The following is a 121,718-nucleotide window of genomic DNA, read 5'->3' on the forward strand; positions in this document are numbered from 1 at the left end:
GCTATGCTGTGTAGAAACAAGTTTTCTAAAAGTGGCACACATAAAAGGCTGTGGATACTTAAAGAACCTAGAAACAAGAAATTATATGAAGCCTTGAAGGATAACAATATTGCGCAGAACAAGCACCACAGAGAAACAATGAAGCACGGGTTCTTAAAATTTGAAAAGGAGGTGAGATAAATAATTGGTCAAATTGAGACCTGTTTTTAGCAAGGCTTAGAAGAGATGGATGGGGCGGGTATTAAACAAATCGGAAGGGTTATTTGTCAGACAGGAGGTGGGTCTGCGTTAACACAGGAAGCCAGTAAGGGGCTTTACACATTTTTGATAAGAGAATTAAAAAAGCAGGTTATAGCAGTTTGTTTTGATCATAGCAGTCTGATTGTATACACAACATGGAAGCAGAGTATTCTTATTTATTGTAGGAACTTGATGTAAGTTTAATTGCAGAATTAATTTAGAGAAGAATTCCTATTTTTTAATTTTTAAAAAAGATTTTACTTATTTTAAAGAGAGAGGGAGTGAGGGTGGGGTGTGGGTGCGCAGGGACAGAGGGAGAAAATCTGAAGCAGACTACCTGCTGAGCTGGGAGCCTCCATGAAGGGTCTAGATCTTGCCACCTCAAGATAATGATGTGAGCTAAAACCAAAAGTCAGACGCTTAACCCACTGAGCCTCCCACATGCCCCAGTAGGAAAATCTTTATTATGGCAAAGTTCTTTACAGTTTTCCTTGGCATAAAACAAACTTGGCATTTGATTTTTTTGCTACTCTTCAGTTTGGGGACGCTACCAGTCATACATAAAGTGTCTTGTTTTGTGTGTGAAATAAAGAGGACAGGTTTGGTGGCTAGGGAAGACGTAAGCTTCCCTTATTTTTTCCTTTTCAAAATTATTTGGTTTGGGGGGTATAGCTCGGGTAGAGCATTTGACTGCAAAATTATTTGGTTTGGCTTTAGTGTTAAAGTTTGTGGACATTTTTACAAGATACCATTTCATTTAAAAGAGTCTCATTTTGGTTAGAGTTTTGGTCTAAGCTGAGAGTAATTTACAGGTCTATAATAGCAATTCCCAGTCAAGGGTCTCTGAAGCTTGCTAATCATTGGTAATGTCAGGTTTTTCAATATAATGGTCTGTTCTTTCTTTTTTTCCCAAGATTATATATATATCTATATATATATAATTTTAAAATGCTCCTCCTCATATAAGTCCTTTTTTGACAGTTAAAATAATCAGTCATTTGTCTGTCTTGCCAATTAAAAATTTTTTGTTTCTTTTACTTGTCTGGGAATCATTGCTCTAGAACTCTAGTTCTTGTTTTATAGTTTTTGTAAGTCACTTAGACCCTGTATTTTCCTTGTTAGATTGAGGTATACATTTGAGACAGGACAGGTATACCCACTGATTTTTTTAGAATTTGGAAATGATTCTCTTTCATTTTCCTATTTATTGATCAGTAACTTTTTTCACCAAATTCATAGCCACCTCAGACATGAAGGTGTTAGGAAGATAGGAGAGTAAGGAGAATCTAAAGACCAGTCTTTGGGCTACAATATGCGTTTTATAATGAGTTTGACTATAGATGGACTATATTGCACTACATATTAAGTATAAGAAAACATTTTTTTTAATTAGGGGAAATTTATTTTGCAACTTAGATTAAATACAGCAACCAGTGTCACAAGATGGACACAGATAAAATTCTGTTTAAATTTAGTTAAGGGAGAAGTGTGCATTTGTAAATGTAGGCCTAGAATGTTTGCGCAAAATATTTGTTGAGTGCTGTGTACCAAGCACTGTGCCAGGTGGGCATGAAAAATAATGAAATTTAGCCCCTTTCTGAGAGGTTTATATTTTATTGGGGGTGTGGATATGACACGCCATTAAGTTTGAAAATGTTTAAGATAAGGGGCCAAAATACATGTTTTAAGGAATAGATACTCAGAACGATAGCAGAATATAGGATAATTTTAGTTGAAGCTTTGGCAATCAGAAACAAGAATAAAGGATAGTTGAGATGGGGAAAATAAAGATGCAAATAAACATTACGTAAGTAGTTGGAGATAAGATTGTATATTTAAATATTTAAAAATATGTATATGTGTCTGTTTGACAGTGAGGTTGAAAGCCAGACTGAGAAGTTGAAATTTAATCTGTTATTGAGTCACACAAATTTGGAAGTAATACAATCAAATTGATATTTTATGACTGTTTGTGGTTAGTGTTATGTAGTTTGGAAATGGTGGGGAATAAACTTTAAGATAATGCTACCGGTTAGGATTCTGCTGGGGGAAAAATACTATTTTTCCATTTTTCCTTTTCTGATACCACTGTCTATTCTCCAAATCAAATCAACACAAGTCCTAACTCATTTTGTAGATTTCATGGGTTATGTAATTTTGGATGAATTATTAAACCTCTTCATACAAGGGTAGAACCTTCTTTCTGTATGGAAAAATAATGCAAAATCACGACTGTAAAATTAAATACAGGGCGTGGAAGGGGCATTTTTATGTTAAGGGCCCTGAAACTTAACCTTAATCAGTTTTATAATAAATTCTCTTTATAATTAAGTTAGTCTCTGTGCATCTTTTCTTTATCTGTTAAAGCACTGTAAACATTGTTCTGTTTGCCTGATGCAGCCATGATTTATGCTTATGGTCCTAGAGGCAAGCCCAGGTTGCAAAGTTAGTTTTTGTTTTTTAACTAAAGAAACTACCATCACTATTTCTGTTAAAATGAGCCCAGATAGAGTCAATGAGTAGCCTTTTTTTTCTTTTTTTTTTAACCTCTGCTGCCATGGTCTATATTAGTTCATGAGCTGAGTGTGCAGTGAAGAGAGTTCTCGCTTTAGCATGTGGTTAAATCTAAAGACATCCAGTGATAACTCGGGAAAAACACTTTCCAGATGGAAAATAATTAACCAGTCCTTTAAAGGACAGAATAGAGGGCACTAGTTGATAGACTTGCTGGGACATGAGCAGCTAGGGACAATTAGCAGAAGTATTAAATGCTGCTGTCCCTGCTGGCCAGTTGTACCAACTAGTGTTGTAGCATGCTAAAGTCTGAGAGATTTGTATAGCTGCCATACTTGGGGGGTGGGGTCAATATGAAACAGGGGAAATTTTAGGTTATATGTAAGTGAAATTGTAAGGAATAGAGGCTAAGCTCCTGTCCTGTCAGAGCACATAAAAGGGTAGTAGGAATGTTGTTGCTGTAATGGTTTTCGTCAGCTTTTTTTTTTTTTTTTAATTGTTTGGTAATGCTTTTGTAATCCATTTGGTAGTGGAGAACTTAAAAGAAAACTAATGCTTAAAAATAAATTAAGTACTATTTTGTTTTTAAGTTGATGATGAACCTACAAGTTATGTGCAGAATTTTTACTAACATTTAGCATCTCTTATGGTTATATCATTGACCACATGAGAAGCTGAAGAAAATCTGAAAAAGCATCAGGATTTACTTTCACGTTTCATAGTTATTTTGAGGAAAATATAGTGGCAAACAATAATTTGACATAGGTAACTGTAGAACATTGAAGATAAAATTTTATCTGCAATAATATGATTACACATTTGGTGGATTATATGATCGTGTGTTAAAAAGAGTTCTTATTAAATTATATAACCTGTGTGACCAAGATAAACTTCAACTGATTGTGGTTTACATGTATTTCATATTTGCATCCAAAGAAGCTTGGTATTTTACCATACGGAAACTGCAGTTGTCAAAATTTTGAACAGTTTTATGTATGCACAGTTAATGTAACTGAATTACAGTGTTTCTGAGATAATACTAACGTTGAAAACTACTTGGCATGTTATTATAAGCTTTTTCTCTTTGCTGCCTTTCATTAATTGAATTTTGTTACCATTTGAGTCTTTGAAGAATTACTTTGTAAAGCAATCCATGTGTCCTGTATTGTTTTGAACATTTTTGAAAGCAAGTCCTCTAAATTTTGGTGACATTTTGTTAAAAAAAAACTTTATTCTAAACAAATAAGTCTTTATTGCATTAATAGAGTGGGAAAACGTCAACATTTGAAGCTTTAGTGAAATAAAATCATTGAAAATAAAGTTTTTAAGATTTAATTGTGAATAGCCTGAAACATACATTCATATTGGGGTATCATTCACTTTCTTTCTTTTTTTAAAAAGGTTTTATTTATTAGACAGAGAGAGTGAGAAAAAGAGAGCACAAGCAAGGGGAATGGGAGAGGGAGAAGCAGGCTCCCCACTGAGCAGGGAGCCCGATGTGGGGCTTGAACCCAGAGCTCTGGGATCATGACCTGAGTGAGCCAAAGGTAGCTGCTTAACCAGCTGAGCCACCCAGTCACCCCAGTATTGTTCACTTTAAAATCTCTTCCATTGTATGACTCAGGAGATGGCTGCTCATGTTTATCATTATAGCCTGTAACTGTGAAAAAGTGTTTTCTTAGTAAAAATACTATAAAAATTCAGTCTGTAAGAACTTACTGAACTTAGGCTCCATATTTTGAGTATTAGGTTTTTGCCTTATTGATTTGACAGTTTTTTTCTTAATACCTTACCCTTTATAATTCATAAATCTCTAAAAATTTTTTCTTGTTTAATAAGAGAAAAAGTTATGTAAAAGCTATAATTTATATATATATCATTACTATTCCTGACACATCAGGTAGACCTGTTTTAGTTTTGTGGAAAGCCAATGTAAGTACTTTTTCTAGGCTAGTCACTGTCCTGAATATTAATAAGTTTGCTAGCTAACAATGTTGGATTATGATGTTTTAGTTTAAATTAATTTCAATGTAATACAAGCCATAAAATATTGTTTGTATTTGTTAGTTATTGCTCTATTTATTTTATTTGCATTTCCCACTTTTAATCACTCTTAAGATACTGTTGTAAGATCTTAACAATCTGGAAACAGCTTCTTTTGCATGGCAGCATGCCATTAAAAAATAAACTAAGCAGCAAACTAAAAAGCAAAACAAAAGAAACAAAAAACAATTCAAGACCATTAAGGCATATGATACCCATAGTATTTAATTTATATTGTAGTTTTAATATCTCCTACATACTCCATGTAAAATGTATGTTAGTGGTTTTTATTTTTGTAAACCTGTTGCCTTTGTGTCTTTTTTTTTTTTAAGTATTTCTTTAGTCTTTTCCTTTAAATCTTTCCTTGCGAGAAAGCATAGCAAAGGGCAGAATGCTCTGATACATTACTGTAGTCAACATACTTTCTATTTCTTCGTGTGTTTCTGTGTCTCTCTTCTCACTTCTTATCCTTTTTCCTCCTTCCTTCCCCCTCTCTTAACTTCTTTCCCTCCCTTAACCTTTTTACATCTATTTTACTGTATTCTTTCTTGCAATGAATAATGTAACAAATATCTATATTCCTGCTTCCCAGAATTGATAACTTGCAGGTTATGACTATTACTGATTGTCTTTTAGTATGTGGCTATAATGGCAACTAATATTGTTCATTCCTCTATTGAAAGAGATGGTTGCAATATATTTTTCTAAAAATCCATTTCCCTGGATAATGTAGTAATTGCTGTTAAAAAGATTAGCCTTGGGGGGCCTGGGTGGCTCAGTGGGTTAAAGCCTCTGCCTTCAGCTCAGGTCATGATCTCAGGGTCCTGGGATTAAGCCCTGCGTCGGGCTCTCTGCTCTGCAGAGAGCCTGCTTCCTCCTCTCTCTCTCTGTCTGCCTCTCTGCCTACTTGTGATCTCTGTCCAATAAATAAATAAAATCTTTATTAAAAGAAAAAATTAGCCTCATTCCTACCTCCACACCTCTAATTATCTAGCAATTTATTTATTTATTTTTTAAAGATTTTAATTTTCTAGTGATTTAAATTTAAAGGCAAAATTTAAACAAAGTCTTGAAATTATTTTTTATAAAGTGCGTATAAATTTCATGAAGACACTTCCCTATGATTAGGGCTTTGAAGATATTGAAAGTTTTGAATACAGAAGTGTGGTGAGAGAGGTGTCCATATAAGGAGAATAGAAACATACACTTTAATTTGGTTGGGTGTTAGAATACATGCAGTAGAAGAATGAAAATCAGGTTGAAATCTGAGTTGGCGACAGACTGTGGAAGTCATGTCCCTAAGTGATAATCAGAGCTGTGTTTGTTGGGATTCCAGTGTAGTGAAATGTTTTGGAGAACATTTGAATAAAGTCTCAGAAATTCTAAAATAAATTAATTATGGTAGTTAGCTACATTCTTAATATTGCAGTTGTCAAAGTAACAAATGACTTCTAGGGATTCATATTATATAATGGCCAACTGTCTTAATTAAGTGCACATTTTTCTTTGTCAGATGTAAAATTCTAGGTCCCTCTTTATTTAGGGGCTATCTTCTCCCTTTGCTATCTTACTTTTTTCTAGCTTTATTGAGGTGAAAGTGACAAATTATAAGATATTTAGAGTGTACAACATGATTTGGTATATGTATACATTGATATATGTATACATGGTTCCCATCATCAAGTTACCACATCCATCACCACACATATAATTTCTTTGGGTGAGGCCATTTAAAATATACTCTCAGTAAATTTCAATTATATATTATAATATTATCACCTATAGCTACCCTGTTATACATTAGATCCTCCACCTCATTCATCTGAAAAACTCTGTAACCTTTAAAAAAAGCTTTCCCTGTCTCCCCAAACCTCTGTCAGTCACTTTTCTATTTCTATTATCTGTTTCTATGAAGTTGACTTTTAAAAAGATTCCCATATAAGTGATACTGTGTGATATTTTTCTGTCTGGCTTATTTAATTTATCATTATGCCCTCTAGGTTCATCCATGTTACCACAAATGTGGTTTTGATGTTTTTTCTTTCTAAAGGCTGAATAGTCCATTGTTTGTGTGTACACACACATATACACACAATACATCTTATTTTCTTGATCTGTTCCTCTACCGACAGATACTTAGGTTGCTTTTATATCTTGGCTATTGTAAATAATGCTGCTGTGAACATGGGAGTAGAACTCTCTCTTTGAGACATTGAATTCTCTTTGGATATGTACTCAGAAGCTGTATTGCTGGATTATATAGTAGTTCTATGTCTAACTTTTTGAGAGAAATCCATACACTTTCCATAGTGGCTGTACCAATTTACATTTCCACCAACAGTGCAGAAGGGTTCCCTTTTCTCTGCTTCTTCCCCCCCCCCATTTATGATTGCTTTTCTCTTTGATAAGATTCTTCCTAGGTTTAAGGTGATATATCATTGTGGTTTTGATTTGCATTTCCCTGATGATTAGTGATGTTGAATACCTTTCATGCATTTGTTAGCCATTTGTGTGTCTTCTTTGGAAAAGTGTCTATTTATGTTCTTTGCCTATGTTTTAAAAATTTTATTTATTTTTTATTTTGAGTAGGTTCCATGTCTGACATAGGCTTCTTGAACTCATGACCTCAAGATCAGGAGTTGCATCCTTTATTGACTGAGCCAGCCAGGCACCCTTATGATTTTAAAGTTTTAATTCCAGTATAAAGTAATGTTATATTAGTTTAGATGTACAATACAGTGATTCAGCAGTTCTGTACATTAGGCAGTGCTCATCATGGTAGTATACACTTAATCCCTTTCACCTGTTTTACTTTCCCTAGCTTCCTTCTCTGGTAACCATCAGTTTGTTCTTTATAGTTAAGAGTCTGTTTTTGAATTTGTCTCTTTTTTTTGATTCTTAAATTCCACATATGAGTGGAATCATATGGTATTTATCTTTCTATGACTGATTTATTTTACTTAGCATTATACTCTCTAGAAGAATTCATGTCATTGCAGATGGCAATATTTCATTATTTTTTATGATTGTATAATATTCCATTGTATATACAGTCATCTCTTTTTAAAATTTATTTCATTTCAATTCAATTTAGTTAACATATACTGTATTATTAGTTTCAGGGATAGATGTTAGTGATTCATCATTTGCATATAACACCCAGTGCTCATTATATCAAGTGCCCACTTTAATGCACATTATCCAAATATCCCTTCCCCCTCCACCAGTCTCTCCTCCAGCAACCCTCAGTTGTTTCTTAGAGTTCAGTGTCTCTTACGGTTTGCCTTCCTCTCTTATCTTCATATTTTATTTTTTCCTTCTCTTCTGTTATGTTCATCTGTTTTATTTTTTAAATTCCACTTGAGTGAAATCCTATGGTATTTGTCTTTCTCTGATTGACTTATTTCACTTGACATAATACCCTCTAGTTCCATCCATGTCATTGAAAATAGCAAGATTTCATTCTTTTTTTTTTTTTTTTTTTTAAGATTTTATTTATCTATCCGACAGAGAGAGAGATCACAAGTAGGCAGAGAGAGAGGAGGAAGCAGGCTCCCCGCGGAGCAGAGAGCCCGATGTGGGGCTCGATCCCAGGACCCTGAGATCATGACCTGAGCTGAAGGCAGCGGCTTAATCCACTGAGCCACCCAGGCGCCCCTAGATTTCATTCTTTTTGACGGCCAAGTAATATTCCAGTCTCCCTGTGTGTGTGTGTGTGTGTGTGTGTGTATCACATCTTCTTTATCCATCAATCTGTTGATGGACATCGGGGTGCTTTCCATAGTTTGACTGTTGTGGACATTGCTGCTATATACTTTGGGGTGCATGGTTCCCCCTTTGAATCATGTTTTATCCTTTGGATAAATACCTAGTAGTGCAATTGCTGGGTTATAGGGTATCCCTATTTTTAACTTTTTGAGGAGCCTCCGTATTGTTTTCCAGAGTGGCTGCACCAGTTTGCATTCCCATCAACAGTGTAAGTGGGTTCTCCTTTCTCCGTATCCTCACCAACATCTATTGTTTCTTAAGTCATTGGTGTTAGCCATTCTGACCAATGAGATGGTTGATACCACCCCTTTTTTTAACCATTCATCTGTTGACAGACTCTTGGGCTGTTCCGTAGTTTGGCAATTGTTAATAATGCTGATATAAACATGTATGTATCTCTTTGAATTAGTGTTTTTGTATTTTTGGGGTAAATACCCAGTAGTGTGATTGCTGGATCATAAAGTAGTTCTAATTTTAACTTTTTGAGGAACCTCCATACTGTTTTCCACAGTGGCTGTACCAGTTTGCATTCCCACCCATAGTGCAAGAGGGTCCCTTTTTCTCCGTATCTATGTCAACTCTTGTCATTTCTTGTGTTTTGGATTTTAGCCATTCTGACAGGTGTGAGGTGCTACTGTAATTTTTATTTGCATTTCCCTGATGATCAGTGATGTTGAGCACCTTTTCATGTGTCTGTTGGCCATCTGTATGTTTTCTTTAGAGAAATGTCTTCTGCCCGTTTTTAAATTAGGTTATTTTTTTTTTGGAGGGGGTCTTTATATATTTTGGATACAAACCCTTTATTGGATATACAATTTGCAGATATCATCTCCCATTTTAGGAGGTTATCTTTTAGTTTTGTTAATTGTTTCCTTTGTTGTGCAGAAATTTCTTATTTTGATATAGTTCCAGTAGTTTATTTTTGCTTTTATTTCCCTTGCCCCAGGAGACATATCTAGAAAAATGTTGCTATGGCTGATGTCAGAGAAATTACTGCCTGAGATTTCTTCTGGAATTTTTATGGTTTCAGGTCTCACATTTAGATCTGTACTCCATTCTGAGTTTATTTTTGTGAATGTGTAAGAAAGTGGTCCAGTTGAATTCTTTTGCATCATGCTATCTAGTTTAACCAACACCATTTGTTGAAGAGATTCACTTTTTCTTATTGCACGTTCTTGCTCCTTTTTCCTAGATTAATTTGCCATATCAGTGTGGGTTTGTTTCTGAACTTGCTGTTGTAGTCTGTGTTCTGTTTTGTTTATCTGTGTTTCTCTTTTGTGCCAGTATCATACTCTTTTGATTACTACAGCTTTGTGGTATAACTTGAAATATGGGATTGTGATATGTCCATTTTTGTTCTTCTTTTTCAAGATTGCTTTGGCTATTCAGGGTTTTTTGTAGTTGCATACAAATTTTAGGATTATTTGTTCTATTCTGTGAAAAATACTATTGGTATTTAGATACGGATTTCATTAGATCTATATATTGCTTTGGGTAGCAGGTAGTGTTTGTTCTTCTAATCCAGGAGATGGAATCTTTTTCCATTGTGTCATCTTCAATTTCTTTTATCAGTGTTTTAGTTTTCAGAGTACAGGTATTTCACCTTTTTGGTTAGGTTTATTCCTAGGTATCTTATTATTTTTGGTACAATTATAAATGGGGTTCTTTTCTTAATTTCTCTTTCTGCTGCTTTGTTATTTGTGTATAGAAATGCAGCACAAAACTGTATGCTGACATTGTATCCTGTGATCTTGCTGAATTCATTTGTCTGTTCTAGCAGTTTTTTGGTGGATTCCTTAGGTTTTCTACATATAGTATCATGTCATCTGCAAATATTGAACTGTTTACTTTTTCCATACTAGTTTGGATGTCTTTTATTCCCTTTCCTTAATTGAAATAATCATATGGTTTTTATCCTTTCACTTGTTGATGTGATTTGTCATGTTGATTGATTTACAAATATTGAACCACCCTTGCATTCCAGGAATAAATCTCACCTGATTGTGATAAATTTTTTTTTAATGTATTGTTGGATTGTCTACTGACATTTTGATAAGGATTTTTGCAGCTGTGTTCATCAAAGATACTGCCTCAGTTCTCTTTTTTTGGTAGTGTCTTTTTCTGGTTTTGGTATAGGGTAATGTTGACCTCATAGAATGAATTTTGAAGCTTTCCTTCCTCTTCTACTTTTTTGGAAAAGTTTGAAAATGATAGGAATCAACTCTTCTTTAAATATTTGGTAGAATTGACATGTGAAGCCATCTGGTCCTGGACTTTTGTTTGTTGGGAGTTTTTTGATTACTGATTCAATTTCTTTTTTCTTTTTTTAAATATTATTTATTTGAAGAAAGATAGAGAGAACAAGTAGGCAGAGCGGCAGGCAGAGGAAGAAGAAGCAGCCTCTCCACTGAGCAAGGAGCCCAATATGGAGCTCGATCCGAGGACCCTGGGATCATGACATGAGCTGAGGGCAGACGCTTAATGACTGAGCCATGCAGGCACCCTACTGATTCAGTTTCATTGCTGGTAAAATTTGACTGTTTAATTTTCTATTTGTTCCTGATTCAGGTTTGGGAAGTTATATATTCTAGGAATTTATTCATTTCCTTAGGTTATCCAATTTGTTGGCATATAATTTTTCAAAATATTCTCATAATCTTTTTTTTTTTTTTAAGATTTTATTTATTTATTTGACAGAGAGAGATCACAAGTAGACAGGCAGGCAGAGAGAGAGAGAGGGAAGCAGGCTCCCTGCTGAGCAGAGAGCCCGATGTGGGACTCAATCCCAGGACCCTGAGATCATGACCTGAGCCGAAGGCAGCGGCTTAACCCACTGAGCCACCCAGGCGCCCTCTCATAATCTTTTATATTCCTTTTTTTTTTCCAAAGAATTTTCCATATGTAGAGAGAGAGAGAGAACGAGTTGGGAGAACAGAGGGGGAGGAGGAGGGAGAGGGAGAAAGAATCTGAAGCAGACTCTTTGCTGAGTGAGGACCCCATGTGGGGCTTGATCCCATGCCTGCAAGATCATGACCTGAGCTGAAACCAAGGGTTGGAGACATGACAACTGTACCACCTAGGTACCCCAGTTTCCTTTTTTTCTTTAAAGATTTATTTATTTATTTGAGATAGAGAATGCACACACAAGTGGGAGGTGCAGAGGAAGAGAGAATCTCAAGCAGACTCCATGGTGAGCGTGGAGCCTGACATGGGTCTTGATCTCATGACCCTGATATCACAACCTAAGCCAAAAGCAAGAGTCAGATGCTTAACTGAATGCACCACCCAGGCATCCCTAATGCTTTGTATTTCTATGGTGCTGGTTTTTACTTCTCTTTCATTTCTGATTTTGAGCTTTTCTCTTTTTTTTTGTTGTTAAATTTTTTATTTATTTGAGAGAGAGACAGAGTGAGAGAGCATGAGAGGGGAGGTCAGAGGGAGAAGCAGACTCCCCATGGAGCTGGGAGCCTGATGTGGGACTCTATCCCAGGACTCTGGGATCATGACCTGAGCTAAAGGCAGTCGCTCAACCAACTGAGCCACCCAGGTGCCCCGAGGCTTTTCTCTTTTTCTTTAACATTTCCCCCCCTAATTTTTTGATGAGACTGACTGAAGGTTTATCAGTTTTTTTATCTTTTCAAAGAAGCAGATCCTGGTTTCATTGATCTGTTATACTGACTTTGTTTTAGTTTTTATTTCTTTTATTTCTGCTCTAATCTTTTTTTTTTCCTGCTCTAATCTTTATTATTTCCTTCTACTGGTTTTGGGTTTTGTTTTTTCTTTTTCTAGCTCTTTTAGGTGTAAAGTTAGGTTGTTTATTTTAGATATTTCTTGCTTCTTGAGGTAGGTTTATATTGCTATAAATTTGTCTCATAGAAAACTTTTGCTGTACCTCAAAGATATTGGGCTGTTGTGTTTTCATTTTCATTTGTTATTTTTTGGCTTTCTTTGATTTCTTGGTTGACCCCTTCATTGTTTAGTAGCATGTTATTTAACCTCTCTCTATATTTGTAATCTTTCCAGATTTATTCTTCTGGTTGATTCCTAGTTTCATAGTGTTGTGGTCAGAAAAAAAACATGGAATGACTTAGATTTTTTTGAATTTGTTGAGACTTGTTCTGTGGCCTAACATGTGATCTCTTCTAGAGAGTATTCTATGTGCACTTGAAAAGAATATGCATTCTGCTGTTTTGGGATGGAATGTTCTGAATATATCTTAGATCCATCTGGTCCAGTGTGTCATTTAAAGCCATTCTTTCCCTGTTGATTTTCTCTTTGGATGATGTATGCATTGATGTAAGTGGGTTGTTAAAGTCCCCTACCATTATTGTATTATGATCAGTTGCTTTCTTTGTGTTTGTTATTAACTGCTGTATGTATTTCGGTGCTCCCATAAATATTTTATTTTTTTTTTTATGGATTGTTCCCTTTATGATTCTATAGTATTCCTCTTTGTGTCTTGTTACAGTTTGTTTTAGTCTCTCTTTTTCCCGATGTAAGTATTGCTACCCCAGCTTTCTTTTCAATTCCATTTGGATGATAAATCCTTCTCCATTCCTTTACTTTTAATCTACATGTGTCTTTAGGTCTGAAATGAGCCTGTTGTAGGTAGCATATTTTTTTAACCTATTTTGTCACCCTCTATCTTTTGATTGGAGCATTTAGTGTAGTTACACTCAATTATTGATCGGTATGTACTTACTGCCATTTTGTTACTTGTTTTATGGTTGTTTTCTAGTTCCTTGTTCTTTCTCTTGCTCTCTTTTTCTCTTGCTGACTTTCTTTAGTGATATCTTTGGGTTACTTTTTCTTTAGTTTTTGCATATGTATTACGAGTTTTTGATTTGTGGTTATCCTTAGGTTTTGTTTTTTTTTTAAAGATTTTATTTATTTTAGAAGGGCGCCTGGGTGGCTCAGTGGGTTAAAGCCTCTGCCTTTGGTTTGGGTCATGATCCCAGGGTCCTGTGATTGAGCCTTGCATTGGGCTCTCTGCTCAGCGGGGAGCCTGCTTCCTCCCCTCTCTGCCTGCCTCTCTGCCTACTTGTGATCTCTGTCTGTCAAATAAAATAAAATCTTAAAAAAAAAAAGATTTTATTTATTTTAGAGTGAGCATGAATGTGCTAATGGTTGCGGGAGAGGTGCAGAGGGGAAGTTAGAGGAAGAGGGAAAGAATCCCAATCAAACTCTGTGCCATGTACATAGTCAGCCCAATGCAGGGGTTGATCCCATGACCTGAGCTGAAATCAATGTTGAATGCCCAACCAGCTGAGCCAGGTATTCCACCATTAGGTTTTTATATAACATCTTCCATGTATAGCAGTCTGTATTAAGTTGATTGTCACTTAAATTTGAACCCATTCTTTACTCCTCTCCACCTCACATTTTAGGTACTCAGTGTCATACTTTACATCCTTCTATTTTGGAATTCCTTGACTGCTCTTTATAAATGTTTAATTTTAATGCTTTTGTCTTTCCAACTTTTCTTACTACTGCTTATGGTCTTTCCTTTCCATTCAAAGAATCCCCTTTAGCATTTCTCTTAGAGCTGGTTTAGTGGTCATAAATTCCTTTAACTTCTGTTTTTCTGGGAAACAGTCTTTATTTTTTCCTCTAGTCTGGATGATAGCCTTGCTGGATAGAGTATTCTTGGCTGTAGGTTTTTTATTTCAGTATGTTGAATATGTCCTATTATTGCCTTCAAGCTTGTGAAGTTTCTTCTGAAAAATAGCTGATAACCTTATGGGATTTCCCTTATATGCACCTGTTTTCTTTTCTTTTGCTGCTTTTAAAATTGCCTTTATATCACTAGTTTTTACAATTTTAATTGCTCTATGTCTTGGTGTGGACCTCCTTAGGTTGATCTTGTTGGGGACTCTCGGTGCTTCTGAATTTGTTTCCTTTCCCAAATTTGGGAAGTTTTCAGTTATCATTTCTTAAATTCTCTGTACTCTTTTCCTTGTCTTCTCTTTCTGGTATCCCTGTTATGCAAATGTTCTTACACTTGAAGATGTTGCTAAGTTCCCTAAGTCTGTTTTCATTATTATTATTTTTTTCTTCTCTCCTATTCAGCTTGATTGCTTTCCATTACTTTGTCTTCCAGGTTGCTGATCTGTCTTTCTGTTCCCTCTAGTTTATTGTTTATTCCATTTCGTGTATTTTTAATTTTTAATTACTGATTTTTTTTATCCCTGATTGGTTTTTATGTTTTCTTTTCCTTTTTTTTAAACTTATTTATCTTTTTATTTATTTATTTGAGAGAATGAGAATGAGAGAGATTGAGCATGAGGTCAGAAGGAAGAACAGCCCCCCTGCTAAGCAGGAAGCCTGCTGTGGGACTCAGTCCTGTGGCTACAGGATCATGAACTGAGCTGAAGGTAGTTGCTCAACCAACTGAGCCACCCAGGCACTCTAAAAGATTTTATTTATTTGACAGGGAGAGAGAGTGCATGTGTACAAGAAGTGGGGGCAGCAGGCAGAGGGAGAAGCAGGCTCCCTGCTGAACAGGGAGTTTAATGCAGGACTCAGTCCTAGGACCCTGGGATCATGACAGCCAGAGGCCAATGCTTAAATGATTGAGCCACCCAGGCATCCCTTTTTTATGTTTTCTTTTTGTTAAGGGTCTCACTGAGGTCCTCTATTCCTTTCTCAAGTCTAGTGAGTATCGTTATGACCATTACTTTAAATTCTCTTTCAGGCATATTATGTGCTTAATTTAGCTTTCTGGCTGTGATTTTTGTCCTGTTCTTTCATTTGGGACATATTCCTCTGTCTTCTCATTTTGTCTAACTCCTTGTGTCTGTTTCTGTGTGTTAGGAAATAAGGTACATCTCCTGTTCTTGAAAGTAGTAGCATTATGAAGAAAAGGTTTTTATAATACCCTGTAGTGTGGCATCCCCTGTTTAGCAGAACCTGGTACTTCAGGTATATCTCCTGTGTGTGTGTGTGTATCCCATGCTGTTGTGGCTGAGCCAATGTTTCATTCAGTCCAGTCATCTGAAATGGCTCTCTTTGCCTATTGTAGGTAGGGTTAGGTCCATGTGATTTTAGTGGGCCTGTCTGGGGCTGCCTTGGCTTTGATTTGAGTCAGACCTGGCATTTTCCAGAGATGCAGTAGCACTGAACTGTAGGGTGCTTTCCCTGTGTTGTCCTTTGAGAAGCTTTTGTTGGTAGGCAGAGCCTGCTGTCACCAGATGCCTGTTCCCAGCCTATTGCTGGGGCTGTAATCTGACTGGTGTGTGTGGTTATCTTTGCCTCTCCCTGAGAGAGGAGTCACTTTGGAGTGGTACAGGCCCCTCTTGGGGCTACTTGCACACTGCAAGGCTTGTGGCACCACTTTGGAGGGATCTGGCCAAGGGTGTATTGTAGGGGCTAATTGGGCAGGAGAATTCAGGGGCATATATCCTGTTGGCAAGATAGGTAGCTAGTGTTGGCACTCTCGATTCCTGTGAGTATCTAAGGATCTGGGCTGCAGGGTTGGGAGGGAAATGGCACCTGCCAGGTCTTTTGTTTCCAGAAAAATCTCCCAATGAGTCCCACCCCCGCAGAGTACACTCTGAGGTTAGTAAACAAAACTCCCTCCCATATACCGCAGGTATTTTTTTCAAACTGCTACTTCTATGCTGTATCATCACTGGGCTGTTGTGCTGTGTCTTTAGGGTGGGGACTCAGGTTCCTCTTGCCCTCCTGGCTTTCCCAGAGCTGAGCCAACTCATTTTGAAAGTCCTAGATGTTAAGCCCCCTGATGGTAAGAACTCATGAAATTATGCCCCTCTGGTTTTCAAACCCAAAGATTTAGGGATTCTTGGTCTCAGTGTGGGTCCCTCATGCCTGGGGTGCCTAGTTTGAGGTCATTTCCTCTCCCCTCTTCTTATGGGCTGTGTTCCTCCTCCCAGGCACAGTCCCACAGGTCCATTTAGCTTTAGACTCCATCCCTGCCCTTCCTACTCTCTTCTATGTGGCCTCTTTTCTACATTTAACTGTTGAGAGTCTGTTCTGCTAGTCTTTCATCATTTTCTGGGTTATTTACACTGATGTGGGTGTTATCTAGTTGTATCTGTGGGATGAAGTGAGCTAAGTGTCCTGCTACCCTGCCCATGACACATGCCTCTTTTTTAATTGAGTTAATGTTTTCTTTTTTGTGTTATTGAGTAGAATGAGTTCCTTATAGATTGTCCATAACCCCCCTCCCCCTCTCCTAACACCCCCTCTCCCCAGCAACCCTCAGTTTGTTTTGTGAGATTAAGAGTCACTTATGGTTTGTCTCCCTCCCAATCCCATCTTGTTTCATTTATTCTTCTACTATCCCCCTAACCCCCCATGTTGCATCTCCACGTCCTCATATCAGGGAGATCCTATGATAGTTGTCTTTCTCCGATTGACTTATCTCACTAAGCATGATACCCTCTAGTTCCATCCATGTCGTCGCAAATGGCAAGATTTCATTTCTTTTGATGACTGCATAGTATTCCATTGTGTATATATACCACCTCTTCTTTATCCATTCATCTGTTGATGGACATCTAGATTCTTTCCATTGTTTGGCTATTGTAGACATTGCTGCTATAAACATGCGGGTGCACGTGCCCCTTCGGATCACTACGTTTGTATCTTTAGGGTAAATAAATACCCAGTAGTGCAATTGCTGGGTCATAGGGTAGTTCTATTTTCAACCTTTTGAGGAACCTCCATGCTGTTTTCCAGAGTGGTTGCACCAGCTTGCATTCCCACCAACAGTGTAGGAGGGTTCCCCTTTCTCCGCATCCTCGCCAGCATCTGTCATTTCCTGAGTTGTTAATTTTAGCCATTCTGACCAGTGTGAGGTGATATCTCATTGTGGTTTTGATTTGTATTTCCCTGATGCCCAGTGCTGTGGAGCACTTTTTCATGTGTTGTTGGCCATCTGGATGTCTTCTTTGCAGAAATGTCTGTTCATGTCCCCTGCCCATTTCTTGATTGGATTATTCGTTCTTTGGGTGTTGAGTTTGCTTAGTTCCTTATAGATTTTGGACACTAGCCCTTTATCTGATATGTCGTTTGCAGATATCTTCTCCCATTCTGTCAGTTGTCTTTTGGTTTTGTTAACTGTTTCCTTTGCTGTGCAAAAGCTTTTGATCTTGATGAAATCCCAATAGTTCATTTTTGCCCTTGCTTCCCTTGCCTTTGGCGATGTTCCTAGGAAGATGTTGCTGCGGCTGAGGTCGAAGAGGTTGCTGCCTGCATTCTCCTCAAGGATTTTGATGGATTCCTTTCTCACATTGAGGTCCTTCATCCATTTTGAGTCTATTTTTGTGTGTGGTGTAAGGAAGTGGTCCAGTTTCATTTTTTTCTGCATGTGGCTGTCCAATTTTCCCAGCACCATTTATTGAAGAGGCTGTCTTCTTTCCGTTGGACATTCCTTCCTGCTTTGTGGAAGATTAGTTGACCATAGGGTTGAGGGTCTATTTCTGGGCACTCTATTCTGTTCCATTGATCTGTGTCTGTTTTTGTGCCCGTACCATGCTGTCTTCATGATGACAGCTTTGTAATAGAGCTTGAAGTCTGGAATTGTGATGCCATGAACTTTGGCTTTCTTTTTCAATATTCCTTTGGCTATTCGAAGTCTTTTCTGGTTCCATATAAATTTTAGGATTATTTGTTCCATTTCTTTGAAAAAAAAAAATGGATGGTATTTTGATAGGGATTGCATTAAATGTGTAGATTGCTTTAGGTAACATAGACATTTTCACAACATTTATTCTTCCAGTCCAGGAGCATGGAACATTTTCCCATTTCTTTGTGTCTTCCTCAATTTCTTTCATGAGTACTTTATAGTTTTCTGCATATAGATTCTTAGCCTCTTTGGTTAGGTTTATTCCTAGGTATCTTATAGTTTCGGGTGCAATTGTAAATGGGATGGACTCCTTAATTTCTCTTTCTTCAGTCTTGTTGTTGGTGTAGAGAAATGCAACTGATTTCTGTGCATTGATTTTATATCCTGACACTTTACTGAATTCCTGTACAAGTTCTAGCAGTTTGGGAGTCTTTTGGGCTTTCCATATATAGTATCATATCATCTGCGAAGAGTGATAGTTTGACTTCTTCTTTGCTGATTGGATGCCTTTAATTTCTTTTTGTTGTCTGATTGCTGAGGTTAGGACTTCTAGTACTGTGTTGAATAGCAGTGGTGATAATGGACATCCCTGCCGTATTCCTGACCTTAACGGAAAAGCTTTCAGTTTTTCTCCATTGAGAATGATATTTGTGGTGGGTTTTTCATAGATGGCTTTGATTACATTGAGGTATGTGCCTTCTATCCCTACTCTTTGAAGAGTTTTGATCAGGAAGGGATGCTGTACTTTGTCAAATGCTTTTTCAGCATCTATTGAGAGTATCACATAGTTCTGGTTCTTTCTTTTATTAATGTGTTGTATCACACTGATTGATTTGCGGATGTTGAACCAACCCTGCAGCCCTGGAATAAATCCCACTTGGTCGTGGTGAATAATCCTTTTAATGTACTGTTGAATCCTATTGGCTAGTATTTTGGTGAGAAGTTTTGCATCTGTGTTCATCAAGGATATTGGTCTGTAGTTCTTTTTTTTGGTGGGATCCTTGTCTGGTTTTGGGATCAAGGTGATGCTGGCCTCATACAATGAGTTTGAAAGTTTTCCTTCCATTTCTATTTTCTGGAAGAGTTTCAGGAGAATAGGAATTAGTTCTTCTTTAAATGTTTGGTAGAATTCCCCTGGGAAGCCGTCTGGCCCTGGGCTATTGTTTGTTTGGAGTTTTTTGATGACTGTTTCAATCTCCTTACTGGTCATGGGTCTGTTCAGGTTTTCTATTTCTTCCTGGTTCACTTGTGGTAGTTTATATGTCTCTGGGAATGCATCCATTTCTTCCAGATTGTCAAATTTGTTAGCGTAGAGTTGCTCATAGTATGTTCTTATAATTGTCTGTATTTCTTGGGTGTTAGTTGTGATCTCTCCTCTTTCATTCATGATTTTATTTATATGGGCCCTTTCTCTTTTCTTTTTGATAAGTATGGCCAGGGGTTTATCAATCTTATTAATTCTTTCAAAGAACCAACTCCTAGTTTCGTTGATTTGTCCTATTGTTTTTTTGGTTTCTATTTCATTGATTTCTGCTCTGATCTTTATGATTTCTCTTCTCCTGCTGGTTTAGGGTTTCTTTCTTGTTCTTTCTCCAGCTCCTTTAGGTGTAGGCTTAGGTTGTATACTTGAGACCTGTCTTGTTTCTTGAGAAAGGCTTGTACCACTATATATTTTCCTCTCAGGACTGCCTTTGTTGCGTCCCACAGATTTTGAACCGTTGTGTTTTCATCATCATTTGTTTCCATTAATTTTTTCAATTCTTCTTTAATTTCCTGGTTGACACATTCATTCTTTAGAAGGATGCTGTTTAGTCTCCATGTATTTGGATTCTTTCCAAATTTCCTCTTGTGATTGAGTTCTAGCTTCAGAGCTTTGTGGTCTGAAAATATGCAGGGAATGATCCTAATCTTTTGATACCGGTTGAGACCTGATTTAGGACCCAGGATGTGATCTATTCTGGAGAATGTTCCATGCGCACTAGAGAAGAATGTGTATTCTGTTGCTTTGGGATGAAATATTCTGAATGTATCTGTGATGTCCATCTGGTCCAGTGTGTCATTTAAGGCCTTTATTTCCTTGTTGATCTTTTGCTTGGATGATCTTTCCATTTCAGTGAGGGGAGTCTTAAAGTCCCCTACTATTACTGTATTATTATTGATGTGTGTCTTTGATTTTGTTATTAATTGGTTTATATAGTTGGCTGCTCCCACGTTAGGGGCATGGATATTTAAAATTGTTAGATTTTGTTGGACATACCCTTTGAGTATGATATAGTGTCCTTCCTCATTTCTTATTATAGTCTTTGGCTTAAAGTCTAATTGATCTGATATAAGGATTGCCACCCTAGCTTTCTTCTGATGCCCATTAGCATGGTAAATTGTTTTCCACCCCCTCACTTTAAATCTGGAGGTGTCTTTGCGTCAAATATGAGTTTCTCGTAGGCAACATATAGATGGGTTTTGATTTTTTATCCATTCTGATACCCTGTGTCTTTTGATTGGGGCATTTAGCCCATTAACATTCAGGATAACTATTGAGAGATATGAATTTAGTGCCATTGTATTGTCTGTAAGGTGACTGTTACTGTATATTGTCTCTGTACCTTTCTGATCTACTACTTTTAGGCTCTCTCTTTGCTTAGAGGACCCCTTTCAATATTTCCTGTAGAGCTGGTTTGGTGTTTGCAAATTCTTTCTGTTTTTGTTTGTCCTGGAAGCTTTTTATCTCTCCTTCTGTTTTCAGTGATAGCCTAGCTGGATATAGTATTCTTGGCTGCATGTTTTTCTCGTTTAGTGCTCTGAATATATCATGCCAGCTCTTTCTGGCCTGCCAGGTCTCTGTGGATAAGTCTGCTGCCAGTCTAATATTTTTACCATTGTATGTTACAGACTTCTTTTCCTGGGCTGCTTTCAGGATTTTCTCTTTGTCACTAAGACTTGTAAATTTTACTATCAGGTGATGGGGTGTGGACCTATTCTTATTGATTTTGAGGGGGGGTTCTCTGTACCTCCTGGATTTTGATGCTTGTTTCCTTTGCCATATTAGAGAAATTCTCTCCAATATACCTTCTGCTCCCCTCTCTCTTTCTTCTTCTGGAATCCCAATTATTCCAATGTTGTTTCGTCTTATGGTGTCACTTATCTCTCGAATTCTCCCCTCGTGGTCCAGTAGCTGTTTGTCCCTCTTTTGCTCAGCTTCTTTATTCTCTGTCATTTGGTCTTTTATATCACTAATTCTTTCTTCTGCCTCATTTATCCTAGCAGTGAGAGCCTCCATTTTTGATTGCACCTCATTAATAGCTTTTAAGATTTCAACTTGGTTAGATTTTAGTTCTTTAATTTCTCCAGAAAGGGCTTTTATATCTCCAGAGAGTGTTTCTCTAATATCTTCCATGCCTTTTTCGAGCCCGACTAGAACCTTCAGAATCGTCATTCTGACCTCTAGATCTGACATATTACCAATGTCTGTATTGATTAGGTCCCTAGCCTTCGGTACTGCCTGTTGTTCTTTTGTTTGTGGTGAATTTTTCTGCCTTGTCATTTTGTCCAGGTAAGAGTGTATGAGGGAGCAATTAAAATACTAAAAGGGTGGCAAAGCCCCCAGGAAAATGCGCTTTAACCAAATCAGAAGAGACCGCAAATCGTGGCGGGGGGGGGGGGGAGAAAGTGGATTAAAAGAGGTTCAGGAAAAAAAAAGAAAAAATTAGAAAACAAATAAAGAAAATATAAAAAAGAATAAAATATATTTATGAGATAAACTAGTTAAAAATGTTAAAAAAAAACGGTAAATGTTAAAAAAAATTTATCAGAAGAAAAAAAAAATTGAAAAAAAATTAACTGGAAGACTAAAGAACCAGGGGGAGAAAGCCATGTGTTCCGGGCTCTTCCTCCGGAATTCCGTTGCTGTCCTTGGTATTCATCCTGCTTCCCTTGGTAGGTGAACTTGTTCCTGGGTGGATTTCTTATTGATCTTCTGGGGGAGGGGCCTGTTGTAGTGATTCTGAAGTATCTTTGCCTGAGGTAGACTTGCACCACTCTTACCAGGGGCCGGGCTAAGTAATCTGCTGGGGTTCGCTTGCTTTCGGGAGCTTTTGTTACCTGAACGCTTTCCGTCGAGTTCCGGAGGACGTGAATGAAAATGGCGGCCTCCCAGTCTCCAGCCTCGAGGAGCCGAGAGCCCGGGGCCCCACTTCTCAGTGTGCCCCAGAGAACAGCGTCCAATCACTCCTGTATCCCCGGTCTCCGACTGCGCTCCGAGCTCACCCAGCCTGTGACTGGTTCAAGGTAACCCCGAGCTGAGAGCTCACTCCTTGGCTCTGTCTCTGTAGCAGGCTTCCCCGTTCTAATACCTGCAAGCTCTGCAATACTCCGACACCCCTGATCCTTCTGTGACCCTGCGGGACCTGGGGTCATGCGGACCCCACGTTGGCTTCATCCCGGTTTAGCCTCTGGAGCAATGTCCCTCAGTGGAACAGACTTTTAAAAGTCCTAATTTTGTGCTCCATTACACCGCCGCTTGCCGGGAGCCGGCCCCTCCCCCCGCGGTCTATCTTCCCATCGCTTTGGATTCACTTCTCTGCCAGTCCTACCTTTCAGAAAGTGGTTGATTTTCTGTTTCTAGAATTGCTGTTCCTCTTCTCTTCTATCTCCCGTTGGATTTGTAGGTGTTTGCAGTATTTAGATAAGCTATCTAGCTGATCTCCTGCTATCTGATGTAGTCTCAGCCTGCTACTTCTCTGCCATCTTGACTCCTCCTCTCTCTCTGTTTTAAAAGTCTCTCTTTGTCTTAAACTTTGACAGTTTCATTATGATGTGTCTTGGTGTTTATTTTTGTATTCATCTTATTTGATACTTTGAGTTCCCTGAATGTGAGTCTGTTTCTTTTTTCTTGTTAACAACGTTCTCAGTCATTATTTCTTTGAATAAGCTTGGGACAGCTATCATGGGTATGTTGGTTTAGCTAATGTTGACCTTTATGTCCCTTAGTAATCGGTTGTTTTTCATTCTTTTTTTTTTTAACCTGCTCTTTTAATTCGTTGAATTCCACTGCTTTGTCTTTGAGCCCAGTGATCTTTTCTTCTACTTGATCTAGTCTTCTGTTGCTCCGTTGAATTTTTCAGTGAAGTTTTTATACTGTTCAACTCTGTATTTCTGTTTGGTACTTTCTAAGATTTTTTCTTTGTTGGAATTCTCATTTTGTTTATGCATTTCTCTGCTGACCACCTGGAGGTCAGCAGAGAAATACATTGTTAGGACCATTATTTTGAGCATTGTTATGACCTTTATTTTTGAACTCACTCATTTAAATCTGTTATCTCCATTTCATTAAGATCTGTTTTAGAGATTTTGTTCCTTTATTTGAAATATGTTCCTCTGTTTCTTAATATTCCTTCACTCTGTTTTGGCTTCTGTTTATAAGCTTAGATAGCCACCTCCCAGTTTAAAAAAAAAAGTAATTTAATTAGGAGTTTTAATTAAAGTTTAGTTGACATACAGTATTGTAGTAGTTTCAAGTATACTACGTAGTGATTTAGCAATTGTACTTATGAAATGCTAATCACTGTAAGTGTAGTTACTATCTGTTGCTATATAAAGTCATTACAGTATTTTTGACTGTATTCCCTATGCCATATTTTACATCCCAATGACCTATTTAGTTTATAATTGGGAATTTGTACCTCTTAATCCTCTTCATCTATTTCACCTTTTCCCCCCATCCCCCACACCTCTGGCAGTCACGGTTTGTTCTATGTAATTAGGAGTTTGCTTCTGATTTTTAAAATTTGTTTTGGTTTATTAGATTTCATATATAAGTGAAATCAAGTGATACTTGTCTTTTTTTGACTTACTTCATTTAGCATAATATCCTTTAGGCTATCCATGTTGTTGTGAATGGCAAGATTTCATTATTTATGGCTGAGTAATAGTCCATTGTGTGTATGTACCACATCTTTTATATTCATGGAAACCCAGGTTGTTTCCATATCTTGACAATTGTAAGTAATGCTGCAATAAACATAGGAGTGCATATATCTTTTTTAGTCAGTGTTTTTGTTTTCATGTAAACGCCTAGTTGTGGAATTACTGGATCATACGATTTTTTCACTTTTAATTTTTGGATGAACCTCCATACTATTTTCTACAGTGATTGGACTAATTGACATTCACACCAACAGTGCATAAGGATTTCCTTTTCTTCACATCCTCACCAACACCTTTTTTTGGTTCTGTTTTGTTTTGTTTTTGACACTGGCCATTCTCACCAGTGTGAAGTGATATTTCATTGTGGTTTTGATTTACATTTTCCTGATGATGATTATTATCAGTATCTTTTCATGTGTCTGTTGGCTATCTGTATGTCTTCTGTTGGCCATCTGCATGTTTTCTTTTTTTTCCCCCATACCTGGACGTCTTCTTTGGAAAAACATCTATTCATGTCCTTCACCCATTTTTTTAATCTTTTTTTTTTAAATTTTTACTTTTTTTTTATTAACATATAATGTATTATTAGCCCCAGGGGTACAGGTCTGTGAATCGCCAGGTTTACACCTCACAGCACTCACCATAGCCCATACCTTCCCCAATGTCCATAACCCAACCACCCTCTCCCTACATCCCTCTCCCTGGCAACCCTCAGTTTGTTTTGCTTCACCCATTTTTTAATTGCATTATTTTGGGGGGGGGGAGTTGTTGAGTTGTAGAAGGTTTTCTTACATGTTTTGAATATTAACCCCTTATTGGAGACGTCATTTGGAAATATCTTTTCCCATTAACTGGGTTGCTGTTTTGTTTTGTTGATGGTTTCTTTCACTGTGCAAAAGCTTTTCAGTTTGATGGTAGTCCCAGTTTATTTTTGCTTTTACTTCCTCTTCTAAAGAGACAGATTCAGAAAAATATTGCTGGGATCAAGGTCTAAGAATTTACTGCCTGTTTTCTTCCAGGAGTTTTATGGTTTCAGGTCTTATATCTACATCTTTAATCCATTTTGAGTTTATTTTTGCATGTAGTATAAGAAAGTGGTCCCATTTTATTCTTTTACATGTAGCTGTCCAGTATTCCCAATGCTATATATCAAAAAGACTGTTTTTTTTCTGTTATATATTTTGCCTCCCTTGTCATAGGTTAGTTGACAATATAAACATGGGTTGTTTTTTTTCTGGGCTATTTGGTCTTGGTGATGTATTTTTGTATTAATACCATATTGTCTTGATTACTTTAGCTTTGTAGTGTACTTTGAAATCTGTTATTCTGATGCCTTCACCTTCATTCTTCTTTCTCAACATTGCTTTGGCTGTTCAGTATCTTTTGTGGTCCTATCCAGAGCTGAGGATTATTTGTTCTAATTCTCTGAAAAATACAGTTGGTATTTTGATAAAGTTTGCATTGAATATGTAGGTTGCTTTTGGTAGTAAGATTTTTTTCCTTTTTGTTTTTTTTTCGTTTCTGTGGGAGAGAGCGAGCACAGACAGGGGGCTGAGGGAGAGGGAGGGAGAGAAGCAGAAGCAGCCTTCTTGCTGAGCAGGGAGTCTGATGCAGAGCTCTATCCTGGGATCCCAGGACATGACCTGAGCTGAAGGCAAGCACTTAAACAACCCAGCCACCCAGGCATCCTGTAAGGATATTTTTTTCCCACTTTTTTAAAACTTAATTTTGTTTTTTCAGTGTTCCAAGATTCATTGTTTATGCACCAAACCCAGGGATCCATTCAGTACGTGCCCTCCTTATTTCCCACCACCAGGCTCATCCAACCTCCCACTCCTATCCCCTCCAAAACCCTCAGTTTGTTTCTCAGAGTCCACAGCCTCTCATGGTTTGTCTCCCCCTTCGATTTCCCCCAGTTCACTTCTTCTCTCCATCTCCCAATGTCCTCCCCAGTAAGGATATTTTTACAATATGAATTCTTCCAGTCCATGAGCATGGAGTAGTTTTCCATTTATTTGTGTTGTCTTCAATTTCTTTCATCAAGGTCTTAATCATTTTCGGAGTACAAAGAAGTCTTTCATCCCTTTGGTTAAATTTATTCCCAAGTATTTTGTCCTTTTTCTTTTTTTTTTTTTTTTTAAATTTACTTATTTATTTGAAAGAGAGACTGTGAGCAGGGGGAGGGGCAGAGTGAAGGAGAAAGAGAGAAGCAGAATCCCTGCTGAGGGTAGAGCCAAGTGTCGGGCTGGATCCTACAGCCCATAAGATTATGACTAGAGCCAAAATCAAGAGTCAGACACTTAACTGACTGAGGCATCCAAGTGCTTCTGTTTTATTTATTTATTTATTTTTAATGCAATTGTAAATGGAATTGTTTTCTTAATTCCTCTTTCTGCTATTTTTTTCTTAGTGTATAGAAACACAACAGATTTCTGCACATTAATTTTGTATCCTGCAAAATTACTGAATTCATTTATTCTGATAGTTTTTTGATGGGGCCTTTAGAGTTTTCTATGTATAGTATCAGGTCATCTGCATGTAGTGACAGGTTGTGTTCTTCCTTACTGATTTCGATGTCTTTTTTGTCTGATGACCAGAGCCAGGGCTTCTAATAGTTGGTTGAATGAAAGTTATAGAGTGGCTGTCCTTGTCTTATTCTTCATTTTAAAGAATAACTTTCAGATTTTCACCACTATGTTTTTAGCTGTGGGTTTGTCATATATGGCCTTTATTATGTTGACGTATGTACCCTCAAAACCTACTTTTTTCTGAGTTTTTATGATGAAAGGAGATTGAATTTTGTCAATTTTTTTCTGCATCTATTGAGAAAATCATGTTTTTTATCTTTCATTTTGTTAATGTGATGTATCCTGTTAATTTGTGTACATTGAATGATCGTTGCATCACTGAGATGAAATGCGGTTGATCTTGGTGAGTGATTCTTTTAATGGATTTTTAAAAGATTTTTTGTTGTTTTGGTGTCCGGGTAATGTTGGCCTCTTAGAACAAATTTGGAGGTATTCCTTCCTCTTCTGTTTTTTGGGATAGTTTGAGAAGGATAGGTATTAACTCTTACTTAACTGTTTGGTGGAATTTACCTGTGAAACCATCTTGTCCTGGACTTTTGTTGAATTTTGTGATTACTGATTTTATTTGTTACTAGTAATGGTCTGTTCAGAATTTTTATTTCTTCCTGTTCATATTGCTAGGAATTTATTCATTTCTTCTAGGTTTTTAATTTGTTGCCATATAATTTTTTGTAGTAGTCTTTTACAATCCTGTGTATTTCTGTGGTATCAGTTTTTACTTCTTCATTTCTGGTTTTATTTTTTTTGCATTCAGTTCTTTGTTTTTCTTAATCTAGGTTAAGGGTTTGCTTTTTTTTTTTTTAAGATTTTATTTATTTATTTATTTGACAGACACAGATCACAAGCAGGCAGAGAGGCAGTCAGAGAGACAGGAAGGGAAGCAGGCTCCCTGCCAAGCAGAGAGCCCCACGGGGGGCTCAATCGCAGGACCCTGAGATCACGACCTGAGCTGAAGGCAGGTCAAAGCGACCCAGGTTTTTGTGTTTTTTTTTTTGTTTTTTTTTTTTTTTTAATTTTAATTTTTGCTTTACTTTTCAAAGAAGCAGCTCTTGGTTCATTGTTTGTTTTTTTTAAATAGTCTCTATTTTATTTATTTCCATTTTAAGCTTTATTATTGCCTTCTACCAATATACGGCTTTGTTCTTTTTTCTGGCTCCTTTAGGTATAAAGTTATATTGTTTATTTGAGATTTTTCTTGTTTCTTGAGGTAGATCTATATGGGTATAAAATTCCCTTTTAGAACTCCCTGTCCTTTGTCCCATAGAATTTGAACTGTTGTGTTCCCATTTGTCTCCAGATATTGTTTTGATTTCCTCTTTGATTTCTTCATTATCTATTGCTTTTTGTAGTAATATGTTGTTTAGCCTCCGCATGTTTGCTTTTTTTCCAGGTTTTTTCTTGTAATTTACTTCTAGTTTCTATTGCTCATATTGTACATTTCATGTGTACTTGAAAAGAATGTGGAATCTGCTGTTTTTGGAATGTTTTGTGTATATATCTGTTAAACCTATGTGCTCTAATGTGTTGTTTAAGTTCATTTATTTTTTTTAAGATTTTATTTATCTATTTGACAGACAGATATTACAAGTAGGCAGAGAGGCAGGCAGAGAGAAAGGGGGAAGCAGGCTCCCTGCTGAGCAGAGAGCCCGATGTGGGGCTTGATCCCAGAACCCTGAGATCATGACCCGAGCCGAAGGCAGAGGCTTTAACCCACTGAGCCACCTACGCGCCCCAAGTTCATTGTTTTTTTAAATTGATTTTCGTCTGGATGATTTTGATGTAAGTGGGGTGTTAAAACCCACTACTGTTACTGTATTACTGTTAATTTCTCCCTTTGTGTCTTTTAATATTGGCTTTTATGTGTTCAGATGCTCCTATGTTAGGTGCAGGTATTTAACAATGATTATGTTGTGGTTTTGGATCAATCCCTATATCATTATGTAATATCCTTCTTTGTGTCTTGTTACAATCTTTGTTTTAAAGTCTATTTTGTCTAAGTATTGCAGCCCCAGCTTTTTGTTTATTTGTTTGCTTCCATTTGCATGGAATATCTTTCCATCTCTCTTCTTTCAGTCTGTATATGTCTTTAGGTTTGAAGGAAGTCCTTTTGTAAGCATCATATAGATGGGTTTTTAATTTATTCATTCAGGCTATGTTTTTTGATTAGAGCATTTAGTCCATTTGTATTTAAAGTAATTATTGGTTGGTGTGTACTTATGCCATTTTAGTCAGTTTTCTGGGTGTTTTTGTACTTCTTTATTCTTTTCTTGCTCTCTTCCCTTGTGATTTTTTGACTTTCCCAAAGGAGCTTGTATTTCATTCTCTTTTCTTTGTGCATCTATTATAGGTTTTTTAGTTTGTGGTTACCAGGAGGCACTTACATAATATCCTGTATATATAGTAGTCTCTATTAATTTGGGTGTGACTTGTTAGAACACATTCATAAAACACGTTTACTGCTCCCTCCACGTTTTATGTATATTTTAGTCTTTTTTATATTTTATACCTAAAACGTATATTTTTTTGTATTTATTTATTTATATTTTATTTATTTATTTGACAGAGAGATTATGAGTAGGCAGAGAGGCAGGCAGAGAGAGAGGAGGAAGTAGGCTCCCTGCCAAGCAGAGAACCTGATGCGGGGCTCGATCCCAGGACCCTGAGATCATGACCTGAGCAGAAGGCAGAGGCTTAATCCAATTGGCCACCCAGGCACCCCCAGATTTAAATTAAATATAAAAAAGGAAACCCCATTAAAAAAATTATTTAGGGGGCGCCTGGGTGGCACAAAATAAACATCAGGACCTTGAGATCATGAGCCACCCAGGTGCCCCTATTTTTTTATATTTTAGGTGTTTATTTTGTGTATCTCCTAATGTGTAGATATAATTGATTTTATTGCTTTTGGTTTTTGACTTTCATGCTAGCTATATAATGATTGATCTAGTGTCTTTCCTATATATTTGCTTTTGCCAGTGCATGTTTTCCCCTTCATTATTTATTTTTCTTTGTTATAACCATTTCTTTTCTACTTGAAGAAGTCTCTTTAATATTTCTTATAAGGCTGGCTTAGTCTGATGAACTCCTTTTTTGTTTGTCTTGGAATCTCATTCTCTTTCGATTCTTTTTTTTTTAAGATTTTATTTATTTATTTGACAGAGATCACAAGTCGGCAGAGAGGCAGGCAGAGAGAGAGGGGAAGAAGGCTCCCTGCTGAGCAGAGATCCCAATGTGGGGCTCGATTCCAGGACCCCGAGACCATGACCCGAGCCTAAGGCAGAGGCCCAACCCACTGAGCCACCCAGGTGCCCCCTCTTTCGATTCTTAATGATAACTTTGCAGGGCACATTATTCTTAGTTGTAAGTTTTCTCCTTTTAGTATTTTGAATAAGTAATGTACTTACTTCTGGCCTGCAATGTTTCTCTCTCTCTTTCTCTCTTTTTTTTTTGAAAGAAAAAAATCTGGTAGTCTTATGTGGTTTCTCTTGTATGTAAGCATTTGCTTTTCTCTTTTATTTAAGATTCTTTCTTCATCTTTATCTTTTGACATTTTAATTATTATATTTTTTGGTGCGGCCCTCCTTGGGTTCATCTTGTTTGAAGCTTTCTTTGCCTTCTGAACCTGGATGTCTTCTTTCTTTCCCCAAGTTAGGGAAGTTTTCAGCTATTATGTTCTCAGATATGTTTTTTGCTCCATTCTGTCTCTGTGTTATTCTCTGGAACACTTATTATCAGTGTTTTTATCTTTGATGTTATTCCAGAGATCCCTTAAGCTATCATTAATTTTTTTTCGCTCTTTTTTCATTTGTTTTTGGGTGCTTTCCACTGCTCTGTCTTTCAGAATGCTGTCTCTTCTTCTGCATTCTCTAGTCTGCTATTGATTCCCTGTGGTTTATTTTTAATTTCAGTTATTTTTCAGTTCTGATGATTTTTTATGTTTTCTCTTTGTTGAAGTTCATCCACTTTCCTCTCAAGTTCAGTGAACATCTTTATGACCATTAGTTTGAACTCTTTATTAGGTACATGGCATATTTCTGTTTTATTTAGTTTTCTGTGGTTTTATTTTGTTCTTTCATTCTTTTATTTTATTCCTTTGTCTCTTTATTTTCTCAGACTCTTTGTTTGTTTATATATATTGGATAGGTCAGCTCCTGGTTTTGAAAGTAGTGGTCTTATGTAGAAGGATCGTATAGGGCCCAATAGTGCAGTTGCTCCTGGTCATAAGAACCAGACACTCTAGGAGTGTCTCTTTTGTGGGCTGCATGTACTTTCCTGCTGTGTTTGGGCTGTGATTGTGTGGGTTCCCTGATAGTTGTACTGGCCCTCAGTCCAGCTGTCTACAATGACTGGCCCTGGCTACTATGGGCACACTGGTGGGTAGTGCTGGCCCCTGGCATGGCTGGCTGAGAGGCCCACCTGCAACTGCTGTGGGCATGCTGATGACTTGAATTGACTTCCCCTTCTCTGGGGCAGGAGCTGCTTTGGAGTAGCACTGGTCTGGCTGGAGCTGCCTGCTGGGTGTGATGGAGTGGGAGCTGCTTTGGAGGGGAGCCTGTTGGTGCAGGGGGGTTAGGTAGTGCATATTTGCAAGGGAATGCCAGGTCAGGACCTGGCAAAGTATATAGTGTCAGAACTGGCTCTTGCAAGTATCTGGCCAGCTAGGTTGAAGGAGGGCAAGAAAAACTGCCAGTATTTCCATTCCCAGAGAGAGCTTCTACAGATCCCTGCCGATTTGGCATATGCCCTAAAATTAGTCGATAAATCTCCCTTTATTTATAACCCCGGTGCTTTTCATTCTGCTATTTTTGTGCTGGGTCTTGGACGAAGTGATATGGCGTGCTGACTCTTCAAGAGTGGAGTATCAGTTTTCTATAGCCCTCTGGCTTTTCTGGAGTTAAACCTCACTGATTTTGAAATCCTGATATTGTGAGGGTTTGTCTTCTGGCGTAGGATCCCAGGGCTAGGGGTTCCTGATATCAGGATTGATTCCCTTGCCTTTTTTTTTTTTTTAAATTAACATATAACGCATTATTTGCCCTGGGGTACAGGTCTGTGAATCATCAGGCTTAACGTATTTCATAGGGATTCCTTTCTTACAAGGTCCTCCATTCCTGTGATATCCTTCCTATATGTAAGTTGTCTCACCAGAGGGTTTTGTTCTTGACACTCTCTCCTTCTACCCTTCTTAGGGTGGCTGCTGCTTTTTCATGATCTGTGGACGATCTGTTCTGCTAGCCTTCAAGTCATTTTCAGAGTTAGTTGCATTATATATGGTTGTGGCCTTGCTGTGTCTGTGGGAAGAGGTAAACTCAGGATCATCCTACCCCTTGATTTTCCCTAAATCTCCCTCTTTTCCCAGTTTTGACAGATGATCTTATGAAGGAAATCTCATTGATAGGCTAGGCCCTGCCTCCTAGTTGTCTCTCAAACTTTTGTGATTGCCCAAGTCTCCTTTGTTCTTAGTCTTTCTTAGTAGTAGATGGTATGCCAAGACCCATCATTGTCCCAGTGGGTAGGATTGCAATTAACACCTGGTTGCTATCAGGTAGTGTCAGGCAGCAGCTGGTTATGTATGTATTTAACATCAGCATCAGGCAGCAGCTGGGTATGTATGTATTTAAGCCCCTTCTAGGAAGAAACCGGGAGATGAGCTTTTTGCCTGTCCTCTGTGCTAGCCCCTGGGTTATGTTTGTATGGTCAGTAAGAACTATTTGCTACATTTCTGTGGGACTGTGAATGCAAGCCCCACTGGCTGTTAGAACCAGGTGATCTGGAGACTTAGTCTTTGGGTGGCTGTCACAAAAGTTGTGGCGTTAAATATGTTGTACAAGCTCCTTCAGGGAGATACTGGTGTTTTGGTTTTACTGGAGTGGGCTGGAGGGAGACACCCTGAGAGATGTCTTCAGTCTTCCCTGGTCTTTGGGGAAGATCACAACTAGCTTGTTGATGCCTGCTAGATGAGAAGCCTCGCTCTAAGGTAGTATTTTTTAAGGTAAGCAGATAAATATTTTTCAGGGAACTAATGGCATTAAGAAATTTTGCCTGGTCACTGCTTGCTTAGCCCTGAGGTGATAGGCAGTTAAGAATTGTTTCTTTGTTTACTAAAGTCCTACTGGTTTCTTGAATGGAAGCCTATTTGGCTATCAGTGCCAGGGCATCTAGTGACCTGTTCTTTGGGTGGCAGCTGTAATAGCTGGAGCACACCATCTCCTTTTAGGGAGATACTGCTGTGCTGGAGTGGTTTGGAAAAAGGCAGGGGAGTTGTCCTCTGGCTTTCTCATTTTCTGGGGTGGTTTGTAGCCAGCCCCTAATGCTGGAAAGATAAGCCTAGACCTCAGGAAGGAGCTTTTAAAGTATGCAGATAAACCTTTTTCAGGGAAAGGCTGGGAGATAGATGGTTTATCTCCTCCATGCTGAACTCTGAGGGTAGGTATGGTGAGTGCTACACACTGTTAAAAGTTTGCTTATTTGTTTGCTGTAGTCTTCTGGGTCTCCTGAACACAGGCCCTGTTGGCTTTCAGAGCTGTATTTTTGGGAACTTATCTGTCTAGTGAGGGCTCTGAAAATTGGGAGTGCTGGATATGCGGTACAAACCATTTGCTTCTCAGTTCAAAACTAGGAATTGGGGGTTCCCTCCCAATTATCTGGCACTGTGCTTGGGGCAGGGGTAATGTGTTCATGGTAAGAGTGTGTCATAGCCTTTCTTACCTGTTCCAGTGTGGGTATTTTCTCAGTTATCTAGTATGTAGGAGTCATTAAGCTAGTTTCTGAACCTCTTTCAGAGGGAATCCTCCAAATGTAGTTATACATATGGTGTGTCTGTGGGAAAAGGGGCTTCAGGAGCCTTCTGTATTGCCATCTTACTCAACCATTGTGGAACAACAAAAAGAACATTACTGTCTTATTTTGACACTCACCTAAGCAAAACCATTAGAAGAAGCTATTAGAAATATATATATACACACACACAGATACATACACACACGCACGTACACACATCTGATAGCCAAATAAAAAAGTACTTTTGGATCATCAACCATTTTAATTTTATGATATAACATCTTTTAAGAAGATATTTGTAGTCTTTGGCAGCCCAGCATCTGATCCCCTTGTGTGCTTGGGGGGCGGGGGAAGGTATTTCCCACGTTTTGAGTTTTGGTACTAGGCACAGGACATCTTTCTCTAAAGAATGTGGGGGAAAAAAATCCCACAAAACCCAACACAAAAAAACAACAAAACCCAGATAATGTTTTTCAGTCTGTGTTGCATCTAGGGAATGGGCATATGATCTAAGCTTAGACTTTGATGTGCTTGTCCTATACTTTGAATCAGCAGTTAGTGAGCCAGAGAAAGAGAGAATACAGAGCATCTATTATAGTTGCAGGCAGTTGTAGGAGCTGTAGCAGGATTGAGTTTTCAGGAACAATAATGTTAGTGATGCCAGAAGAGGTACTTTGCTGTCCAGAAATGCAGCTGGTGAAGCCGCTATCTCAGCCCCTCTGGCCAATTTAGTAGTCTTTAACTTTTAGCAAGGACCTTTAATTCACATGATTGGTTAACTAAACCTTTCCTTGTATATCTGTAGACCATGCATTGTTTCCCAGGAAGACTGAATCAAACCCTCTTGCACAACCTCTGAGTACCATGAAAACATCTGTAGCTGGCACCATTGAGTCTGCAAGCAGTCAAGAAGTGTTATAGACCACGGTGCTGATTTTATAAAATTTTTTAAATTAAAAAATTTTTTTCATTTTATTTTTATTTAAATTCCAGTTAGTTGGCATAAAGTATAATGTTATTTCATGGTGTACAATATAGTCATTCAGTAGTTCCATAAAACACCCATGCTCCTCACAAAGTGCACTCCTTAATCCCCCATCACCTATTTAACCCATCCTCCCACCTACTTCCCCTTTGGTAATCATCAGTTTATTCTTGATAGTTGGTTTCTTGGTTTTCTTCTCTCTTTTCCCCCCCATGATCATTTGTTTTGTTTCTTAAATTCCACATATGAGTGAATGAGAAAGTATTTTATTCTTTGATTGACTTATTTTGCTTATCATAATAGCCTCTAGCTCCATTTACTTCATTGCAAATGGCAAGAGTTCATTCATTCTTTTTGATGGCCAAGTAATATTCGGTATGTGTGTGTATGTGTGTATACACATACCACATCTTCTTTATCCATTCATCAGTTGATTGACACATGGGCAGTTTACATAATTTGACTATGGCTGATAATGCTGCTACAAACATCACTCTGCATGTATCCCTTTGAATTAGTATTTTTGTATTGTTTGGTAAATATCTAGTAGTACAATTGCTGAATCATAGGGTAGTTCTATTTTTTAACTTTCTAGGGAAACTCCATATTATTTTCCACAGTAGCTGTACCAGTTTGCATTCCCACCAATAGTGTACGATGGTTCCCCTTTCTCTGTATCCTCACTGGGACGCCTGGGTGGCTCAGTTGGTTAAGCGGCTGCCTTCGGCTCAAGTCATGGTCCTGAAGTCTCTGTATCCTCACTGATACCTGTTGTTTCCTGTATTGTTGATTTTAGCTGTTTTAACAGGTGTGAAGTGATATCTCATTGTAGTTTTGCTTTGCATCTTCCTGATGAAGAGTGGTGGTGAGCATCTTTCATGTGTCTGTTGGCCATCTCTATTCTTTGGAAAACTGTCTTTTCATGTCTTCTGCCCATTTTTTAACTGGATTATTTGTTATTTGGATGTTGAGTTTGATAAGTTCTTCATACATTTTGGACACTAGCCCTTTATCAGATATGTCATTTGCAAATAACTTCTCCCATTCTCTAGGTTGCCTTTTAGTTTTGTTGATTGTTTCCTTTGCTATGCAGAAGCTTTTGATCTTGTTGAATTCCCAGTATATTTTTGCTTGTTTCGCTTGTCTCTAGAGATGTATATAGTAAGAATTTGCTATGGCTGAGGTCAAAGAAGTTACTGCCTGTGTTCTCTTCTAGGATTTTGATGGTTTCATCTCTCACATTTAGGTCTTTCATCCGTTTTGAATTTATTTTTGTGTATGGTATAAGAAAGTGGTCCAGTTTAGTTTTTTTTAGTTTTTTTTTTTTTTTTTAAGGTTTTATTTATTTATTTGTCAGAGAAAGAGCACACTCCAGCTGGGGCAGTGGTGAGCAGAGGTAGAAGCAGACTCCCCACTGGGCAAGGTGTCTGATGAGGTGGAACTTGATTCCATGATCCCGGGATCATGACCTGAGCCAAAGGCAGATGCTTAACCAGCTGAGCCACCCAGGCATCCCTGGTTTAGTTTTTTTTTTTTTTTTTTTTAACTACTACTCCTTCTTCTTTTTTTTTAAATAGGCTCCACTCCCAACATGGGGCTTGAACCCATAGCCCCAAGATCAAGAGTTGCACGCTCCACCGTGCTAGCCGTGCTCCTCTACTTTCATTCTTTTGCATGTTGTTCAGTTTTCCCAACACCATTTGTTGAAGAGACTGTCTTTTTTCCATTGAATAGTCTTTCCTGGTTTGTTGAAGATTAATTGACCATATAGTTGTGAGAGAGAACACAAACAGAGCAGAGGGACAGAGGAAGAAGGAAAAGCAGGCTCGACGAGGGACTTTATCCCAATACCCCGAGATCATGAACTGAAGGGAAACACTAAACCGACTGAGACACCCAGGTGCCCCTTGAGTCCTTAATTGACTTTTAAAAAATTTTTTTGATTATGTATTTAATTCTTTTTTAAAAGATTTTATTTGTCAGAGAGAGAGAGAGGCCATGAGTAGGTTGCAGGGGAGAGGTAGAGTCAGAAGGAGAAGCAGGCCCCCCGCTGAACAGGGAGCCTGATGTGGGACTTGATCCCAGGATGCTGGGATCACAACCTGAGCTGAAGGCAAATGCTTAACCAACTGAGTCACCCAGGCATCCCCTTAACTGACTTTTCTTAGGCACATAGTGATGGGCCTTATGTAGTACAGAGAATTTGGTGAGAGCCGTAAGAGTGTCATGGATAATGGAAAATCAGCCTGGAATAAAAGCACCTCGTATTTACCTACATAAAGACTGTATTTAGACTTTGACTTGTCTCTAATTCTGCTGATCTTTATAATGTGGGAACTGCTCATAGAATTGATATCTCTTCTTACTGTTTATAAACTGAAATGCTTAATATTGCTGGCTCTGTCATACTTCTTATATTTCTGAACTTTGAAAAGTCACTTTGCTTCTTATGTAAGTTTTTTGTAAATTTTAAAATGGTGGAGAATAAACTAATCTCTAAGATCCTCTCCAGCCTTGAAATTTAAGGTGTCAGTGAAATGTAATTTATTTCCTTTTTCTTTTCTGAAGTTTGAATGCCAGCAGTACACTTATGATGCTGCATAGAACAGAATAGATTGGGTTCTTTGTTCAGTAAGCTCAAAATGGTCAATTAGGACATAGCTATTGGGAAATATGTTAAAGAACAAGTTCAGTAAGTGGCAAGTCTGAGGGTATTCAGTAACTTACACATGTAGTTTATGAAAATTTGGAAAAATTTCATTTGGAAAATTGAACAGCTTTGTGTATTCACAGTTGACATACTTGGAAAGCAGTGTAATGCATTGGTTAAATACTTTAAAATTAGAATTCTTGGATTAGAATCTCCATTTTACACTTCTCAGCGGTGTGACTGTGGGCAAGTTACTTAACCTCTCTTAGTTTCTTGTGGTTAAAAATAGATCTTAACCTTATTTAGTTGCTGTGAAGATTAAATGAATTTATACATATAAAGTATCCAAAGAATTTAGGGTGGTGTCAGGTATATAGTACTTGTTATTAGCAGTTTTTATTTTCATGTTGTTATATAATCTCATATAGATAAGATTTTATTATTTATAATTCTTGCAAAAATCTTACATTTGAGACCATAGTTTCATGTATATCCAAAAGCTGTATTGTACAGATCTTTTTAAACATTCATGAATGTTTTATAGCATTCCATAATTATTAATAGAGCAAATATTTTATAACTGTTAAGTACTGTGCTGTCATTGGGATATAATGCAGTGTTTAACATAAAGTAGGTATAAGGCACATCCATAGTAACTAGCTACTTTTAAAAGAAGTTAGGAGATTTCAAGTACACATAGCTAACACATTAATATAACTGAAGTTAATTTAATAATAAACTTAAAATTTCCTTAGATCCAAATAGATTTTAATCTTTTCTCTATTCCCTTTTGGTTTTGGTAGAATATTGAATTATAAGGCAAGGCAAGTAAATAGCAGTTTGACCAAGAATATTGCTGTCAGTTGAGAGTGTTTCGGGGATACATCTTTTCTTTTTTTTTTTTTTAATATTTTATTTATTTGACAGAGAGAAATCACAACTAGGCAGAGAGGCAGGCAGAGAGAGAGGAGAAAGCAGGCTCCGGAGCAGAGAGCCGGATGCGGGGCTCGATCCCAGGACTCTGGGATCATGACCTGAGCCAAAGGCAGAGGCTTTAACCCACTGAGCCCCCCAGGCCCCCCAGGGATACATCTTTTCCAATGCATTGCTTGCTCTTTGCTTATGTTGATTTTATAATCCAGGTTTATTCTGTGCTTTATTATTCTTTGTAGGTCTAGAGTCTTTTTTTTTAGAGTCTTTTTTTACTATTTCTTGGATTTCTAAGAAAATTTTTGTGAAACTGTATATACTGTAACATTTCCATAGTTTATTTTCAGAAAATAATATAATTCTTACTATACTTACAGATTTTAATTTCAAGTCATCAGTTTAGCTAAAATGGCAGTCATTGCAGAAACTTACATCTTTTGTCTTGCTTCCTTTTTCAGTACCAGGGTTCTGATCAAGCAGGAAAGGAGAAAGCAAAAGGTAAAGAAAATATATTTTTATTTATATTAGCCTTATAAGAACAGTGATCTTTTGAAGTGTTTTTCAAAGGCTAATAAATTGACCGAAGTAACTGGAAGACCATTCAGTCTTCTCTGTTCTTGTAGATAGCTTGATTAGCCAACCGTTTTCTCAGTCAGAGACTAAAGGTCATTGTTGATTCTTGTTGTCATTCTAGTTCCAAAATATATCCCAGTCTTTTAAGGGAAGTCTGATCAGTTCTCACTACCTGTGCTATGAGTACCCTAATTCAAATCATCATTTATTGCCTAGAGTATTATGATGGCCTTATAACCTACCTTCTAATTAAAAAAATATTTTTTCTTACATCGATTTTATTATGTGAAGTTGAACATGTATATATCTTACAACCAAGCAGTATATATTGAAGAGAAATTTTTCGCATGTGTATTTTGAGACATGTACAAGCTTGTTTGGATCAGTGTTGTTAAGTAGCAAAAAAGAAAGAGAAGGCAAGAGAGGAAGAAGAGGGGCAGGGGTATGGGGAGGGAAGGGGACCACCCAAATGTCTGTTAGTAGTAGAATGGTTAAACAAATTGTGGCATACCCAAGTAATGATATAGCAGTGAAATGTATCAACCACATGTAATTAATGTAGATGAATCCCAAAAATATAATATTGAACAAATAAAACAACTCACAGATTACATAAACAGTAAGATTCCATTTATAAAAAGTTTCAAAACAGAAAAAATATGTTCAAAGCTTATAAAATTTAAAGAAAAACAAGGAAGTGATTATTATAAAAGTAGGATAGTTAATTTAGTGAAATGATGTCTCATTGTAAATTTAACTCATATTTTCTTGATTATGAGATTATCTGACATTTTCATCCATGTTTCCTCTTTTGTGAAGTACTTTTCCAAGTATTTTTTCCATTTTTAATTTGTGTTGTCTTTTTAAATTGTCTTTATATATTTAGAATTCTTGGGTTATATGTGTACTCTGTAGCTTTTATTTTTCTTTTCTTTTTTTTTTTTTTGAAGATTTTATTTATTTATTTAACAGAGATCACAAGTAGGCAGAGAGGCAGGCAGAGAGAGAGAGAGGGAAGCAGGCTCCCTGCTGAGCAGAGAGCCCGATGCGGGACTCGATCCCAGGACCCTGAGATCATGACCTGAGCTGAAGGCAGCAGCTTAACCCACTGAGCCACCCAGGTGCCCCTATTTTTATTTTCTTAATAGTATTTTAAGGAATGTTCTTAATTTTAATGTAATCAAATTTATCAGTGTTTTTCTGCTTTATCTTTTTTCCTTTGTAGTCTGTTCTTCACACAGCAGTTAATATGATCTTTTAAGAGCACAAATCAGAATTTTGATTTCCCTGCTCAAAAGCTTCAATTGTTTTTCATTGCTTTTAGAATAACATCTGACTTAACCATAGCCTAGAAGGACCTGAAGGATCTACACCCTGCCTACTTCTCTGACTTTCTTGCTGCTTGCCCTGTTCATTTTATTTTAGCTATACTGACAGTCTCTCTGCCATTCTTCTTCTCTTTGTCTGGAATATTCTTCCTCAAGATATTTGTATGTCTGCCTTGTCAGCATTTAGGTTTCAGCTGAAATGTCTCCTCTTAGATTGGCTTTCTCGGATCAGTGTATCTGAGTAGCTCCCCACCCTCCACTTACTTTCTTTCCAGGACCATTTTTTTAATCTTCTTTTTCATAATCTGGTATTTTCTTATAAATTTGTTTCATCTGTTTCTCTTTATTAACATATATTTATCAGAAGAGGGATTTTATTACTTTTGTTCATTTTGTATCTCCTTTGCCTAGAATTGTGTCAAGCAATAACATAGGTATTCAATAAATAAACTATAATCTGTTCCCAGATTTTTTTTTTAGTAGTCTAACTCTGGATCATTCTTGTGAATATTTATAAGAAAGGGAAAGACATATCCTATGGCCCTTCCCTAAAGTGTTGATCTCTAGTTATGTCACTTTTCTATTCTTTGAAAATGTCATACCTTCCCTTGAATATGTCATGTCTTCCTTAAGTCACTCTTCCCCAACCCTATTTTTAATCTCTTCATACTCATTAGATGACCTTATGTTTCAGAGGAAATAGAAGCTATCAGATGAGAATTATCTCATATATCTACTACCAGTTCTGTAATGTGTCTTAAATCTTCACTGATTTTCTCTTTCCCTTCTGTGATGGTGGAGGTAGTTTCCTTTAGACAAAGGAAGTTCTCTTTATTTGCAGTCTGGATTCCATCGCTCTTAAGGACTTCACTGCATCAATTATTTCTTCTCTTTTTTGTATCCTCAATGAGTCACTGTCAGTTGGAGGCTTTCCACTGATATTCAGATATATTCAGTTTGCCCCTATTAAAACAACTAAAGCCCTCTCTGGATCCTTTCCCTTTCTTGCTCTGCCCCTTCACTGTTATCTCTCATTCACTTCTCAGTCCACTCAACAGTACAGCTCTTGCTAATGGCAAAGTAACAGTCATGGAAGGATAGTAAAGGAAATTAAATTGACTCTGGCTGGAGATTAGTCTCACATAGCTGCCTTTTCTTGTCCTCTTCGCATTTTAGTTAACTTTTAATGGTACTCAGCTGTGCATATCTTTAAGGCTTTTTATATCTGTAAGATAGCACACCAGGTAGAAAAATAAGTTTTTACCTTGTCAGATTTATCAAACTTTTAAAAAGCTTTACATTTCAGATAATTTTTAATCTTTTGATACCTAGTAATACCTTTATAAAGTTCTATTTTAAAGGCAATATATTTACCAAAAAGATTTTAAGAGGCTGTGGAATTAAGAGCCTTTAGGCAAACTATATCATCGAGATTGGTTTTAATTTATATGTAAGCACATAAAGGGGGGTGTCAAAAATATAAAAATATCAAATCAGTTAATTGTTAAATAGCATTATTAGTTTTTTTATTTTATTTATTTATTTATTTTAAAGATTTATTTATTTATTTGACAGAGAACACAAGCAGGCAGAGAGGCAGGCAGAGAGAGAGGAGGAAGCAGGCCTCCTGCTGACAGAGAGCCTGACATGGGGCTCCATCCCAGGACTCTGGGATCATGACCTGAGCCGAAGGCAGAGGCTTTAACCCACTGAGCCACCCAGGTGTCCCGGTTTTTTATTTTTTATAATTCTGCCTAAAACCATATAGTTGTTATAACAACTTTTTTTAAAAATTATTTTAGGAATATTTTGAAAAGAAAAGATTAAAATCAAAAATGAAATTACTGGGGGTTTCATCGCCTGTCAAAAATTCCACTCTCAGTTTAGATCTCCTTAACCTGTATATGGTAAATCACATATCTTGCCAGAAGAAAACACCTGGTAAGTCTTCCTGTTAGCATTTTGTTTTGACTCTAATGTGATAATAACATTCAGTTTTCTAATAAATTGATAATTTTAGAACTCAAAGGATATGGAAAGTAAAATAATTTTAAAACTTGGTTGCCTTCTTTAAATAGTTACTTTTTTTTTAAAGTATCTTTGCTACTTTTTGCTTAAAAATTTTTTTTTTGCTTAATTTATTTGTATCTTTAAGTTGTGTGTTATATAAAATTAATTTTATAAGGTATGGTCAAAGTTACCATATTGCATTCATATTAGTTACTACATTATTCTATAGAGGCAGAATAGTTAACCAAAGTTTAGGTAAAAGGGCAGGGAATAAATGTCTTTACTATCTTAAAGTATTTAGAGAATTTGTTTGAAAACGATTTTTGCCTCAGTGATTATTTTCCTGTATCACAACTTGAATAATTTCTTAGGCATTCTTGGAATGTTGACCATAGTAGTCTAATACTTCAAAAATAAAGTTCATTTTTGACTGCACTTTGAGCCTTCAAGTGAATAAAAAGTTTAGTCAGAGTATTTTTTTTTTCAAGGGAACTTGTGTCTGATATTAAATTTTTAAAATAAGTACTAAAGTGACAGGTTAAGAAATTAGACAGTTCTTAAAGGAGGGATAGAAATTGATCATAAGTACTGTTAGTATCTCCTCTTTTCCTTTCTCTGCCATTTTTATTCCTTAATGCACATGCCCTTTACACAAGCAAATTTATAGTTTAGATGTAAATATGTTATATATGGACTTTAAGAATAAAGTTTTGTTGTAAATCTGTTTGATGTATTTATCTTCTTTTTCTTCACTTAGGTAATACAATGTTACCAGCCACAGTCATGACGTTTTACATTAAATCCTCATACCTTATTTATCAGAGCTAAAGTTTGACCTGTTAGCAACCTGTGTTTCCCTTACTCCCTAGTCCCAAGGCCCTACAACCACTTTTCTACTCCGTTTCTGTGAGTTTGAGTTCTTTTTTAGATTCCATGTGTAAGTGATACCATGCTCTATTTGTTTTCCTCTAGATTAATTCAGTTAACATAATTTAAGGTCCATCCAAGCAGTCATAAATGGCAGGATTTCCTTATTTTTTATATATATTATATTATTTTATATTATAATATATATAATATAAATATATATTATATATTTTATATTATATATATATATATATATATATATATATATATATATCACATGTTCTTTATCCCATCACCCATTGACAGACATGAGGTTGTTTGCATATCTTATATCTTGCCCATTGTGAATGATGCTGCTGTAAACATGGGACACAGGAGTACCGAAATCTCCTCTGGTCTTCATTTCCTTTGGATATGTATAGTTAGAAGTGGGATTGCTGAATCATGTAGTTTTACTTTTAACTTTTTCAGGAATATATATTATGTTCTCCATAGTTGATCCACCCATTGGTATTCCTATCAGCTGTGCACAAGGGTTCCCTTTTTCCACATCCTTTCCAACACTTGTTATCTCTTGACTTTTTGATGATAGTCATTCTAACAGGTGTGAGGTCATATCTCATTGTGATTTTGATTTGTATATCCTTGAAGATTGGTGATGAGCACCTTTTCATGTGTCTGTTGACCATTTGTATGTCTTCTTTGGAAAAATGTCTATTCATTTCCATGCCTATTTACAAAATTAGATTGTTTATTTTTTGCTAAGAATTGTATGAGTTATATATTTTGGAGTTTGAACGCTTATCAGATAAATGTTTTGCAAATATTTTCTCCCATTCCATAGTTTGTCTTTTCATTTTGGTAATGGTTTTCTTTGCTGTATAGAAGATTTTTAGTTTGATGTAGTTCCACATGTTTGTTTTTGATTTTGTTGCCTTTGCTTTTGGTGTCAAATCCAAAAGTCATTGTCTAGACTGATGTCAAGGAACTTTCCCCTTGTGTTTTCTTCTAGTTTTGTGGTTTTCGGTCTTAAATGCAACTCCTTAATCCATTTTGAGTTGAAGTTTGTGTATGTTGTAGGATAGGGGACTAGTTTCACTTTTTTTCATGAGACAGTCCAGTGATGGCATTTACATTTATGTATTTCCTTTCTTCCTCACTATCTTTTCATTTATACATTCAGCATATTTATTGAGTACCTCCATTATTGAGTACTTCCATAAGTAGTATACTGGATGTTGGGAATAGAATAGAAAGTGATGGGGTCAGGACACACTGTCCCCAAAATAAGGCATATTGGCATACTAAAGATTTTAAGCAAAAGGAATTTGAGAAGCAGTATGTGCAGGAAGGATCCTCATGTGAGAAGTGTCCTCCCTATACCTGGAGGAAAGGAACATCTTTATCTCTAAGACAGAGGGACACTGAGAGGAATCTAAACAAATATGCCTTGTTATTTCCTCCAGTTGGCTACACTTAGTTTAACATCCCTTTTTGTTTGATCACGTTTTCTCACTACTTTTCATTCCCCATTGAACCTAGCATAAAAATGCTCTGGTTTAACCACTTCTTTGGGTCTCCATTTCCTTATAAAGATTTCCATTTAAAATTGATCTGCCTTTTGTTATAGAGTCCCTAGCTGAGAATGGAAAGGTAGAGGAAAAAGATATTTTATCTTCCCTACAAAAGCATAAGTTTATTAGTAGATGGTATTAGGAGGTGGGACGTATAGGAGGTGGTTAGGTCATGATGGTGGACCCCTCATGAATGGAATTAGTGCTTTTATAAAGAGACCCCAGAGAGCTCTCTTTGTTCCTTTCACTGTGTGAGGACATAGGGAGAAGACAGCTCTCTATGAGCCAGGACTCAGGCTCTCAGCAGACCCTGAATCTGAGAGCACTTTGATCTTGGACACTGCCTGGCTTACAGACAGAAATAAATTTCTGTTCATAAGTACGCAGTCTAAGGTATTATGTTAGAGCAGCCTGAATGGACTAAGGCACTTAGCTAAAAGGAAGGGCAGTGGTGCAGCTGGGGCTCAGAGACTGCTTGAATTGGGGACTTGAATACCACCAAAAATTTTTTTTTTAAGATTTTATTTATTTATTTGACAGACAGAGATCACAAGTAGGCAGAGCAGCAGGCAGAGAGAGAGGGGGGAGCAGGCTCCCCGCGGAGCAGAGAGCCCGATGTGGGGGCCGATCCCAGGATCCTGGGATCACAACCTGAGCCGAAGGCAGAGGCTTAACCCACTGAGCCACCCAGGCGCCCCACCACCAAATTTTTTTTCTCACTTTAGATATTGACTTTATTCTCTCAGATTGTCTTTTTCATTCAGGCTTGAAATGAAATTCAGGCTTAAAATACTAATACTGCTCATCTCTCCTGTTTTGCCACAAGGGAAATGCTGAAAGTTGTTTCTTTGGTTCTGAGTTTTTTTTACTGGAAGCATTTTACCTTGCCCTACTGGTGCTAGTTCCTAGCATTGGAATAATTAGGATCACATCTCTGTGGTTATAAATATTATTGATTCACCTTGAGTCAGATGACTGCTCTTAAGTCAATTATTTTTTCTAGAGACATGGTTTTATTAGAAGGTAGGAAGTTCTCTATTAGAACCGTATAGTTGAAGCACTTTGGTGACTCAGGCTGGTTAAGCATCCAGCTCTTGGTTTTGGCTCAGGTCATGATCCTGGGGTCATGGGATCAAGCTCTACCTTGGGCTCTGTGATCATCGCAGAGTCTGCTTCAGATTCTCTCTCCCTCTCCCTCCTGCTCTCTCTCTTGCTCTCTCTCAAATTTTTAAAAAAAAAACTCACACACACACCACCCCTATGTAGTTGGTATTTGTGAAAAAGCACTACCCAGGAAAGGAGAGCAGTTAAAAAGTACTAAGCAGACCAAATAGTGATATTTTGTATCAGGAGAGAAAAGGCTTCTCTTTTCATAAAGTTTGAAAATCTAGTAAGAGAGAGAGAGAATTAATCAGGTATAATAAACCATGGTAAGTGCTGTAATAGAGAACATACCTAGTGCTGTGGGCATGTATAACATAGCATCTGGTATAGTCTGGGGATCAAGGAAATCTTAGAGGAAGAAAAAAAATAGAACTGAATGAGTATAGCACCTTTCATGAGGACTATGTAAGATGATGAAAAAGAGATGATTTGAATGATCTGTGATAGTTTTTAGTACTGTAATGACTTCTAGCATCTATAGAATATAGGTAGTTTTAGGAATTTTCTAAGATACACACTTATTTAATGAACATTATATATCAAACATTGCTTTTAAAGATTTTATTATTTTTAATTATAGTTTTTTTCATTATAGAAACTGTGAGAAAACCAATCCATGTGAATATGCATAGAGACATAAAAATGCCTCTAAGAAAGCATAATTTGGAACTTCCAATGTCACCTAACTGTGTACCATCTAACCTCTGCATTGATGATATAGACAACAGGTAGGTTTTAGCAAGGTTGAATATTATTTAGGTATTTAAACGGGTCATCACCAGTACTGTTTTATTCATTAGAAAATGTACAGAGGACTTTTCTTCTAGCTCTTGTTTTTGTTTGACTGTTAACAGTATTATTAAAATATTAAGACTTTATCAGATGAGCTAATGTCCATAGTAAATGTTTTTATGCATAGTTTGGCTTTCCTTATCCTCACTGTGTTTCTCTAGTAATAATACAATTTTAATAAATTCTAAATAAATGAAACTCTAAATAAAACTCTAAACTCTAAATAAACTTTAAATAAAACTCTAAATGATTTAGAGTTCTGTATGTTTTATGTATTTCTGTAGAACAGTATGAGTTTTATATTTATGAAAAGATAGTCATATTTATTGCCAGATTTTTTTAACCTTAAAATTTTCTTTTCATTTTTATATACTGTTAAGACTAGGCAGCAAGAAAGAACTTGCCCCAGTTCAGGTGAGACTTAAAAAAATTTTTAAGTTACTTTAACAATTGTGGCATGCTACCAAATGATAGAAATTTTTTGAATATCAGGGAAAAATATTCTTTAAAAATTTTTACAGTCTTTAAAATTATTTTTAAAGTTTTTAATGTATGGAACTTATACCTTAAATATATTTTAACTGTTTGCTTATGAGAAACCCTTTGGAGTTCTGGTAATGTAGATCAGGTCTATGTGTACATAACTTTTGTTACTGATGAGCTGCAAAAGATAATTTGTTTGGGGATTCCTGCTTTGGGTTCATCTGATCATTGACAAATTCTTCTAGCATAGTGACCAATGATTTTATATCAAATTGTGATTTTCAACAATTACACTGATCCCAAGATTATTTTTCTTTCAGTGTACTGCAGATAATCTTTTTAGTAAATAAAATTTTAATCAATTAGAAGATCTGTAGATTTTGATTAAACCATAAAATTTTAAGATCCATTGATATATTATTATATATACATTTTTAAAGATTTATTTATTTTAGAGAGAAAGAGAGCATGCACAGGGGGCTGGGTTAGGCAGAGGGAGAGGGAAACTTAAGCAGACTCTCTGTTGAGTGTGGAGCCCAATACCGGTCTCAGTCTCACAAGTCTGAGATCAGGACCTGAGCCGAAACCAAGAGGCAGATGCTTAACTGACTGTGCCACCCAAGTGCCTCAGGTCCACTGCTACATTATTAATTATACTTTCTTTGCATTGAATTGCCAAAATTAAACTGCATCAGAGAATGATAATGCTACTAAAATCTCTCGGAAATCTTTTTAGCTGAATTGTGGGTCAGTGAAGCTCAAATTTCTCATCATTTGGAGACATGGTGTGAAGGTTGGAGATTGAGGGGACCATAAGTGAAAAGGCAGGTGGAAAGGAGTTCTTCAGTATAATTTTAGTTGATAACCTCTCTTGTCTTAATAAGTCCTGTGAAGTACTCATGACTTGCTTTTCCTTGGAACGTTCTCTGCAATCTGTGACCTTTTTTCACTCCTATTTTTACTTTCCTCTACTCAATTTTATATATTTTAGCAGATCAAATGGTTGTATCTTCTTTCTCTATAGTTGTCACAAGTCATGAACTCATATAGAATGTTTAAACTGCAGTTCAACAGCATAGAAAATTGTATTTTTGCTCAACCATCTTTTTCAGCAAAATTATCTTCTAATAGGAATATTACAAAACAAAATTTCATTCTCAGAATAGCACCTAGCCCTCAGAAAGTTGCATGTGAGAAAAAGCAGAATAAGCAGGTACATTTGAATCACAGTCTTAGTATTTTATATCATTGTATTTTTATGATATGCTCTTTTTTTCTGGTCTTGTGGACTTAAAAAATAATAGTTGTGAATTGCTGTAGATAGAGGCAAATTAGGATATCAGCTAAATATAATAATTCCTCTTTGGTCAAAATTTAATTGTCTCCTCTGTAGAAGATAATGAATCCAAAAACTGGAATCTTCTTTAAAAATCTTTGAAATCATCATCCTTTTGATCTCTGTCAAATAAATAAATAAAATCTTTTAAAAAATAAAATAAAATGATAGTGAAATTGAAAGTATTTCAGTTTGTTTATATAATAGTTGATAATTGTAATCACAATAAATAACTAGTTGGTGATGTCATGGTGGCCAGATAGTCATGATATGGAACGGGCCCTGTGAATTGCAGTGTATAATCTCAGTGATGTTATAGTAGTCTGTTAAAAAAATGAGTTTTGGTGGTTTGGTTCTTTTTATGATTTGACAGATGACAACTGGTTATATGCACTTGAATTAAAACTATACAAATGTATTTATATAGATATGTGTAGTGCTAAAATGTTGTTTAGTCATTGTATTCTCTAAAGTTAGAAGTCTGAAAACATCCAGATTTTAAAATTTTGAACTATATCTGCCAACTATAAAAAGTAGTCATTTTATTAGACTATATAGAGTTTAAAAAATAAATACTAAGTTATGATTATTATGCTAATATATAATGGTAGTGGGGGAAATGGTTATTATATAAACTTGATGTCTTGTTAATGGGAATATTCAGTTTTGAATTTATCCCATTTTTAGCATGCATTGGTTTTATGCCATATTTATATATTTGTCATTTTTAAATGAATTTATAATTTATAAATTTAAAATTTTTAAGTTACAGTTACATGTTATATATTGTATATAATATATGATATTAATGATATGATTCAGTTTTATGGAAGTATTAAAGTATGTTCTCTCTTTTTTTTTTTTTTAAGATTTTATTTATTTATTTGACAGAGAGAGATCACAAGTAGATAGAGAGGCAGGCAGAGAGAGAGAGAGAGAGAGAAGCAGGCCCCTGCTGAGCAGAGAGCCTGATGCGGGGCTCGATCCCAGGACCCCAAGATCATGACCTGAGCCGAAGGCAGCGGCTTAACCCACTGAGCCACCCAGGCGCCCTAAGTATGTTTTCTCTTTTCCAGAGAAGAGAAAGTATTATATTCCAGTGACAGATGTTAGCCTTATTAATTTAAGGACCCATTAACTTTGGAATGATGCAATGAAAAACATTTATTCAGTTTGTATTTTACAAGACTAAAATCTGCATTGTAGGTAGTTTATAGGATAGAGAATGTAACTCTCTAATCTCTACTTAAATAATCTCCTATTTTTAGGCTGCAGGTTAGTGACTATCTTTAGAGGGGTAAATAATATTTTTTTAAAGATTATATTTATTTTGTCAGAGAGAGCGAGAGAGCACAAGCTGGGGGAGCATTAGGCTGAGGGAGAAGCAGGCTCCCTGCTAAGCATGGAGCCCAATGCAAGACTGGATCCCAGTACTCCGGGATCATGACCTGAGCCAAACACATAACCAACTGAGCCACAGAGGAGTCCCAATAATGTTATACTTAATACACAGAAGAGAAAATTAAAAAGAGAGGCTAATGTTCTTGTCCAAGGTGTGGTGGCAAATTGTTAAGTTTTAGAAAAGTGTTTAATTGCTTATTTGGAGAGATTTCAAGAAAAGTAAGAATTAAAATGAAACTATAAAATAGAAAAAAAAAATGGCTTGAAACAACAGGTTAGAAGAAAAAAAATGGGCTGAGGCTCACTGACCCCTAGAGAAGTAGTGTTGAGCCTACATAAAGTATTCTCTCCTCTTTTGGTTTGTTTGTGTGTTTCTCACTTCATGGGATGACTTCATCTCTGCACCTCTGTCATTGTTTCTGAGGTTGAGATATGAGATGTATTACCAGACTTTATTTTTAGCTCTCCCTGACTTTGGACTACCCCTTTTTATTTCCTGAGATTCTCAGTATCTCTTTTTGTCTTCTTTTTATCCAACTTTGTGTCAAAGATTGTTTTTGGACTTCTCATTTCTGTGTTTCATGGCTAATAAATATAATATGCTATAGATGTAAATTCTTATTGCTGGATAGATTAGTGTCGGGCCACTATAATATCTTTATGTGGTACCTTCCACATTAACAAATGGATTACCTCATCTCTTTTCTACAAGTCTCCATATGTTCACCATTTTGCACTCAGTGGTATTGATATTCAGAAAGATTAAAGGAGTATTCTAAAATTACTCAGTAAATGGAGAAAACGGAGATAAATACAGCTGTTTTTTGGGGAAAAATAATTTTCTTTCAGAAAATTTGCTTGAGATTCTGGTGTCCCAGGTATTTTTTATATATATATACACATGCACACACACACACACACAAACACACTATATATATAATTTAGAATATATTTAGAATATATTCATTAATTATAATCAATATATTTATATAGATTTATTAATATTTTAATTTTGTTTAATTATATTTGTAATATATTAATTATAATTAATAATATTTATATTTTTAACCTCTGAGGAAATGGTTAGCTCATCATAGTATCAATTGTTATATTGACAATCATTTAAATACTGGTATTGCTTTCACTGTTAGCACAATATTTGTTTTGTTTTTATTAAGGACACAGTTTCAACAAAAAAATTTTTTTTGCATATAGGTGTCTAATTAGATGACATTTTATGGTAAGTAATTTAAATTGTATACATGTATGTACATTTACCATTTTGGCAGGTTCTTCTTTCTCTTTTCAGCACAGTAAAGTTAATTATTCTAATTCCTTGGCTTCCAAATTAAATGAAAATCAAGATGCTCTTAGTCCATCACATAAAATAGCACAATTTGGGTCATTATTCGAAAGATTAAACAGGTAAGCAAAGATTTTTGAAGATTTTTTAAATTCGTTTATTTATTTATTAATGAGAGAAAGAGAGAGTGTGAGAGAGGGGGTGTGGCAGGCAGAGGAAGAAGTAGGCTTCCTGCTGAGCAAGGAGCTTTTTTTTTTTTAAATTTTTAATTTGTTAAATTTCTTTTCAGTGTACCAGAATTCATTGTTTATGCACCACACCCAGTGTTCCATGCAATACATGCCCTCCATAATACCCACCACCAGGCTCACCCAACTTCCACCCCCCGCCCCTTCAAACCCTCAGATTGTTTTTCAGAGTCCATAGACTCTCATGGTTCATCTCCCCCTCCAATTTCGCTCAACTCCCTTCTCCTCTCCATCTCCCCATGTCCTCTGTGTTATTTCTTATGCTCCACAAATAAGTGAAACCATATGATAATTGACTCTCTCTGCTTGACTTATTTCACTCAGCATAATCTCTTCCAGTCCCATCCATGTTGATAAAAAAGTTGAGTATTCATCCTTTCTGATGGAGGCTTAATACTCCAGGGTATATATGGACCACATCTTCCTTATATATTCGTCTGTTGAAGGGCATCTTGGTTCTTTCCACACATTGGAGACCGTGGCTATTGCTGCTATGAACATTGGGGTACAGATGGCCCTTCTTTTCACTACATCTGTATCTTTGGGGTAAATACCCAGTAGTGCAATTGCAGGGTCATAGGGAAGCTCTATTTTTAATTTCTTTCTTTTTTTTTTTTAAAGTTTTTATTTATTTATTTGACAGAGGGATAGAGATCACAAGTAGGCAGAGAGGCAGGCAGAGAGAGAGGGGGAAGCAGGCTCTCCGCAGAGCAGGGAGTCCGATGCAGGGCTTGATCCCAGGACCCTGGGACCATGACCCGAGCCAAAGGCAGTCGCTTAACTGACTGAGCCACCCAGGCACCCCTATTTTTAATTTCTTAAGGAATCTCCACACTGTTCTTCAAAGTGACTGCACCAACTTGCATTCCCACCAACAGTGTAAAGGGTTCCTCTTTCTCCACATCCTCTCCAAAACACGTTGTTTCCTGTCTTGTTAATTTTGGCCATTCTATCGGGTGTAAAGTGGTATCTCACTGTAGTTTTGATTTGAATCTCCTTGATGGCTAGTGATGATGAGCATTTTTTCATGTGTCTGATAGCCATTTGTATGTCTTCATTGGAGAAGTGTCTGTTCATGTCTTCTGCCCATTTTTTGACATGATTATCTGTTTTGTGTGTGTTGAGTTTGAGAAGTTCTTTATAGCTCCTGGATATCAGCCTTTTGTCTGTCCTGTCATTTGCAAATATCTTCTCCCATTCCGTGGGAGCAAGGAGCTTGATGCAGGTTTCCATTGGAGGCCCCTGCGATCATGACTTGAGCTGAAGGCAGGTGCTTCACTTACTGAGCCACTTAGGTGTCCCAGGCAAAGATTTTTGAAGGAAATAAAGGAGCCCTATGTGGGACTCCAACATCATGACCTGAGCCGAAGGCTGTTGCTTTACCATCTGAGCCACCCAGGTGCCCCTGGACAAATATTTTTTAGAAATGTAGACAAACTTAAGTAATACTTCTAGAACACAAATATTAGAAGTTAAATGTAGTATTTAATTAAAATAGTTTTAAGTAATTATTTTCTAATGTGCATATCTACTTTTCATTTATTTAAACATATTAATTTTTCTTATTTATGGTAGTTGGTAAGTGATCACTTCTATTTTCTAGTTGTATATAAATCCTGGTTCATGGTTTTAAAATCCATTAAACTTGTAAAACCAGTTTGAATTACTCGTAGTAGTCATGGTGAGAAACCTTGACTCTGTAATCCTATTCCAGTCTTCCTCTGTTTCAGTATATGACACTACTATTCACTCGCAGTCTTCCTCATTTTAGTAAATGACGCTACTATTCACTCAGCAACTGGCACCAAAATAGAAGTCCTTGATTTGCTTATTTTCCTTCAGCCCCCACTATCCATTTCACCAACAAAGTTTTGACAATTCTGTATTCTAATAAGCTTTAAATTTACCTACTCACATTTTCACTTCTATAGGTTCCATCACAGTCTAAGCCACTACTGCCTCTTGCCTGGAGAATTGTAACATTTCAGTTTGTTTTCTCTTTCCTTTTTCTGTTTTCACATTTTTTTTACAGCTCTATTAATGTATAATCAACATGCAACAAGCTGAATTTATCTAAAATGTGAACTTTGATAAGTTTTGACCTGTGTCAAATATAATGAAAATATTCACCATCACCAGTAGTTTCTTTGGTTATCTTTGTAATAGCTTCCTCTGGCCATTTCACAACCTTTATCCTTATCCCAAGGCATCTGCTGATCTGCTTTGTCACTGTTGATTAGTCTATTTTCTAGAGTCTTATGTAATGACATATAATTATGTTCCCTGCAGAAATAGGGAGTAACAACTCAAAATATACAGACTTCCAGTTATAAGACAAATAAATTTTGGGGATGTAATATACAACATCGTGACTATAATTAATAATACTACATTACATACTTGAAATTTGTTAATATAGTATCTCAGGTAGACTTACTACATATACATGCAAAGGTTATGTGAGGTGATGAATATGCTAGTTAGCTTGATTGTAATCACTTCACAAATTACACTTATATGAAATCATCATGTTGAACACTTTAAATATATACAATTTATTTGTATTTATTTTTGTTTGTCAGTTTTATCTCAATAAAGCTGGGGGTGGAGAGGATCATTTCAAACATACTTGAAGGTTTTCTCACAGTCCTCCAAGTCTATATCCCAACAGTAATCACCATTCTTACCCCTATCACCATATATTAATCAAGTCTGTCTTGGAACTTCATTTAAATAGAATTATATAGTGATCTTCTTTTGATATGGAGATTCATCCATGCTGTTGCTTGCTATTCCATGGATTAGTACTTAATTCTTTTTCGTTTCTGTATGTTATTCCACTGTATATTATATAATATTTTATTTTTTTAAAGTATACTAGACATACAGTATTTCATTAGTTACAGTGTACATACAGTATTCTTAATGGACATCTGGGATAGTTCAAATTTGGGACTATTTTGAAGGAAGCTGTTGTGACATTCAAAAAAAATTAATAGAAATATTTTGTGCTCATGGATTGGAAGAATCACTAATTTTAAGATGGAAATTTTCCCCAAATTTCTGCCATTCCCTAGCTCCTGGCAGTTCTCTCCTTGCTTCTTGGAATGTCACTTTTTAGAGTCCACAGACAGGTGAGGTCATACAGTACTCATCTTTCTATGTCAGACTTATTTCACTTAGCATAAAGTCATCCATGTTCATCCATATAGTCACAAATGGCATGATTTCCCTCTTTTTTATGGCTGAATAATATTCCATTGTATTTAATTTTCTTTAACTTCTCTTAATGTAATGTATTGTGCTTTCACTAAATAAGCCTTGTGCTTCTTTGGCTGAATTTATTCCTACTTATTTTATTCTCTTTATGCTGGTGTGAATGGTATTTATTATTAATTTCATTTTTGGATTATTATTAATTTCATTTTTGGATTGTTCATTGCTAAAATACAGGAATATAATCAATTTTTTATATTAATCTTATCTCCTGTGACCTTGCTGAACTCATTATGAGTTCTAGTGGTTTTATAGATTCTTTGTTTTTTTTTTTGTTTTTGTTTTTTTTACCATACTGGATTATGTTGTCCATAAATACAGGTATTTTTTACCTCTCTTTTTTCAGTCAGGATGCCTTTTACTTCTTTTTCTTGACTACTGCAATAACTAGAACCTCTGGCACAGCGTTGGATAGCAAGTAGGCAGGCAAGAATGGGCATGCTTGCATTGTCCCTAGTCTTAAGAAAAAGCATTTCAGGGGCACCTGGGTGGCTCAGTGGGTTAAAGCCTCTGCCTTCGGCTCAGGTCATGATTTCAGGGTCCTGGGATCGAGACCCACATCGGGCTCTCTGCTCCGCAGGGGGCCTATTTCCTCCTCTCTCTCTGTCTACTTGTGATCTCTCTCTCTGTCAAATTAAAAAAAAAAAAGAAAAGAAAAGAAAGAAAAAGGATTTCACTATTATATTAGCCGTAGGTTTTTTGTAGTTGTCCTTTTTCAGGTTTAGGAAATTCCCTTCTATTCCTAGTTCTTTTAAAGTTTGTATCATGGATTTTGTCAAACATTCTTTCTGTGTCTCTTGAGATTATCATGTAGTTTTTTCCACCTTTATTAATACATTGTATATTACTTTATTTTCAAATATTAAACCATTTTGGGTTCCTGGGACAAAAGCTGCTTGTTGGTCATGGTATATAATCCTCTTCATATATTGTAGGATATGGTTTGTTACTATTTTTTTGGTGATTTTTAAGTCTCTATTCATGAAAAATTGGTGTGAATATTTTTTTATTGTTAGTGTCTTTGGTGCCAAAGTAATACTAACCTTATAGAATAAGCTGGAAATTGTGTCCGCCTCCATTTAATGGAAGAATTAGTAGAGAATTGGGTATGATTTTTTTCTTTAAGTGTTTTTGCATCTGAACTGTTCTTCCTGTGAAGACTTTTAACTACTAATTGTTAGGATGTGTGCTCACATTTTCTAATTTCTTGAGTCAGTTGTAGTAATGTATGTTTTTCTAGGAATATCCATTTCATCTAAGTTGTGTGATTTGTTAGTATAAACTTGTTTATAGTATTTCCTTGAAAACCTTTTTAATTTCTGTAAAGTCCCTGTTGATATCTCTGCTGAGCAGGGAGCCTGATGCGGTACTCCATCTCAGCATTCTGGGATCATGAGCCAGAGGCAGATAGAGGACTGAGCCACCCAGGCATCCCTGATGTCCCTTCTTTAATTCTAGATCTGTGTCTTTTTTCCTTTTTTTCTTGGTCAGTATAGCTAAAGATTTGCTAATTTTATTGATATTTTTAAAGAACTAAGTTTTGTATTTCATCAGTTTTATTTGTTTTCCATTCCGTTGATTTCTGCCTTAATGCTTATAATTTCCTTCTTCTGCTTGCTTTGGGTTTAGTAGCCCCTCTTTTTGGGGGTAGATTCTTAAAGTATAACTTTAACTAACTTGATAGGTTCTTTTTGTTTAGTATAGGCATTTAAGACTATAAATTTCCTTCCACCAATGCTTAGAGGCCAGTCAGTGATTACTTGGAGGTTGTGTTTAAACATCTTGAGCCACTAAGGCTTCTTCCTCTGTGCAGGACCTCACATTCATCCAGGGATGAGTATAGATACCGGAGGTCCTCTCCTGAGTGTGTATACAGACTTACACACGTGGGCAGCCTTTCAGACTACTGGGGTGTCTTGCAGTTTATTAGAGCTCATTATGCCTGTTTGTTCCCTGGATCTCTGTGAAATTTCTGGATGTTTTTTTGCTTGCTCCAAATATTGCAGCCCCAGTTAGTTGCAGTGTTGGGCTTTCCTGATGGTTTGCTACCAAGGTAATTATTTTTGACAAATTCTTGGGCATAGGGCTCCCCTGTCTTTTAGACTACTGAGCCTTGGTAGTACCAGCCATGGAGTAGGGGTGGAAGGAAGGTAGCTTCCTGAAGCTAAAATTCCACAGACTCCCACTGTTCCTGCAAAGGTTTAGTAGTTTTTCTTGAAGTACTGCTTTTCAGTTTATTGCATGCCTTTGTTACTCTCCAGATTTTGAAATGATTTTTTTTTGCAAGTGTTATCTGGTACTGTCATTACTTGGGGCGGGGGGGAGGGGCAGGATTTATTTGCCAGACTTTCACATGTCATTCCAGAAGTCCATCCCACACGGATTCATTTTTAAATGTTAAATGAGCCTTGTATTCTGGAGATAAACCCCACTTGGTTACAACGTGCTATCCTTGTTATGCATTCTTTGGTTCAATGAGCTAAAATTTTGTTAGGAATTTTTGCATTAATCCTTATGAGGGATATTATTTTCTGTTTCTTTTCTTTTGGTATCTTCATCTGGTTTGCTGTTAGCCTAATGTCGATACCATAGAGTTGGGGAGTATTCTTTCCTGTGTAATTTTCTGAAAGAGTTAATGTAGAATTGGTACCATTTCTTCCTTAAATGTCTGATAGAGTTCATCAATGAAGCCACTTGGTATGGAGTCTTTTGGTAGGAAGTTTTTTTTTGTTTTTTTTTTTTGTTTGTTTTGTGTTACTGTAATTTCCAAATGAGATACAGGGTAGTCAGATTATTATTATTGTTATTTTTTGAGTGAACTTTGGTAGTTTGTCACACAAAAAGTGCATCTATTTTATCTATGTTGTAGAATTTTGACTTAAAGTTATCCATAATATTCTCTTACTATGTATTTAAAATTTTTAACACTTATAGTGTTGTCATTGAGTTCTCTCTCATTACATCTCTCTCATTACTCAATATGAGTAAATTGTGTCTTCTCCCTTCTTTTTCCAGGCCATTGTTTTAAATTTAAAACTAATTGGCCTATAACGTTATACTAGTTTCAGGTATAAATTATAATTAAATCTTTGCATATGTTGTAAAATGAACACAATAAGTTTGTCATTTGACCATTTGTCACCATACAAAGTTATAATTTTTTTGTAATGAGAATGTTTAAGATTTATTCTTAGTAACTGTCAAGTATGCAGTGCAGTATTATTGACTATAATCACCATTCTGTACATTCCCACAACTTATTTTATAATTGGAATTTTTTTTTAACCTCTTGACCACTTGACCCACACCCCAACTTAACTCCCCTCTGGCAAACACCAGCTTGTCTTTTGTATTCAAGAGTTTTGTTTTATTTTCTTGTTTTATTTTTTAGATTCTCTATATAGGTAAACTATATGGTATTTTTCTTGCCCTGTGTGGCTTATTTCACTTAGCATAATACCTTCGTGCTCCATTTTGTCACAAATGGCAAGATTTCATTCTCTTTATTTTTTAAACCCTCTCTCTCTCTCTTTTTAAATGTATTCATTGGAATCAGAGACAGAGCATGATGAGGGGAGAGAGGCAGAGGGAGAGGGAGAAGTAGATTCCTTGCTGAGCTGGGAGCCAGATGCAGGGCTTGGTCCCAGGACCTGGAGATCATGACCTGAGCCAAAAGGAAGACACTTAACCTTTTGGGCCAGGTAGACACCTCCTTTATTAACTTTCTTAATCAACATTTATGAGCAAAATAAAAAGTAGAAGAAACCATGAGTGATTCCCTGGAGTTTGTCCTGAGGCTAAATTCTTTTTTTTTTTCCATTTATTTAAATCTAGTTAGCCAACATATAGTACATCATTAGTTTTTGATGAAGTTGTTCAGTGATTCGTTAGTTGTGTGTAACATCCAGTGCTCATCAGATCACATGCCCTCCTTAATTCCCATCACCTAGTTACACTTTCATTCCCCCCACCTTCCTTCCGCAATCCTCATTTTGTTTCCCAGAGTTAAGAGTCTCACGGTTTGTCTCCCTCTTTGATTTCTTCCCATTCAGGTTTCCCTCCCTTCCCATATGGTCCTCTGCACTATTCCTTATATTCCACGAATGAGTGAAACCATATGATAATTGTTTTTCTCTGATTGACTTATTTCACTTAGCATAATCTCCTCCAGTTCCATCCATGTCAATGCAAATGGTAGGTATTCATCCTTTCTGATAGCTGAGTAATACTCCATTGTATAAACGAACCACATCTTCTTTTTCCATTCATCTGTTGAAGGACATATTGGCTTCTTCCACAGTTTGGCAATTGTGGACATTGCTGCTATGAACAATGGGGTGCATATGCCCCTTCTTTTTTACTACATTTGTAGTAAAAAAGAGTAGTGCAATTGCTCAGTTGTAGGGTAGCTCTATTTTTAATGTCCTGAAGAACCTCCATACTGTTTTCCAGAGTGGCTGCACCAGTTTGCCTTCTCACCAACAGTGTAGAAGTATTCCCTGTTCTCCACATCCTTGTCAACAACTGTTGTTTCCTGTCTTGTTAGTTTTAGCCATTCTGATTGGTGTGAAGCGGTATCTCATTGTGGTTTTGATTTGTATTTCCCTGAGGGCAAGTGATGTGGAGCATTTTTTCATATGTCTGTTAGCCATTTGTATGTCTTCTTTGGAGAAGTGTCCGTTCATATCTTCTGCCCATTTTTTAACTGGATTATTTGTTTTTTGGATGTTGAGTTTGATAACTTCTTTATGATCTTGGATACTAGCCCTTTATCTGTTATGTCATTTGCAAATATCTTCTTCCATTCAGTAGGTTGCCTTTTAGTTTTGTTGACTGTTTCTTTTGCTGTGCAGAAGCTTTTTATCTTGGGACACCTGGGTGGTGCAGTCATTAAGGGACTGCCTTAAGCTCTGGTCATGATCCCAGGGTCCTGGGATTGAGCCCTGCTTTTCCCTCTCCCACTCCCCTCCTTGTGTTCCCTCTCTCACTGTGTCTGTCAAATAAATAAAATCTTTAAAAGATTTTATATACTAAATATATATAAATATATACAAATACATATAAAAAATAAAAAATCTTCCCAAAAAAGTAGCCTTTTATCTTGATGAAGTTCCAATAGCTCATTTTTGCTTTTTTAAAAATTTTTTTATTTATTTCTTGTTTTTTTTATAAACATATAACGTATTTTTATCCCCAGGGGTATAGGTCTGTGAATCGCCAGGTTTACACACTTCACAGCACTCACCATAGCACATACCCTCCCCAATGTCCATAACCCCCCTCCCCCTCTCCCAACCCCCCCTCCCTCCAGCAACCCCCAGTTTGTTTTGTGAGATTAAGAGTCACTTATGGTTTGTCTCCCTCCCAATCCCATCTTGTTTCATTTATTTTTCTCCTATCCCCCTAACCCCCCATGTTGCATCTCCATGTCCTCATATCAGGGAGATCCTATGATAGTTGTCTTTCTCCGATTGACTTATCTCACTAAGCATGATACCCTCTAGTTCCATCCACGTTGTCGCAAATGGCAAGATTTCATTTCTTTTGATGGCTGCATAGTATTCCATTGTGTATATCTTTATCACATTGTGTATATTCTTTATCCATTCATCTGTTGATGGACATCTAGGTTCTTTCCATAGTTTGGCTATTGTAGACATTGCTGCTATAAACATGCGGGTGCACGTGCCCCTTCAGATCACTACGTTTGTATCTTTAGGGTAAATAAATACCCAGTAGTGCAATTGCTGGGTCATAGGGTAGTTCTATTTTCAACCTTTTGAGGAACCTCCATGCTGTTTTCCAGAGTGGTTGCACCAGCTTGCATTCCCACCAACAGTGTAGGAGGGTTCCCCTTTCTCCGCATCCTCGCCAGCATCTGTCATTTCCTGAGTTGTTAATTTTAGCCATTCTGACCAGTGTGAGGTGATATCTCATTGTGGTTTTGATTTGTATTTCCCTGATGCCCAGTGCTGTGGAGCACTTTTTCATGTGTCTGTTGGCCATCTGGATGTCTTCTTTGCAGAAATGTCTGTTCATGTCCCCTGCCCATTTCTTGATTGGATTATTCGTTCTTTGGGTGTTGAGTTTGCTTAGTTCCTTATAGATTTTGGACACTAGCCCTTTATCTGATATGTCGTTTGCAGATATCTTCTCCCATTCTGTCAGTTGTCTTTTGGTTTTGTTAACTGTTTCCTTTGCTGTGCAAAAGCTTTTGATCTTGATGAAATCCCAATAGTTCATTTTTGCCCTTGCTTCCCTTGCCTTTGGCGATGTTCCTAGGAAGATGTTGCTGCGGCTGAGGTCGAAGAGGTTGCTGCCTGCATTCTCCTCAAGGATTTTGATGGATTCCTTTCTCGCATTGAGGTCCTTCATCCATTTTGAGTCTATTTTTGTGTGTGGTGTAAGGAAGTGGTCCAATTTCATTTTTTTCTGCATGTGGCTGTCCAATTTTCCCAGCACCATTTATTGAAGAGGCTGTCTTCTTTCCGTTGGACATTCCTTCCTGCTTTGTGGAAGATTAGTTGACCATAGGGTTGAGGGTCTATTTCTGGGCACTCTATTCTGTTCCATTGATCTGTGTCTGTTTTTGTGCCCGTACCATGCTGTCTTCATGATGACAGCTTTGTAATAGAGCTTGAAGTCTGGAATTGTGATGCCATGAACTTTGGCTTTCTTTTTCAATATTCCTTTGGCTATTCGAAGTCTTTTCTGGTTCCATATAAATTTTAGGATTATTTGTTCCATTTCTTTGAAAAAAAAAATGGATGGTATTTTGATAGGGATTGCATTAAATGTGTAGATTGCTTTAGGTAACATAGACATTTTCACAACATTTATTCTTCCAGTCCAGGAGCATGGAACATTTTCCCATTTCTTTGTGTCTTCCTCAATTTCTTTCATGAGTACTTTATAGTTTTCTGCATATAGATTCTTAGCCTCTTTGGTTAGGTTTATTCCTAGGTATCTTATAGTTTCGGGTGCAATTGTAAATGGGATGGACTCCTTAATTTCTCTTTCTTCAGTCTTGTTGTTGGTGTAGAGAAATGCAACTGATTTCTGTGCATTGATTTTATATCCTGACACTTTACTGAATTCCTGTACAAGTTCTAGCAGTTTGGGAGTCTTTTGGGCTTTCCATATATAGTATCATATCATCTGCGAAGAGTGATAGTTTGACTTCTTCTTTGCTGATTTGGATGCCTTTAATTTCTTTTTGTTGTCTGATTGCTGAGGTTAGGACTTCTAGTACTGTGTTGAATAGCAGTGGTGATAATGGACATCCCTGCCGTATTCCTGACCTTAACGGAAAAGCTTTCAGTTTTTCTCCATTGAGAATGATATTTGTGGTGGGTTTTTCATAGATGGCTTTGATTACATTGAGGTATGTGCCTTCTATCCCTACTCTTTGAAGAGTTTTGATCAGGAAGGGATGCTGTACTTTGTCAAATGCTTTTTCAGCATCTATTGAGAGTATCACATAGTTCTGGTTCTTTCTTTTATTAATGTGTTGTATCACACTGATTGATTTGCGGATGTTGAACCAACCCTGCAGCCCTGGAATAAATCCCACTTGGTCGTGGTGAATAATCCTTTTAATGTACTGTTGAATCCTATTGGCTAGTATTTTGGTGAGAAGTTTTGCATCTGTGTTCATCAAGGATATTGGTCTGTAGTTCTTTTTTTTGGTGGGATCCTTGTCTGGTTTTGGGATCAAGGTGATGCTGGCCTCATACAATGAGTTTGAAAGTTTTCCTTCCATTTCTATTTTCTGGAAGAGTTTCAGGAGAATAGGAATTAGTTCTTCTTTAAATGTTTGGTAGAATTCCCCTGGGAAGCCGTCTGGCCCTGGGCTATTGTTTGTTTGGAGTTTTTTGATGACTGTTTCAATCTCCTTACTGGTCATGGGTCTGTTCAGGTTTTCTATTTCTTCCTGGTTCACTTGGGTAGTTTATATGTCTCTGGGAATGCATCCATTTCTTCCAGATTGTCAAATTTGTTAGCGTAGAGTTGCTCATAGTATGTTCTTATAATTGTCTGTATTTCTTGGGTGTTAGTTGTGATCTCTCCTCTTTCATTCATGATTTTATTTATATGGGCCCTTTCTCTTTTCTTTTTGATAAGTATGGCCAGGGGTTTATCAATCTTATTAATTCTTTCAAAGAACCAACTCCTAGTTTCGTTGATTTGTCCTATTGTTTTTTTGGTTTCTATTTCATTGATTTCTGCTCTGATCTTTATGATTTCTCTTCTCCTGCTGGTTTAGGGTTTCTTTCTTGTTCTTTCTCCAGCTCCTTTAGGTGTAGGCTTAGGTTGTGTACTTGAGACCTTTCTTGTTTCTTGAGAAAGGCTTGTACCGCTATATATTTCCCTCTCAGGACTGCCTTTGCTGTGTCCCACAGATTTTGAACCGTTGTGTTTTCATCATCATTTGTTTCCATTAATTTTTTCAATTCTTCTTTAATTTCCTGGTTGACACATTCATTCTTTAGAAGGATGCTGTTTAGTCTCCATGTATTTGGATTCTTTCCAAATTTCCTCTTGTGATTGAGTTCTAGCTTCAGAGCTTTGTGGTCTGAAAATATGCAGGGAATGATCCTAATCTTTTGATACCAGTTGAGACCTGATTTAGGACCCAGGATGTGATCTATTCTGGAGAATGTTCCATGCGCACTAGAGAAGAATGTGTATTCTGTTGCTTTGGGATGAAATGTTCTGAATATCTGTGATGTCCATCTGGTCCAGTGTGTCATTTAAGGCCTTTATTTCCTTGTTGATCTTTTGCTTGGATGATCTTTCCATTTCAGTGAGGGGAGTCTTAAAGTCCCCTACTATTACTGTATTATTATTGATGTGTGTCTTTGATTTTGTTATTAATTGGTTTATATAGTTGGCTGCTCCCACGTTAGGGGCATGGATATTTAAAATTGTTAGATTTTGTTGGATATACCCTTTGAGTATGATATAGTGTCCTTCCTCATTTCTTATTATAGTCTTTGGCTTAAAGTCTAATTGATCTGATATAAGGATTGCCACCCTAGCTTTCTTCTGATGCCCATTAGCATGGTAAATTGTTTTCCATCCCTCACTTTAAATCTGGAGGTGTCTTCGCGTCAAAAATGAGTTTCTCGTAGGCAACATATAGATGGGTTTTGTTTTTTTATCCATTCTGATACCCTGTGTCTTTTGATTGGGGCATTTAGCCCATTAACATTCAGGGTAACTATTGAGAGATATGAATTTAGTGCCATTGTATTGCCTGTAAGGTGACTGTTACTGTATATTGTATCTGTTCCTTTCTGATCTACTACTTTTAGGCTCTCTCTTTGCTTAGAGAACCCCTTTCAATATTTCCTGTAGAGCTGGTTTGGTGTTTGCAAATTCTTTCTGTTTTTGTTTGTCCTGGAAGCTTTTTATCTCTCCTTCTGTTTTCAGTGATAGCCTAGCTGGATATAGTATTCTTGGCTGCATGTTTTTCTCGTTTAGTGCTCTGAATATATCATGCCAGCTCTTTCTGGCCTGCCAGGTCTCTGTGGATAAGTCTGCTGCCAGTCTAATATTTTTACCATTGTATGTTACAGACTTCTTTTCCCGGGCTGCTTTCAGGATTTTCTCTTTGTCACTAAGACTTGTAAATTTTACTATCAGGTGATGGGGTGTGGACCTATTCTTATTGATTTTGGGGGGGTTCTCTGCACCTCCTGGATTTTTTTTGGGGGGGGGAAGTAGGGTATTTATTTTTAACTTATGATCATGGACAGATTATATCAACCTTACTATTTTGTCAGCAATAATGTGACCACTGTTACATCACCTGTTCAGACATACATTAGCTGTGGCTTTGAGTACACTTACAGGGAAGTTTATTGAGAACAGGGTTAGGTATTTTTTGAGCCTCTTTCCATGTTCTAGAGTCTTACTAACAAAAATACATGAATAGGTCACATACAAAGCAACAAAGATTTCTGTAAACTGTGTCCATCACTAAGAGTGATTACAACACAATTTATAAAGAATGATTAGTATATAACTATTTCTTTTCAGTGTAACAATATTCATTGTTTTTTGCACCACACCCAGTGCTCCATGCAATACATGCCCTCCTTAATACCCACCACCTGGCTCCCTCAACCTTCTCCCCCCCGCCGCCCGCCTGCCCCTTCAAAACCCTCAGGTTGTTTTTCAGAGTCCATAGTCTCTCATGGTTCACCTCCCCTTCCAATTTCCCTCAACTCCCTTCTCCTCTTCATCTCCCCATGTCCTCCATGTTATTTGTTATGCTCCACAAATAAGTGAAACCATATGATACTTGACTCTCTTTGCTTGACCTATTTCGCTCAGCATAATCTCCTCCAGTCCCATCCATGTTGCTACAAAAGTTGAGTATTCATCCTTTCTGATGGAGGCATAATACTCCATCATGTATATGGACCACATCTTTTATCCATTTGTCTGTTGAAGGGCATCTTGGTTCTTTCCACAATTTGGTGACCATGGCCATTGCTGCTATAAACACTGGGGTAGAGATGGCCCTTCTTTTCACTACATCTGTATCTTTGGGGTAAATACCCAGTAGTGCAATTGCAGGGTCAGAGGGAAGCTCTATTTTTTTTTTACTATTTTATTTTTTATTTATTTATTTATTTTTTTATTCGTTTGTTTATTTACAGCATAACAGTGTTCATTGTTTTGGCATCACACCCAGTGCTCCATGCAGTACATGCCCTCCCTATTACCCACCACCTGGTTCCTCAGCTTCCCACAGCCCCCCCCCCCCGCCCCTTCAAACCCTCAGGTTGTTTTTCAGAGTCCATAGTCTCTCATGGTTCATCTCCCCTTCCAGTTTCCCTCAACTCCCTCTCCTCTCCATCTCCCCATGTCCTCCATGTTATTTGTTATGCTCCACAAATAAGTGAGACCATATGATACTTGACTCTCTCTGCTTGACTTATTTCGCTCAGCATAATTTCTTCCAGTCCCTCCATGTTGCTACAAAAGTTGGGTATTCATCCTTTCTGATGGAGGCATAATACTCCATCGTGTATATGTACCACATCTTCCTTATCCATTCATCCGTTGAAGGGCATCTTGGTTCTTTCCACAGTTTGGCGACCGTAGCCATTGCTGCAATAAACATTGGGGTACAGATGGCCCTTCTTTTCACTACATCTGTATCTTTGGGGTAAATACCCAGCAGTGCAATTGCAGGGTCATAGGGAAGCTCTATTCTTAATTTCTTCAGGAATCTCCACACTGTTCTCCAAAGTGGCTGCACTAACGTGCATTCTCACCAACAGTGTAAGAGGGTTCCCCTTTCTCCACATCCTCTCCAACACACGTTGTTTCCTGTCTTGCTAATTTTGGCCATTCTAACTGGTGTCAGGTGGTATCTCAATGTAGTTTTAATTTGAATCTCCCTGATGGCTAGTGATGATGAACATTTTTTCATGTGTCTGATAGCCATTTGTATGTCTTCGCTGGAGAAGTGTTTGTTCATATCTTCTGCCCATTTTTTTTTTTTTTAAAGATTTTATTTATTTATTTGACAGAGAGAGATACAAGTAGGCAGAGAGGCAGGCAGAGAGAGTGTGAGGGAAGCAGGCTCCCTGCCGAGCAGAGAGCCCGACGTGGGACTCGATCCCAGGACCCTGAGATCATGACCTGAGCCGAAGGCAGCGGCTTAAACCACTGAGCCACCCAGGCGCCCCTCTGCCCATTTTTTGATATGATTATCTGTTTTGTGTGTGTTGAGTTTGAGAAGTTCTTTATAGATCCTGGATATCAACCTTTTGTCTGTACTGTCATTTGCAAATATCTTCTCCCATTCCGTGGGTTGCCTTTTTGTTTTGTTGACTGTTTCCTTTGCTGTGCAGAAGCTTTTGATCTTGATGAAGTCCCAAAAGTTCATTTTTGCTTTTGTTTCCTTGGCCTTTGGAGACATTTCTTGAAAGAAGTTGCTGTGGCTGATATCGAAGATGTTACTGCCTATGTTCTTCTCTAGGATTCTGATAGATTCCTGTCTCACATTGAGGGCTTTTATCCATTTCTAGTTTATCTTTGTGTACGGTGTAAGAAAATGGTCGAGTTTCATTCTTCTACATATCGCTGTCCAGTTTTCCCAGCATCATTTATTGAAGAGACTGTCTTTTTTCCATTGAATATTTTTTCCTGTTTTGTCAAAGATTATTTCACCATAGAGTTGAGGGTCCATATCTGGGCTCTCCACTCTATTGCACTGGTCTATGTGTCTGTTTTTATGCCAGTACCACGCTGTCTTGGTGATCACAGCTTTGTAGTAAAGCTTGAAATCAGGTAACGTGATGCCGCCAGTTTTGTTTTGTTTTTCAACATTTCCTTAGCAATTCAGTGTCTCTTCTGAGTCCATACAAATTTTAGGATTATTTGCTCCAGCTGTTTGAAAAATACTGGTGGAATTTTGATTGGAATGGCATTAAAAGTATAGATTGCTCTAGGCAGTATAGACATTTTAACAATGTTTATTCTTCCAATCCAAGAGCATGGAACAGTCTTCCATCTTTTTGTGTCTTCTTCAGTTTCTTTCATGAGTGTTCTGTAGTTCCTCGAGTACAGGTCCTTTACCTCTTTGGTTAGGTTTATTCCCAGGTATCTTATGGTTCTTGGTGCTATAGTAAATGGAATCGATTCTCTAATTTCCCTTTCTCTATTTTCATTGTTAGTGTATAAGAAAGCCACTGATTTCTGTACATTGACTTTGTATCCTGCCACGTTACTGCATTGCTGTATGAGTTCTAGTAGTTTGGGGGTGGAGTCTTTGGGGTTTTCCAATAAAGAATCATGTCATCTGCAAAGAGAGAGAGTTTGACTTCTTCCTTGCCAATTTGGATACCTTTTATTTCTCTTTGTAGTCTGATTGCCGTTGCTAGGACTTCTAATACTATGTTGAACAAGAGTGGTGAGAGTGGGCATCCTTGTCGTGTTCCTGATCTCAACGGGAAGGCTGCAAGCTTTTTCCCATTGAGGATGATATTTGCTGTGGGTCTTTCATAGATAGATTTTATGAAGTTCAGGAATGTTCCCTCTATCCCTATACTTTGAAGCGTTTTCATCAGGAACGGATGCTGGATTTTGTCAAATGCTTTTTCTGCATCAATTGAGAGGACCATGTGGTTCTTCTCTCTTCTCTTATTGATTTGTTCTTTCACATTGATTGATTTGCGAATGTTGAACCAACCTTGCAACCCAGGGATGAATCCCACCTGATCATGGTGGAGAACCTTTTTATTGTGCTGCTGGATCCTGTTTGCTAGGATCTTGTAGAGAATCTTTGCATCCATATTCATCAGTGATATTGGTCTGAAATTCTCCTTTTTGGTAGGGTCTTTGCCTGGTTTGGGGATCAGGGTAATGCTGGCTTCATAAAAAGAATCTGGAAGTTTTCCTTCTGCTTCAATTTTTTGGAACAGCTTCAGGAGAATTGGTGTTATTTCTTCTTTGAAAGTTTGGTAGAATTCCCCAGGGAATCCGTCAGGTCCTGGGCTCTTGTTTTTTGGGATGTTTTTGATCACTGCTTCAATCTCGTTACTAGATATCGGTCTATTCAGGTTGTCAATTTCTTCCTGGTTCGATTTTGGGAGTTTGTAGTTTTCCAGGAATGCATCCATTTCATCTAGGTTGCTTAGCTTATTGGCATATAACTGTTGGTAATAATTTCTGATGATTGTTTCTATTTCCTTGGTGTTCGTTGTGATCTCTCCCTTTTCATTCATAATTTTATTAATTTGGGCTTTCTCTCTTTTCTTTTGGATTAGTGTGGCCAATGGTTTATCGATCTTATTGATTCTTTCAAAAAACCAGCTTCTAGTTTCATTGATACGTTCTCCTGTATCTCTGGTTTCTACCTCATTGATCTCTGCTCTAATCTTGATTATTTCCCTTCTTGCGTGTGGAGTTGGTTTGATTTGTTGTTGATTCTCCAGTTCTTTAAGGTGTAGAGACAGCTGGTGTATTCTGGATTTTTCAATTTTTTTTGAGGGAGGCTTGGATGGCTATGTATTTCCCCCTTAGAACCGCCTTTGCTGTATCCCATAGGTTTTGAACCGAAGTGTCTTCATTCTCATTGGTTTCCATGAATTGTTTAAGTTCATCTTTGATCTCCTGGTTGATCCAAGCATTCTTTTTTTTTTTTTTTTAAAGATTTTATTTATTTATTTGACAGAGAGAGAGATCACAAGTAGGCAGAGAGGCAGGCAGAGAGAGAGGAGGAAGCAGGCTCCCTGCGGAGCAGAGAGCCCCACATCGGGCTCTATCCCAGGACCCTGAGATCATGACCTGAGCCGAAGGCAGCGGCTTAATCCACTGAGCCACCCAGGCGCCCCTGTCCAAGCATTCCTAAGCAAGGTGGTCTTTAGCTTCCAGGTGTTTGAGTTCCTTCGGAACTTTTCCTTGTGATTGAGTTCCAGTTTCAAAGCATTGTGATCTGAGAATATGCAGGGAATAATGTCAGTATTTTGGTATCGGTTGAGTCCTGCTTTGTGACCCAGTTTGTGGTCTATTCTGGAGAAGGTTCCATGTGCACTTGAGAAGAATGAGTATTCTGTTGTTTTAGGGTGGAATGTTCTGTATACGTCGATGAGGTCCATCTGATCCAATGTTTCATTCAATGCTCTTATTTCTTTATTAATTTTCTGCTTCGATGATCTGTCTATTTCTGAGAGCGGCGTATTAAGATCTCCTACTATTATTGTATTCATATCAATATGACTCTTTATCTTGATTAATAGTTTTCTTATGTAATTGAATGCTCCCATATTGGGGGCATAGATATTCACAATTGTTAGATCATCTTGGCGGATAGTCCCTTTAAGAATTATGTAGTGTCCTTCTGTATCTCTGACTACAGTCTTTAGTTTAAAATCTAATTTATCTGATACGAGAATTGCTACTCCGGCCTTCTTTTGAGGCCTATTGGCATGAAAGATGCTTCTCCATCCCTTCACTTTCAGTCTGGGTGTATCCTTAGGTTCAAAATGGGTCTCTTGTAGACAATATATGGATGGGTCCTGTCGTTTTATCCAGTCTGCAACCCTGTGTCGTTTTATGGGCGCATTTAGGCCATTCACATTGAGAGTGATTATTGAGAGATAGGTTTTTATTGACATCGTGTTGCCTTTGAAGTCTTTCTGTCTGTAGATTGTTTCTATATTTCTGTTCAATGATATTCTTAGGATTTTTTCTCTTTTATAGGATACCCCTTAATATTTCCTGCAGTGTCGGCTTGGTGGTTACATAGTCTTTTAAGCCTTGCCGGTCTTGGAAACTCTTTATCTCTCCATCCATTTTAAATGTCAGTCTTGCTGGATAGAGTATTCTTGGTTGCATGTTCTTCTCATTTAGTACTCTGAATATATTTTGCCAGCCCTTCCTGGCTTTCCAGGTCTCTGTAGAAAGGTCTGACGTGATTCTAATGGGCTTTCCTCTGTACCTAAGGAGCTTTTTTGTCCTAGCTGCTTTTAAGAGGGTCTCTCTTGAAACATAATTCCTCATTCTAACTATAAGGTGTCGTGAGGACTTTCAAGAATTTAAAATCTTGGGAGGAAATCTCTCTGCCTCTAGTACATGAACGTTGTTTCCATTCGTGAGATTGGGAAAATTTTCATAGACAACTTCTTCCACTATATCTTCTAGACTTCTTTCTTTTTCCTCCCCTTCAGGGATTCCAATAATTCAGACGTTAGAACGTTTCATGGCATCGTTTATTTCCCTGATTCTGTTTTCGTGGCTTCTGAGCTGTTTTTTCCAGGCTTCCTCCTGATCCTTTCTCTCTGTTTGTCCTCCAGATCACTAATTCTATCTTCTGTCTCAGTTACCCTAGCTTTTAGAGAATTTAGATTAGATTGAAACTCACTGAGAGCATTTTGAACATCATCCCTGGTGGCTTTCAGTTCTGCCCTAACATTGTGAACATCATCCCTGGTGGCTTTCAGTTCTGCCCTAATCAATTCTGTTTGGTCATCCATGGCTTTCTCCAACCTAGCTATTGCCTGGATAATTGTTAGTCTGAATTCCTTTTCTGACATATTGTCTATGTCGATAGCCATTTGCTCTGTTGCAGAAGGCCCATCCTCTGTATTTTTCTTCTGTTGGGTATTCCTCCTCCTAGTCATTTTGGAAAGAGATGACTGAACAGATGCAACTGGACTTATCGATTGTGGTGCAGTCACTGTGCACCCTGGAATGCTTCTGTGCAATCAGGATTCCCCACCCAAATGAGAGAGAAAAAAAAGAAAAAGAAATAGAGAAGAAGAAAGAAAAAAAAAAGGGAAAGAAAAAAGGAAAAAAAAGAGAGAGAGAGATAGGAAAAAAAGGGAAGATAAAAGAGAAGGCTCAGCCCAAATGGGCCACAAGGTAAGATTTATGAAGTATACAAACAAAAACAGACAAACAAAAAGACTGATGAAAGTATATGACAAGAGAAAAAAAAAAAAATATATATATATATATAAGCAAGAAAAAGGTACGAACCTCATCAGAAAGAACCCCAAGTATAAGATTTATATCTTATCAGGACAAACACAAATTCATAGAAACACTGACAGAAAGCAAAATTGGGAGAGTGGTTATAGATTCTCAGTGTGGGTGAGGAAGGTTATTTTGATTCTTCCTGAAGGTATCTTGATGTTTTTGTTAAGGGACTCAACTTTCCTAAGTTACATGGGGATTAGAAACTGGTTTGCCTATCGGGGTAGCATTGATTGGGGAAAGGGGATTACCTTGAAGTTTAACTCTATATGTATAGTAGAAAATAAAAATTAAAAAAAGAATAAACTAGACTAAACTAAGTTAAAATTAAAAAAGAATTAAAAAAATAGAAAAAAGAAAAACACGGGTGTATGTATCAAAAAGTTCAGGTTAGAAGGTTATTAAAGAATTTGATGTACTGGACATCTCAGTGTGGTGGTAAATAGGTTAAAAAATTATCTGTATGTATAAAAAAAAGAACCAGAATATTGGTAAAGAGTTAAAAATAAAAGTTGTATTTATGAAGTAGTGGTGGTTGTTCTCTTGTAGTCTTTTTTTTTTTTTTTTTCTTCCTTCCTGGTTGGTTTTCTGGGGGAGGGGCCTGCCACGTGGGTTTTCAGACAATGATGTTCCCTGAGTTAGGTCCTCCCGCTCCCCTCAAGGGGGTGAGCTCTGAGGAAACTGTTTTTTTCAGCCTTTTGTTCTCTGGGGGTTTTTATGTTCTTTCATCTGCTTTCTCTCGCCTTGACAGCTTTTGATGGTTTCTGGAGGTTTAAAGGAGAGCAAACTGCACCCCGACCTCCCTCTCAGAGAGAAGCCCCAGAATGTTTTGGAAAAGCTGCTGGCTGGGTCAGTTCTGAGTCACTGTCCCTGGGGATGCAGGAGCTCCTCGTTTTATCCAAAACCAGGGCAGCGGTGGCTGTCTAGGCAGCTCCAGACCGCCAGAGAGGTTCCGAGCAGAGATCGCACACTGAGATTTTCCTGCTGTCCCGGGCTGGGAATGTCTGGTTTTTCCGGATGCCAGAGCTCCAGGCTAGCGCCTATGAGCACGTATCCCAAGGGAGGGTGTGGGACACGCGCGTTTCAGGATTGCCGTCTGGCCAGGCTCCCAGCCCCTCACGGGAGCCAGACCCCACTCGTTCTCGGGCGCGCTGGCGTTCAGGTGCACTGGCGGCTCTGGGACGGAGACCTGATTTCTCCTCCGCACTCTCTCTGGCTCAGCGCCAGGGGAGGCTGTCCTGGGTCCTGGGACTTAGGTCCCTGACCCTAACCGCCCAGGTTCCCACTATTACCCCCCGTGATCCTTTGCTCTTTGTTTTTTGAGTGCTTTCAACCAGACTCCAAGTTAATGCTGGTCCCCAGACGCAGAGCACTCTCGTGTTGGTGTATTACTTTCCAATCGGTCACCTCTGGTGGCTCCCTCCCACTTTTGTTTATCTTCCGATATCAGTCCGATGCTCCCAGTCTGCTTTACCTGCCACTGGCGTCTTCTGCTCCTGTAGAGATCCAGACGTGTACAATTCTGATCTCAGGCTGATTTCATGGGTGGTCGGAGTTCTTTGGTAGGTAATCAGCTCACTTTAGGGTACAGGATGAAATGGTGCCTCCTCCTACTTCCCCGCCATCTTGACTCCTGCACCTCCTGGATTTTGTTGCTTGTTTCCTTTGCCATATTAGGGAAATTCTCTCCAATATACCTTCTGCTCCCCTCTCTCTTTCTTCTTCTGGAATCCCAATTATTCTAATGTTGTTTCGTCTTATGGTGTCACTTATCTCTCGAATTCTCCCCTTGTGGTCCAGTAGCTGTTTGTCCCTCTTTTGCTCAGCTTCTTTATTCTCTGTCATTTGGTCTTCTATATCACTAATTCTTTCTTCTGCTTCATTTATCCTAGCAGTGAGAGCCTCCATTTTTGATTGCACCTCATTAATAGCTTTTTAGATTTCAACTTGGTTAGATTTTAGTTCTTTAATTTCTCCAGAAAGGGCTTTTATATCTCCAGAGAGTGTTTCTCTAGTATCTTCCATGCCTTTTTCGAGCCCGGCTAGAACCTTCAGAATCGTCATTCTGATCTCTAGATCTGACATATTACCAATGTCTGTATTGATTAGGTCCCTAGCCTTCGGTACTGCCTCTTGTTCTTTTGTTTGTGGTGAATTTTTCCGCCTTGTCATTTTGTCCAGGTAAGAGTGTATGAGGGAGCAATTAAAATACTAAAAGGGTGGCAAAGCCCCCAGGAAAATGCGCTTTAACCAAATCAGAAGAGACCCCAAATCGTGGTGGGGAGATAGGGGATAAAAATAGGTTCAGAAGAAAAAGAAAAAAATTTAAAAAAAGAAAACAAATAAAAAATATAAAAAAGAACGAAATAATATATATATTAGATGAACTAGTTAAAAAACGTTAAAAAAGAAATGGTCAAAGTTTAAAAAATTTAGCAGAAGAAGAAAAAAGAAAGAAAAAAAAATTGAAAAAAAAAATTAAATAAACCAGAGGACTAAAGAATGGTGGGGAGAAAGCCATAAGTTCTGTGCTTTGCTTTCTCCTCCTCTGGAATTTCGCTGCTGTCCTAGGTATTGAACCTGCTTTCCTTGTTAGATGAACTTCGTCCTGGCTGGATTTTTTGTTGATCTTCTGGGGGAGGGGCCTGTTGTAGTGACTCTCAAGTGTCTTTGCCTGAGGCAGAATTGCACCGCCCTTATGGGGGGCTGGACTAAGTAATCCGCTGGGGTTCCCTTTTGGGAGCTTTCGTTCCCTGAACGCTTTCCGTAGAGTTCCGGAGGACGGGAATGAAAATGGTGGCCTCCCAGTCTCCGGCCTGGAGGAGCCGAAAGCCTGGGGCCCCACTCCTCAGTGCGCCCCCAGAGAACAGCGCCCAATCACTCCCGTATCCCCAGCCTCCGATCGTGCTCCGAGCTCACCCAGCCTGGGACCGGTTCAAGGTAACACCGAGCTGAGTGCTCATTCCTCGGCTCTGTCTCTGTAGCAGGCTTCCCCTTTCTAATTCCTGCGAGCTGTGTGACACTCCGACACCCCCGATCCTTCTGTGACCCTGCAGGACCTGGGGCCACACTGACCGCGCGTGGGCTTCACCCCAGTTTAGCCTCTGGAGCAATGTCCCTCAGTGGAACAGACTTTTTAAAAGTCCTGATTTTGTGCTCCGTTGCTCCGCCGCTTGCTGGGAGCCGGCCCCTCCCCCTGCGGTCTATCTTCCCGTCGTTTTGGATTCACTTCTCCGCCAGTCCTACCTTTCAGAAAGTGGTTGATTTTCTGTTTCTAGAATTGCTGTTCTTCTTCTCTTCGACCACCCGTTGGATTTGTAGGTGTTTGCAATGTTTAGATAAGCTATCTAGCTGATCTCCTGTTATCTGATGTAGTCTCAGCCTGCTACTTCTCCGCCATCTTGACTCCTCTTCCTCATTTTTGCTTTTGATTCTCTTGCCTTTAGGGATGTGTCTTGCAAAATGTTGCTGTGGCCTGGTTGAAAGAGGTTACTGCCTGTGTTCTCCTCAAGGATTTTGATGGATTCCTGTCTAACATTGAGGTTGTTAATCCATTCTGAGTTTATTTTTGTGTGTGGTATAAAGAAATGATCCAGTTTCATTCCTCTGCATGTGGCAGTCCAATTTTCCCAGCAGCATTTTTTGAAGAGACTGTCTTTTTTGGATATTCCTCCCTCTTTGTGAAAGATTGACCATAGAGTTGAGGGTCCATTTCTGGGCTCTCTAATCTGTTCCATTGATCTATGTGTGTGTTTCTCTGCCAGTTCCATACTGTCTTGATGATCACAGCTTTTTAATATAGCTTAAAGTTAGGCATTGTGATTTCCCCACTTTGGTTTTCTTTTTCAACAATCCCCTGGCTATTCAGGGTCTTTCTGTTTCCATACGAATTTTAGGATTATTTGTTCTAGCTTTGAAAAATGTCGATGGTATTTTGATAAAGAATTGTATTGAGTGTATAGATTTCTGGCCAGCACAGGCATTTTAACAATGTTTATTCTAATCCATGAATGTGGAATATTTTTCTGGTTTTTTTTGTGTCTTCCTCAATTTCTTTTGTAAGTGTTCTGTAATTTCTAGAGTACAGATCCTTTACCTCTTTGGTTGGGTTTATTCTTAGGTATCTTATGGTGTTTAGTGCAATTGTAAATGGGATCAATTCCTTAATTTCTCTTTCTTTAGTCACATTGTTAGTGCATAGAAATGCAACAGATTTCTGTGTACTGATTTTGTATCCTGCCATGTTGCTGAATTGCTGTATGAGTTTTAGCAATTTTGAGGTGGAGTCTTTTGGGTTTTCTACATAAAATATCATGTCATCTGTGATAAACGAGAGAGCTTGACTTTCTTTGCCAATTTGAATGCCTTTTATTTCTTTTTGTTGTCTGATTTTTGAGGCTAGGACTTCTAGTACTATGTTGAACAGTAGTGGTGAGAGTGGGGATCCCTGTCTTGTTCCTGATCTTTTTTTTTTTTTTAAGATTTTATTTATTTGTTTGACAGACAGAAATCACAAGTAGGCAGAGAGGCAGGCAGAAAGAGAGGGGGGAGGCAGGCTCCCCGCTGAGCAGAGAGCCCAATGCGGGGCTCTCGTGTTCCTGATCTTAAGGGAAAAGCTCTCAGTTTTTCCCCTTTGAGAATGATATTCGCTATGGGCTTTTCATAGATGGCTTCTACCATATTGAGTTGTGTTCCCTCCATCCATATACTTTGAAGACTTTTAATGAAGGAAAGATGCTGTATTTTGTCCAGTGCTTTTTCTGCATCAATTTAGAGGATCATATGGTCCTTGTCTTTTCTTTTATTAATGTGATCTATCACATTGATTGATTTGCAGATGTTGAACCATCTTGCATCCCCGGAATAAATCCACCTGGTGGTGGTGAATAATCCTTTTAATTTACTGTTCGATCCTGTTGGCTAGTATCTTGGTGAGTATTTTGACATCCATTTTCATCAGGGATATTGGTCTGTAATTTTCCTTTTTGATGGGGTCTTTGATTTTGGGATCAAGCTAATGCTAGCTTGAGTTTGGAGTAGAATGAGTTTAGAAGTTTTACTTACATTTCTGTTTTTTGAAACAGCTTCAGTAGAATGCATTATTTCTTCTTTATATGTTCAATAAATTCTTCTGGGAAGCCATCTGGCCCTGGATTCTTGTTTTTGGGGGAGGTTTTTGACAGCTGCTTCAATTTCCTTGCTGGTCACTGGTCTGTTCAGATTTTCTATTTTTTTCTGGTTCAGTTTTAGTAGTTTATAAATTTCCAGAAATGCATCTGTTTCTTCAGATTTGGCCTAATTTCTTGGCTTATAGTTGCTCATTATATGTTCTTAAAATTGCCTTTGTTTCCTTGGTGTTGGTCATGATCTCCCATTTCATTCAAGGATTTATTAATTTGAGTCCTTTCTCTTTTCTTTTGGATAAGTCTTGCCAGAGGTTTATTGATTTTATTAATTCTTTCAAAGAACCAGCTTATAGTTTCATTCTCCTATTCTCCTGGTTTCTGTTTCACTGATTTCTGCTCTCATCTTTATTATTTCTCTTCTCCTCTGGGTTTAGACTTTCTTTTCTTTTTTTTTTTTTTCTCCAGGTGCTTTAGGTATAAGGTTAGCTTTGTATATTTGGGATTTTTCTAATTTTTTGAGAGAGGCTATGTGCTTCCCTCTTAGGATCGCCTTTGCTGTGTCCCAGAGGTTTTGAACTAATGTGTTTTCATTCTCATTAGTTTCCATGAATTTTTAAAGTTCTTTTTTATTTCTCGGTTGACCCATTCATTCTTTAACAGGATGTTTTTTAACCTTCCAAATGTTTGAGTTTCTTCTGAATTTCCCCTTATGATTGAGTTCCAGTTTCAAAGCATTGTGGTCTGAATATATGCAGGGAATAATCTCAGTCTTTTGGTATCAGTTGAGACCATTTGTGACCCAATATGTGTTCTATTCTAGAGAAGTTCCATGTGCATTTAAAAAGAATGAATTTTCTCTTGTTTTGGGATCGAATGTTCCGTATATATTTGTGAAGTCCATCTGGTCCAGTATGTCATTCAAAGCTCTTGTTTCTTTGTTGGTCTTCTGCTTAGATGATCTGTCCATTGTTATGAGTAGGGTGTTGAAATCTCCCACTAGTAATGTAATATTATCAAATATGTTTCTTTACTTTGGTTATTAATTAATTAATATGCTTGGGGCATATTTACAATTGTTAGATCTTATTGTTGGATAGATCCTTTAAGTATGATACAGTGGTACTCTTCCTCCCTATTACAGTCTTTGGTTTAAAATCTAATTTGTCTGATATGAAGATTGCTATCCCCAGCTTTCTTTTGAGGTATGTTAGCATGGTCAATTGTTCTTCACCCCCTAACTTTCAGTCTGGAGGTGTCTTTAGGTCTAAAATGAGTTTCATGTAGACAGCATATGAAATGTTGCTTTTTTATCCAATCTGATATGCTGTGTCTCTTGGTTGGAGCATTTAGTCCATTTACATTCAGAGTGGTTATTGAAAGATACAGATTTAGTGCCATTATTGCCTGTAAAGTCCCTGTTTCTGTAGATTTTCTATGTTTCTTTCTGGTCTATACTCTTGGGGGGTCTCTTTGCACTTACAGTATCCCCCTTAATATGTTTTTCAGGGCTGACTTGATGGTCACATATTCTTTCATTTTCTGTCTGTTATGCAAGTTCTTTATCTCTCCTTCCATTCTGAAACTTGCTGGATAAAGTATTCTTGGCAGCGTGTTCTTCTCATTTAGTCCTCTATGTCTTGCCAGATCCTTCTGGCCTGTCAGGTTTCTGTGGATAGATCTGATGTTATTCTGATGTTCTTCACTCCGTACGTAAGGAACCTCCTCTCCTTAGTTACTCTCAGTATACCTTTTTTTTCTCTAGAATTTGCAAGCTTCACTATTATATATTGGGGTGTTGATCTATTTTTGTTGATTTTGGGAGGGGCCCTCTGCTTCTGTCCAGATTAGGGAAATTCTCAGCCATGATTTGCTCAGATATACCTTCTAGCGCTCTCTCTCTCTGTCCACCCATTCTGGGACCCCAGTAATTCTGACTTTGGTTTGTTTCAAGGCATCATTAAATTCTCGAAGCCTTTCTTCATGGGCTCTGAGTTGTGTTTCTCTCTTTTGCTCAACTTTCTTCCTTTGCCTTATTGACCCTAGCTGTTAGAGCATCCAATTTAGACTGCATCTCATTCATAGCATTTTTAAGTTTGGCCTAATTAGATCTCATTTTTGCCCTAAAGATTCTGTACTGTCACGTATGCTTTTCTCAAGCCTAGCTATTAACTTCAAAATTGCTTTCCTGAATTCCATCTCTGATGTCTTACTTATATCTATATTGATTATCTCTGTGGCAGAGAACATTTCCTCTGTTTTTTTTTTTTTTTTCCTAAAGATTTATTTATTTATTTGACAGAGAGAGAGAGAGAGAGATCACAAGTAGGCAGAGAGGCAGGCAGAGAGAGAGAGGAGGAAGCAGGCTCCCTGCAGAGCAGAGAGCCCGATGCGGGACTCGATCCCAGGACCCTGAGATCATGACCTGAGCCGAAGGCAGCGGCTTAATCCACTGAGCCACCCAGGCGCCCCTGGTTTTTTCTTTTGTTGTGAATTCCTCCTTCTTGTCATTTTGCCCAGAGAAAGATGGGTAAGCTTTAATGAGCAGAGTCCAAAATATCAACAATGACCCAAGCAAAATACACCCTAGACAAATATGAAGCAGACAGAAACCACAACAGAAAAAGTAAACAAAACCAAAAAAAAAAAAAAAAAAAAAGAAAGGCGGTGGGGGGGAGCGGAAGAGACTGTAATCTCGCAGGGTGGACAAAACAGGGTGATCCACTTGTTCCTGATTGAATTTTGGTCTGTGTGTTAGAAGACACTGCATCTCAAAATTGCAAAGAAAGCAAAGCTTTATATCATATATGTGTGTGTGTGTATATATATATATATATATATATATATATAATTTTAAATATATAAATTATAAATATAAAAATATAAATATTAAATATATTTAAAAATAAAATTGAGTAGAGTGAAAAAAGAATAAAGTAAAACATAGATTGGTAAAAATAAATAAATAAATAAATAAATTGGTAAAATAAGAATCTAGTTGAAATGGGAAAAAGGTTTTAATAAAAAAAGGAATGGGAAATTTTAGACTGAAAGATAAACGAGTTGTGAGGAAACACCTGGAGCTCAATGTACTGTTTTCTCCTAGCGCTAGAGTTTTACAGTTTTTTGGAATCCATAGAGTTGTAGTCCACCTGTTCTTCCAGTCTGTCTCTTTTGGGGGCAGGCCTGTTGTGCTGTTTCTCAGGTATCTTTTCCTGGGCCAGGTTGCACTGCCCCTTGTCAGGGAGATGGGCTCAGTGTAAGCTGGTCATGTATGTGGCTCTTTTTGCCTAGAGGCTTTCTGCCGTCTTCAGAGGATCAGAGCAAAAGTGGCCATGCTGGATCTTCAGCCCAGATCCTAGTCCGCCCTTCAATAAACCCTCTGGGTCAAACAGTCTCCGCTTCTGTGAGTGCCATACTCTGCAGACTCCTGTGGTGTGGGTCAACTGCAGTCCTCCTTGAGGGGAATCCCAGGGAACTGTCAGTGCCAGTGCTCTTTTTGTATTTGACCTGTGAATGGTTGTGGGATTACGTGTGCCCCTGCTCCACTATTCATAGGTCATGACTGGGTGTCACCCTGCTGTCTTTTCCAGGGCCCTGATAGCTTTTGCCCATTTGTGGATGTAGCTGTTTTACCCCTCCCAGGGGATGGGAAATGGCCTGCACCTTCCAGTCCTTTTTGGGGTGCTCAGACTAAGAGTTGTCTCCCAACTGGCTGAGCTTGCAGTTTATGGAGACTGGAGCTGAGAGTCCCTCCCGGCCTCTCTGACCATAACCAGTTTCCTTGTTCCCCTGCTTAGGCACTGTACTGGTTCAGGCACGCTCGTTGATTTTGTGTCTCCTGGGATTCTGAGACCACAATGACCCACCTAGAATTCTGCCCTTTTCATCCCCCAAACCCTTTTCAGAAAGGGATGTCTCTCCCTGGAGCAGATTTCTAAGGGTTCTGATTTTGCAATCCAGTGGTATATCACTTTCCAGTAGCCAGATTATGGAGGCTCCCTCCTTCCTCCATTTATCTTCTGTTAGTTCCCTGCAGATTCACAACTCCTCATCCTACCTTTCAAAAAGCAGTCACTTTTCTGCTTCTAGAGTTCCAGGTATATTTTCTTATATCTCAGGCTGACCTTGTGGGTGTTCAGAATGGTTTGATATAGATCCAACTAAATTCAAGGGACCAGATGAAATGAGGTCCCCTACTCTTCTGCCATCTTTCCTCCTCCTCTCATTCTTTTTTACATTTAGTAGTATTCATCTCTCTCTCACACACACACACACACACACACACACACACACCCCTTCTTTATCCATTTATTTATTGTTGTGGATACTTAGGTTGTTTCCATATCTTGGCTATTATTAATAATGCTTCAGTAAACATTGGAGTGCATATTTTTTTTTCTTATTTTTTTTTAGTGCATATATCTTTTTATTCCTCCCCCAGTCATTATGATATAGAGACTCACCAATTTTATTTATCTCACAGAATAATTTACTACTAATAATAGTAATAATAATTAATAATAGTAATAATAATTACTCACAGAATAATTTTTTAGTTTCACATATTTATTTTCTATTTTTTCTTCATTGAATTCTGTTATTTCATTTTGCTTATTCCTTTTGGATTTAATTTAGTTTTTTTTCTATTGTCTTAGCTATGGTCATTGATTCGAAGTCATTTTTCTTTTCTAATTTATGTGTTTTCATGCTATAAATTGTCTATGAACTGCTTTTGCTGCATCCTACAAATGTTGATGTTTTAATTTTCATTCAGTTGAAAGTCTTCCTAATTTTTCTTTTGATTTCTTTTTCAATCCATGAGTTATTCAGAAATTTGCTGTTTGGTTCCTAGAAATCCTAAGACATTCCTGTATCTTTCTAAATTAATACCTTTGTGGATAGGAAACATCCTTTGTATGATTTGAATCCTTTCAAATTTGTTGTGACTTGTGTTATGGTCAAGTAATGGTTTACATTTAATGTGATAATTGATATGGTTGGGTTTAAGTCTGTTCTCTTGTTTTCTAAAAAAATTTTTTAAAAAGATACTTATTAAAGCAAGAGACAATGGGCATGAGCATGCGGTAGGTGGTTGAGGGGGTGGGTACAGGGAGAGGGAGAAGCAGACTCTCCGCTGAGCAGGGAGCCTGATGCAGGACTCAATCCCAGGACCCTGAGATCATGACCTGAGCTGAAGGCAGACGCTTAATTGACCAAGCTACCTACGTGTCCCTAAGTCTGTTCTCTGGTTTTTTTATTTGTCCCATTTAATGTTTCCTTTTCCTCTTTATCTGCCTTTATTTTGTTTGAGTGGTTTTTGTGTCTTAATTTACCTCTTTTGTTAGTTTATTATCTCTGTTTTGTTTTTCAGTGGTTGCTTTAGTTTATAGTGTATATTTTAATTTATCACAGTCTATCTTCAAGTTCTACAGCTTTACGTTTAGTATAATAACATAGTAGTAGGCTTTCATTTTTCCATTCTGGCCTTTGTTTTATATTCATATATTTTATATATATGAATATATATATATATATATATATATATATATATATATATATGTTACAGATCCAGTAATATATTACTGCTTTTTAAAAGATTATAAAAGACATTTTTTATATTTAAGCACAAATTTACCATTTTTGGTGGTCTTGATTTTGTGTAGATCTAGAATTTCATCTGGTGATGTTTTCCTTCAATTCTGAAGACTTTAACATTTCTTCTAGTATGGGTCTGCCAGTGATTAATTTTTTTTCTCTTTTGTATACTTGTCTGTGTTGTACTTTTTTTGAAAGCTGTCTTTTGACTTGCATTGTTTCTAACTAGAAATTTGCTGTCATTTTTATCTTAATATCTGTATATACAATATATAATTTTTCTGTTTTTAAGGTTTTCCTATCATGGATTCTCTGTCATGTACTTTCTACCATGGATTTTTATCCATTGATTAGAATGTTCATTTTCTTTGCACTTCCTGTGTTTAGGCTGTGTTGAGCTTCTTAAATCTGTGGACTTACTGTTTTTATCAAATTTGGAAACAGATCAGTCATTTATTTTTAAAATATTTTTTTCTGATTTCTTTTTCCTCTTTGGGGACTCAAATTACATTAACTTGGTCCAATTGAAGTTGTGTCCCAGTTTACTGATGCTTTGCTTATGTATTTTTAGTATTTTTTTCTCTGTTTCACCTTATGTAGATTATATTGCTTTATCTCTAGAATCAGTAGTTGTATCTTCTTTGATGTCTCATCTACTCATAAATCTGTTCAGTATAATTTTCATCTCTGTAAGTTTGATTTAACTTTTATTTATATCTCTCATGCATTTATTTTAATATGCTCAGTCTTTCCTCTATCTTCTTGAGTATAGGCACAATAACTTTTTTGATGTCTTTGTCTACAAATACTAGCATTTTGTCATTTCTTGGTCTGTTTCTAATTGATTTTTCTTCTTATTACGGGTTGTACTTTCCGCTTCTTTGTATTCCTGGTAATTTTATTTGGATTCTGTAAATTCTGAATTTCATGTTTTTGGTTGTCTGGAAATGTTTGTATCCCTATAAATTATCCTAAGCTTTATTCTGGATACAGTTTAGTTATTTGGAAATACTATGATCCGACTGAGGTTTGCTTTAAATTTTGTTAGGCAGGACCACATATGCCTTTAGCCTATACTTAATTTTGCCCTCTGCTGAGGCAATACCCTTCTGAATACTCTGTATTCCTTTTGAATTATGAGGTTTTTCCACTCTGGTTGGTGCAAATACAAAGTTTTTCCATCTGTATGTGAGTTCCTGGACTTAATCCATCTTACCCTGTTAGATACTTTATTCTCTTCCCCACCTCCAGGCTTGGGTATAATTTCTTCATAGGCATGTGCTGATCAATACTTAGCTGAAGATTTGAGACCTCTCCCTAGATCTCCAGAATGCTCTCCCCTTGAAGCACTCTTCTAAGGATACTCTGCCCTGTGAACTCTATCCTCTGTATTCTTTCTGAACCCCCAGCTCTGTTTTCTCAACACAGGGAATCTGTGAGCTCTGACTGGGATTTCTGTTTATACTTTCTGTAGGCAGTAAGCTAGGAGCAGTCATGAGGTTCACCTCAGTTGCTTTCTTTCTTTCTCAAGAATCATTATCCTTTTCTACTTGATGGTCCATATATGAAAACTTTTTTTTTTAAAGATTTTATTTATTTATTTGACAGACCGAGATCACAAGTAGGCAGAGAGGCAGGCAGAGAGAGAGGAGGAAGCAGGCTCCCTGCGGAGCAGAGAGCCCGATGTGGGGCTCGATCCCAGGACCCTGGGATAATGACCTGAGCCGAAGGCAGAGGCTTTAACCCACTGAGCCACCCAGGCGCCCCCATATATGAAAACTTTTATCTCATATATTTTGTCCAGTTTTTCGATTGCACCAGTCAGGAGGGTAGGTCTAGTTCCTCTTGCTTCATTTTGGCCATTTGGAAGTTTGAAACTTATATTCACCTGGCAGTCAAACTGATATTTTTCAAGGCAAAAAGCAAATCAGTTTTACTTTTATATTTAGAACCTTTCAATGTTTCTTATTGTTCTTTTAAAAAATGAAGCTCTATTCATATGACAGGTAATTCCACTACTGGGTGTTTAAGAAAATTAAAACACTAATTCAAAAAGATGTATGTACCCCTTTGTTTATTACAGCATTATTTACAATGGATTAATTATGGCAACAACCCAAGTTCCATCCATAGTGGATAAAGGCGATACACACACACACACACAATGGAATATTACTCAGCCATAAAAAATGAAATCTTGCCATTTGCCACAACATGAATCGATCTATAATAGTATAATGCTAAGTGAAACAAGTTAGTCAAAGAAAGACAAATACCATATGACTTCACTTTTGGGGAATTTAAAAACAAATGAACAAGGAAAAAAGAGACAAAAAAACCCCAGACACTTAAATTTAGAAAACAAACTGGTGGTTACCAGAGGGGAATTGGGTGGGGAGGGTCAGTAAAATAGGTAAAGGGGATTAAGAGTACACTTACCATGTTAAGCACTGAGTAGTGTATAAAATTATTGCATCATTATATTGTATACCTGAAATTAATGTAGCACTGTATATTAATTTTGCTTGAATTAAAAATATGAAGTTCTGTGTAATTTGGGGCCATTTCCTTCTCTGATTCTATGCAATCTTTTTTTTTTTTTTTAAGATTTAATTTATTTGAGAGAGTGATAAGAGAGCACAAGCTGGGGGAGGGGCAGAGGGAGAAGCAGACTTCCCACTGAGCAGGGAGCCCAACTTGGGACTCCATCCCAGGACTCTGAGATCATCACCTGAACCAGAGGCAGACGCTTAACCTACTGAGCCACCCAGACACCCCTGTTCTTTTCTTTTTGTTTCTCAAATGTGTGGCATATTTTGCATTTGTGATTATTACTCTGTCCCCTTGGAGTAGGCTTACTCCTTTCTTCACATGTTTAACCATTCTGGGTCTTTCACTTATTTATCACTTCCTTACTAGGGGCTTTTCCAACCAGATCATCTGATACAGGACTTCTAACACAAGTTATTCCATCATATGATCTTGTAGCATCTATAAAGGCACTGTAACTATCTTTTTTATTTGTTTATTTCTGTATTTCTTTTATCCTTTGTACTTATTAATAGTTAATTATTTTCCTTAACTAGAATATAAGCTGTATTATCTCCCTACCACATAATTGGCATACATTAAATATCTGTTTAATATATATAGATAAGTCTGTCTTTACATTTTTTAAAATTTAGAGTAATAAAAATTTCTCTGGTGTTAATGTTGTATATTATTGCATACTATATGTTATGCCTTTTGATATAATATAATAGCATTATATTGCCCAAAACCCCAGTGAGACCTATGTTGATTAATAGTGTAGGATTGTAATCTGTGAACATTTGTGGGTAAAACATCTCTCCTTAACAGCATATTGAATTCTTTTATTTCTCTGTCCACAACAGATGGCATAGTGTCTGGAACATAACAAGTATACCTGCTTGTTAGGCATTTAAAAATAACTTAAAAAATAAAATTGGAAATCAGTCAGAGTTTTAGTGGCCTATATTTCTTTTCTAAATTTCTTTAGTACCTCCAATCTCTGGAACAATCCAACCCCAAGTGAATTTGTTGATCGTCAGTGACAACAAATTTTGAAATATCTTGATTTCTAATTATGTCCTTTGATACCTTGATTTGATACAAGTTGGACATAAAGTAGAATTATGACTTCTGCATTAGAAAGGAACTTAAAATTTATCTAGTCTAACCTTTTCATCTAATTTATATTTTGGCTTTATTATTTATATATGCATTTGTATTTACTTTTCTGCCTTGGAAACTTCAGAGTTGTTAGATTGAGAAAAATCTATTATAATATTCTCATGACTATTTGATTTATGTTTACCGGGGTAATTTTACTCTGCACAGTTTTAAAATATCTTTATCTGGTTAAATGAAGCAGAAGTATACATAGTAATTGTTTAGGTTATTCACTAGATCTTATTATAGATGATAAGACAAACTACAGGTTTTTTTTTGGTTGTTAATATAACAGTAAATTGAACCTATGCTAATTTTCATTTTGAAATACTGAATTAAGTGTAGATTATTTTCATACTCATTAATGTACTAGAATAGTACATTAGACAAATTTGACACAAAGCAAAATTGTGTATTTAAATTAAAAAATTAGAACATAGTGTAGGTAAGTATTAGTAGTTACTCAGTATGTTCTCTAAGAATTTAGTTGTTTTGAAATGAAAATGCTGTATATTTTTCTTGCTAAATGTGTTTTTATTTATCTCAAAGTCCAGACAATAGGAATTTCCTTACTGGAAGACCTGTTGTGGTTATGGATGAAGAATGTGGAAGCATGAATGAACGAAGACAGTCAGAATTCCTTACTGAAAAACAATCAGTAAAACATATTTGGGGAGAAAATAGAAGAGAGGTTTCAAATTTTCTTGCAGATGTGAACCAGCCAACAGCCAGCCTTAAATCAGAGAATTGTAACTCTTTTATTTGTGAAAATGTCATCAGTTTATTAAACATAGATCAACAGAGGATAAAGAAAACGTTTGACCAGTGTGGTAATGACAGTATGGGAGATATTTGTGCTATCACAGGTTATCATAAAAATGATTCAACTGATAGATACATCAGAAGTATTTTTTCAGATCCAGAGTTGACTGTTAGTAGTTCTACTTTTAATAAAACAAGTTGTCCAGAAAAGTGTCAGCCAAACAAGAGGTATCAAGAAGATTACCATAATAATGAAAGAAATACTCTTAGTGCATCTTTTGAAAACAATTGTTATGCACCCAGCTCTGAAAAAAAAGGTGAGTGTTATACATGGAAAACATAATCTATTGAGGTTTTTTGTTTTCGGTATATGTGTGTGTGTGTAAAAATAGGAAGTTAAAAATAGAATGACATTCTTTTATAAGACTTTTTGGATCAGTAATGTTCTTCTATGTAGTTTGTAAGCTTCAAATTAAAAAAGTCTCTGTTAAGGTTTTGAATTCAATGCATACTTTTATTTTTAAAGGAAAATTTAAATGTGATTACCAAGAGAAGACACCACAGAAGGGAAGCCAGAAATACCCAGTGAATCATATGTAAGTTTTTAGGTAAATCTGGGGAATACAAATCAGGATCTAGGATAGTGCATGTTGAATGTTTGAATTGATGAAAAGTCAGTAGGCATATTGCTTTCTGGAATTGGATAGACTAGCTTCAGGGAAGGCTTCTCAGCTGTCAGAATCTTGGTAATATCAACTCATTTGAGAGGATGGTGCTCATATTTGCTATTGCAAAAATATCTGGAATCTTAGTATTAATTAGGTTTGAGAAAATTCACTTATGTGTTCAAGAAACTTACATACTTACCAGAGTGTAGTTTATTAATTTACAGTAAGGAATAGAAGAGTCACATAATATAGGAATGCTTACTTGCATGGTAAGCATATTTTCTAACTTTTGGCTCAGCTCTCCTGGGAAGATTTGATTGGTTAGTATAGAATCAGAACAAAAGAGTGATAGAATTCAACAATAATGGCATAAGCATATTAACATTTTATGGGACTGTTGTTTATAGGGAATTAATAAACAAAATTTCTGGTTTCAGAATAGCCCAAACTTTCTTGGTAATAATTGTAATTTAGTCAGATTTTGGTAACTGAAAATCATGAACTAGAATATATTTTTATTTTGAAAATACTTATGGAAATACTTAAAATATCTATTTATAAAAAGAGCATATAGTTGCTATTTTTATGGGATTGGCACAACAAATTATTTAAAATGCAGAGTCACACCTTATTTAATAAAATCAGTAAATTAGCTGCTTTGTTGTCAAATCCCCAAATATTCAGAAACTTGTGAATGAAAAACAGCATGGCAGGCCTTGAATTTTAAAATGTACTTTATGAAAGTGATTTAGATACAGTTCCCAAGTCTGGCTGCAGGTCTACATCACTTGAGGGGGGCAACTTTTTAAAATTAAAAATGCCACATTTGATCCACACATAATAAATAAGCTCTTTAGTTTGGAGCTTATGAATTGGTTTTCAAAAATCTTCTCTTATAATTCTGACCTGAAGCCAACTTTGGAAACCATAATTTAGAGTAGTAAATTTTCAATTGGAAATAAGGCACACTTTAAAAGCCTCTTACTTATGATCCTTAGGGGTAATATGCCTTTGGAAGAATTGTGTTCTAAGCAGTCATGGGACTTTGGATTTGGTGAGGTAAAGTACATCTTCCATTATCGTTCCAGTTAAGTCATTTGTTGTTATGTCATATTTTATTATTGGCACTTTACTTTTTTTTTTAATATTTTATTTATTTATTTGACAGAGAGAGGTCACAGTAGGCAGAGAGGCAGGCAGAGAGAGAGGGAGAAACAGGCTCCCCACTGAGCAGAGAGCCCGATGCGGGGCTCGATCCCAGGACCCTGAGATCATGACCTGAGCCGAAGGCAGAGGCTTAAACCGCTGAGCTACCCAGGCGCCCCGACACTTTACTTTGTTTTAAAGTTAGTTTTTATCAAAAAATTTCCTCTGAGATTAATACATTTTTTTTTATTCTGGGGAAATTCTGGCTTGGATTTAGAAATAAAATTAACACCTTCGTGAACCGGTAATATGCTTTAAGACAAATCAATCTAGATTTTCAAAAATTTTTAAAATTTTTTTTATTAACATATAATGTATTATTAGCCGCAGGGGTACAGGTTTGTGAATCACCAGGTTTATACACTTCACAGCACTCACCATAGCACATACTTTCCCCAATGTCCATAACCCTACCACCCTCTCCTTACCCACCCCCACCCCTGGCAACTCTCAGTTTGTTTTGTGAGTCAATATAGATATTTTAAAAATTCTTTTAGGAAGTCCTATAAAATTTCTTCCAAGATGAAAATATTTAGGTTTTAGTGTGCTATGGTCAACATTGTTACATGTTTAAGAATATTGAAAGAGCTATAAACATTGGTTACGTAAGTTGTAACTGCTGCTCATAATAAGGGTGTGTGATTGTTACAACAGTCCAGGTTTTGTGCTAGGAGCTTTATGTACTTCATTCCTAACCTATAAGAGCCGGATTCTGTAAGATCTTCAGTGCAAAAGAGACTCTGATTTAAAGAGATGAAATGACTTGTTCAAGGTAACATACTCAAACAAGGATTCAGACTCTTAATATTTTTTTTAAAATATTTTATTTATTTATTTATTTATTTGACACAGAGAGAGAGTTCACTAGTAGAGCAGCAGGCAGAGAGAGAGGGGGAAGCAGGCTCCCTGCGGAGGAGAGAGCCCGATGCGGGTCTCGATCCCAGGACCCTGAGACCATGACATGAGCTGAAGGCAGCGGCTTAACCCACTGAGCCACCCAGGTGCCCCAGACTCTTAATATTTTTTAAAATTTTATTATTTTAAAATTTATTTTAGAGAGAAAGAGAGCAGAGGGAGGTACAGAGGTAGAGAGACAAGCAGACTCTCCACTGAGCAGGAAGCCCAATGTGGGGCTTGAGCCCAAGATTCTGAGCAGAAATCAAGAGTCTGATGCTCAACCGACTGAGCCACCCAGGTGCTGCTTCAGAATATATTTTCTACTACACTGTTTTCTCTTTTTGTCTTCAATAAATACACACTGACTGCATATTACGAATGCATTTAATATAATTTATTGAGTGTCTTTTATATACTAGGTAGACACTGTGACTACAGTGGTAAAATAACAAAAGTTTTTGTTCTTCTGATGCTTAGATTCTATTATGCACAAGATGACAAGAGGTACAGAGACAAAAGGACATGGAATGTATCTTTCGGGAGTTACAGTCTAGTAGTTATACTGAAACAAACAAACAACCTAGTGCATTTAGATACATTTGCTCCAATTGGGGTTTTTACAAAAGGCAGTTAAAACTTAGTAAAAGACACTTCTAAGTTTTCTTTTAGGAGTTTATGGTTTCTGTTCTTAGATTGGGGTCTTTGATCCATTTTGAATTAATTTTTATGTATGGTATAGGAAAAACGGTCTGTTTTTATTTTTTTGCATGTAGTGGTCCAGTTTTCCAAATATCATTTTTTGGAAAGACTCTTCCCCATTTTATATTCTTATCTCCTTTGTTGTAGGTTAATTGATATATAGACGTGGGTTTATTTCTGTGGCTCTCTATCCTGTTCCATTGATCTATGTGTCTGGTTTTGTGCCAGTACCATAGTGTTTTGATTACTGTAGCTTTGTAGTCTATCTGGAAATCTGGGATTGTGATACCTTCAGTTTTGTTCTTCTCAGCCTTAGCAACATGTTTATGGCTGTGTTTCCTCAGGCAAGGGAAACAAAAGTGAAAATGAACTAAAATACACCCAAATAAAAGGCTTTTGCACAGCAAAGGAAACGACCAACAAATTAAAAAGGCAACCTACTTAGCAGGAGAAAATATTTACAAATTATATATATCCAGTAAGAAGTTAATGCCCCAAATGTATAAAGAACTGATACAACTCATCCCCAAGCAAGCAAACAATTTGATTAAAAAATGAGCAGAAGACCTGGATGGACATTTTTCCAATGAAGACAAACAGATGAAAAAAAAACCAACACATGAAAACAAACATAAAAAAATCCTCAACGTCACTAATCATCAGGGAAATGCAAATCAGAAACACAATGAGATACTACTTCATACCAGTCAGAATGGCCAGTATACAAAAGACAAGAAATAACAACTATTGAGGAGGATGTGGAGGATTAATTTCAATTTTTAATATTGGAAATACATTCTCTATCTTTTCATGAACAATATATGCAAAACTTCTGGTTATCTGTCCTGATGCCTCAACTGCAGAAATTTAAAAGTTGTCTATGAAAACTGCCCTTCAGTTTTAGCTATTGAAAGATTAACTTGAATTACAAACTTATATTCTTTGATTTACTCAATACTTGGATTCTTCTGGTGCCTAAGGTCGACTATTTACTGCTTTGTAGAGAATGTAGTTTCATAAAATACATATCAAATTCATCCAAATAGTCATTTAGCTGTCTGTTTGGTTTACTTACACATTCTGTCATGTGAGCAAAATACAGCCAAAATTGAAAAGGCTTCTGTTTATAATTAAGGACAGGGACCTCTAAATGACTCCTTTTTGGTATACTTGTGAAAAGGTCAGGCACCAGCATGTTGGTAGGAATAAAAATTGGTGCAACCACTATGGAAATCAGTATTGAACTTTAATAAAGTAAAAATAGAAATATCGCACAATCCAATAATTTCATTACTGGGTATTTACCCCCAAAAAACAGAAATATGGGGCACCTAGGTGGCTCAGTCAGTTAAGTAGCTGTCTTCGGCTCAGGTCATGATCCTGGGGTCCTGGGATCGAGCCCCACATAGGGCTCCCTGCTCAGTAGGGAGCCTGCTTCTCCCTCTGCCTCTGCCCCCACTCATGCTCTCCTTCTCATTCACTCTATCAAGTAAATAAATAAAATCTAAAGACAAATATGTCTTAGAAACAGAAATACTAATTTGAAAAGGTATATGCATCCCAATCTTTATTGCAACATTATATGCAGTGGCCAAGATATGGAAGGAACCCAAATGCTCAGTTGATGAATGAATAAGAAATTGTGGTATGTGTATGCATATATATGTGAGTATGCACACACACACACACACACACACACACACACACACACACACACACAACAGTAGAGTGTTACTCAGCCATAAAAAAGAATGAGATCTTGCCATTTGTGACAATATGTATATGTGCTGCCGAAGCGAGCACCATTTGTGACAATATGGATGCACCTAGAGAGTATTGTGGCAAATGAAATAAATCAGAGAAAAACAAATACCATATGATTTCACTTATATGTGGAATGTAAAAAATAAAATGAATGAGCAAACAATAAACCAAGACTTTTAAATACAGAGAACAAACTGGTGGTTGCCAGAGGGAAGGTTGGTGGGGGATGGGCAAAATAGGTGAAGAGGATTATAAAATAAATATAAAATAAAATAACTCATGGAAATGGAAAGTATAGCTTAAGAACTGTTGCCAGTAATATTGTAATAATGTATGATGACAGATGGTAACTGTAGTTATAGTGAGCATTGAGTAATATGTAGAATGATTAAATCAGTATGTTGTATACCCAAAGCTAATGTAAACTTTTATGTCAATTCAATAATAAATAATAAAAAGACAGTTTTAAGTTTCATGGGCACTCAGAGGAAGATGATAGAGGAGAAAACTTTTGATCTGGATGTCAGTAAGTTAACTTCATCCTATGAAGAAAGAGCAATATAGATATAAACTAAGAGGTGAAGGAATATAGCTTCTTTTAGAAACTATAAGTAATAGGGGTTGAGGGACGGCAAGAAATAATTCTGGACGTTGTAAGGGACCAGATCATAAAAGAACTTGTATGACATATAATAGTTTAATTTCCTATCATCAGAGAGCCACTAAAAAAATTTTTAGCAGAGGAATATGATAACATCAGGGTATTAAAAAGTTGAGGAGTGGCATTGAGGATGGAAACAGGGAAAAGCCAGCAAAGATTTAGAAGTTCTACATTTGAAAGAACTTGATGATTAGTTAAGTGAGAAGGAAAAAATGAAAGACCTGTATTTATGATTTGGGTAAATGAGTAGTTGATGGGATGATGCCGTTCACCAAGATTGAAAATATGAGAGATGGTTGCAGAAAAGGTTAACTCTCCACCAAATTTTATGTACTCTCTTTTATAGAATAGAGCTGTTATTTTGAAAGGAACACTTTTACAAATCTTCCATCCATCTAAATTTGGCCATATGGCTCAATAATAGAACGATATCAGAAGTGATGTGCATTGTTTTCATGCACAGTGAAGATTCCTTCTCTGTGGTATCCTTGTGAGTGCTAGATGGTAGTGAAACCCTAAGGAATGTTTGCATCCATAAGATAGGAGGGACTGAATCTAAATCACCAGATGGAAGAAGATTACCTACTGACTAGGAAAACTCATTTTCGATTATTTACTTGATAAAGAAATAATTGTTTAAGCATTATACATTTTGTGATTTATTTTTGTTACCTAGCATTTCTTGAATTCAGAATGAGAGATTTCTAAAAGGGTATCAGTTAAGTTTTGACACATTGAGGTTAATTGAAGTCTTCTGAAAAATCTGTGATATATATGAAGACGTGTCATAGCCATTTATATAGCAAGAGCTTGAAGTCAGAAGAGGCTTTTAGTATTCAGTAAATAGATGGTAATTGAATACATTTGTGTCTACACATGTGATTTCCAAGAGAAAATGTATAGACTAAGAGCAAAGAGTGCTGACAAGCCACAACATTTAAAGTTGGAGGACACTCAGTAGAAGAGAAGCCAGAAAAAGAGACAGAATGAGATTAAGAGTCATTTACAAACTGGGGGTTGCTGGGGGGAGGTGGGGTTGGGAGAGGGGGAGGGGGTTATGGACAGTGGGGAGGGTATGTGCTATCGTGAGTGCTGTGAAGTGTGTAAACCTAGTGATTCACAGACCTGTACCCCTGGGGATAAAAATACATTATATGTTTATTTAAAAAAAAAAAAGAATGAATTTTTAGACAGGTTTGATGAATTCTACTAGAAGAATGGTACAAAAGAAAAATAGATTTTCAAGGAGGGGAATATGGTCAGTAATGTCAGATGCTGTCCTGTTACTCCTAGAACTTCTGTTTTCCCGAAAAGAATAATATAGATATATTCTCTCAAAGAAGGAATTGTCAGCAGGTTAGAAAACTGAAAAAACGGGCGCCTGGGTGGCTCAGTGGGTTAAAGCCTCTGCCTTCGTCTCAGGTCATGATCCCAGCGTCCTGGGATCAAGCCCCACATCGGGCTCTCTGCTCAGCAGGGAGCCTGCTTCCCTTCCTCTCTCTCTCTCTCTCTCTCTGCCTACTTGTGATCCCTGTATGTCAAATAAATAAAAATAAAATCTTAAAAAAAAAACAGAAAAAGAAAACTGAAAAAACAAACTCTGTTTGAGTACATTTATGGCAGCTTGAGTGTGGCTAGAGCAAATCAGAAAAGAAAATAAGCCCATTGGTGGAGCCTGAAGGGAATATGATGCTATGAGAATTTCTTCGGGTAGACCAGGCATAGGGTTTTTAATTTGTGCTATAGCAGAACCCTGGCTAAAATCCTAAATTCTGCAAGAGCTACAAAGGCAGAAGTCAGAACTGGAAAGAAAGAAGAGGTACGAGCAGAAGAAAGGTAGGGTTTGCCTGCCCACTGACTGGTAAAATCAGAACAGGTAGTTCCTACTGAGGCAGAATTAATGCAGAAACAGAAGCACACAGAGAAAACAAACAAAAATCCATCTCCGATGGCATATAGTGGGGAATGGAACGTGTAGAGGTGGTCCAAGATCTTTTTGTTGGATGTGGAAGGGAATATGAAAGAACAGGTCTCGGAGGAGTATAATAATTATTTTTATTAAGATTTAATTATATATAACAATTTATTGCTTTCAGGTGTACAACATAATGATTGATATATGTATAAACTGAAATAATCACCAGAATTGATCTAGTTATCATCCATTACCATACAACAGTTAAAAATGTGTTTTTCTTGTGATAAGAACTTTTAGGATCTACTCTCTAGGAAGTTTCAAATATATAATAGTGATTTACTAATTTTAGTCACCATGCTATACATTACATCCCAGGACTTATTTTATAACTAGAAGTTTGTGTTTTTTGACAGCCTTCATCCCTTGTGCCTATACTCCACCTCTAGAAAACCACCTATCTGGTTTTCTGAATCTATGAGTTTGTATTTAATTTTAATATTTTTAGGTTACACATGTAAGTGAGATCATATGGTATTTGTTTTTCTTTGTCTAACTTAATTTCATGTAGCATAATGCCCTCAAGTTCCATTCATGTTGCTGCAAATGGCAGGGTTTCCTTCTTTAATATAGCTGAATAATATTCCATTGAATGTGTATACCACATCTTCTTTATATATTTTCCCATCTAAGGATACTTAGTTCATTTCCATGTCTTAGCTGTAGTAAATAATGGCAATGAACAAGGGAGTGAGGATAATCACTTCAAGTCACTGTCTTCATTTCTTTTGGAAAAATTACTGGAAGTGGATTCTTTGGATCATATGGTAGTTCTGTTTTTAATTTTTGAGGACACTACATTGTTTTCTATAATGGCTGACCAATTTGCATTCCCACCAGCAATACACAAGGGTTTCCTTTTTTCCGCATCCTTGCCAATACTTGTTACTTCTTGTCTTTATGGTATTAGCCATTTTAACAAGTGTGAGGTGCTGTCTCATTGGGGTTTTATTGATTTGCATTTTCTTGATGATTCACGATATTGAGCACCTTTTTGTTTACGTGTTGACCATGTATGTCTTCTTTGGGTAAAAGTCTGTTCAGTTCCTCTGCCAACTGTTTAATTAGATTGTTGGTATTTTGCTTTGAATTGTAGGAATTCTTTACATATTTTGGTTATTAAACCATTATCAGATAAATGGTTTACAAATATTTACTCCCATTCTGTAGTTGCCTTTTCATTGTGTTGTTTCCTTTGCTTTGCAGAGGTTTTTTTAGTTTAATGTAGTCTTACTTGTTTAGTTTTACTTCAGTTGCATTTGTTTTTGGTGTCAAATCCAGAAAATTATTCTAGATCAATGTCAAGGTGCTTTACCCCTTCTGTTTTCTTCTAGCAGCTTTATGGTTTTGGGTCTTATGTTCAAGTCTTTATTCCATTTTAAGTTAATTTTTGTGTATGTGTAAGATAGGGTCCACTTTCATTATTTTGCATGTAGCTAACCAGTTTTCCTAGCACCATTTATTGAAGAGACTATCCTTCCTTACTGTACATTTTTGGCTCCTTTGTTATAAATTAATTGGCTATTATGTGCATATTTTCTTCTTGGCTTTCTATTATGTTTCATTGGTCTTTGCCTGTTTTTATGCTAGTACCATACTGTTTTGATTACTGTAGCTTTTTTTTTTTTTAAGATTTTTTATTTGAGAGAGAGAGCAAGCACAAACGGGGGGAGAGGAAGAGGGAGAGAAGCAGACTCTCTTGCTGAGCAGGAAACTTGGTGCAAGGCTTGATCCTAGGACCCCGAGATCATGACCTGACCCGAAGGCAGATGCTTAACCTGCTGAGCCATCCAAGCGCCCCAGATTATTATAGCTTTCTAGCATTGTTTGAAATTAAGAATTGTGATGCTTCTCGCTTTGTTCTTTTTCAAGATTGCCTTGGCTATTCAGGGTCTTTTATGGTTCCGTACAAGCTTTAGGATTACGTGTTCTACTTCTGTGAAAAATATCATTAGAATTTTGATGAGGGTTGTCTTGGAACTGCTCTGGGTAGTGTGGACATTTTAACAAGTTAAATTCTTCCAGTTCATGAGCACAGATTATCTTTCTAGTTATTTGTGTCTTCCGTGTCTTTCATCAGTGTCTTACAGTTTTCTGTTTACAGATCTTTTACCTCTTTGGTTAGATTTATTCCTAGGTATTTTATCCTTTTTGATGCAATTGTAAATAGGATTGTTTCCTTAATTTCTCTGATAGCTCATTATTAGTGTATAGAAGTGCAACTGATTTTGTGTATTGTTTATGTAACCTGCAACTTTACTGAATTTATTTATTATTTCTAACAGTTTTTTGGTGGAGTGTTTAGGGTGTTCTACAGATAGTATCATGATATCTGCAAATGAAGGTAATTTTAATTGTTCCTTTCTGTTTTGGAAGCCTGTTTTTTTTTTTCCCCTTGCCTGATTGCTCTACCTAGGACTTCTAGTATCATGTTGAATGAAAGTGGCCAGAGTAGACATCCTTGTGTTATTCCTGATCTTAGAGGAAAAAGTTTGAGCATTTTACTCTTTAGTGTGATGTTAGCTATAGGCTGAACATATATGTCTTTTATTCTGTCAAGGTATGTTCCCTATATCTCATTTGTTGCAAGTTTTAATCAGGAATGGATGTTGAATTTTGTCAAATGCCTTTTCTGCATTTTTTGAGATGATCATATGATTCTTATCCTTCAGTGTTGAACTGTCTTTACAATCCTAGAATAAATCCCACTCAATCATGGTGTATAATCCTTTTAATGTATTATTAAATATAATTTGCTAGTATTTTCAAGATTTTTGAATCCATGTTCTTTAAGGATATTATCCTATAATTTCTTTTCTTGTAGTGTCCTTTTCTGGTTTTTGTATCAAGATAATGCTGGCTTCATAAAATGAGTTTGGAAGTGTTCCTGTCTCTATTTTTTGGAAGAGTTTTAGAGAAGGATTGATGGTAATTCTTTTTAAAATGTTTGGTAGTTTGATAGAATTCACCAGGAAGCCATTAGTTCTGGACTTTTGCTTATGGGGAAGTTTTTGATTACTAATTCAATCTTTTTACTAGTAATTGGTATATTCATATTTTCAATTTCTTAATGAATCAGTCTTGGTAGTTTGATTTACTGATTTCTTCTAGGTCATTCAGTTTGTTGGTTTATTGTTGTTCTTAGTTTCTTATGATCTGTTTTTCTGTTATCAGTTATAACATCTCTTTCATTTCTGATTTTGAGTCCTCTTTTTACCCTTTTGAGTGTGTTTGTAAATTTTTTTTTATCTTTTCAGACAACCAGCTCTTAGTTTCATTATTTTTTTCTATTATCTTTTTAGTTTCTGTCTCGTTTATTTCTACTCTGATCTTTGTTATTTACTTTCTTCTACTTGTAGGTTCAGTTCATTAGTTTCTTGAGGTATAAAGTTAGGTTGTTTGAGATCTTTCTTGTTTCTTAATATAGGTGCTTATCACTACAAACTTACCATTTATAACTGTTTTTGCTGCATTCCAGAGTTTTGATAGTTTGTATTTCCATTTTTTATTTGTGTCAAGTACTTAAAATTTTTTTTGATTATTTTTTTCAGCCATTGGTTGTTTAAGAACATGTTGTATAATTTTCATATGCTTATCCATTTTCCAGTTTCCCTCTTGTAATTTTTATTTTCATATCATTATGGTTTGAAAACATGGCTTATGTGATTTCAGTCTTCTTAAATTTATTGACTTGTTTTTGGCCTAAAATACAATATATCATGGAAAATATTCAATATGTGCTTGAGAAGAATGTATATGCTATTGCTTTTGAGTGAAGTGCTCTGTATATATCTGTTTAGTACATCTGGTTTAAAGTGTTATTGAAGGCCAGTGTTTTCTTCAGATTTTCTGTCTGGAGGATTTATCCACTGAGGAAAGTGGGGGGTATTCAAGTTCCCAATGGTTATCATATTGCTGTTTCTCTCTTTAGGTCTGTTCATCTTTGTTTTATATATTTAGATACTCCTATGTTAGGCTCTTACATATTTTCAAATGTTGCATCTTCTTCTTGGATTCATCTCTATTTCATTAGATAATGACTTTATTTGTCTCTTAATTAAAGTCTTGTTTTAAAGTCTATTTTGTCTATTTGTACCCACTCCAGCTTTCTTCTGGTATCCATTTTCATGAAATACCTTTTTCCATCCTTTCACTTTTAGTCTATATGTGTCCTTACGTGTGAAATGAGACTTTAGAACAGAGCATATAAATGGATTTTTAAAAAAGATCCATTTGGCCACTCTGTATCTTTTGATGGGAGAAATTTATTTAGTCCATATTTGTCTAAAAAACTTATTAATAATAGACTTGGGATAATTTATATTTTGCTTATTATGTCTTGGCTGTTGTATAATTCCTTTGTTGTTTCTTCTCTTGCTCTGTTCCTCTGTGATTTGATGATTTTTTTATAGTGTTAGATTCATTTCTTTTTACATCTTGTTTATTTATTGTAGGTTTTGCTTTGTGGTTACCATGAGGCTTATATAAAACAACTTCTATTGATAACAATACATTTCAACTTGATAAAAAACTTAAAGTCAAATGCATTCTAAAGTTCTATAGTTTTACTACCCCCAACACGTTAGTTTTTTATGTCACAACTTCTTTTAGTCTTAGTATTTATTAACAAATTGTTGTAGTTGTTTTTATTACTTTTGTCTTTAACATTCAAACTAGCTTTGTAAGTGAGTAACCTACCCCCTTTACAACATTATTTTGAATTTTAGTATATATTTACCTTTATCAGTAAGTTTATACTTTCATATGTTTTCCTGTTACTAATTGAGACCTTTTATTTCAGCTTTAATAAATGCCTTTAACATTTCTTGTAAAGCCAAGTCTAGTGATGAATTCTTTAGCTTTTTACTTATCTGGAAAACTCTTTATCTCTCCTATTCAGAAGGACAGCTTTGCTGGGTAGAATACTCTTCATTAGTAGTTTTTCCTTTCAACACTTTGAATATGTCATGCCACTTTCTTCTGGCCTGGAAGTTTCTGTTGAAAAATCTGATGATAGTTTTGTGGGGTTTACCTGTATATAATGAGTTATTTTTCTTTTGTTGCTTTAAAAATTCTTTTCTTGTAATTTAATTACAAAAACATGATTATGTGTCTTGATGTGGTTTCTTTGGGTTCAGCTTATTTGGAACTCTGTTTCCTTCCCCAGGTTAGGGAAGTTTTTGGTTAAAATTTCAAGTAAGTTTTCTGTCTCTGCTCCTTTTCCTTTTGGGGCTCCAATAATATGAATACTCATTTATTTGATACTGTTCCCTAAGTCCCTTATGCTGTTGTCACTTTTTAAAAATTCCTTTTTGTTGTTGCTCCTCTGATTTGAAATTCCACTGCCCTTTCTTTGGGTTCCTGATCCTTCCTTTGGCTTCATCAAGTTTTCTGTTAATACTTTTATTAAATTTCTTAGTTCAGTTACTATATTCCTCATCTCTTCGATGTATATTTGGTACTTTCTTGTATTTTCTGTTTCTTTGTTGAAATTCTCACTTGGTTCTTGCATTATTCTCCTGACCTCAGTGAGAGCATTTTTATGACTGTTATTCTGAACTCTTATTGGGAAAATCACTTATCTTCATTTCACGGAAGTCTTTTTCTAAGGCTTTATCTTGTTCTCTTGTTTGTAACATATTGTTCTGTGTCTTCATTTGCTTGGACTCTGTGTTAGTTTCTGTGTGTTGGATAACACAGACGCCTCTCTTAGTCCTGAAGTTGGGGCCGTAAGTGGGAAATAAAACCTGTTTTTCAACCCTGCCCTATCTCTTGGTGTCTCGCAAACCTTTGTGATTTTCCAAGTAGCCTACTTTATTTTTAGTAGTTCCTGGTAGTTGAGGGTTTGCCAAAACCTGCCTGTGTCCCAATGGGAAGGATCTCAGTCAGGTCTCAGATTCAGTTTGATTGGAAGCTGCACCCTTAGGTGGGAATTTTTAAAGTATGCAGATGTACCTCTTTCATGGCAGACTTTGAGATGGGCATCTGTCTGTTCCTTCTGCACTAAGCCCTGGTATGATAGCTAGTTAAGAAGTGTTTCTTTGTTTGCTATCATCCTGTTGAATCTGTGAACCTAAGCCCTGCTAGCCATCAGAACCAGACTCAAAGACAGTGTCCTCAGGGCAGCAGTCACAAAAGCTGGGATGCTGGGTGTTTGTATAAGCTCCTTTCTTGGAGACACCAGCAGTCTGGGGTAGGGCAGAGGGAGTATGAGGTGGTACCTGCTGGCATCCACAAAATCTGGAGAGGATTTCAGGTGGCCCCTAGATGTGTGTTTAATTAGAAGCTTGCCCCTCTGGCCACAGGTATGAAGATAAGCTAATGTAGGCCTCTTTCACAGAAAAATGGATGTTTCAGTCCTCATCACTGCTACCTGGATGTGTAACTGGTTAACAACTCTTTTTCTGTTTGTTAAAGTCCTGTGGGACTTGCATATGTAAAGCCCCATTGGCTGTCAGAGCTGATAATCAATGGACATTCCATGGGTGGTGGGGATTCTAGATGTGTGCCCTGGTAGTGTTTCCAGGCAGGACCCACAACCTGGCACAAAGCAGAAGGAGAGTGTGAGGATGGTGTCTGTTGGGCTCTACAGTCTTTGTGGAGAGTGTTTTAGTAGGCCTTTAGATGTGTGTTAAATTAGAAGCCTACCACATGAAATATGTAGTATCAGAGCAAAAACAATATAAATTCAATAGAAAACTGATTCAGAAAACAGGAAAAGTGGAAATATGGAGTTACTGATCCATACCAATTAAGAAATCCAACATGGCAGGCATTGTGAAGGCTTATTCTCCTGGGGTATGGGAGAAATTCTTTGAATAATTTAGTTTCTTCTCTTTGGGGTGATCTTTTCTATCATTTATCCTCTGTAAACAGATCTGAGATAGGTATTGGTTTATGTACTTATGAACTAGCTGTTTGAACTTCTGTGTTGTGTGAGTTTGGGGCTTGAGTGTTTTAAGAGTTGAATATAGATTACTTTTTAAATGAGTGAATAGTGAGGTTAGAGAAAAGGCTCTGCTCCATAAAGTTATTCAGGACCCCAAGTTGATGGGGGCTTTGCTGTCTTTAAATGGTGGTTTCCACATTTATAGTGTATGTTGATATCAGATAGCAGAAGAGAAACAGAAGTAGAGGATTGTGGAGAAAATTTTTAGAGGCCAGGAGTAGTAGTGGTGTACACTACTTTTGCCCATGACCAGAACTTAAATCACATGTCCAAACCAACTCCAAGGGAGGCTAGGAAATGTGGTCTAGCTGTATGCCTAAGAGGAAAGGGAAATAGTGTGTTGAACAGCTGGACAGTTTCTCCTTTGTCCTGCTTGTCTTTATTAAAACACTCTGTCTTACCAACAGAGAATATATATTTTTTCTAAGTTCATGATACATTTGCAAATACAATAAATAAATCATGAAGTTTGAGATCTGTCTAAGAGATTTATAGTCACATTCTCTAATAATTCATTAAGTTGGGAATCAACAATAAATGATGCTTTACCTCCCTTACCTTCTTGGAAATTAAGCACTCTGGGTTTTAAAAAGAGAGGAAAAAAAAAAAAGAAAATAAATAGAACTTACATAGAAATTGATAAAAATGAAAACCAGTGCTTTGTTCTACAGAAAATTTATACTTTGTCAGCTTTTATTATTTAAGAAACGTGAAGATACATAAACCGAGGGGCGCCTGGGTGGCTCAGTGGGTTAAAGCCTCTGCTTTCAGCTCAGGTCATGATCTCAGGGTCCTGGGATCGAGCCCCGCATCAGGCTCTGTGCTCTGCGGACAGCCTGCCTCCTCCTCTCTCTCTCTGCCTGCCTCTCTGCCTCCTTGTGATCTCTGTCTGTCAAATAAATAAATAAAACCTTAAAAAAAAAAAAAGATACATAAACTGATATCCAACTTAAGTTATCCAATTTAACAGAATAAATCTCCAGATTGCTTTTATGTTTCTATCTCTTTGAATTTCATTTACTGTGATTACCTCAGGCCTTTTCTTTCCATCAGTCTTCTTAGCAAGTGTCTATTCTGTTGCTTGCTGTTTCAAAACATATTTAAAATTTTATTTTATTGTTCATCAGGCAAATTTTCTTTATAGTTTTAAGATCATCTTTGTTGAACTAAAGTAATATAAAGGAAAAGTATTGTAAAATGAATTGGTGAGATTAAAAGGGAAATATGAGTAGGTATTAACTATTTATACTTGGGAGTTAAAACTTTGTTTTTCTTCTAGATTCTGAAGGAAGGAAGAGGAACCTGTTCTTTAGAAGACAGATCGACATCTGCTAAGAAAATCTCTCAGTGTAACTAAAATGAATTTTTTATTCTTTAAAAAAAAACAACTAACATTTAAATGAGAATCAGTTAAATTTTGATTTTTTTTCAGATTTTTGACAGCAAATATTTCATACCTTTTATAAAATACATTATACATAAGTATATGTAATGTATATATACAGTTTAGGGAATTAATAAAACTGATACCCTTGTATATACTTTGTAGCTTAAGAAATAATGTATACTTAGTACTTTTGAATCTCTTCTCAATTGCATTTCCTATCCTGCCACCTAGAGGTAACTGTTATCCTGAATTTATTTTTGTGATATCCCACAGTCTTTTCCATTGCTTGGTTTTGAACTTTCTACAAATTGAGGCAAACTCCACATATTTTTCTGCAATTTGCTTTTTCTTTATTGTTTTTTACTCAATAATGTATTTTGAGATTTGTTTACTTTGATAGTTGTGATTCTAGTTCATATCATCATTTGTTTACTACTTTAAGCCTTCTATTTTGTGAAATATAATACCACATCTTTTTTGTTTGTTTTTTTCTTTTTTTTTTGATTATTAATATATAATGTATTGTTTGCCTCAGGGGTACAGGTCTTTGAATCATCAGGCTTACACATTTCACAGCACTCACCATAGCACATACCCTCCCCAGTGTCCATAACCCAATCACCCTCTTCCTACAAACCCTCAGTTTGTTTTGTGAAATTAAGAGTCTCTTATGGTTTGTCCCCCTCCTGAGCCTATCTTGTTTCATTTTTTCTTTCCCTACCCTCCAAAACCTCTACCCTGCCTCTCAAATTCTTCATATTGGAGAGATCATATGATATTTGTCTTTCTCCGGTTTATTTCGCTCAGCATAATGCCCTCTAGTTCCATCCACATAATTGCAAATGGCAAGATTTCATTTCTTTTGAGGCTGCATACTATTCCATTGTATATATGTATATATACCACATCTGTGTATATACCACATGTGATATATATCTATATCTATATGTATCACATCTTCCATTCATCTGTTGATGCACATCTATAGTTCTTTCCATAGTTTGGCTATTGTGGACATTGCTGCTATAAACATTTGGGTGCACTTGCCCCTTCGGATCACAAAATTTGTATTTTTAGGGTAAATACCCAGTAGTGTGATTGTTGGGTCATAGGGTAGCTCTATTTTCAGCTTTTTGAGGAACCTCCATGCTGTTTTCCAGAGTGGCTGCACCAGCTTGCATTCCCACCGACAGTGTAGGAGGGTTCCCCTTTCTCCACATCCTCGCCAACCTGTTGTTTCCTGACTTGTTAATTTTAGCCATTCTGACTGATGTGAGTTGGTATCTCATTGTGGTTTTGATTTGTATATCCCTGATGCCAAGTGCTGTGGAGCACTTTTTTGTGTGTTTGTTGGCCATCTGGATGTCTTCTTTGCAAAAATGTCTGTTCATGTCTTCTGCCCATTTCTTGATTGGATTATTTGTTCTTTAGGTGTTGAGTTTGATAAGCTCTCTATAGATTTTGGATACTAGCCCTTTAACTGATACGTTATTTGCAAATATCTTCTCCCATTCTGTCAGTTGTCTTTTGGTTTTGTTGACTGTTTCCTTTGCTGTGCAAAAGCTTTTGATCTTGATGAAATCCCAATAGTTCATTTTTGTCCTTGCTTCCCTTGCCTTTGGTGATGTTTCTAGGAAGAAGTTGCTGCGGCTGAGGTTGAAGAGGCTGCGGCTGAGGTTGAAGAGGTGTTCTCCTCAAGGATTTTGATGGATTCCTATCTCAAGTTAAAGTCTTTCATCCATTTTGAGTCTATTTTTGTGTGTGGTATAAGGAAATGGTCCAGTTTCATTCTTCTGCATGTGGCTGTCCAATTTTCCCAACACCATTTGTTGAAAAGACTGTCTTCTTTCCATTGGACATTCTTTCTTGCTTTGTCAAAGATTAGTTGACCGTGAGGGTCTATTTCTGGTTGCTCTATTCTGTTCCATTGATTATGTGTCTGTTTTTGTGCCAGTACCTTACTGTCTTGATGATGACAGCTTTGTAATAGAGCTTAAAGTCTGGATTTGTGATACCACCAACTTTGGGTTTCTTTTTCAACATTCCTCTGACTATTCAGGGTCTTTTCTGATTCCATATAAATTTTAGGATTATTTGTTCCATTTCTTTGAAAAAAATGGATGGTATTTTGATAGGGATTGCATTGAATGTGTAGATTGCTTTAGGTAGCATAGATATTTTCACAGAATTTGTTCTTCCAATCTATGAGCATGGAACATTTTTCCATTTCTTTGTATCTTCCTCAATTTCTTTCATGAGTATGTTACAGTTTTCTGAGTACAGATTCTTTGCCTCTTTGGTTGGGTTTATTCCTAGCTATCTTACAGTTTTGGGAGCAATTGTAAATAGGATCGACTCTTTAATTTCTCTTTCTTCTGTCTTGTTGTTGGTGTAGAGAAATGCAACTGATTTCTGTGCATTGATTTTATATCCTGACACTTTACTGAATCCTGTATGAGGTCTAGCAGTTTTGGAGTGGAGTCTTTTGGGTTTTCCACACATAGTATCATATCACATGCAAAGTGTGAGTTTGACTTCTTCTTTGCCTATTTAGATGCCTTTTTATTTCTTTTTGTTGTCTGATTGCTGAGGCTAGGACTTCTAGTACTTTGTTGAATAGCAGTGGTAATAGTGGACATCCTGGCCGTGTTCCTGACCTTAGCGGAAAAGCTCTCAGTTTTTCTCCATTGAGAATGATTCTTGCTATGGGTTTTTTGTAGATGGCTTTGATGATATTGAGGTTTGTACCCTCTATCCCTACACTCTGAAGAGTTTTGATCAAGAAGAGGTGCTGTACTTTGTCAAATGCTTTTTCAGCATCTGTTGGGAGTATCATATGGTTCATGTTCTTTCTTTCACTAGTGTATTGTATCACATTGATTGATTTGCGGATGTTGAACGAACTTGCAGCCCAGAAATAAAACCCATTGGTCATGGTGAATAATCCTTTTAATGTACTGTTGGATCCTATTGACTAGTATTTTGGTGAGAACGTTTGCATCCATGTTCAACAAGGATATTGGTCTGTAATTCTTTTTGGTGGGGTCTTTGTCTGGTTTTGGGATCAAGGTAATGCTGGCCTCATAAAATGCGTTTAGAAGTTTTCCTTCCATTTCTGTTTTTTGGAACAGTTTCAGGAGAATAAGTATTAATTCTCCTTTAAATGCTTGGTAGAATTCCCCTGGGAAGCCATCTGGCCCTGGGTTCTTGTTTGTTGGGATATTTTTGATGACTGTTTTAATCTCCTTACTGGTTATGGGTCTGTTTAGGTTTTCTATTTCTGTTTCTTCCTGGTTCAGTTTGGTAGTTTATATGTCTCTGGGAATGCATCCATTTCTTCCAGATTGTCAAATTTTCTGGCGTATAGTTGCTCATAGTATGTTCTTATAATTGTTTGTATTTCTTTGGTGTTGGTTGTGATCTCTCCTCTTTCATTCATGGCTTTATTAATTTGGGTCCTTTCTCTTTTCTTTTTGAAGGTCTGGCCAGGGGTTTATAAATCTTATTAATTCTTTCAAAGAACCAACTCCTAGTTTTGTTGATCTGTTCTACTGTTCTTTTGGTTTCTATTTCATTGCTTTCTGCTCTGATCTTTATGACTTCTCTTCTTCTGCTCGGTTTAGGCTTTGTTTTCTATTCTTTCTCTAGCTCCTTTAGGTGTAGGGTTAGGTTGTGTTCTTGAGACCTTTCTTGTTTCTTGAGAAAGGCTTGTGTCACTATATACTTTTTTCTCAGGACTGCCTTTGCTGTGTCCCAAAGATTTGCACAGTTTTGTTTTCATTTTCATTTATTTCTATAATTTTTTTCAATTCTTCTTTAATTTCCTGGTTGACCCATTCATTCTTTAGTAGGATGCTCTTTACCCTCTATGTATTTGAGTTCTTTCCAGCTTTCCTCTTGTGATTGAGTTCTACCTTCTGAACATTGTGGTCTGAAAATATTCAGGGGATGATCCCAATCTTTTGGTATCAGTTGAGACCTGATTTGTGACCCAGGATGTGCTCTATTCTGGAGAATGTTCCATGTGCACTAGAGAAGAATGTGTATTCTGTTGCTTTGGAATGGAATGTTCTGAATATATCTGTGATGTCCATCTGGTCCAGTGTGTCATTTAAAGCCTTTATTTCCTTGTTGATCTTTTGCTTGGATGATCTGTCCTTTTCAGTGAGGGGGGTGTTAAAGTCCCCTATTATTTTTGTATTATTGTTGATGTGTTTCTTTGATTTTGTTATTAATTGGTTTATATAATTGGCTGCTCCCACATTAGGGGCATAGATATTTAAAATTGTTAGATCTTCTTGTTGGACAGACCCTTCAGGTATGATATAGTGTCCTTCCTCATCTCTTTTTATAGTCTTTGGCTTAAAATCTAATTTATCTGATATAAGGATTGCCACCCCAGCTTTCTTTTGATGTCCAAGAGCTTGATAAATTGTTTTCCACCCCCTCACTTTAAATCTGGAGGTCTCTTTTGTGTCTGAATATTGTGACAGAATATTGATGGGTCTTTTTTTTTTTTTTTTAAAGATTTTATTTATTTATTTGACAGAGAGAGAGATCAGAAGTAGGCAGAGAGGCAGGCAAAGAGAGAGGAGGAAGCAGGCTCCCTGCGGAGCAGAGAGCCCGATGCGGGGCTCGATCCCAGGACCCTGAGATCATGACCTGAGCCAAAGGCAGCGGCTTAATCCACTGAGCCACCCAGGCGCCCCTTGATGGGTCTTGTTTTTTTATCCTTTCTGATACCCTGTGTTTTGATTGGGGCATTTAGCCCATTTACAGTCAGGGTAACTATTGAAAGATAGCAATTTAGTGCCATTGTATTGCCTGTAAGGTGACTGGTATGGTAAATTGCCTCTTTTCCTTTTTGGTCTACTACTTTTAGGCTCTCTCTTTGCTTAGAGGACCCCTTTCAATATTTTCTGTAGGGCTGGTTTGGTGTTTGCAAATTCTTTTAATTTTTGTTTGTCCTGGATGCTTTTTATCTCTCTTATTTTCAGTGCCAGCCTAGATGGATATAGTATTCTTGGCTGCATATTTTTCTCGTTTAGTGCTCTGAATATATCATGCCAGTTCTTTTTGGCCTGCCAAGTATCTGTGGATAAGTCTGCTGCTAATCTAATATTTCTACCATTGTATGTTACAGACTTCTTGTCCCATGCTGCTTTCAGGATTTTCTCTTTGTCAGTAACACTTGTACGTTTTACTATTAAATGATGAGGTATGGACCTATTTTTATTGATTTTGCCATATTAGGGAAATTATCTACTATAATTTGCTCCAGTATACCTTCTGCTCCCCTCTCTCTCTCTCTTCTTCTGGGATTCCAATTACTCTAATACTGTTTCATCTTATGGTATCACTTACCCCTCGAATTCTCCCCTTGTGGTCCAGTAGTGGTTTGTTTCTTTTTCCTCAGCTTTATTCTCTTTCATTTGGTCTTCTATATCACTAATTCTCTCTTCTACCTCATTAAATCTTAGCAGTAAAAACCTCCATTTTTTATTGCACCTCATTAATACCTTTTTTGTTTCAAATTGTTTAGATTATAATTCTTTTATTTCTTCAGAAAGGGATTTTATTTCTCCAGAAAGGGATTCTCTAATATCTTCCATGCCTTTTTCGAGCCCAGCTAGCACCTTGATAATTGCCATTCTGAACTCTACTTCTGACCTATTGCCAATGTCTGTATTGGATAGATCCCTAGCTGTCGGTACTGCCTCTTGTTCTTTTTTTTTTTTTTTTTGTGGTGAGTTTTCTGCCTTGTCATTTTATTCAGATACAGATATATGTAGGAGTGAATAAAATATTGAAAGGGTGGCTAAGACCCCAGAAAAATATACACTAACCAAATCAGAAGAGACCCAAAACTGGGGGAGAAGAAAGGGGAAAAAATATATATGTGTGTGTATGTATATTTGGTTAGTGTATTTTTTTTACACACACACACAAACACACACACACACACACACACACACACAAACATATACATATATATTAGACTGGTGAATAGAACAGAGCCACCCTCTTGATTTTGGGTGTATTCTGTCTCTTAGAAGAAACTACCTCCCAAAATTTTAAAGAAAGAAAAACTTATATATAAACAAAAATAAGGATAAACACAATGAAGGGATGGAATATGAATGTAAGGATAAAAATTTTAAAAAGATTCTAAAAAAGGAATTGATAAGTTAAATTGGTTGGAAAAAGGAGAAAAAAAAGAGAGAATGTGATCAGACTGGAGACTAGAACAAAATGATGTGTAAGATTTAGGGTATATTTTGATCTGTTAGAAGAAATTGTGTCCCAAAATTTAAAGGAAAAAAACCGATGTGTGTACAAAATACAAGGTAAATACAATGAAGGGATAAAATATGACTATAACAATGAAAATTTAAAAAGTTTTTTTTAAAAAAGGTATTAAGATGAAATAGTTAAACGTTAAGAGAGGAAAGAGGAAAAGTTAAAAAAATAGAATAAGAAAAAAATTAAAAAAATTTTAACTTTGCAAGACTAGAGGATCATGGGTAAGATGCCATGAATTCTATGTGTTGCTTTCCCCTAGCTCTGGAGTTCTGTAGTTCTCATTGATCGGTGTACTTGGTCTTGGCTGGATGTTCTTGCTGATCTTCTGGGGAAGGGGTCTGTTGCAGAGATTCTCAAATGTCTTTGCCCGAGGCAGAATTGTACCACCCTTGCCAGGCTAAGTAATATGCTCGGGTTTGTGCTCAGGTTTGCTCTCCAGAGCTTTTGTTCCCTGAACACTTTCCTTTGAGATTTGGAGAATGGCAGTGAAAGTGGCGGCCTCCCAATCTCCCAGTGAGAGGAGCTGAGAGGTCAGGGCTCCACTCCTCAGTATGGACTCAGAGAAAAGCAGTCAATCACTCCTGTCTCTCTGGTCTCTGGCTGCACTCTGTGCTCACCTGGCCTGTGACTGAGCATTTCTATCTCTGGTGCATGTCCCTGTTTGGAGTCTCCAAACCCAGCAGGTTTCTGCAGCGCTACTGCGCTGCTCCTCCCTGAGGAGGAAGGTGAGTCTCCTCGGATCTGCCACTTGTGGTATCCCTCCTCAAAGTGCATTGGCCCGACTGTGCCTTGGATCATGGCTTAAGGTAAACCTGAGCTGAGAGCTCAGTCCTCGGCTCCGTCTCTGTAGCTGGCTTCCCTGCTCAGATACCTTGCAGCTGTGCCATACTCAGACACCCCCAGTCTTTCTGTGACCCTGTGGGTCCTGAGACCACACTGTCCCCGAGAGGGCTCCACCCCTGCTTAGCCTTTGGAACAATGTCCCTTAGTGGAGGAGACTTCTAGAAGTTCTGATTTTGTGCTCCACTGCTCCACCACTTGCCGGGAGCTGGCCCTTCCTCACATGGTCTGTCTTCCCATTGGTTCAGATTCACTTCTCCACATGTTCTACCTTGCAGAAAGTGGTCAATTTTCTGTTCCTAGAATTGCTGCTCTTCTTCTCTTCTATCTCCTGTTGACTTTGTAGGTGTTTGGAATGATTTGATAACTATCTAGCTGAACTCCTGGGACCTAATGCTGTTTCATTCTGCTGCTACTCTGCCAGTTTGCTCGAGATCGCCTGTAGTATCACATCTTATTTATACATCCTCTGGCAGTGATTATTTGGGTTGTTTGGATATTTTGATATGATAAACAGTACTTCTTTGGCAATTCTTGGTATTTCTTCTGGCACACACATATAAAAATTCGCTCTATGATGCAACTCTAGGAGCAGGATTGACTAGTTCATTGATTTGAATATTTTTACTTCTTCCAGGTAATGCAAAATTATTTTCCAAAGTAGTTGTGCCGTTTTAAATTTTCACTATCAAGAGGTAGGAGTTTTAGTTGTTATATGTTCTAACTCCGGGTTAGCTTCTATCATTGTTGGCAATATGAAATCTCACTATGATTTTAATTTATATTTCCCTAATTATTAATTTGGTAGATTGACCATCCATGTTTCCTCTGTGAAACGCCTTTCACTCCTGTTGTCCATATTTCTTTTAAGAAGTTTGGCTTTTCTTATGGGATGTGTTTTTTATATATCTATATGTGTCTATTCTATATATCTTTTATAGATCCTAGGTATTAATTGGTTTTAGGCCTATGTGTAGCAAATACTTAATATTTGAGTGTTCTTTTTATTCTGTGCTGTCTTCTTATGGACAAAGATTTCTGACCATTTTTACATAGTCTGATTAAATGATCCTTCTGGATATCTAATCCAGTAGGAAACCTGGAAATTTTTATGGATCTTTTTTCTCTTAGAATTAGTTTAATTTTTTGAATATGTAACACATTAGTTTGGGTTCTGTCCCTATCTTTGCTGCTCTGTTTCCTTCTGCATCATATGAATAGCTGTTTTTTTGTTGGTTTACAGTTTATCATTCCAGTTTTTTTTTTCCTCCCCAAAATAAAGCCTAAAAATATAAAAGTGCACATAGTGTACGACTCTTAGTTCTTGCCTTTCTCACTCCAAATGTAATACTGGATATTTTATTTAATATAGGATATTTTGTAAATTAATTAAACAGATTAATAGAACATCCTGTAGTGTTTGCCATGTTAATGTTAGACATTCTGTCATCCTTTATTTATGACTGTGTAGTAATCCATTATGTGGATGGATTATAGTTCATTCGGTCAGTGCCCTGTTGATGGACATTTGGGTTGTTTCCAGTATTCTGTTCTTACAAATAATGTTGCTTAATTGTGGAAGTGCATTTTTATGGTAATTTTTAGGAGTAGGATTGCTGGGTATAAGGGGGAGATACATTGTCTTCTTTTTTTCTTAGTTTCTTTTTTTAAAGGCTCCATGCCCAGTGTAAAGCCCTGAACACAAAATCAAGACCTGAGCTGAGATCAAGAGTCAGGTGCCCAACCGAGTGAGCCACCCAGGCACTCAATATACATTGTGGTTTTTTTTGATAAGTATTGCCAAATTCCCTGTCCTACCATTTGGCAATCCTTTCAGAAATGGGCCTTTTATTCTGCAGACTCACCAACAGGAGTTGTGGTCTAAGTTAGAAATTTTTTTTGTGAATCTTGCAATGATAGATGGATGGTTTTTTACTGCTCTTTCTATGAGTTAAATTGAGCTTTAAAAAAATGTTCAGTGGCTATATTTGCATTTCTTTTTCCATGAACTCTCTCTCCATGTCTTTGAGGATTTTTTGTTTTAAGATTCCTTTATGTATTTGAGGCAGGGGGCGGGCAAAGAAAGAGGGAGGAAGAAACCCAAGCAGATTCTGCACTGTACAGAGGCCAGTGTGGGGCTCAATCCACGACTCTGAAATCACAACCCAAGCCAAAACCAAGTCAGACACCCAACCAACTGTGCCACCCAGGGACCCTATGTCTTTGAGCGTTGGGCATTTTTCTTATAGTTAAGAAGAGCTCTTTATATATTAAAGAGATTTAGGCCTTTGTGATCTATCACAAATATTTTCTCCTAGTTTTATTATTGGTTTTTGCATTGTTTTTACTTTGCTTATGGTGTTTTCTGCTTTTGCAAAAGGCTTAACATTTTGTTATGTAGTTAATTTTATCAGTCTCTTCTTTTATACTTTTGGATTTAATTAGAAAGACTCTACACTCCCAGATTATAAATGAATTCACTTATATTTTCTTTTAGTGTTAGCATGATTTTATATTTTTACATTTAGGTCTTTAGTCCATTTGGAGTTTATCCTGAGTTAATGTGTGAGATATGTATCTATTCAGGTTTTTAAAATGTATCTTTTCCCTAAGTACTTGTGATACCATCTTTTTTATATAGTGACTTTCTATATATACTGGGATCTGTTTTGGGACTTTCTGTACTTTTCATTTCTCTTTCCTAATCTTCATGTGCTAATATCATACATTTTTATTATGAGAATTTTATAGTATGTTTAATTTCTAGAAGAGTCACACCTCCCTTTACATTTTTTTAAAAATTTTTTCTGGCTATTTTAAATTATTTTTTCATATAGATTTTAAAATCAACTTATTTAACTCCAGAGAAATGTTTTAATTTTTATTAGGAAAATGTTAAATATATTTATTAATGTAGTTTGTACTGTCTGTCTAATGATATTAATTAGCCTATCTAAGAACAAGAGATGGTTCTTCAATTAATTCAGTCTAATTTTATATTTTTAATACTTGTTTAAACCATGTTTCAGCACTTTAAAGTTTTTCTTTAGATTCTGCATGTGTCTTGTTAGATTTATCTATAGGTACTTTTATTGTTTTGTTGCTGCTTTAGTGTGAATATGTATTCCATGTTTTTACGTTAATTAAGAATCTAGATTTTGAGCTTAGGGCACTTATATGTTGATTATTTTATTGTGAATTTTTTAAGGAAATGACTTTGAAGGGAGTGAGTAATTTGGGGAAGACTAATTTTTGGTATCTGTAGAAATGATTATTAATTTTTCTTCATAGATTTTTTTTATTTTAGCAAAAAAAGCACATAACATAAAATTCACCTTCTCAGCAGTTTTCAAGTGTATAGTACAGCTCTGCTCCCCTTCCCCCATAGCCTGTGACAACCACCATTTAACTTTGTTGTTATGAGTTTGAATATTTTAGATGCATAAGTCAAATTGTGCAATATTTGTCTTTTTGTGACTGGCTCATTTCACTTAGCATAATATCCTCAAAGTTCATTCATGTAACAGTATAGGATAGGATTTCCTTCTCTTTTAATGCTGAATCATATTCCCCTGTAAGTATATACCACATTTTCTGTATCCATTGTATGGAGACATCTAGGTTGCTTCCACCTTTTGGCTTTTGTGAATAACTGCAGTGAACATGAGTGTACAAATATCTCTTCAAGATCCTGTTTTTAATTCTTTTGGATATATACCCAGAAATGGGATTGCTGGATCATATGTTACTTCTGGTTTTAACTTTCTGAGGAACTTTTGTACTGTTTTCCAGAGCAGCTGCATCATTTTACAGTTCCACTAATAGTGCACAAGGGTTTTATTTTCTCTTACATCCTTGACAAGACTTATTATTTTCTGGGTTTTTAAATTTTTGTAGGTTGGCCATTCTAATGGGTTTGAGGTGTGATACCTCACAGTGTTATAGATCTTTTAAAATAGTGAATTTAACTAATGGAATTTGTGATATGGACTATCCTAGCATTTTTATAATACATCCTACCAATTTATGATGTGTTATACTTTTGTTTGCTATTCTATTTTACTATATCCTGTTTTAATTTGAAATATGAAATTCAAGTGTTTATATAAGATTTTTACATTGATGATGTGAGATTTGTCTTTAGAGTATGTGTGTAGTTATGTGTGTGTGCAGTTTTTCTGATATTTTGGTATTAATATTATATACCAGATTCACAAAAAATTTTAAAGCTGTATACATGTAGGGGTGCCTGTGTGGTTCAGTGGAATAAGCCTCTGCTTTTGGCTCTGGTCTTGTTCCCAGGGTCCTGGGTTCGAGCCCCGCATTGGGCTCTCTGCTCAGCGGGGAGCCTGCTTTCCCTTCTCTCTCTCTCTCTGCCTGCCTCTCTGCCTACTTGTGATCTCTGTCTGTCAAATAAACAAATCTTTTTTTTAAAAAAAAGCTGTACACATGTAAAAATTGAGGTTATTTGAAAGATTTCTTGAAATTTGCATTTCTTAAAAAAAAAAAAAAGAAATTTGCATTTCTTGCCTCTTCTTTTCCCCAATTTCACTGCTTTATAGCAGCTCCTCATCACTTCATAACGAGTTTATTGCTTTAATTTTCTCACTGACCTGAATTTATTCAGTCTCACCCTTCTTTACTCTATCTTCAGTTAGATGCCTTGGTAGATAATCTGAAATACAAATTTCTTTTTTTTTTTTAAAGATTTTATTCATTCATTTGACAGAGATCACAAGTAGGCAGAGAGGCAGGCAGAGAGAGAGAGAGGAGGAAGCAGGTTCCGTGCAGAGCAGAGAGCCCGACGCGGGACTCGATCCCAGGACCCTGAGACCATGACCTGAGCCGAAGGCAGAGGCCTAACCCACTGAGCTACCCAGGCACCCTGAAATACAAATTTCTTTAATATTAAAGTATATCCTTATACTTTCTTTTTCTTCTGCCTCATATGCTGTTTTTCATCTTGTGTCTCTAGAAAATGTTTATTCATCTTTCAAAACATATTCTTTATACTGTGCTTTTTCTTTTTAAGATTTTATTTATTTATTTATGTGCTACAGAGAGAGAGAGATGGAGTGGAGGGAGGATCAGAGGGAGAGGGACAAGCAGACTTCATGTGGAGCACAGAGCCCAATGTGAGGCTCGATGCCATGACCCTGAGATCAGGATCTGAGTTGAAATCAAGAGTTGGACACTTATCCAACTGAGCCACCCAGGAACCCCTATGCTGTGCTTTTTTTGTAGCTCTTCCCAACTCTCTCTTTGAGCTTACCACACTCTGTTCTCTTATTACTTTTCTACCTTCTGAGACTTCTGTTGCACCTAATTTTGTGACTTTTTCTTTTAAACGGTATGTCTTTGTCCATTAAAAGATTCTGAACACTTAGAACATTGTAGGCATGCCATGTTTTCTTATGATTATAGTGCCCTACATAAAGTAATTAATTACACTGTAAGTGTTGAACTGAATTGATATTTCAATCTGCATATCTTTTCTTGCACCACTATAGGTAAAATATTCATTCAGCAGACATTTGTCTTCTATTCTAATGACTCTGGGTTTAGTGTACCTATGAAGTGAATGAACCTTACCAGGGGAATGCTCTTACATTATGGTGTTGGTAAAATCCTACCATTTACTTTTCTGTACTCTGTTTTCTACTATCAGGGAGAACCTTATCTACAGGTATATAAATTTTCTTCTAGAATGTTGAACCTAAGGGTATCGGAGTTCAGCTAAGCCCTCTCTGCCTCTCAGCTGACTGATGGTTAGATTCTGTTACAGAGAGCATTAGTCCTGATCTGAGGCGTGTATAGATAGTACTTACAGTTTATTGCATATAGGAGGACATGTGATTTAATATGAGCTGTTGCTCCACACTCCATTACCTTGTGCTTTTCTTGATAGCAAACCCATTTTCACAAACAAGGAGAGGAGTGGTTGAAGCAACTGTCAATCTATAGTATTTTTGCATTGTAGGGAGTCATGACCTACTTCTCAGGTGCATTTTTGAACTTTAATTGGAATCATAAGAGAACACATTTAAGCAGATAATGAAAGAATATCATACTGGAAGCTTTGAATTGATTTTTTTCATATAATTTTGATTGTACAATGAATCGTCATTTACTGGATTGCAAATATCTGGCCCTTGGGACTTAATAAACTTGGGTTATTCTTCCTTACTGCAGTTGACACTTTAAATTATTTGTTTGTAAAAAATGGTTCATATTTGGGAAAAAAAACAATCCAGTTTTCTTTATTCTTTCTTCCCTTATGTTATATACTCTTATAGATACAAATGTTTTGAGTGTAGAATAAACCCATAATACCCTATCAGAAATGCAGGCTGCCAAGTATTCAAGAGTTTAACTAGTTTTTGCACAGTTTAAAGTGCTATAGATATATTTTACCAGCAAATTTCTTCTGCCTCTGTATATATTTTGTAGAGCATTAACAAATACCATTTTTCATCAGTTAAACCTTTATTTTCAGATCATGATTCTTCACAGAGTAGTCAGTCTGCCAGTTACTCTCCAAGGCCAACAGATAGTTGCTTCAGTTCTAGTTCAGAGATGGTAAGTTACCTTTTTTTTGCTTATTAATTTATGCCCTGCTTATTTGGAATTACTTGTATTTCTCACAGTTTTCCTTTACATTTTGAGAAAAATAATTGTCAGTAAGTGGTGAAAATAAATGTAAAGAAAAAGTTTAAAAATATTTAAAATGTAACAAACTTATTAACAGAAATGTGTAATTGAAATGTTAGTATTATTCATTAACATTTATTAAAATTATATGTTCATTATTACTTACAAAAGCTACCCTTATCAAGATGTGTATTTGTATATGTTGAAGTTGTATGCTTTTTAAAATTTCCACTCACAATAATTGAAAACCTGAAGCAGCTAAGAATATTTAGAAAAATTCTGAAGACTTATATGAAGAAAACTATAAAAAGTTGAGTAATGTAACCTGAACAATTGGAGTGACATGTTATGTCCTGAGTAGGAGAGCTGCATTTCTCATAAATCACATGTTTCAGTGGAATTCTTCTTCATTGACTCTTCCATCCTCTTCCATCTTTTCTTTTTCTTTTTTTTTTTTTGTCTCTGGCTCACCATCCAAACTGCTCTTGCTAAGGAAAAAACCACCTGTGACCTCTAGGTTGCCAAATTCATTGGTCACTTTTCAGTTTTTATGAGAACTAATAATACTAGAAAAAGTGACTTATTTTCTTTTTTTTGAAACATTTTCTTCTTTTTGCTTTTGTGATAGCACAGTATCTTGGTTTCCTTCATACCTCTTTGAATTCAGCTTTATGCCTTTGGTGACTCTTTTCTACCCTTCCCCCTATATAAATGTTATAATGTTTAGGGTTTGCTATAGGACTTTTTCTTCTCTTAGATTACACTCTAAACTGTAGGTGATGTTCTTTTTTTTTTTAGTTTTTGTTTATTTATTTGACAGAGAACGCTAGCAAGAGAGAGAACACAAGCAGGGGGGTGAGAGAGGGAGAAGCAGGCTTCCCACTGAGCAGGGAGCTCAGTGTGGGGCTTGATCCCAGGGCTCTGTGATCATGACATGAGCCGAAGGCAAATGCTGAACAACTGAGCCTCACAGGTGTCCTTCTAGGTGATGTTCTATTCCCATTGACATATGCTATCTTGACTCAAGACAGTTTTCAACTTTATCACTTTAGCCTGGATCCTTATTGATATGTCTCAGTTGATAGATCTTGGATATTTCACAAAAATCTCCTTTTCTTCATATATTAAACTCCCTGGTCTTTACCCCAGATCAGTGTTTCTGGTAATTCCTGTATGAGTAGATACCTTTTCATCCACTCAGTTGCTCATGCCAGAAATTTAGTTAACTTTGCCATTTCTTCCTGGCTTATCAGTTTTCTTAACCACATTCATTCTATCATCCAGTCAGTTTTACTTCCAGAATAAATTCCATATTCATCTGCTTCTCTTAGCTTCTGCTGTCAGCACACTAAAGTACTGATGTATTGTTCTTGCACTATTGTGTTTATTCCTGGGAGATATCTCTACTTCCGCTCTTGCCCCACTTTTTTTTGTTAACAGTCAACATGATCTTTTGAAAACCTAAATTGAATCATGTTATTTCTGTGTTCAACTATTCAGTAGATTTATATATATTTTTGGAATCTTAACTACTTATGGTGGCTAAAGCCATGTGTTATTGGCCTTTGGCTACATCTCCAACTTCTGCTAGTCTCCCTTTAACAGCACAGTCCACAGGTACTGACTTTTCACTTTGCTTAGCTTACTGGTCTCTTTTTTGTTTCGGGGCCTTTATATTTTGTTTCCTCTACCTTACTCTTATTCACCCTTTAAGTCTCAGTTCAAATATGTGACTTCTTCTAAAAGCCACTCTTTGACTCCTCCTAATTTAGGTCCCTTATGGGGCACCTGGGTGGTTCAGTTGGTTAAGCGTCTACCTTCAGCTAAGGTCATGATCTCTGGGTCGTGGGATTGAGTCCCACATTGGGCTTCTTGGTCAGCATGGAGTCTACCTCTCTGCCTCTCACCCTGCTGCTTTCTGTCTCTGTATCTCTCTCTCAAATAAATTAAAAAAACAAAAGATTCCTTAGATATGCTTTCAAAGTGCCTCATATTTGTTCTTTATAATACTTTTCTCAATTTGTAATTATATATACATGTATATGATTATTCGGTTACTATATTTCCACTTATGAGAATGTGTGCTTTAATGGGGCAGCAACCATGTCTGATTCATTCACATTGCAGATGCTAAAGGAATATTTTCTTGAATAAATGTATTGAGCATGTGTTTGTTTTTTTTTCAGTGTGTGCCCAGCCAGTCTCAAGGCTATTTCTTGGGCTTACTTTTTCTATTTTAGTGCCCGTCCACTGAGGCCATATCTCAATTTAGGGTATTTATGTTAACTCTTTTTTTAAAAAAGCCGGAATAATCAGTACTTTAGATAAAATTTTTGTTAAAATATTTTGGTTAGTTCAGTAATTAAAAGATAAATTTTTCATGAAGTTGAAACATTCAAGCTAGCAAACTAAAATCTATGCCTATTGAAAGTTTTAAAACTTTGAATTTTAGATAACAATTGAGATATTTATTCTTTTTTTTTTTTTAATTTTTCTCTCTCTTTCTTTCTTTTTTTTTTCAAAGTAGGCCCAGCACTGGGCTTGAACTCACAACCTTGAGATCAAGACCTGAGCTGAGATCAAGAGTCAGATGCTTAACAGACTGGGCCGCCCAGGCACCCTGAGATATTTGTTCTTATTTAACTTTTCTTTTGTCTGCTTGATTTCCTGTTAACTTATACTCTTCTTTAATTATACCTTTCATGAGAATGGGCCCATAAAGAATACAATTTAGATGTTTTTTGACCTAATAAGTCAATGAGTGAATAATTTGTTTTTTTAATTCCGTTGTAAAAGGGAAGGGGGATGATGTAGAGACAAAATAGGGACTGATAAGAGACAAAAATTTTTCTTTTTTAGTTCTTTTGCATTTTTAAGATTTTTTTTTTTTTTATTTGACAGAGAACTAGCGCATGTGCAGGAGTGCACAAGTAGGGAGAGCTGTAGAGGGAGAGGGAAAAGCAGGCTCCCCACTGAGCAGGGAGTCCTGTGTTGGGCTGGGATCATGATCTGAGCTGAAGACAGAAACTTAACAGCCTGTGTCATCTGGGCACCCCTCTTTAGCATTTTTAATACAAGAATTATTATTATTGTTCTTGCTATTTTAAAAGTCCATAAACCTCCTGGGAAGTGATAGATTATTATTATTTTTTAAAATTTTAATTCCAGTGTAACTAACAGTTTTATTAGTTTCAGGTGTACAATATAGTGATTCAACAATTCTATACATTACTCAGTGCTCATCATGATAATTGTACTCTTAATCCCTTTCACGAATTTCACCCATTTCTCCAACCCACTTCCCCTCTATAGTTAAGAGTCTGTTTTTTTGGTTTCTTTTTTCTTTGTTCATTTGTTTTGTTTCTTAAATTCCGCATATGAGTGAAATCATGGTATTTGTCTTTTTCTGACTGATTTCTTTCACTTAGCATTATAGTCTCTAGATCCATCCATGTTGTTGTAAATGGCAAGGTTTGATTCTTCTTTATGGCTAATATTCCATTATGTATATATGTATATGTATATATCAAATCATCCTTATCCATTCATCTGTCCATGGAGACTTGGACTGCTTCCGTAACTTGGCTATTGTAAATAATGCTGCAGTAAACATAGGGGTGCACATAACTTTTTGAATTAGTGTTTTTGTATTCTTTGATTAAATGCCTGGTAGTGGAACTACTGGATCATATGGTAGTTCTATTTTAAATTTTTTTTCAAGGCATCTCCAGAGGCAGATTACTGTTTGGAGACTGGTTGCTGGTATACCACTTTTGAATTGCAACCTGCCAATTATCTTCTGTATTTTGAAATTTTCTATAGTATGAATTTTGAGAATGCCATGAAGTGATTGAATGATTTTTGTAAATTTAAGCAAAAATTTACAGCAAAGTTACTAAATTTCTTTTAGCCATCTGAAGATGAAGATCAAATATTGCAAGAAATGGAAGAGTCAAATAGGAGATCCATCAGAATCAAAGAAACAACTAATAATTTTTATCTAGAAAGGATGCCAAAGCTTCCATGTGGTAGGATTATTAAGAACAGTGCCAAAATTCATAAACAAAATGAAACTCTTCACCAGTTCTCAATGAAAAATAATATAGATCAGTTTCCACTGTCTCAGTGTAATTCAGCACACATATTACAAAACAAAACTAGTAATAACTGCATTCTACAGGTTGCAAGATGTGATGCATGGGTACAAACAGACAGTGAACCTGTAATGGAAAAAAAAATAGATGCTGCCATACAGTGTGATATAATTTCAAAATGTAAATGTAGAAATAATGTGTCTTCTCCTTTTAATACTGAAAAGTGCAGTGAAAGTATTAAGGCAGATACCACTGGAGGGCAGGAAATCCTTAAGAACAACTAATATTCTAAAATCTCAGCTTAAAATTTAGCATTTCATTTAATGTTCAGAATTTCATGAACATAACAAGGAATGAGAATATGTAGATAAGCACAGGTGAAAGTATTTGAAGGATGTATTTATGGCTTATTTTAAAACTTAAATATTAATGTATACATTTAATTTTACATAGATTTTTTAACATCTACATAGATATATCTTCAAGATATGCATAGTATATCTTCAAGTTTTTAGAAAATAATATACAGTGTAAATTTACTGTTTATAATTCTCATGGTGATTATTATATTATGATATACTGCTGTTTATGGATAAAAGTATGTTTAATTGCTTCCTTCAGTTTTTTTTTTATTTTAAAATTTAGTGCAGCTACATCCATTACCAAAAATTTTCTCCAAAAATTTAAGACAGAAAATAGTGCTAAATAATAGCAAACATGTTTTATAATCTCATAAGAATTTTGTTAGCTACTTATATTATGAATTTTCATGTCATCTTGTTGCAGGGGTCATGCTAATCTTTGTATTGTTCCAGTTTTAATATGCTTCCAAAGTGAGCACTATTAGCCACTATATTAAATATTATACCCTCACTTTAAAAATTCTGGCATTTTTAGTTAAAATATATTTTCTATTGTGTTTGGATAATGTTTTTTGTTTGAGCTTATATTCAAAGGAAAATGTTTTTGTCTTTAGGATATAAAAATATTTCAATGCTTTTGTAAGAGAAATGTTCAATATTGGGAAAATTATTTATATTCACTAATTTTAATCTTGCTAAGATTCTTTTAAAAATATTATATTCGCTCATTTATAAAATATAGACTTCATTTCCTACAAAACATTTATTTTTTGTTTCAGGATTTTAAATGTTCATACTCTGGAATTGACAATTTGTATGGAATATTACAAACTACACAGCAGAAGGCATTCTGATACATAATTGAACCAAAAAATATAGTTGGTAGGAGTTTCTGTGCCTTTAAAGAAGAGGATGATGAGATATTGCATTGTCACATGCACACATATCTATTCAGTAGTTTGTGCTGCAGGGGTGATCTGAAGCATAATCACTTAGAAACACCAACAGATGATATTTAAATGGTACCAATCTTAAGTTTTTAAGCTAGTTATAGGAGGTTACTTTTGCAGACTCAGAAAGCTGAAAGACCTCCTAAGTATTTTCTTAAAGTATAGTAATCATCTCATGAAAGGGGAATAATCTAGTGTACATTGATAGTTTTTCAAAAGGCTCAGTTTTCGTTGTGATATTAAAAAGTATTCCATCATGGGTTGATTGTCTT

At 36.6% G+C, this 121,718-nt stretch overlaps 1 protein-coding gene and 1 non-coding gene across 2 annotated transcripts; one reads left to right on the top strand and one right to left on the bottom strand.

Annotated features, from left to right (window-relative positions):
• Positions 1-38,417: 38,417 nt before the first annotated feature.
• Positions 38,418-120,418, top strand: C7H12orf40 (chromosome 7 C12orf40 homolog). Its single transcript, XM_046011812.1, is given in 12 exon segments — positions 38,418-38,507; positions 41,713-41,851; positions 46,121-46,268; positions 46,698-46,731; positions 47,825-48,013; positions 50,847-50,962; positions 85,828-86,357; positions 86,567-86,636; positions 87,707-87,767; positions 102,139-102,208; positions 115,886-115,968; positions 119,951-120,418. Coding segments are annotated over 12 exon segments (1,998 nt in total).
• Positions 120,419-120,868: 450 nt separating this feature from the next.
• Positions 120,869-120,973, bottom strand: LOC123947805. The gene has a single exon (XR_006819838.1). It is a non-coding gene; the product is annotated as a U6 spliceosomal RNA (small nuclear RNA).
• Between the last annotated feature and the right edge of the window lie 745 nt (positions 120,974-121,718).

The sequence above is a fragment of the Meles meles genome, chromosome 7, assembly GCF_922984935.1.
Source record: "Meles meles chromosome 7, mMelMel3.1 paternal haplotype, whole genome shotgun sequence".
NCBI classification, from domain to species: domain Eukaryota; kingdom Metazoa; phylum Chordata; class Mammalia; order Carnivora; family Mustelidae; genus Meles; species Meles meles.